Here is a 144,179-nt window from a genome sequence, read left to right on the forward strand (position 1 = left end):
TGTGAGCAGGGCAGCAGTTTCAACGTCGGCAATTAGAAGGGGGATAAAATCAGACACCTCTGCATTTTTGAGCAGGGAGTGGAGAATGATGGCATTTTAAAAATATATATTTTATTGATTTTTTTTACAGAGAGGAAGGGAGAGGGAGAGAGAGTTAGAAGCATCAATGAGAGAGAAGCGTCGATCAGCTGCCTCCTGCACACCCCTACTGGGGATGTGCCTGCAACCAAGGTACAAGCCCTTGACTGGAATAGAGCCCAGGACCCTTCAGTCCACAGGCAGAGGCTCTATCCACTGAGCCAAACCGGTCAGGGTGATGGCATTTTCTTCTATCAGCTTAATCAAATTTCCTTCTGACCAGCTGGTCTTAACTTGGCTTCCTGCCCACCCGGTATTTTCTGTTGCGGAGCCCACATCTCTATGCTGTCTTGACTCCAGGGATCCAGAGAAAAGAGAAGGGGGACCTGGATAGCGGATAAACCAACACGAGGGAGCAAAGTTGAGGCTGCTACTCCAGACAGTGGAGCTTGATACCATAGGACTTTCTGAGGAGCATGTGGAATCTCTCCCCTTTAGGATGACCCTGGCTAGTATTTGTTGGGCACTGAGAGGCTATGCATTTGCTAACACTCATTTCATCACCACCACAGCACTGTGAGGCAGGTTTAAATACCAACTCCCCCCCCCCATCCATTTTACAGGTGGCAAAACTGAGGCTTTAAAAACAAACTGCCCGAGGCTACCAAATCAAGGAGAATAGAACCCCACCCTCTACCTTCAAAATCTTTTTGCCACTTTACAAAGCATCTATGGTGTAAAGAGGGCAGTGTCATTGGTTGCTCTCAGGAGCGCTTGGAAAATACGAAAATTTGCATTTGCAAAAAAAAAAAAGCAAAAATCCTTTTGGCCTCAAATCAAAAGCATCTGAGGAAAAAGTCCCCAACTGTACAATAATGATCTGGCAAACTTAGACCCAGGGCTTCCAGCTGGAAGGCCGGCTGAGAAGGAACATTCTCGGGGACCTTTGATAAGCTTCTCCAGCCCATATAATGTGTGTGATTATGCAGCTGACAAGATTTCAAAAAAACACACGGGACAGCAAAACCACTGACCAATGGCAAACCTAGGCACAAGGAACAAAACTAAGTTTCAGGTCTTTAAAGAAGAATTGGCAGAGAACAGGCCCCACTGCTGTTGCCTTCCTTCATCACTCAGGGTCCTATTCTTAGTTTGAGGTATCTCAGTTGTCACTGAGAAGAACTCTCAACTGGCTGAATAACTGCAGGGGCCCAGAATAGATCATGTGAAGCGGGCGGGCAGGAGCAAGCCAGCAGGCACTGCTAAATTGTTAAGGGAAACTGGGTGGGTAGGAGGGAGGGTCTGGGTATTCCCTGAGGATCCCAGAAATGCCTGTAACAGGGCCTTCTTTTTTACTTAGGGAAAAGACCAGAATAGCTGGTATGGTTGCAAGAACAATGCTTTATGAAGGAGAAGCAAATTCAAAGTACAGAGTTGTTATAAGTTAAAAAAAAAGTCTTCATTTTGCCAGATTAGAAAATTAGAAATAGCTTTGTTGTTGTCTTATACTTTCACAATTAATGTATTCATATATATATATATATATATATATATATATATATATATATATAAAAGCCTAAGCGACTACATGACCAAATGACCAATAGACTGGTCGCTATGATGCGCACTGACCACAAGGAGGCCGATGCTTAATGCAGGAGCTGCCCCCTGGTGGTCAGTGTGCTCCTACAGCCAACCTCCCACGGTGCCTCCCCACAGCTGATCAGGACTGGGTGAGATGGCCCTGATTGGCTCCAGTCACCGGCCAGGCTGAGGGAACCCACCTGTGCATGAATTCATGCACTGGGCCTTTAGTTTTATACAGGTATCACAGATATCTAGAATTAAAATGCTGTTGTAGTTGAATGAGTGCTGTGCTGGGTATTGGGCTACCGGGTTTTAATTCCATCTTTTCCATTGATTGGCTACATGACCTTGGAATTCTGTGAAGTGGAAGATGGAAAGCTCCTTATTTCCTCATTGCCTACATTGTTTTAAGGTTCCTTCAAGTTCTAAAATTTTTTTTATTCTAAAGCTTAATATAAAAAGTAAAAGGATGTATACTGGCTCAGTAGATGAGAAGTTGAGAATGTGGGCTTTATTTATTCATACAATGGAATTCTACACAGAAAAAAAAATACACACACACACACACACACACACATGCGTTGGCCTGTGAACTACAGGGCATGTACTTAATATGTAAATTAGGCCAGGATGCCATAATGGTCACAACCAGCTCAGGAGGAGGGGCCAGGCACAGGCCTGGAGCCGGAGAGAACAACATGGAGGGGGGCCGGAGCGGAGACACAAACCACAGGAGGTCCTGGCCCCCAAAAACCATGCAGTGCAGCATGCCAGCAGTCCTGCCTCTGTGTGGGAGCTGCAGAGGAAACACCTTTTCTGACCACTCATTGGCTAAGCTTGTGGTACCCCACTTCCTCGGGAATAAGAATCCAAGAAGGTGATCTAGGGTTTTTCCACCTCACTCCTGGAGGAAAAAACAAAGGTCTGCTGCTGGAGGGGCTTAGAAATGTCATATCCTGCCCTTCCGGTTTGGCTCAGTGGATAGAGCCTCGGCCTATGAACCGCAGGGCCTGTACCCAGGTTGCAGGCTCCTCCCTGACCGGGGCCCAGGTCAGGTCTCATGCAGGAGGCAACCAATCGAAGTGTGTCTCTCACATTGAGGTTTCTCTCTGTCTTTCCCTCTCTCTTTCATGCTCTCTAAAAATCAATGGAAACATATCCTCAGGTGAGGATAAAACATAAAGAAAGATCATATCCTATGAAAGAGACATCTTGAAAATGCCTGAAGAAAGCTGTCATTTTTTCGTAGTGAACGGACTGGAGTCCATGTTGATCAAAACAACTTGGCGGCTATGGCGGCCAGCAGTGACAGCAGCAGCAGCGTGATGGGGGTGCACCTTCCCCTGATCAGCCCAGTTTCCTCTTCAGAGGATATCCCCTAAGGGTTCCTGGACTGTGAAAGGGGGCAAGCTGGCTGAGGGCCAGCCTCCTCCCCACTCCCCACCCCAAGAGCATAAATTTCATGCACCAGGCCTCTACTTGTTTATATTTGAGTATAAAAAAGAAAAGTAAAAACCACCAGTCATTCCATTATTTACTGTTTGGTGTTTTTCTGTATGTAACAACTGGGATTTAGTACCCAGACCTTTCCCCTCTTTCTCGTCTACAACAAGTTCCCCCAAACTGTCTTGGAGATCCATTCTCTCCCCCTTGTTCTCAGCTTGTTGGTTTAGAGATTGCCTCGCTCTCAGTTACATTGTCAGGCGCTCAGTAGCTTGCAATTACCATTATAGTCCATCACCCTGAGGACTATAAGGAATTTGGTTGGGGAATGGCCATGTGACCCAAGATAGTCCAATGAGACTAAAGTTTGTGTATTTTTCTGGGACACCAAAAGAAAGATGCTCTCTACTTGCTACCAGACATGGGTAAGGAAACATAGTCCTAGGAACTGTTGGCTGCCTTCTTGGAGCTATGAGAGAGAAAACAACTTGATAAAATGCAAAAGAAAGGGACACCAGTCCCTGCCCAGCTGGCATGACTCAATGGTTGAGCATTGACCTATGAACCAGGAGGTCACGGTTCGATCAGTAGCAATGACATGCACTGACCACCAGGGGCAGACGTTCAACACACAGGCATAGAAACATGAAACAGACTGACGAATCTCAAAGGGGAGGGGAGGGGAGAAGGGAGGGGACGGGAAGAGATTAACCAAAGATCTTATATGTATACTAGAGGCCTGATGCACGGATTTGTACACCAGTGGGGTCCCTCAGCCTAGCCTGCAGGGGTTGGGCCAAAACCGGGTCTCCGACATCCCCCAAGGGGTCCCAAATTGCGAGAGGGCACAGGCCAGGCCAAAGGACCCCATCAGTGCACAAATCTATGCACCGGGCCTCTAGTTTTATATAAGGGACCATAGCATCCTCAAATTTTTGTATCTGCTGGGGGTCCTGGAACCATTCCTGTGAGGACGGAGGGACTATTGTAGTTACATTTTGGGGGAGTCAAAAGCTATATGTGAACTTTTTACTGTGCATGGGGTTGTTGCCCCTAACTCCCAAGTTGTTCAAGGGAAATTGTATAAGCCAAGCCCCATGATGAGTGTTCACCTACATTATAGCATGTGGTCCTCACAATCAACCCTTTGAGATCTGTGCAGTTTTTAATCTTAGTTTATAGATAAGGAAGCTGAGGCAATAACAAAGAAGCTACGTAGTTAGCCCCAGGTCACATAATCAGGAGTTTTTAGAAAGAGATTCAAACACAGGAAGTCTGCTCAGGGACCACCATTCGAAACCCCTGTGCTTTGTTAACTTATTGCCTTCAGTGGCATTCTACTCCCTATGCTCTGTCAAAGAAGAAAGAAGCTCGCATGTGCTGGTGGTGGGGTGGAACTAATATTTTTGTAGTTCCTACTCTGGGCCAGTCACTTACATGGATTCCCCATTTAATTCTTACAGCCACACTTTGCAGAAAGAACCACTGCTGTGCTCATTTTACAGATGAGGAACCTGAGGCTTAGGTGGACCAGGCAACTTACCCAGGTCACAGGCCCAATGAGTAGACTGCAGGCAGATCAGCTGAGACTCCCGACCTTGCTCTAAGCTGAGGATGGAGGTCACTAGCTCTACGGGAGCCTCTCAGGCTGTTTTTCACGGGACCCCTTCCCTTGTTTAGCTCAACCATCTGTGCAGCAAACAAGAAGGGATGTCTAGAGAGAAGTCACCCACCTCCCCTTCCAGGCCCACAGAATGAACATTGCCATCCTTCCATGCAACCCCTTTCTGCCCAGTGAGTCCAAATACAGAAGACTGCAGAGTTGGTTTCCTTTCCTCTCTGTCATGTGCATATCTACTGTTGGCTAAGTATTGACTAATTTATGAGATGTTAATTAATTTAGGCCTGAAGGGGAATGCAGGCACAGGGACAAGTCCTGCAGCTGGGCCTGAAACTATCAGCAAATCTCCTGTTGATGTGCTACATCAGTGGACGGCAAACTGCAGCTCTCGAGCCGCATGGGGTTCTTTGGCCCCTTGAGTGTGGCTCTTCCACAGAATACCACAGCCTGGGCGAGTCTATTTTTGAAGAAATTTAAGTTTAAAAAATTTGGCTCTCAAAAGAAATTTCCATCGTTGGTACTGTTGATATTTGGCTCTCTTGACTAATGAGTTTGCCGACCACTGTCTTAGACAATATTACCTCTTGAGAGAATTTTTCAGAAATCATTTCCCCAGGCGGGGTCCACAATTCTGACCTCCCAAATAAAGATGGACTGCTGTTCCTGGCATTGAGGTTCTTGGGTTCCCCAAGAGGGACCTGGAGAGAAAACCCCAGAGAAATGTTCCGATGGACTTTTAAGCTTATGTTCAAGCACAGGGGAGGCAGCCCAGAGGAGAGGAAGGTCCTCTGAACCGGCTTGGGGGCTGGCCCTGCTTGGCCGCTTTTATAAGCCGGGGACAAAGTGGGATTGCGTGAAAAGGGAGGGCTTTCAGAATTTTCCATTTCAGGGTGGGGCGGCTTCCTGTCCCTCCCAGCTGCACTGCCTGTTGCTGCCTGTGCTGTGTGGATAAGATGGCAGATTGCTCATTACTGCCACCCCACAAAGGTCGAATATCCACCAAACCTGGGTCAGCTGTGCGGGCAGGTCAGCAGTGTCAACATCAGCAACGAGAAGGGAGATAAACTACCTCTGCATTTTTGAATAGGGAGTGGAGGGCTGGCGACATGTTTTGGTCAGTTTATCTCCACTTGGTTCTGACCACCTGGTCTTAACTTGGCTTTCTGGCCACACCGCCAGGTGTTCTCCATTCCTGGCCCACGTCCCCATGCTGTCCTACAGTCGGCCCTCGGAAATCCCTTCGGTTCCTTATTCAGCTGAGCCTCGGGAGGTAATTTTCTTTTTCTTTTCTTTTTTTAAATTTTTATTTATTTATTTTTTACAGAGAGGAAGGGAGAGGGAGAGAGAGTTAGAAACATCGATAAGAGAGAAACATTCATCAGCTGCCTCCTGCACACCCCTATTGGGGATGTGCCTGCAATGAAGGTACATGCCCTTCACTGGAATCGAACCTGGGACCTTTCAGTCCGCAGGCCGACGCTTCCAAACCAGTTAGGGCAGGAGGTAATTTTCTAAGCAACAAAAATATATCTGCCCACCCTTCCCCAAATATCTACTTCTAGTAGTCACAGAGCACAGGACCTGACAGGGTGTTTCCCTCCAGGGCCAGGTGAAATTTCTGGCCCATCTGGCAGAGTAAGGTGCAAACCTGCAGGGAGTTGAGTTCCTTCAGCAGGTTCAGAACCCTAGTGCCCCTTGCGGCTGCGCACATACTTGCACAGCACTAGGGCCTGGAAGAGAAACGGGGAAGCAGAGAGGTGAGCAAGGGTCTCAAACTCACTGCCTTCAGCCAGCATGCAGGCCACCTTAGTGAATGAGGCTGATAAGTGCTGTCTGTTTGGGGCAGCTGCCACCCAGCTCCAGCCTACGGCTGTAGTGAGTCCAAAACCACCAACTATACCATTTTTTAAAAGGAAAGCACCAAATGTGAATGTGTATATAAAACCTGCCCATTTTTAAATATATATATATTTGGTTTTTTACAGAGAGGAAGAGAGAGAGGGGGGACAGAGAGTTAGAAACATCAATGGGAGAGAAACATCAATCAGCTGCCTCCTGCACACCCCCTACTGGGGATGTGCCCGCAAATCGAACCTGGGACCTTTCAGTCCGCAGGCCGATGTTCTAGCCACTGAGCCAAACCGGTTTCAGCAACCTGCCCGTTTTTAAATAAATAAGTAAAAATGTTATGGCCTGGTGCAAGTCAAACAAAACATATTTGTGAAATAGATTAATTCCAGGGTTCTGGCAATTTTCAGATTCAGTTCTAGAGTGCTATTTTTATTTATTTATTTTTTAATAGAAAAGTATACAGCCCTAACAGGTTTGGCTCAGTGGATAGAACGTTGGCCTGCAGACTAGGTTCGATTCCAGTCAAAGGGCAAGTACCTTGGTTGCGGCTACATCCTTAGTAAGGGGTGTGTGGGAGGCAGCTGATTGATGTTTCTCTCTCATCAATGTTTCTGGCTCACTATCCCTCTCCCTTCCTCTCTGTAAAAAAGTCAATAAAATATACCTAAAAACTTTTCTAAAAGTATACAAAATGATCAAACAACCATTTCGAGAGACCCCAAAAAAGGAACTTTTAGATGAAAAGGAGGAAGACTGGACTGAAAGCAGAAAACTTTGTTTTCAGTCCAAACCACCCTTGTGCTTCATTAGCTGACGGGTTTGAGCAAGCGGCATAGCTAAGTTCTGGGTTACTAAGAAAAGCAGTGTTGGCACTCCTGCTGTGCTTACCGTGCAGAACTGCTACAAAGAACAAAGCAGACTCTCAGTTCAGAAAATTCTCATGCAAATAAAGGAACTTACAATCTACAAACTTTTGGAAGGCAGACAATAGGTCACATTTAGCACCCAGTGACTATGTTTATCTGCACACAGACACAGTCAATACATAATTTTAATTGCCTTCGCTGGCCAGAATTCCTGCTGTAATCCAAATTTAGACAATTAATCTTTTTAATACACTACAAAACAGTTTGTGTGACTATTAGTTCTAATAATTCACATGATGACTTATTAGTGCTGAAAACTATTGATTAAAGTTTTCTGACTCAGAGTAATTTACATGGTAATGTGCCCATTTTGATCTGGTAGAGGTGCATATATGCAAATAATTTTTGTCTCCTAGAAAAGATACCTACAAAGGTTATCTATCCTTTACTCTGGTGTGGATATTAACTAGTTTTGTACTTAACTTAGAATTTTTATTCTAATATCCTTTAATTAATTGCTTATATATGCCTGGTTCCTCAAATGTTCTTTAAACAAGTCTTGACATCTTACTGGTTCTTTCATTAAGTAATGGGCTCCATAAAAGCTTTGACATGTGTTCCTTTTATGTTTGCATCAGAATCATAATTTTATCCTTTTGCAAATTATACATAATATCAGCCTGTCATTTCCTAGCCAAACTAAGTTCTTAGCAGCTTTCCTCAACTGGTTTTACTAATATTCTTAAGTTTTTATCAGCGGTATGTTGAAGTTTAAATTGGGCATGTCTTTTATCACTGCCCTGCTTTTGTGATAAAAGACAGACATTGCAATCCACTTTTACAACAACATTTTCTAAATATATAAGTAAGGCAGGGGTGGGTGGGTGGGTAGGGAGAGGTTAACCAGGGAATTTATATGCACATACTTTATCGATTTTTAGAGAGAGAGAGGAAGGGAGAAGGAGAAGGAGAGAAAGAAGAAGGGAAAGGGAGAGAGAGGAAGGGGTGGGGGAGGGAAAGAGAGAGAGAAATTAATTTTTTGTTCCGCTTATTAATCATTCAATGGTTGCTTCTTGTATGTGCCCTGACTGAAAATCAAACCCACAATCTTGGCATATCAGGATGATGCTCTAAAACCCACCAAGCTACCAGGCCAAAGCCATAGTCTTTATTTTAATTTCACTTATTTCACTGAATATTATTTTTAAATATCAAATAATTTATTTTATTGGGATTTCTCAACTATAATTCTTGAATCTCTTATTTTTGTTTTCTTTTAATTTTTAAGATTTTCTACCCGTTAAAATTAAATTTACTCTTTCTTCAAAATAAAATATAAATATGTAAATATGTAAAGTTTATAAATGTATCATAAAATCTGTACCTGTGAACATATGTAATTCTCCCGTAGGTTGGTTTCTTCCTTCCTTCCTTTATTCATTCATTCATTCACACTTCAACACTGGAAAGAAGTAGGGCTGCGGTGCTGGCCTGGGAGGTAACGGAGATGGGGTATTATGATGGTTAATTTTACTGTCAAGTTGTCTGGGGGTAGCCACAGGGAGCACATTATTTGGTCAAATTTTATTCTGGATGTTTCTACAGGGTGTGTTGGGGAGTGAGGGTAACATCTGAATTGGTGGCTTTGGAGTAAAGCAGACTGTTCTCCATAGGTGGATGGGCCCTATCACATCAGTGGAAAGCCTGAGTCAGAACCTTCCCAGAGCAGAGCAGGAAGGAGCCTGTGGGCAGGCTTCCCTGGGCCTCCGCCTGCAGGGCCTCCGCCTGCAGGCCCACCTTGCAGATTTTGTACTTACGAAGCTCCAACATCAGATGGGCCAATCAATTCCCTAACACCCCTTCCATCCCCGGGGGAAGCCACTTGGGTTTCAGATTAAGTCACTGAGTAGGGGAGACATTTCTCTAGAGAACCCCACTCACATAGGCGTGGAGGCTCCCCTCCCCTTCTCCCCGGGGATAATCCTCCAGCTCCTCCAGACTCTTCCAGTCCACGCCAGCCCCGATTCAGAAAAACCTCTCACCTTGGAGGCCTGGGTGGATGCACAGCCCAATCACCATCAGTGTTGGAGCAACTCCACCCTCGGCCTCGGCCTCGCACCGCTGGGGGCTCCATCCAGCCTTCCACCTGCCCCTTGGCCTCTGCTTGAGGGAGGGCGGCGAGGACACCCTCCTGCACCATCACAGGCACGCATGCGCACACAGAGCTGCCGGGAGAGCCTGACACCCATTGGTGAGTAATAGCCCCGCCCCCAGGCCTGGGCGGGGAAACCCGATGCACGTGATTTACCAGGTTCACCTGCGTGTCTGGGCGAGATTAGATGTTGTTTTCACCAGGTGGAACTTCCTTGGATTTCCCAAACCCAGCGTAGGCAAACTGCGGCTCGCGAGCCACATGCAGGCGACTCTTTGGCCCCTTGAGGGTGGCTCTTCCACAAAATAACCACGGCCTGGGCGAGTCTATTTTTGAAGAAGTGGTGTTAGAAGAAGTTTAAGTTTAAACAATTTGGCTCTCCCAAGAAATTTCCATCGTTGTACTGTTGTTATTTGGTTCTGTTGACTAATGAGTTTGCCGTCCACTGTCCCAAACAAATGCCTTCCGCTCAAAGCCTGGTCTTGAGGTCCGCCGCCAAAATGAAGACCTGCCCCAACACGCCCACATCACAGCCGTTCATTCACCAAACAAAATCGGGGTTGAGGGGAACAGTCCACTGAGGGATGGACACCAAGTTGTGCGCCGCTTTTCCCACCCCACTGCCAATCTGATTTTTCCAGGATGATGGATACAACTTTCCCTTGGGGTTTCATGCATGTCATATTGTTTATTTGGAAGGCGTTTGGTTCTGGCTACTATAGAATTGATCTCTGGGTTAGGTTAGGCTGGACTGCAGAGTGGTGTTTCTACACTTGCAGCTTTGGGTGCTTACTATAGAAATATACACACACACACACACACACACACACACACATATATATATATATATATATAATTGATTTCAGAGAGGAAGGGAGAGGGTGAGTTAGAAACATGATGAGAGAGAATCGTGGATGGGCTGCCTCTGGGGATCAAGCCCACAGCCTGCACCTGTGTCCTGGCTGGCAATCTAACCATGACCTCCTGGTTTGTAGGTCGTGGCTTAACCACACCAGCCTCTCCGGAACTTTTACTGAGTGGCCCTTGGATTGTGCTACTGCCCTACAGGAAAGATCACAGTAAAAAAACGGACCACCCAAATCATCCTTGAAGTGTCCGTAACTGCATGATGCAACCTCAGACCCCACGGAATAAAACTAATGAGGGATGGGAGGAAATGCTGGAACAACTTTCCCCTCAGGGACATCCTGAATCAAGTTGCATACCAGCCTTGTGCCCACAGTGGCCTCAAGAAAGCAGAGGAACCCTGACAGCATGCATAGTGAACACTACCCTCACCCGTGGCTTTGACTTTCCTATTTTGATATTTTCCTTTCCCTCATGCACCTAGCACCCTTTTAACATATTGATTTCAGAGAGGAAGGGAAATGGATAGAAAAATGGATGATGAGAATCATCGATCAGGTGCCTCCTGCATGCTCCCACCAGGGATCCAGCCTGAAATCCGGGTATGTACCCTGACCAGGAACGTACTCGACCTCTTGGTTCATGGGGGTCGAGGCTCAACCACTGGGCACACCAGCCGGGCGCATCTATTTTTTTTCTTTTTCTTAATTCTACTCCACATAAATTTTAGGCAGCCTTCAATCCTTCTCAGAATAAAGCAGACTATGAATTAGAAAGGAGTGGGGCAGGCATAGGCTGTCCATCGGGCACACTAGAGGATATTCTGGAACACGGGTCCTGCCTGTCTGCTCCACTGCAGGCATCGAAAAAAGTGCTGGAGCCAGATGACAGCCGGGATCCTTCCTACTGAAGCCTCCCCCTCTCTTCCTGTCCCTGGGTTTGCAAAAGGGCTCTTTCCTGTAATTAAAGGGCATAAACGAATTAAATCACCATGTATCTACTGTATATATATATATATATTTTTCTATCAAGAGATGGCTTTTATTTACTAAGTAAGCAGAGTTGAGTCAGGGCCCGCAGGACTGCTCAGAAATGTGAGGTACTGCACTAAGTGGTTTATGAATCATAGCACCCGTATGGATAGAGACACCACTAAGACTGTATCTCTCACTCAGTTATGAGTAAGCCAAATTTCTAACTCAACTAAATCGCCAGCTGAACACCTTGGTGCCCGCTAATATGACTAAGGACCCTTAATGGAACTGAGACTCTTTTCCTTTCCCAAATTCGTGTACTTTGGATCCATGCAAGCCTAAATTCCTAGGCCATCTTGCTTAAATTCTAAACACACAAGATTTTAGCCTTTAAAGAGTGACTGTAGGAGTATAAACCAAGGCAACTTTTCTAGGAAGCAATTGGCAATAAAAAGAAGAACCTGAAACATGTTGCTACGTTTTTCTTTAGTATTCCACTTCTGAGAACCTACCTGCAGAAAGGGACTGAAATGCTCATCTCTGATGTACAAAAATGGATTATATACAAAGGGATATAGTTCACATAAAAGAGGCAAAAACTGGAAACAATCCAAACAGCCAACCATAGCAAAACTGTGTACTTGGGAAGCAGTCACACAATGTATTACTTTAGTTATTAGCAATGATGTTTGCATGAATTTTAACTACCTGAGAGAAATGTTCGTGACAGAATGTTTAATAGAAAAGAACTGCAAACACAATTACAACACAAATACACACACAGACATCCACAAATATACAATTGGAAGAAATGAACCAAAATTATCTGATGGATGGGATTATGGGTAATTTTTATTTTGTTTTTATATGTCTCCATTTTCCAGTGTTCAGCAATGGGCAGGTGCTCACTTTTATGGTCATTAAAGTTGCATTTAACAAAACAGGAATTAGTGCAGAAATCCACCATAAAGCCAGTTATTGATTGCAATGTCCTCCTTTTTATTAAATTATAAAACTGTTGTCAATACACTTTTGGGGGGAAAATGTATTTGTCTCAAGTATGTGCTTTTGTGGAGCACAAATAAAACATTCCTATACCATTTTCTTGGTCTTCAAGCCACTTAGCACTGGTAGCCAAACAACCAAAAATAAGCTATTATATACAGTCCGAATTTATGGAAAATACTAAAAAAGACAGATGACTCAAAAAGAGGGCTCAGTGCAGGGAAAACCACAGCTCTTAAACTGGCATAAAAATTTAGTCACCACGTTTTAGTCCTTTATGGCTTTGCATAAAGCTTCAAAGGAAGAACATTTAAGACACGTCTCATCAAAGGCACTTAGCGTTGTAATAAAATACTTCTTTGAATTTAGTTGGAGTCCGACAGTATTTTTATTCCTTTTTTTTTTTTTCACATTCTGTCTCAGACTGAAATAGTCCTTGAATATAGCTATTAATGAAAAATAGTTATCGCTTCTTAATATACATGTTAAAAATACACAAACACAATTAATACAGATTTTGGTCCACTGAAGCAGGGAACGGCATCAAACGTAAGTTTCTCCCTTAATTCTGAGCAAAAGCCACAAACTCCCCCAGACCCAGTCCCACAGATAGAGCCTTCACAGTTCTGAACCTGTGTGGGTTGTCCCCTGGGCTCCCCACGAGGAAGTGGGAGCTCGGGTCCTCCCCGCATCTCCACGGAGCATTTTAGCAGGACAGAACCATCCACGGCTCTGCAGGAGTGCTGCTCTGAGGTGGTGACGTCAGGGTAGAGCAGAGCCAATTCGCAGACATCTATAATTCGGTGTCCCGGTATCGGGAGGGCTGGCCGTAGTAACCCCGCTTTGAGTGTTCTGACAGCTGCTGGCGGTATTCCTCCTCCTCCACATCGCTGCCGTAGCTTCCTCTGGCATCCTGGTAGAGTGCGGAGGGACTCTTCTGGGGTACCAGGGGTCTGTAAAAACGGTGGGAGGGTCAGAGGCACAGCAGGCAGTCACCCAAGGTAGATTGCTTACCTCGGAGCCACACTCTGTAGGGAGGGACAAACCAGGAGCCCTCCTGGCCCCGCTGCAGGTTCCCGGAGTGGGGATGGGAGTAACAGGTCAAGGCGATGCCCACCTGGGTAGGGAGGGAGGAAGCCATCCAGGTGTTCCTTGGCCTAATAATTCTCAGCTGGACCAGGGGGCGCCTTCCCCATCCCTAAGTTTATAGGCCTCAAGCGCCACTGTTGGATTGGTAAAGAAATTTGCCCCTACTTTTCTGCTGCTGTAAATCTAGACTCTAGCTTCTTGTCAGAATTGCCACAAGAAGTTATATATATGTATGTGTGTGTGAGAGAGAGACACACACACACACACACATATTTGGCCAATTTTCGGAAGCAGGAAATGATCCAGTGTAAAACCTCCATGGGAAGACACTGTGGCAGGGGTCTTCAAACTACGGCCCGCGGGCCACATGCGGCCCGCAGAGGAGTCTGATCCGGCCCGCCAGGTTTTTTGGGCAGTGAGCGCAGCCAAGGTGTTACAGTAGGAATTAGTAGTTCATATAGTCCGGCCCTCCAGCTCTCTGAGAGACCGTGATCTGGCCCCCACTTTAAAAAGTTTGAGGATGCCTGCACTGTGGTAATTCCTAGTGTTTATGCAGCAACTTTTAAATGCAGCATCTTACCCACAGCCAATTGATTGTCACCTTCTCTTCAGACCACAGTTCAGCTAGGGCAGTGGTCGATAAACTCATTAGTCAACAGAGTCTATACGATAGAAATTTCTTTTGAGAACCAAAGTTTTTAAACTTAAACTTCTTCTAACACCACTTCTTTAAAACAGACTCACTCAGGCCATGGTATTTTGTGGAAGAGCCACACTCAAGAGGCTAAAGAGCTGAATGTGGCTCTCGAGCCACAGTTTGCCGACCACGGAGCTAGGTGATGCAAAGGAATTAAGGGGAACTTGGCTAACAGCCAGAAAACAGTAGCAACAAAACAAAGTGGGCCCCAGGAATTTTGCTCATGGGCTATCCTGACACAATTTAACGTATCTGTGCTCCAACATGTGAAGGGAAACTGACTTAAAAGTTTTAGCACACACGAAACATTGCCATGAATAACTGACGCTGTAATCTGTACAATTAAATTTATCTAAATAAATCGGGCAAATTGCTGACCAGGAGGGAAAACGTCTTCCAGGTACTCTGAAATGCAGGTGAAGAAAATTCTTCCCCAGGAGGCCAAATCCCAGGGAAGCCCCTTGGCAGACCTACACCTGCTGAGCAGCCCTTACCTCGTGAACTGGGGCGAGCCAGGCTCCGGCTTGTGGGTTTTGATCGGAACTGCATAAATATCAGGATGCTTCTGCGCAATTTCAATCTGTGGTAATTAAGAAAATAAAAATAAAAAAGAGGGAAAGGATGAATCACTACACAATCAGCTTGCTAATTTCTTGCTGGTCCCATTTTCCAATCCCACTTTAAGGAGAAGAGAAAAAACAGAAGGAGCTTTAGTTTCCATGCTTTTGTACGATGCCTAGTGGTACAAATAGGCAAAACGTTCTAGGCCATGAAATTCTACCACGTGCTACCTCATGAATGAACCTTGAGGACATTGTACTAAGTGAAAGAAGCCAGTTACAAAAGATTGATTATATGATTCCACATACATGAAGTTGCCAGTGTAGTCACAATGACAGGGGGAGAAATAGAACGAACAATGGGGGGGGGTGTATGAAATGGGAAGTAACTGTTTAATAATTTAATATGTACAGAGTTTCAGTTATGAAGGATGAAAATGTTCTGGAGATGAAGAGTGGAGATAGTTACACACACAAGACCGTGAATGTACTTAACTGGCAATGAACACTTAAAAGTGATTCAAATGGTAAATATTATGTTATACAATTTATTTATTTTTAAAGAATAGTTTATTAATTTTTTAAAAAGAGAGAGGAAGCTGAAACTGGTTTGGCTCAGTCAGTGGATAGAGCGTCGGCCTGCGGACTGAAGAATCCTGGGTTCGATTCTGGTCAAGGGCATGTACCTTGGTTGCGGGCACATCCCCAGTAGGGGGTGTGCAAGAGGCAGCTTATCAATGTTTCTAGCTATCTCTCCCTCTCTCCTCCTCTCTGTAAAAATGCAATAAAATATATTGAGAGAGAGAGAGAGAGAGAGAGAGAGAGAGAGAGAGAGAGAGAGAGAGAGAGAGAGAGAGAGAGAGAGGAAAGGAGGAGAGAAACTTCAATGTGAAAAACATCAACTCGCAGCTTCCCCATTCCCCCCCACACACACACCAGGGATGGGGCCCAAAACAGGGGCATGCGCCCCAACCTCAAATCGAACCAGGACGCCGCCCAACCAACAGAGCCTCCCTGGCCAGGGCTTTGTTATGTGTGCCTTTTATCACAATAAAAGAAAAATGCTAAGAAACCCCGCTTTTGTGGCAGACTTAAATGACGAACACGCTCCTATCCACTGGGCTGAACATGCCCCTCACACTTTTCCCTAAACTCTTCTTTAACTTTTGAAAGGTTATGTTTGCACATGGCACAAAAATACAAACAGTATCACAAAGCACCATCTGTGGGCCTATCAAACAGTTACTTCCCATTTCATACACATCTCCCTCCCCCCGTGGGGGTATTCCACCCCCCCCCAACCCCCCTATGATTTTGTCTACATTGGCAACTTCATGTAAGTGGAATCATATAATCCACCTTTTGTGACTGGCTTCTTTCATTTAGTATAATGTCCTCAAGGTTCATTCATGTTGTAGCACATGGTAAAATTCCATTGCCTAAGTTTCATTGTCACCGGCATTCACTAGGTTTCTAAGGCAAATCTAGGAGCAAATGGAAGCTCAGGTACCAAACAAACGTAACAAATGTTTTAACAAAAAAAAAAATAACTTCTGGGAGGCACTGCTTTTCTTGTCTCACTTTCACTCTTCAGAGCTCAGCATAAAGCTCTGAAATACAAAAAGTAGAATCTTATTCCCCTACACCAGTGGTCGGCAAACTGCGGCTCTCGAGCCACACGCGGCTCTTTGGCCCCTTGAGTATGGCTCTTCCACAAAATACCACTTCCTGGGCGAGTCTATTTTGAAGAAGTGGCGTTAGAAGAAGTTTAAGCTTAAAAAATTTGGCTCTCCAAAGAAATTTCCATCGTTGTACTGCTGATATTTGGCTCTGGTGACTAATGAGTTTGCCGACCACTGACCTACCCCATTAGGTTTTCTTGATTAGAAGGAAAAGGCATGCACCAAGAGCTGACAATTTGGAGACGACACACACTGAGGACGTGCCTTTAGTACCAGGCATGCAAATATCCCCTTTATGTGTGTGCCGTGGAAAAAGGACTGAAGCGTTTTACTGAAATGAAATTTACTTGAAATTCCTATTGTTGGCATGCTGAAGTAACCCAGTGGTTCGAAACAATTACCCTTGCGTTCTGTGCTTCCTGGAGCTCTTGCATTCTCTGGAGTCTCGCCTTGTGATCCATCTTCTCAAATATTTTTACTTTGCCCAGGACAGACTTGGGAGCGTTATCTTGCTCCTCGCTGCCCTCCCCTGCCTCCTCGCTCTCGGGGGGAAGGACTGGAATGGAGGGCTTCAAGATAGGCTTGCAGACGGCAGGCTTTGCTGCAATAGGAGGAGGAGGACCCTTGGCAGATGCCCCGGGAATTTCGTTACCGGCCACAGCTGGAGGGGAGCTTGGCCTGTATTCATAGGCCCTGGAGTAGTCAAAGGAGTCTTCTCTCTTCTGGGCCCTGGCCTGCGGAGAGCAATGGCATATTTTCACCTCAGGCTTTCGTTTTAGTGTCACATCGATATTAGTGATTTAATACACTCCATTTCCTGATCAGTTTCCATAGGTGGTCAACAAAGAATCAAATAGGGGAGGGCCAACAGCCACTGGCCGGGCATCCTGATCCCTTCCTCGCTTCCTACAGAAGAGCACTCAGAGTTCTGCAAACCAGGAGGATGCTGGGAAGTGCCAGGAGCCCTGCATGTGCGAGGGGTAGATCAGACTGAATGTCACTTAAGGGAAGATTAGCATTTTGGAAGAGACCTCAGAACCAGTCAGACTTCAGGACCCAAGAGTGGATTCTTGAGTCCAGGCCCTGGCTCGGAGGTGAGGCCAGAAATGAGATTGGTGCTGTAGGGAGTGGGGAAGACATATTATGTTTGCGGCCACTTTCCCTGGATGCTTGGATCCTAGGCCTGCTTGTAAGTGTTCGTTGATATATTTTATGAGGCCATTAATTACCTCTGATAGCTCACAGGACCATTTATTACTTTCTTCTCATCTAAACTATTGAGTGAGATCGACACACGTCATTGGGTTAAAAGGAAAAACCTATAGTCATAGCTTTGATTCAGAAAGGGATAAAGAATCATATGACATACACCCAAGGGGTTCTTATGTTGATTTTTTTTTCCCCTGGATGATGTCTTACTTAAAAAATAAATTAAGCTGCCCTCATAATTAGAGGCATTGTTTACAATGGTGGTGGTGGTTTTCTTTAGCCAATCACCAGTAAGGATTTTAACGGTGAATCTGAGTCAGATTGTGGGCAGAAAACTCTAATTGGACAGAAAAACAGTCTGAGTTTGGTGATTCTGGGCAGGCAGGATTTGTCAAACCTTTCTCTTTCTCCATCAATTAAATAATTTTAAAATGCTATTTTAAAATTGTCCATGCTCCTAAGACTTTCTTTCCCTCCTTCCTATCTTTCCTCCCCTCCCTAATTTTGGGGCCCAAAGGCAGGTTCTAAGAGAGACACAGTGAGTTACAAACACAATTCAACACCATCTTATTGTGTGTGCTCTTCCCTGGCTGGGAGCTCCAGGGCTGTCTGCCTCCGCTTCCTTCCCATCCTGGGCTTCCCAGACACATACCTTGGGCGGCTCTGGTTTGAATGCCGGGGGTGGACTATTGTCCCTAAGTTGATCTCTGCTAGCAGCCCTCCTCGTCTGAGCTCGTGGCTCTGGGCTGGGCTTCCTTATGCTCTACGAGACACAAAGGTTCATTCACAACAAGAACATCGCAGCAGAGAGAAAAGAGTTCTCGTCTGCTCTGCTGGAGTCCCAAGCACTTGTGTGAGTTCAGAATTTTGAGATTCACACCTTCCACAAAAATCTCTCACTGGCATACGTTGAGGCACTGACTCGGTGCTTCTGTACTGAAAAAGGCAGAAACCATGCCAAAACCGGTTTGGCTCAATGGATACAGCGTCAGCCTGTGGACTGAAGGGTCCTGGGTTCGATTCCGGTCAAGGTCATGTACCTTGGTTGCGGGCACATCTCCCAGTGTGGGGTGTACAAGAGGCAGCTGATCGATGATTCTCTCTCATCAATGTTTCTAACTCTCTATCCCTCTCTCTTCCTCTCTGTAAAAAATCAATAAAATATATTTAAAAATAAAAATAAAAAATGAAAAGGAGAAACCAGGCATGTTCCCATGAGCAAATGGTTAAGATAAGTTTTTCTAATGAGATGCATCCAGAGTAGGAGTCTCCCCTTTATAGTACAAAAGAGTCTAAAATCTCTTTTGTCCCTTAAAGCTTTTAGCATTTTTAAGCATTCGCTATCTGTATCTATAGAGGGAGTTAGTTTATTCTTTACAACTGGTCCAGTGTTATATAATAATTTTTTTTTTTGTCATGGTGGGTTTTATCCCTCTATCCTTCACCTTAATTTTTGGTACTTCTATTTCACGAAGAATAAAATCATTCCCTGAAATGAGTAAAGTTGCTAATTGGCAGTCCATAGCCTTCTTTATCCAAAAATATGGATAATCTCCATCTCCAAAGTCATTATCCCAATGTTCTCCGAGGTACAGCTAATAACTGCTCTGGTCCTAACTCAGTGCCTGAGGATGTGACTTCTAGGATCACTGAAGCCGTCTCTTCACTGGCCGGTGGATGCACAGTACACGTGACCGTGTGTTTTGACCGTGAATTCAATTCAAAAATTGAAATACAGGAGAAGGAAACTGATGGGGAAACACTCAGGAGCTTTGGCAAGATCAGAGAGGTTAAAGGGAGGACGGAGAAGAAAAAGCAGGGATACGTACCTAAGAGTACAGAGAGGCCTAATCAAAGGTTACAAGCAAATACAACAATATTGTCTTTTAAAAATAATGTTCCACCTGCAATTTGGACAGCCGGCCCACAAAGCATCTCAGTGTGTCCATCACGTCCAAGGCCCCTTAGTTCCTCCTGTCCTGCTTCCCCATGGACCCTATTCACAAGCACGCAGGCATGGCCTGGGAAGGAGAGCCTCCCTACGCATCATCTGTTTCAACCCTTTGGAACGCCTTCCACGGCACCCTGAACCAACGATTGTCCAGAAGCGTTCCAGTGAGACACCAGAACCTCCAGGTCCTGCCCGTGGCCTCGCGGCCCGGGGCCTGCCTCGCTGCCTCACCTCCTCGTGCTGCACCGGCTCCGAGGAGCGGGTGATGGAAGACACCGGCGGCTCCTCGGCCGGCTCATCCAGCTCATTGTCAGTGTAGGCGCCTCCTTCGCCGTCGGTGTCTTCAAAGTCACTGATGAGGCGGCTGTCGCAACTCAGATAGTCCGCGCCCATGGCGGTTAAGTAGGACATGCGGTCTTCAGCGTCATCGTCCAGCCCTTCCATCTAGAGGAATTCGTTTTGGAGGGTCAGTGGGTGTGACATGGCTCCTGGGAGCGGGGTCTCAAGAAAACGCCCGAGGGCACGGCCAAGTGAAGTCAACTCTACTTTCCTGAGATCACTTGGCTGGAAATGACTGGGTTCGAGTTTGGGCAGGGACTCAACTTAAGAACCCTCCACCCTATCTGTCTTTGCCACCAGCCATCTTATACAGCGCTACTGAGTCATGCCTCCTCAAACCGCGGGGCTTGGTCTTCCAGAACCGGGCTTCTCTTCAGCTTCTTCGGCTGGCACTGGTCTCCTAGCGATACATGCCTGATGCTGCACACCTCTTCGCGCAGCCACAAGGTTATCAAGTCCTTGAGGGCAGAACCTCTGACCTGCTCAACTTGTTGTCTTAGAGCCTTAGTGGGCTGTGCGCACTCAGGAGATGCTAGACACCCTGACTGAACGTGCAGCTCCCGAAACGCAAGACTAGGGCTCAACCATCTCATGGGTAATGGACTCATTTCCACAAGGAAACTGTCCCTCTCGGCTACCTCAATCCAGCTGGATAACATAAGACTATCCCCAGAGGCTCCTGAAACCACAGACAATTCTATACTCTCTCTCTCTCTCTGCATCCTCCCTGCACAGAGCTGTGATCAACATCGTCCGCAGGGGAGAAGCTAGCCACTTTCAGAAGCCTGCCCAAGTTTCCTAATGCTCTCTTCTCACCCACTCAAATGCTGAGGGCCCGTTCTCTGCCAATCTTGAAGCAAATGGTCCCACCTCCATTTGCTTTTCCTCTTTCCATTAATTTTTAAGCACCTCTCAACTTTGTCTCTCACCTCCACGCTGAGCTTCCCCCATTCTTAGTAAGCTGTGAAGCTCAGCTCGAGATCTTGTAAGCTCTGATTAGTGTGCTTGGAATACAATACTAGTTACTACGTTAAAAGGAAAAGGGGAGTGAATGTAGGGTTGCACGTATCGCGTTCTGCTTTTCTTCTAAAAGCCCCTTCGCTTTATTGCTTTTTAGGAGAATTTATAAAATTGCAAGCTTGATTCGCACATAGGTTGGCATCCTTTCAAATGGGCATGGCTTTACTACATTCACTACCCTCTGGAGAAAAGGTTCAAAACACGGACTCTCACCTCGCAGCAGAGTATCTATGCCACATACCTTTCCTTCAGAGACCCAAACTGCTTCTCCTTGCTGATGCTGAATTGTGTCCTTCAAGCTGCCAAACCAGCTATCATTGGCTGCATTTAGGTCGATGGTTGCTATAGAGATGTACGCAAAAAAGGTTTGCATCAATTTCCAAAGCAATGTTTACTCAAAAATTTATCTGGCATCATTCATACTCATTTCTGTCATATCTGAACTAAAACGTTGGCAAACGCAAGAGAACGTTTGCACATATTTGAATGTTAAATCCCTTTAGTTGGATGCCATAAACCTAAAAATGAATGAATGAATGAATTTCAGATTGTCTATCTTTCAGAAAAGCTACCTTTAAAAATATGTTTTTAAAGAGTGTATTTTCAGGAGCAAAGAAAACACACCTAAGACAGATTTAAAAGTACCATACTTTAAAGACCATTGCATAGACATGTATACTATAAAGAAGAAAACTGTACACGAGTGTGCTGTTGGATATCTCCAATAAAATACTGAAGGTAATACTTAAATGTATATCACTTTGATAGGCTTACACATTTTAGGATAGGCATACAGATTCATCAAGCTCTACAGGTATACATTCAAGTAACATACATTTTCTACTCAGGAGAGAATGTGTCTTACACGGCAGCACTTGCCATGGATTGACCACACACGTTACAAATACCTGGCATGGATTAGCTCATTTCATGCGCACACAAACCTTGTGAGGTAGGTAGGCTGTCACCCCCATGTTACAGGACAGAAACTGAGACACAAGAGTGAAACCAGCTCAAGGCCTCACACCGAATAAGTGAAGATGTCTAGATACGAACTCGGAAGTTTGCTTTTAGATCCTATGGCCTTAGCCAATGCAGGACACGGCCCACCTAACAACATGAATTCAGAGCACCAAGAGGAAATACCAACCACAGGAAGCACATGCAAATCCTTCTTCAGCCATAGGTATTTGTGGGCCTAATGGGCATACACCGGAGAAGCAAATTGGTCCCAAATAATAAACTTAATTGGGCCTAAACTGATCATACTACAGGGAAATTGGAATTTTTTTTCAAGCTACAAGGTCATAGCCTTTTCTTGTTGGTGAAAGTCGTTTTGCACGCTGCTCCCTCTGTCCTGAGGTCTGCATAATTCCTGACAGACAGCAAGAAAAGCAGCACTAAGCAAATTCTGTAAGCAACTAGCTGCAAGCCTTCTTCCGGGTAACATATACCATTCTCTCATTTAAGAAGTTCTAGCACTGACCTTGGAAATTCCTGAGCGAGCTGGCAATTTACCTGGTCATTCATTATTTATAGCATTAGAATAAACTGATACATTGGACGACTCAAAAAAATTAACCTTGATCCCTTGGACTTTTGCATCCTTATCATGGTACTTTGCCAACATTACTGTGTTCTTGGCTAAGGCATGATATTTTAAGTACTACTTGATATAAAAGTAGAATTGCACACCCCAGAGACAAAATATGAGATCTGCACTAAATGTATACATGCCTTTCTGAGTTTTAAGTTGGAGTTGTATGAAATGAGTACAGTCTGTACGAAACCTAGTTAAAAAGGACATTTGTGCCTGGCCAGCTTGGTTCAGTGGTTGAGCACTGACCTATAAACCAGGAGGTCACCTGCCCGGGCTGCAAGCTTCATCCCAATGTGGGGGCGTGCAGGAGACAGATTCTCTCTCATCATTGATGTTTCTTTTCTTTTTCTTTTTATTTATTTATTTATTTTTAATTGATTTTTTACAGAGAGGAAGAGAGAGGGATAGAGAGTTAGAAACATTGATGAGAGAGAATCATCGATCAGCTGCCTCTGCACATCCCCTCCTGGGGATGTGCCCGCAACCAACGTATATGCCCTTGACCGGAATCGAACCTGGGACCTTTCAGTCCACAGACCGACGCTCTATCCACTGAGCCAAACCAGTTTTGGCTCATCATTGATGTTTCTCTCTCTCTCTCTCTCTCTCTCTCTATCTCTATCTCTATCTCTATCTCTCCCTTTCCCTTCCCTTCATATATTTAAAAGGCCATTTATGAAACACAGAATATATGTTCATGACCCTTGATAAAATGAAAAAGGTCACAAAACCTTTTACTCAATTCACATTGAATCAAGTATGTGGAAAAAAAAAAAAAGGAAAAGAAAAAAGACTTCACTGTAGCTGATTTCCTAAGCTCCAGATAAAGGTAACATCCATCTCATGCACTGGACCGCTTTTTAATGGGTGTGTGCACAACTACGATGCTACCTTTCCTTTCTTTGGAATTAATACCTTTGGTTGACTGTTGGCTTTTGCTCATTATGTTTTTCAGATCCTCTGATTTCTAACAGCATTAGTTAATTCTTGTTGCTCCCAACCTCTGGACCAGTATGTTCTTGTGAACAGGCTTAGTGCATTTCTCAAACCCAAGAAAGTTAAACAGTGAAAGGCTCATCACTCAGCCTCTGTCGTGGCTGCGAGTCCTGGGATTCTGGGAGCATCCGTTCCCAGCCCCAGCATGAGAGGGTTCACGACTCCCGCCCCAGCCAAGGAGGTTAGGAAGTGCCAAGAGCAACAGCAAAAAGTGACATGTAAGGTTGGGGGTGGGAGTTGGGGGAAGAAACAAGGGAACGACTGCTAATGGGTATGGGGTTTCCTTTGGGGATAATGAAAATGTCCTAAAATTGACTGTGATGATGGCTGTATGTATAACTCTGACCCACTGAAATTTTCATTCTAAATAAATGAATTGTAGGGTATGTAAATTAAATCTCAATTAAGCTACTCATGTGGCAGAGATTCCCTCTAAATGGACAAGCATCACCTGAGGTGCCCAGCCAGACAGCACAGCATCTTCCATCTGCGTCCTGTGCTCACCAATCTCTACAATCCCCTGGGAAACCAAAATCTGCCTGCTGCGATCCGGGCTTTCAGCTGGGACAAGACCCACTTCCCCCCACGCCTTTTCAGTGACTACATAATGACACAGAATTATCTTTTTATAATATGTAACATTGAAAAACAATCAAGTAAGCATACAGCAATATTACTAATAATGATCAGTCGCATGTATTTAGTACTTCCAAAGTCCTAGGGCTGAACTGTACAAATGTGACATTAATGAAACCTGTGAAAGCTTATAAAAGCACCTAAATTGTAGAACGTTAAAAATCCCGCAATTTGGCAGGAAGGGTGGCCCTGCTAGGGTCTTTAGGTCCATAATTCCACTTCAGTGGTCCACAAACCATGAACTGGGTGTTTTAGAAATTCCAGGAAAACATAATTTTCAAACTTTGTTTTTGAAAAAGAACCTTGTTGACATATACAGGCAAATGTATCCCCCAATCATTCTTTCAGTGGGGAGGGGGAAGGGACAGCCTAACATTTTAACTCATGTTGACACATTAACTTGCTTTTGGGAAAATCTCAGAATAAGGCTTCCCTTGTCATCTCCGCCTAACCGAGGAGTACCTTGAGTTTGCAAGGGCAGCCACTTTAACACTGTCAAAGCACTACTCATCTGTGGGACGGGCTTTTCTTGTTACTTTCAACGAGGAAAAAGAAGGACATTGAGTCTAGTGACACCACAGGCAACATGACCCTTGATTTTGAAGGATATGTTAATCAAAGCAGCTCTACTATTCCTACTTGTTAATTCACAAAAATGCCACAAATTTAAAATCATAAAAAGCCTCTGTTTCTGGCCACAACATACACAATCTAGTCACAACCTGGTCAGGCCGAGTGAGACACAGGGAATAGGAAGTGCTTAGTGGGACCATCCACGCAGCTGTGAAGAGTCAAATGGGAAGTTTGGGACAATATTGTACAGGGCCCTGTGGTAGATAGCGGGGCTTGCTAATTACAGTCAGTCGGCACTCTGCTCCGTCTACCCTTAAAGAGCTTGGAAACATATGGTGAGAATGGGTAACTTCCAAGTTCTAAAAGAAACTAGATGTTCACAGTGTCTACATTTCCATGCCAGCCTCTGACTTTAGTTACCCTAAGTCCTTCAAATTCTTGATTAGCTAAGGGGAGAAATGGTTTGTTGTACCAGAGGCAGTTCTAATTAAGTCACAGTTATGTCTTGCCTACTGGCTAAGCCCAGTGCTGGCCTTTAGCACACAGAGCTGGATACTGTGTAGACTCTACCTTCAAGAATCTCACAATTTATCTGGGGCTGAATCAGGAGTTGTTAAACCCTCTATGTGTGGACTCCTCCAGATCCTCGATCAGACCTGTCCAGCTGTCATGGTCTATGCTTCAAAGAGCAAATGATGCTGACTCCAAGGGAGAGAAAGGGAGTGCTCCAGAGCCACTGGCTCCTTCTTCTGCCCTGGCCTCCCCTTCATTCAGCTTCCTTCATCCTGGTTCTTCCTCTACAACCCATTATGTTCCTTCCTGGTATCTCATATCCTCACATGAAGCCCACATTCAACTGAGGGCCTGAGCCATTCAATGGACTTGAGTTTGAGTGACGGAGGAGGAGTAGAGGGTGAGATGAAGTAGACAGAGCTGAGCATGTCACAATCACATGGGCCTCAATTAAATAGATGAATGACCTGTTCAATGGAGGAACTGCAGTAGGTGACCTCTTTCAACATTAGAAAAATAAACCTGTGCCTCAACATGTATAGAATATTGGACACATATTCAGAGATGCTATCATGGGCTCAACCATATACTAAATATGTGACCTTGCAGAGTTGCCTGGCCTTCCTTATGGCCCAAAAAGGCAGGGCACAGGAAAGACTGAACCACTGTGAGCTGTCCCTATAATAAAAATAGTAATAATAATAATTATGATTATTATTATATTATTACTAGTAGTAGCAGCAGTAGTAAAAATGACAGAGGAAAGATTATGTATGAACTAGAGGCCCAATGCATGAAATGCGTACACTTTTTTGCGGGGGAGGGTCCCTCAGGCCAGCCTGCACCCTCTCACAGTCCAGGAGCCCTCAGGGGATGTCCGAATGATGGCTTAGGCCCGCTCCCTCCAGGGAGGCTCCCGCCACTGCCGTTATGCTCTCTAGCCATGAGCCCAGCTTCTGGCTGAGCGATTCTCCCATTGTGGGAGCACACCGATCACCGGGGGCAGCTCCTTACATTGAGCATCTGCCCCCTGGTGGTCAGTGCACATCATAGTGACCAGTCGTTCTGCCAATTGGTCGATTTGCATATTAGCCTTTTATTACATAGGATATATCAAAAGCACAAGCTCTTACAACTCTACACTCCAGTTTATGATGGACCACACCATCCTTTGCATTTGGCTAAAATTACCTCTCAGGTACAGCATTTAACCACAGTGGTAAGTAGTGCAGCTCACTCTTTAACAAGAAAAGCCAGGGACAGTAAAACACGGGTCTAATGTGGGCATAGATACAACCGCCCTCCCCTCACCTAGTATCAGATATGCTGAATATGACTTAGGTTGCCAATGACTGGTACTGAACTTAAAAAAAGCTACCATTATCCTAAGGATATTACATCCAGACAGTCTCCTCATGCAGCTCCAAAACCTTATGTAACCCTTTTAAACCTTTAATTATATCACGTTCACAGAACTAATCATTTATAAAGGTAGTGCATATAATCAGTTACTAAAATATGTCACGGTCTTACATCATTTTACTTTCATGAGTAACAGAAGCAGTGGCCTTCATAAAAAGAACTTTAAAAAATATTCTATTATGGAAAATATAAACATATTTTATGGAAATATTATGGAAAATATAAAGATATACAAAGGTAGAAAGTTTAATGAACTCTTGCGTTTATGACCATTTTTCAAAATTACATATACAAATGCTATGAGTCTAATACACCCATTTTATAGGATTAGCTACTTTTAAAGGAGTCATGAGTAGTATATTTCAGATTACTATTCTCTATTACTATTCAGATTATTTTCTAATTGCTTTCATTCTCCAATGCTCATAATTCTCACTTTGGAGCAAAGAGGGTACATTTTACATTTCACTTACCTGTAAAAAGGTGTGCACACGTTTTCTTAAGCTTGTTGGCTTGATCATATAGCTTCCGAGAACTTTTGTTGGATGTTGGATCCAACCGCTGTCTCATGGTTTTGACACCTTGTCTAGAGTCTGGGTTGAAAAAAATCACAATCGGGAACCACTGAGTGTAATTCAACAGGTCCACAGCCTTCGGAGTCACATCCAAGAGGGCATGCTTATCCTGTCAGAAATGGAGAAACGTGTGTAAATAGCATGTTAATTCACACAGCATTGAAGAGTTTGCCTTAATCAGTACAGGTGGCACCAATCAGGAAAACTTGTCAATTTAAATAATAAAGCAGAAGACGGTTCTCTTCACGAATGTCCACTTAATACCACCAATCTTTTAGGATTTCTGAGGAACAGAGTTCTTTGGTACAATGCTGAGAACTTTGGGGGAAAACACATCACAACCACAGGCTATCATGTTTCCACACAAAGAAACGTCTTGTCTGTATACTCATGTTTTATCATTAACATTTAACGATTATTAAAATACAGACTCCATTCTCAGAAAGACTACAGCAAACTACTGGTATGGCTCAGCTCTTCCTGACAATATGGCCTTCGGATTCGTTTTCTCACCTGTTCGATAATCTGCCTCACGGTGTTTAACCGCACCACCCCGCTGGACTTCTCAGATCCTGCATCCTTCGGCTCTGATTCTGGAGAAGCAAAAACAAGGAGCTAAATAATTGTTTAGAAACCACTGGCGATTTCTAAACACTCCAACCCAGCATCGGCAGTGATGTGACATCGGACATATGGTGCCACTTAATGAGAGGCAATGGAGGGACCCACCCAGGCTGTCAGGCCGAAATCTAATGAGAAAGCAGCCACAAGGGAGACAAGTGGCTTGGACTGTTCATGGAATCAATGTCACCAAATAATTTAGGAAAAAAGGAGACTAGAGAGGCACAAAAATCAAACGTGTTTCAGGGTCCTGGGTGGCATTCTGACTTTTAAAAAATAAACCATGAAATAGAAAATTGGAAAGTTGAGAAAACCTGAAAAATAGACTATGTACTAAATAATATCTTTGAACCCATGTTAAACTTCTGGCTGTGATCATGGTAATGTGTAGGAGGAGATAACGTCTTTATTCTTAAGAGATTCACAGGGATAAAAAGTGTTACAATGTCTACAACTTCAACTTTCAAATTGTTCAGCAGAAATTTTAAAAAGTGTGGAAGTGGTGCCGATAGTATGTGGGGGACTATATATACATATGGCAAAATGTTAATACGTGCCAGTGATTCCAAGTGATGTGTATGTGAGTGTTTATTATGTTTTCATTTTTTTTCTATACATTATATATTTTCAAATTAAAATTTGGTGAGAGAAAAAACGTCATGGAGAGACTTACTAGCAATTTGGAACAGGTCAGGTAACACACTTGCCAACTTTTCCATCGCGATATCAGCTATGGGGCCAAACAACACCACGGGTCTCTTGAAACCAGCTGAAATGAGACAAGAAAGGCAATGAAAACACATACACCTCCTCTGCCATTAAAATAAGAAGCAAGAGTACTTTATAGGCTACTGATAACGTCTCCACGAAAGAAGCTGTATGTTCTCCCACCCCAATTCAGCCAAGGACTCCTCTAAAGAACATGCCTTCATTCCCCTACTATCAAAGAGAAACTTCTCTAGAGGCAATATGCAAAAGTCGCTGAACGGCAGTATGAAACACTGACCAAGGTCATGGATACGCTGCCACTAGTGAGTTTGTGCAGCTCGCCTCTTTGTCTTTTTTAGTGTTTGGATACAAGTCCAACTCTATAGCCTGGCTTTGGTCTCAGGGATATAGAAGCCTGATCTTGACAGTCATTACAATCTGAAAACGAAAATGGACCGGCCCCGAGCCCAGTCGGATCCCTTCCTAGCCCCGCGCGGCTCCCTCACCTTCTCGCAGCAAAACCCTCTCATAGGCGGGGAACTTGGTGCTAACGGACACGGCAGCTGTGAGGTCTTCCCGGCTCTTCCTCAGGTTCTTCTTCACGCCCGACCTCTGGCCACGCATCCTCCAGAAGTCCGCCCTGTCCCCAGCGTTGTCTCTCTGGGCGTTCTGGACGCTGGCCATTTGCTCCGCTCTGAGGGAAGAAACCACAGGAAGGAACGCTCTAGAGCCAGGAATGTGCGAGTGTGCGTGCGATTCACCGGGTCTCCTCAGCATTTCTGATGAACCCGGGAAGATGCAGCCTGACAAGGACGAGGTCTCACAGGTGGGAAATGTGGGACTCTCTCTTCCCGGTGGGGCTGGATAAAGGCTTGGTTCCCATGAAATCCACCAGAAGTAGCTGAGTAAGGAGCACACTACACGTGGCTCATTCTGACAGGCTGGTGTCCAGGCAATAGACCTGAAACCCTGGCTAAAATACAGGTGCCCTGCCTATTCTCCCTGGTGGCAGCAAACCAGTATGAGTCCTCTGGGGCCGAGGATGAGGATGAGGGACAAGCACTGGCCTGGGACAACACGACCCTAGGGATGTGCTGGTTTCCTACAGCACTCGGCATCTGCTTGCATCCCACTTAACGCAGTGGACAAGCCTTAGGTCTTGGAACATCATTCAAAGCCACGAACCAGCTGCCGGCTATTTCACCATTCTAGGCCAATCCTCACAAACAGGAAGTAGAGGATGATGGGGGAGGACATGAGGACAAATCGTGAAGCCAAATGCGGCTTCTTTTTGAGGAGGGCGGGACTGTGGCTTATTTGTGGGGGACTGTGAAAGAGGGGCAGAGGGGCGTGTGGGATCGTGTGATCTCAGACAGATACCTGCTTTTGTTGGGGATTAAGCCTTTCTCCAACTCGTTTCCGATCCTCACGGCCAGCCAGTGGCCCAGCTTGCCATCGTACAGGGTGTCCACCACTCGGAAGATCTCCCCCCGCGTGAAGGCCAGGCTCTGCGGCGTTTCCTTCTCACATTCAAAATGGCTCCTTATGAAAAATGAGTCCCCTCTGCCACAAGCCAGGATCTCTCTGTACACTGGAAGGCAAGAGCATTGCTGTACATGCTGCCCTCTGCTTAGCGAGTGGTCTTTTCTTAAAGAGTTATCAGCTTCTATTTCTGATCACCCCCTTTACCTTCTGTCCACTTAGCAAACTCAGTATATAGGCCCTACAGTTACCAATAGGAAGAATAAAAAACTATGTGCTACCTTGATGATTAATTTTATGTGTCAACTTGGCTGGCCCACAGGATGCCCATGTATTTGGTCAAATATTATTCTGGGTGTTTAAACTGATAGACTAAGTAAAGCAGACTGCATTCCCTGATGTAGATGGGCCTCAGCCAATCAGTTGAAGGCTTGAATAGAACAAAAAGATGAACCACTACTTAGAGGGAAAAAACTCTTCCCACCTTTGAGTGAGACACCAACTTTTCCCTGCCTTCACCCTCAGATAGAAACACCAGTTCCTTCTAGGTCTCAAATCTGCCAGCTTTTGGACTTGGACCAAAACTAAATTATCAATTCTCTGGAGTCTCCAGCTTGCCATTCACTCTATAGATTTTGGGATTTTCCAGGCTATGCAATTATAGGCCAATTCCTTATAATCAATCAACCTCTCTCTCTCTCTCTCTCTCATCTCTCTCTCTCACACACACACACACACACACACACACACACACACACACACACCCTACTGGTTCTGTTTCTCTGGAGAGCACTGACCCTGCTGTCAATCAACCCTCTGAAGCAGACAGGAAAGACACTACCAACTCCGATTCTTTAGGTGAAAACAATGAGACCTGGTAAGGTGAAACAACAGGTCAGATGGTTAAGAGTTAATGTGGGAGCTGACCAGTAGGTAGGGCTCTCAACATCCATCACATGAAAGACTCAACAATAACTCCAGGCAGTACTTAAGGATGGGTCACTGTTCAGAAAAGCAGTAATGTACTCCAAACTGACAAAACCAGTGAAATTACTTCAGTGTGTGCATAGCAAACATTTCTATAGAAAGTTAAATGGTGCCCAACTTGCCTCCAAAGATTAGGTATTAGAATCCATTTCCATTTTTAATACCCGCGTTTTCCTCTTCTGGTCCCAAGACACTCCTCTCATCCTCCCCGCAACCTCCCCCACCACTGAACCCAGGAACAGACTTGCTCACCATCAGCTCGGCTCTGAGCTAAAATGGTCACCATTTCGCCTTTGGGGATTTCTAACAGGTAGAGGACAGCATCTTCCCGAACCATCCCTCTGAAATCCTGGGTGTTCACCTGATGGGAAGGGCAATCGGGAAAAACAAAAACAAGAAGTTATGTATAAAAGGTGCTGCCTTAGCTCTCATTGGATTATAACTTCTAACACTCTCTCTGGGCCTTTTCACCAGGGTCTTCCTAGAGCAAAACTCAGAGGGAAAAAAAAGTCCTTAGTGCCCCTACTCAGGCCCTCCCAGCTATGGGCCTGGCCTGTGGGGGCATCACCACACCTGCCTGCTTCCCACACTGCCAGCGCCCTTAGGGAGATGCATTCTGTCCAAGACCTGCCAGGCGATCAGACTGGAACTTTCTGTGGTTGTGTTTGTTTTTCTTTGAGTCTCCCATTGAGATAGCCAGGGAGGTAATGACCATGAAAGAGGTAACTATAAGCAACAGGGAGTGGTGGGGTCTACTACCACTCCAAGCATGCTGGCCTAGCTGAAGGCATTAACACTATTTTTAAATTGGTTCAAATAAAAGCCTGAAAATAAAAGTTCTGATCAATTCGGTCTTTCTCCTAGAGCTTCTACTACCTAAAAGTCGTTTAATAGGAGTTTAGGAAATTAAAGAGCATTCGCCTTATATGGGATGCAAATAGTACAGGCTTATGTGTTTAAGCTTCCTACACACACTCATTTCTGGCAAGGAGATTACAACTGTAAGTAGCACTCGGAAGTTCTAAAGCAAGTAAAATTGAAATGTGGGAGGGAAAGACGTTTTGACATCTTTGTTTTGTACCTTTCAAACCACGTGACAAGAGAAAAATTACAAATAAGTAAAATACAAGAATAACTTTCAAGTCCCTAACATTTTAATAATGCATGACAGAAGTAAAAAGTACAGAATTCCTATGAAATATGTTCTTCAGTCATTGAGGATTGTAGAATCCTTTAATCAAAGAGTACTGCTTTATTACTAAAAGCAGTTCATTCATTAATGTTAAAATGGTATGATTTAATGAATGTTAGAATTTATAATCCAATGAAAACAGGTAGTAACTAAAACTTATTTGGTACTTTTATTTTTATTATTTTAATATATTTTATTGATTTTTTTAGAGAGGAAGGGGAAGGGAGAGAGAGTTAGAAACATTGATGGGAGAGAAACATCAATATCAACTGCCTCCTGCACACCCCCTACTGGGTATGTGACCACAACCAAGATACATGCCCTTGGCAGGAATCAAACCTGAGATCCTTGAGTCCACAGGCCGACGCTCTATTCACTGAGTCAAACTGGTTAGGGCTTACTCGGTACTTTTAAAATAAAATGATCTGCTAAAGCAACCACATTAACTTTCCCTTTGAAACAATATTTAGCACTTAAGACAACTGTCATTCTCATCTCTCTATCCCCCAATTAGGGGTCATTGATTGCACTTTGTCACTGATGCTTTCTTATGCCATTTGTAGATCTACATCTGTGTCTATAAATGGCCACATGTATGTTTTTATATGAATGCATATGCTTCTATTTGTTTATTTACATAAGAGGGACATAGGCCTGGAGAAAGCCCTAAAGGTCCCTCTGTCCATCTCTACCGCCATGTGAAACTGACCTTCCATTAAGCCAAAACACTTTTAATAGTCAAAATTTAAGCACCCAGGGTAGCTACACTGTAAAATCCACATGGTTAATGAGCAAACTTAGAGGCGTTTTTTGTTTTTCTTTTTTTCTTTTCCATCCCCTAAAAGTTTCTGAAAGGGAAATGACAACCCTGCCAGGCCAATAATAAGCAGAGAGACAGCCCGGCCTCGCCCCAGGGCATGTCTGTTTCTGTTATTTACAGACCACACACTCCCTGGGCACAGCCCACTCCTGTCTTCTCTCCACAGGTCAGGCTGTCACCTGGCAAAAGGAAGAGCCGCACTTCAAACCCCTGGGATACAAAACAGTGGCTGGCGCCTGTACATGGTGCACCACACAGACTCAATGTCACCATGTAAAGGAGTTCTGAAACAAATTCAAGTAGAAACAACAACAACGGGGCAGCACGTTGACTCTTTGAAAATTAGACTGTACAGTCCTCTCCAAGGAAAAACCTCTTATTGTCTATTTAGGAGCTGACAGGGTCCGGTGCCCGCTGGGAGCCCAAAGAGGCGTCTGTGTCAGCCTCGGCTCATGCGTGTGGATTGGCCTCCCTGCCCATCTTTTTCACCCCTCTTGTGGTCCTCAGAAAACTGACTCGCAATCAGGAGCCAGGAAGCCAGTTCCCACGGTTTCTTCCTTGTCGCCAAGTGAAAACAGGAAACAAGACACTTTCTTAAGAATAAACGCTGCATACCACAGCTTTTACCCATGGAAGTGACTCTCCCAGCTCTAGCGACTTACAGAGAGGTCAACCTGTCAAGTCCCTCTGTGAATTCCCTATTTCGTTTTTCCCATGGAAATTCAGAAAACCTTTTTCCCCCTAAATAAAAAAATATTTTACTCTTGATCCTTCCTGAGCAAAAGCTCCATAACTCCAACCTGGCTTCCGACGGCCCCAATACTAGTTAGGAAACACGTTTTCTCTCCCTTGGCATCGGCCCAGGAGTAAATTGGTATGAGCTGGCACTGGATGGGACTCTTATCAGTAGCACTTGGTAAGTGATGTTTCCTAGGATCAGGTGGCACCACAAGGTTCACTCAGGTACACTGCGTCTTCTAGGAACCTGACCAGCGCCAAAGAGGGTCTAGAATGTCACTGGACAGCTTCCGCCAAGCTCACGATCTAGGTTTGCCCTTCGTGTGCTCCAGAAATGAAAGCTCACCTACTGCAGCGGGGCCAAGAGCCAAGAGCCTAGAGGGCTGCCCGCTTGGTGCTCTGCGTCCTGCTCCCTCGGGAATTCCACGTTCACACCCCTCTCCTCTGAGCCCAGATGCTCTTCCCAGACCCCCTAGGAACTCCCACAGAGGAGATGCACGCTTACAGAAGCAGGAATCCCAGCATTTTGTATTTGGAACAGCCGAGAGGTACCTGACCTTCCTGAAGTTTATTCCGAAGTCCCTGGGAAATACATCACACCTATCGCATAAAACGTCCAAGCTGCGTTGGCTATCACTTTTTAAAACCAAGAGATTACACAAACTCCTATAGAGTAACTTTAAAAGTTCTAATATTTGATTAACCAAGAAAGCCCCCTCCTGGGAGGCTTCGGATGTCAATAACACATCCAGCGGCAGCCACTTATTCTTTTCCAGCAGGCGCAGAAGGGACATGGTCCTTCGTGCTCTGTGCCAGGAACTCCGCCAGGTGCCTGTGTTATCTGCGCTCATCTCCCAGGGTCCCTGCACGGCTGGTGTTCCTATCCCCACTGAACAGAGACAGAAACCCGAGTCTCAGGGGTTGAGCCAGGGTCACAGGACTAATGAGGGCCTGGGATGGGATTCAAATCAGACAATCTGGTGCCAACACCCACCTCTGTTCAATTACAGCACACTGCCCTGAGAGTGACAACCAGACAGGGGAATCGATGAAAGACAAAATTACAGGTCGGCTAGCAGACCTGTGGTTGACCGTCGACCTATGAACCAGGCGGTCACGGTTCAAATCCCGGTCAGGTGAGGGCATATGTCTGGGCTGTGAGCTTGATCCCCAGTAGGGGGCATGCAGAAAGTGGCTGACAGATGATTCTCTTTCATCATTGATATTTCTATCTCTCTCTCCCTGACCCTTGCTCTCGGAAATCAATAAATATATACTTAAATAAAATAAACCCAAATTAGCAAGATTGTCTTGTTGTTAAACCTCACCCAAATATATTTTTCCATTGACTTTTTAGAGAGTGGAAGGAAGGGTAGAGACAAAGAGAGGAAAACATCAATATGACAGATATACATCAATTGGTTGCCTGCCACACTGGCCCCAAACAGGGCAGGAGGTATGTGTCCTCGACCAGAATTGAACCCAGGACCCTTCAGTCTACAGTCCGACGCTTTATCCACTGAGCCAAACCAGCTAGGGCAGCAAGATATTTTGAAAGATCTTCTTCCTAGGCTTTAGCTACAGTCTTGATTTTTTGTTTGTTTGTTTGTTAATAAAAAGGGTCTTGAACATTATAAATTCCCACCCTGGAATTTGGGTCCAGAACTGAGAAGACAAGACCCATTTCAGGGAAACTGAGACCTTGATAGCGGGCATTGACAAACCTGCAGCCGGCCTATTTCACAAGTGGGACCCCTTCCCCCTCCCTTAGAGAAGACAGCCAGAAACCCCACTCTTTCCCAATAACTTCCAGACACAGGACGGGGCTTTCCTTACCTTCAGAATCTGGTCACCTTCTAGAAGGCCTTCCTGGTCTGCCGAGGTCCCCTCTTGAATGCCGCCCACAAAGATCCCGACGTCATTGCCACCGGCCAGCCGCAGGCCCACGCTGTCCCCCTTCCTGAACCTCACCATCTTGGTGTTGGGGCTTCGATGGTTCCAGTTTCCGAGAGGGAAAACGGAAGATTATTTATGTAAAAGGGGACCAACATGAGCAGATTAAGAGATTTAATTTCTTCTTTCTATAGAGTGATGTATAGTCTCATTTTTCTCCTGGCATGTGTTAATATTATCTTCCTTGGGACTGTACGATGAATATAACAGGCCCACTTTACCAGTGTTGAAGTGAAAACATAGAATGTCCATGGGAGCTCACTCCAGATTAGAAAGCAAAGGAAGGACAAGGTTAGGGTTAAAATCAAGGCCGTATAAACTAATCAAGCCTCTCGCTGAGCCAGGGCTCCTGCCAAACGGACACACAGCCCGGGTTCAAGAAGCCACCTCCTCATCCAGGAGCTGCTGCTCTTGAACACTGACCATGGTCAAGTGCCCAGCATGGCGTCCCCGTCCCTCCCCCACCCTGGGATCCTCCTGTCTCTGCAGCCCAACAGCGGCACCTGGTAAGCAGCAAGCCCCCTGTCTGTTGTTACCCAGCTGCCAAACTCAAACATCCAGAATCACACTCTGTGGCCAGGGAAGGACACACCAGCTAACGTCACCCACTTCTCCCACTTCCACACTTCACTCCCCCACAAATGATTTCTCTTTCTCATGAACACTGGCAACAGGGGTTAGTACAAGGTGGCTGATTACATGCAAAATCACCACCCATCACTAAAAAAAAACCACCAAAAACACCATTCTTCTGGCTTTCAGTTCAGGAGAAAGAGCTATGGGGAAGAAGACAGGGAAAGAGAGACGGGAGCACATACCCATAAATCGCTTCGTCTTCAGGACTGGGACGAAGAAAAGTCCTCGGTAATGCTTTCGGTTGAGGAGCTGTGGGTTAGAAAGCACCTGTCATTATCGACTTGGACTAAAAGGAGTGTGTGTGTGTCTCAAGATATAAAGATCACAAAACCCACCAAAAATTCAATTCTGTACCTCTATGCTACATACGTGTCATCACATTATACCACAAATGTTAAGTCTTTAGAGTGAAGTTTAATTTTAAGATGGCAGGTGCCAATCGTTCCTAAGTAAGTGAGAAATGAACCTCTAAAATGCAAGGTGTCTCTTCCTTTTGAGGATGACTTTTCAAGTAATTTTTCTCTCTCCTTCCAGCCATCCTCTGGACTGACTGAGCAGAAACTTCTAAAAGGGACTATTTATTTATTTAAAATGAGCCTCACCCATGGTGTGATTCCTGGTCAGGGCACATGCCCGGGTTGCAGGCTCAAGAGCTGTGTAGGTGGCAGCCAAGCAGTGATTCTCTCTCATCATTGATGTTTCTCTCTCGCTCCCTCTCCCTTCCTCTCTGAAATAAATAAAAATGTATTTAAAATAAGTAAATAAAGTGAGCCTTACCGGGGGCTTCCTCTTGGTGTTTGGGCTCCTGGCTAGTCTCTGCAGCGGCTGCGATGTCCCCTGCGCACTTGAAGGGAGTGGGTGTGGAGCCGATCCGGGACCATCTGTTCTGGATGTCCTCCCTGGAACTTAAGCACACGGCACGTAAACATCTCATCATGTGACCGGTGCACACGCACCTCTGTGTGCACATGCACAGCGGCGTGTGCGAGGGGAAACACACATCGCCTCACCTGGGCTTTTCCTTCAGCTTCTCATTGGAGGAATGATAGTCGTAGTCGGAATACGGCTGCCGTCTCTCCTCTGGGGAAAACGATCGGTTTGACTCTATTTCCGAGAGATCTGGTTTCAACAATAAGAAAAGACTTTGCCATGAAATGTTTAAAAGACTTGTACCAGACATTATCCCCGCTCGGGTTAGGAAACAGGGGAAATAGAAGAGAGGCAGGCGGTAAATGTGCTATTAGTCTAATACTTTTCCCAAAGTGAAAAACAAAAACAAAAACAAAAAAAACCTGATAGTGGGATTATGAACTGTTCGTATATACATTTTTTTCTAGCATGTTCTGTCGGAAGGGGAGGGCATCTATAATAATAAAAGCCCAATATGCTAATTAGACCAGATGGCCAAATATCTGGCATTCCGGGGCTTCGAGGACTAAGGCAAGCCACCGTGGCTGTGAGGGCCAAGCCCTTTGCACAAATTTAGGGCATTTGGCCTCTAGTTAATTAATAAAGAGAGAGCCCAATAAAGAATTCTAGGTCCCTCTTTCATCACACTTTCAATCAAAGCTGCTACTGAAGACTCAAAGTTCAATTACTGGGTCACCCGTATATGCTTCTCCAACATTAATGCACACACAAAACCATCCACGCTCTTGTTCTGGGGTGAGAATGCAGCTGTCCCTGGGGTGAGGCCGGAGACACTGCAAGTGTATCAAGCTCCCAGATGCTGCTGAGGCTGCCAGTGGGGTGAGGACCACACTTTGAAAAGCAAGGCAACACACGCCAGGCTCCCAGCATGCTGGGATGACTTCTCTGCGCTGTTCATAGCAGTAACAACGGCTTAGACGATGGATATAACGGAAATTAAACTAAGCTCTAGACAGCCATTCTTTTTAAAATCAACATCTGTTTTAACACTTGAGAACCTAATACTATTTTTTCTAAACTTCGCCACACAAAGGCAATTTGAGATGGTTCAGTAGGATATATCGTGATTATTTATGTTTATTGGTAATTGTTAGATGATTCAAGTATTATCCTGGGTATAATTCATATTTGAGAAATGAATATAATGCCTTAGAAGAAAAGAAGTGACATGGATTGCTAACCACTGAATACACAATATAAGCCATTCTGATTCTTCATTACAGTGTCTACCAGTTTAGGCTATCCTCCAGATTGTCTTCTCTTTGTTGGAAATATTAAGTCACTTTAAAAAAAACGTAAGAGCCCAGCTGGTGTGGCTCAGTGGTTGAGTGTCAACCCATAAACCAGTCAGGGGCTCAATCCCCAGAGGGAGGCATGCAGGAGCCAGCTGATCAATGACTCTATCTCATCATTGATGTTTCTATCTCTCCCTCTCTGAAATCAATAAAGATATATTAAAAAACACGTGCAAGAATGAGCGATTTACAAATGTATGTGGTTCTTTGAACTTCTCGTGAATACGAGTTTTACTACCATATTTTGTTTTCAGCAGCCTAATCCGTGTCCACTGGGAGCTCACAAGTGCACCAGAATCTCGCATGGGAAACCGAATTTCAACAGACACTTTAACAAGACAGTAAGAACCGAACACTTCTCTTTCGGAATCAGAGCTTCACAGAGAGGCTTTCACTAGCAACTGAACTTCCCGTGGGATGGCTGGGCTAGACAGAGGTGAGCATGCGGACGCAACGGGGCTTCCAGCCTTGCTCACAGCCTCCTCTTTACCTTCGGAGTCGCTGTCATCTAGCGCCGGGATGTGGATGAGCGTCTGCTTGCTGTCTCTCAGCACCACCAGCTGCAGTTTTCCTCTTGACTTTTCTATCAGTTTCCGAGCATCCGTTAAAGACATGTTCTCGGTTACAGTGCCGTTTATCTGTGTTCAAAAAGCACAGGAATGGTACATGCAATACAGCTATTCACGGCAAAGGAGAAAACCAACATTTCCCACTAAAAAAATGTCAAAGACTTTGCTCGTCTATTCAAACAGACCTGGAATTTAGGGGGATGGAGTAAAGGGGGGGGAGGGGGGACGCTGAGTAAAAATGCATTATCCTTTCAATTAACTATAACCCTGCATGCCTGGATCCCAAATACAGGCATGAGAGTGCTGTTGTGTACTTAAGTTACTCTGCTAATTTATTTACCTTCCAAGCTCAAGACGATGGTTTGGCTTACTCCGGAAGGTGTCTCCTGACCAGAGAGGTTTACAAAAACTATTAAATATTCAGCATTCATATACCACCAACTCTCCCTCTCATCTTTCCTTCATTTAGGGACTAGGAGCTTAAACTTTAAACAAACAGGGAAGGGGGTTAAAAAAAAAAAAGTATTCAGTGATATATTTTTAAAAACTGCTATTAAACTAGGACAGCGTTCTCCAAGTCTGGTTTTTCTGATAAAAATGGTCTCCCCGTGCTGCTCTTCCCAGCCTCTGTCCTAATACCGCGTCCCCGTGCGGCCACGTTCCACTGTGTTCCACCTGAATGTGGTCACGCAGGCGAGGAGCCCAGCTGGAAGCTGACCGTCCTCTCGCCCGGTCACCCACCTTGAGGATGATGTCCCCTTCATGCAGGTTGCCGTCCTTGGTGGCTAGACCAGTGCTGGTCATCTCCTTGATGAAGATCTGACTCCCCAGCCGGAGACCGTACTCTGGAGGACGAACAGAAACAGATACCCACCTCATCAGCTTGCTCAGAACACTTAGTCTGATTTTCAGGACTATTTAAAAAGACGGATGAAAATCAACTCTGAATGTGGGATATTCTGTGAGAGAACTGGCCTAGAGGCATCAAAAGAAGTCAAGGTCACCCTGGCCAGTGTGGCTTACTTAGCTGAGTGTTGTCCTTTGTTCCAAAAGGTCACGGGCTCACTTCCCAGTCAGGACACATGCCCAGGTTATGGGTTTGATCTCTGGTTGAGGTCCTAACGGGAGGCAACCAATCAATGTTTCCCTCTCTCTCTCTCTCTCTCTCTCTCTCTCTCTCTCTCTCTCTCTCTCTCTCTCTCTCTTCTTTTCCCTTCTTCTCTCTCTAAAAATCAATAAAATATATACTTTTAAAAGTCAATGTCATACAAAATAAAAGAGACAGAGGGACTGTTCCATATTAATAAGAGGCATAAAAACTAAATGCAAGAATCTTCACGAGGATCCCTGACCCAATGTGGAGAAGAGGTGGTAGGGGGTGGGTCACATTATTCTAGAGCAACTGCAAAATAAACTACACTGTAATATATTAAAACGGATATTAATGCTATTGTGATAAAGGCATTACGGGTATGTAGGAAGATGTTCTTAGCCTCAGGGGATACCTGCTGAAATACTTAAGGGTGAATTATTTGTCCGTTGCCTGAAACTTCCTTTTAAGTGGTTCCAGAACCCTACTGGGAGACAGGGAGTAAGGGAGCAGGAGGGATGAGGGAGAGGGAAAAGGAGCAGGAAAGAGTGGAAAAAGGCAAGGAGAATGAGAACAAATGTGGCAAAATGTTAACAACTGTTCAATGTGTTAATGATGTTAAAACTAGGTGAAGGCTATGTATGAGTATTCGCTATAAAATTAACACTTTTCTAAATAAAATGTTGGGGAGATAAAACACACACACACACATACACACAATTCTGCTGGCACTGCCCACAGAAAGGCCTTCATGTGTAACAGCTTATCTTGTGTGGGGTTTAGCAATGAAAATATTTCAGTGTGTGAAGAAAAGGGGTAAACAAACCAGGCAAAGCAATAAAGTATTTAATTAAAACCAGCATAGCTCTGAGGTTTTATGAACACTGAATTACTCTCAAAAGAAAAAACACTGTACTTAGTACAGTTTTGCATTTCTTGTGGGTTGATGAATTAATGTCATTATAAAAGGTTAGAAAAAGTCTATAGAGCCGAAACCGGTTTGGCTCAGTGGATAGAACATCGGCCTGCGGACTGAAAGGTCCTGGGTTCGATTCCGGTCAAGGGCATGTACCTTGGTTGCGGGCATATCCCCAGTAGGAGGTGTGCAAGAGGCAGCTGAACGATGATTCTCTGTCATTGATATTTCTAACTCTCTATCCCTCTCTCTTCCTCTCTGTAAAAAGTCAATAAAAAAATATTTTTTTTAAAAAGAAAGAAAAAGTCTATAGAATCTTTAAGCCTCCTGAGATGCATATTTCTCAGAGATAGTCTATTTAAGACAACTTTCCAACCTGGACAGCACTAAGTTTTTCACTTTGCTTCTCCCCCCCCCCCCCCCCCCCTTTGAAAGGAGAACAATTAGAGAACAAGAAAAAAGATTTGTTACAAGAACTGTAAAAAGTCAGAAGCCAGCCCTCGTCAGTTTGGCTCAATGGATAGAGCATTGGCCTGCAGACTGAAGGGTCCCAGGTTTGATACTGGCCAAGGGTTGCAGGCTCGATCCCCAGTAGGGAGCATGCAGGAGGCAGCCAACCAATGGTTCTCTCTCATCGTTGATATTTCTCTCTCTCTCTCCCTTTTTCTCTAAAATCAATAAAAAAAATGAAAAAATAAAAAGTCAGAAGCCAAAAACCAATGCAAGGAATATCACACCAACGGGTTCTACAGCCCACCCATTCACCTGCTTGTCCCCTCTCCCCAATGGAAATTTGAATTCTAGCTCCACCACCCACCCCCTGGCTTCAAGATGTGGGCAAGCTGCTTCCCCTCTGAGTTCCAGAATCCTCACCTAAACGGCAGGGGCTGGGAGCTCCCCTCGCTGCCACAGGGTTTTAGTGACTCCTGGACTGGACGTGGGACCCGCAGCCTGGCCACGGCCCGCCTCGCGCCTGGGCGCGCTACCAGCGTTGGGGCTCTTGGGTTCCCAAGACAGAATGTAAGAGGAAACCTTGCAGAAATCGCCAGGCAGATTTATTAAGCTTACGCTCCAGCACCAGCAAAAGCTGAGGGAGACAGCGCAGAGGCAAGGAAGGCCCTCGGACCTGACTGAGGGCCAGCTCTGCGGAGGTGCTTCTCTAAGCTGGGGACGGAGCGGGCTTGCACAGAACGATGGCTTTTAGGAAAAGGTGGGCTTGTGGAATTTTCCACGTCAGGGTAGGAAAAGCAAGCGGTTAGAAGAAAGATAAAATTCTGCACTTTTTTTTGGGGGGGAGGGGGGGCTGGGAATGGAGGGGTGGTACATTCTTGTGGTCAGCTTATCTGGCCTTCCTTCTGGCCACCTGGCCATAACTTGGCTTCCCAGCCACTGGGTACTTTTCCATTCCCGAGGCCCACGTCCCTGTGCTATCCTAGGCATACCAAAAACTTCTCCGAACTCTCAAACTCCAACCTACCGCACAGCATTAAGTCCTGGCATAGAGGAAAAATGCAACCAAAATGTTATTCTCTCCTGTGGTCTCATCAGTGTAAGCTACACCAGGCTAATTGGGGGGGGTGGAGGAATGGGGTGGGGACTGGTTAACAGATTCCAGGTTTTCACCCCAGTGTTTCTGCGTCAGCGGCAAGGGCCTGAGCATCTGCATTTCTAGCCCGTGCCCAGGTGCTGCTTGTGCTGCCTTGAGAACCACTGGCCCCGAAATTAAAAGCCGGATCTCTGCAGCCTGGGCTAGTTCGATGTGCAAGTCCATGAACCGCTCTGTGCCTCAGTTTCCTCGTCTATAAAAGGAAGATGTCCTAACTCCTACGCGAGGGAGTGATGAGGACGGTGTGAGCTACTCGGGGCGAAGCGTGTAGGTCAGTGGCACGACCTAGGACGTGCCACGGCAGAGCTAGCTGTTATTACACGAGGGCTTTTCTTCACCGGCCGTCCTACCTTCATGTGCTTTGTTTTTCGTCAGAAGGACTCCGATGGGCTTGTCAGCCTCTCGGTCCCGCCGTGCTCTCGGCTCAGGGGTGGGGCTGCCCAGGCGGAGCTGCTCGCAGCTCCGGGACATCTTGTAGCGGGCATCGGGCTGCCCCCGGGGCCGGTGCTCCGCCTCCGGGCTGTAGGCCCGCTCATAGGCCTGGTCGATGCTCCGGCCTCGCCCGTGGCTGCTGTCTCGGCCTCGCCCATAGTCGTGGTCCAGGCCCCGCTCCAGGCTCCGGCCGCGCGCGCTCCGGTCTCGGGCTCCGTCGTAGTCATCACGATCCAGGCCCCGCTCCAGGCTGCGGCCGCGGCTCCGTTCTCGGGCTCGGCCATAGTCGCCGTGGTCCAGGCCCCGCTCCAGGCTCCGGCCGCGGTCCCGCTCCTGGCTGCGTGGACGGTCGTGCGGATGGCCCCGCTCCAGGCTGTTCTCCCAGCTGTGCAGCCGGCTCCTCTCGCTGTACCGTTCGCTGTACCCGCTGCGGGCACTTCTCCGGTCAAACTCATCCATCACCTCGAAAGCCCGGTCTTCCTCGTTGAGCGGAAGGCCACCCTGCAGCGGGGCCAGCTGGACCTTCCGGGGCCTCTTGACCACCTGTTAACCACAGCACAGAGGGGAGGTAGGACAATCACAATTCAACGTAAGAGAATGTCATGGCTAAAAGCTCTGGTTCTCCTTCTAGTAAAACTGTGTCCCTAAGCCTCAGGTTCCTCATCTGGAGTACAGGGACAATAAAGACCTCGTAGGATCGAGAATCAAGTCAGACAATGAATATAACGGTCTCAACACAATGCCTGCAAAACCCGCTTCTACTCAGAGAGTGAAAAGTACCAAGGGACTCTAACACTATCTTACAAAAATGGAAATCCAGAAAGTGAGACAGTCTATGCACAACTGTCTAGATTCTTCTAAAAGTCAGTGTCATTAAAAGAGAGGGTGAGGGAGGAGGTTAGGAGAAGATGTGGGAGAAAGAAGAATCCTTCTAGATTAGAAAAGACGAAAAAGACAAAGGCCAGGTGCAATGAATGAACTATGATAGAATTCCAGGGGGAAGAGAAAAAAAAAAGTCCATCAAAGAAACCTTAGGATGTGGACTGGATATTAGATGATGTTACAGAGTTTGTTCGTTTTCTTAGCGAGGACCATAGTGCAGTTATGTAGAGGAATGTGTCCTTATTTAGAAAAGATATATGGTGAAATAGAACTGAACTGCCATGTATGCAACTTCCCTTCAAATGGTTCACTAAAAATATGTATGTGTTTTTATACACAAATGGAGAAAGAAAAAAAAGTCAATATGGCAGAATGTTAACATGTAGAAGACATATGTGTTTATTACATTCATCTTTGGACTTTTTGCTTGAAAAAATTTCGCAATATAAAGTTTAAAAAAAAATAAAATACCACATACCCAGTGCATCCCCCAACCCTGCCCTTACACTCACTATCTTCCAAATTCCTGCTGTGTGTGTCTCCAGCCCCGCTAGAGAGGGCAGACCTGCTGCAGGGCCAAGAGGCATCTGGCTCACTGCTGATTCTCAACCATGAGAGAGAGAGCAACTGAACGAATGCTACAGACGGCCACCTTCTCCTAAGAAACTTCTGTTTATGAAGACATAACAGATCTTGTTTGGGCCGTTACCAATGAGTTTCTGAGCTAAAACGTATTTTCTCCATGAATGCTCTTTTTATCCCTGTTCTCAATCTAGGCAATTCTCATGGAGAATTATCGTCTACCCTGGCCCTGAAGGTAAAAAACTCACTCAGATGAAAGAGTCCTTGGTCACACGAAGTCCAAAGAAAGACGAGAAAGAGGCAGGGAGGCATTATTTGCATACACCTCTCCCTCATCCACTACAGCGCCCTCCTAAAGCACAGAGGGTACAAGAGGGAACGGCCTCTCGGTGATATAGGCCTGTCAAGTGCCTAAAGGTAAGCGGTCATTTTCTTCTGGGCATAAAAACAAAACTCTACTGAGGGAGAGGCAACAAGCCCGGGACTCACGATGGCAGCGATCTTCCCGCTTTTCCTCAGCTGCTGCACGGCGAATGAGTGCAGCACCCCCTCCATGGGGGTGCCATTGACCATGACCACCCTGTCATTTTCTCTGCAAACAAAAAATAAAAGCGGGATGTGAAAAACTCCCGTTTAGTCACTGTCAGTTTTTTACGTAGGAACAAACTGAGGCAGCGAAGGGTGTGAAATACGGATTGAAGGGCTCCATGTCCGAGGACTCCCCAGGCAGGAACCCAGGAGTCATCAGCACACTTTCCACGGTGTCTCCTGAGAACAGCGGGGAGGGAAGAGCCCAAACCGCAGGGGCCCCCCAGGAACCCCGACAATGGTGAGGGCTGAGCACCACGGGCCTCCTGCACCGGCCTTCCTACCCCGGTGCACACGGTCTACACAGACCCTCAAGGAAGGTTCGTATCCACTTAAGCTCTGGACAGGAAGAAGTCAAGAACGTGCCTCAGAGTCACAAAGAAATTTTGTGGTCGCAGAACCCTCTTACCTTTATCTCACCCCAAAAATTATGGCAAAATTCTCCTCTCCTCTCCGAAGCACTACAAAATTCGATAGGACCCCGTGGAGACTTGGGATGCCAATAGATCCTACACTCTGGAGCTGTCTGTCTGGCCATGGCAGCCACGTGACTAACGTTCGCTTCTGCCCTGAGAATCGATGCTGAGGGGCTCGGAGATGCATTCTTTCTAACAGCATTCTCTCTTCAGACCAGGAAAAGGGTGGCAGTTGGAAAGGTTGTGTTTCCATGGAGTAAATTTTCCCAATTTCCACATCCCTCTTTCAAAGCAGACAAGCATTAAGCCAGAGTATCTTCATTAAATTAATGAACATAATTTAAAATAAGTAGAGTTGGGTACGCTTTGGCGGGGAAGGGGGGGGAGCAATGCCAATCTTCTATTCCATGTCCAGAAATGGTCCCTGAGCCCAGGAACACCAGCGGTGATAGTTAGAACGGCCTTCCTAAGGAACCACTGCTCTCCTTCCTCTGTTTGGATGCCCCCAAAGGACTGGTGTGCCATGGCCTTAATTCTCCTATAAATTCACACGTATGCATATAAAAGCACACGCATACATATATACATATACGTAAACATATGCTTTTTTAATATTCCTTTATAATGAACACCCCCCCACCCACACACACACAGTGTCTTGTTCGGGGGCCATGGGGGCCGGGGCGGGAAGGGAGGCCACTCACTGAAGCAGCCCGTCGGCGGGCCCGCCGGGAAGCACGTCCGAAATGACGATGGACGTCTCTCCATTTTCAAAGTGGGGGTTGTCTCTGCCTCCGGACACTGCAATGCCAAATCCTCTTTTGGAGTCCTGTTCATTGAAATGAAGAGAAAAAATTTAAAAACGAACACCCTTTCCACACGTGGCTTTCAAGATGTGCTACACGCACTGCATACAGGAAAGGGCGACCCCATCACCAGACCCGGCTCAGGAAGAGGGGGCTCAGGGGAACGAAATAAAGCGGCATCCTGGTCCGCTGGCAGGTGGATAAAGGGAAATCCCTTTTCTGAAAGAAACAGCCTCCCGAAGGCTGGGGAAGGTGGAGAGCACTGGCTGGCGTTGTTCCTCGAAGCTGGCAGGGGGTGGGAAGTGACACTCTCTGTCCAAGCAGGGGTGTGCTAGTTGAATAACCAATCCCACCTGTTCTCCATCCCAGCCTGAGTTGGGACAGCTTCAGGCACCACTGAATCCGTGCTGAAACTGTATTTTGTAAAGAATAAATTTCACTCCCAAGTTAGAGGAGCTGGTTGGGCCCATTTTAAATAGAGGGTGAAAAATAAGTGAACGGATCTTAAAGATAAAGTCTGAAGGTAAACTTAGATTTGAGGTCTTATGAGACAGCACAGCATTAAATTATTTTCCACATGCACATAACATGGGAATACAGACTCATTTCCTCCATGGACAAGAACGCTATCAGTGAGCCCAGATAATTCAGTTCCGTGTCCAGGAAAGCTAGACCTCCAGGTATTATCCGGATGATATGGGTGGATAGAACTATACCCCTAGAGCAGAGTTTGATTATGTAAAAATCTACTCAGAGAATAAAAAACTTCCCCTCAAGAAAAGTTCCCACCTGGGGCCACTATGGGGACAAACCATCCCCAACACAAAACAGGCCGGGCTGCCTACAGCTCTGGGTTTGCAGCCCCATCACGCGTGCCTGGTGTTACACAGAGGCAGCTCCTTCCTCTAGACCAGGCCTAAGATGTCTCTCACCTTTGCCAGGTTGAAGGGGAAAGTGAAATGCTGGTGGAAGGGCATGGAGAAGAGACAGAACTAAAAAATGAGGCCTAATGAGGGGAACCCCTCAACTGATGAAACCACGATACTGCCCCGGAAGTTTTGGCACCTGAACACTGATCGGTGTGTGTGTGTTTTCCCTGCCCGGATTAATTGAATACCTATTTACTCAGAAACCAAATTTCCGTTGAAGACAGAAGTTGCAGAAGGAAGGTTCCATTTAAGGAACTGACCATTCCCCTAAGAAGTGCCAGAGACTGGAGGGATTGAGAGCAGAATTCCTCAGGGCCCAGGAAAACCACAGCGATGCTGACTAAGGCGGCTTGATGGAATGAGACTTGGGGACCACGGCTGTAGCTCTAGTCCAGCTCAGCGGCACAGAAACCCCTCACCCACGGTCGGTGGCTACTCTCGCGTAGAGTGGGGCTAACGCTCGCAGGCCTCCCTGGAAGGCTGCTGTCAGAATAAAGAGGAACGGAGCTCACATTTCTCAAGCCCTGCATTGGAAGCTGTTTGCATTACCTCAATTAATCAAGAGGAGCAAAACCTCTGAAAGGACTTTTAAAACGAAGTCGTTTTAAAAACTTGTTCGCAGGGGTTGCTCCATTGGGTGAGCATGTCCCATGCACCAAAAGGTTGCTGGTTTGACTCTGGGTCAGAGCACATGCCTGGGTGGAGAGCTCAATTCCCAGCAGGGGGCTTGCAAGAGGCAGCCGGCCAGTGTTCCTTTCTCCCTCCCTCCCTCCCTTCCTGTATCTAAAAGCAATAAAAAATATTTAAATTTTTAAAAAATTAAATATAGTGACATATATTACTTCTATCTTCAATACCACTGGATAAGGGGATTTTTTTTTTTTTTACATCTAATTAACTCAACACCACTTAATACAATAAGGAGAAAGGCGAACTGCCCATGTCTCCTGATGGCTGCACCAACGTTTTAAATTCAGTTTAGACTTCACATGCACAGAACGAGTTAAAAGTTTTCTATATATTGCCATCAAAGTTATGAGAGTTTCAGAGGCTACCTCAATGTCCTTAAACAGTGCAGGTTATTTCCATTCCTCCCCTCTTCTGCTCTATTTTTTCCCATAACCTGTTCTTATCTGGAAGTAGATAAATGCACTCAATAGCCTCTAGAATCTTCTATGTTATGCAGACTTTAACCAAAACAATATACTAGCGTGCAAATCTTTGTTGATGCGGTCATTATTGCCAGCTATTCCCTCCAACGCACTACCCACCTGAAAACACTGTGTTTAGGGCAAAACAAGCAAGGCCCACGGTCTGTAAACACGAGAACATGACCTGTGTGTGGCGCGTGTGGCACTCACCTTCTGCAGGGTCACCGTGTACTGCTCCCAGACCACTTCCTCCATCCCGGGGGCCTGCGGAAAACAAGCAAAACCGATTTGGTTAAAACCGCAAACATTTCCACGCTGGAAATGAAAGCATAATCCAAAATAGCTCCATATAAAGAAGTTCAACTTAGACTCTGAATACACCAAAAGTTGGTGTGCGTGTAGGAACTTTACGCTGTCTATTTGCAAACACTCTCCTGCAATGAAATGGCATTCTTTCACAATCCTGGAAAATTACCGAAATACACAGTGAGATATATGCTCTAAAAAAGAATAAAATAATTCTATGCGGAGCCTTCTTATGATCACCACTCCAAACACTGTCACCAAAGAATACCTTAAAAAGAGAATTAGCCTGGCCAGTGTGGCTCGGCAGCGGAGTGATAACCCAGGAACCAAGAGGTCCTCGGTTCAATTCCTGGTCAGGGCACATGCTTTGGTTGCAGGCTTGATCCCCAGTAGAGGACATGCAAGAGGCAGACAATCAATGTTTCTTTATCCCTCTCCCTCTAAAAAAATCAATGAAAACGTGTTTTAAAAAGAGAGAGAGAGAGAGATATTTAGATAGTTCCAAGCGGCTATCTTTCATTCTTTTGCTTTAAAAAAAAAAAAAAAAAAAGTTGTTATTGATTTCACATAGGGAGAAATAGAAACATCAATGATGAGAGGGAATCATTAATTGGCTGCCTCCTGCACGCCCCCTACTGGGGATTGAGCCCGCAATCCAAACATGTGCCCTTGACGGAATCGAACCTGGGACCCTTCAGTCTGCAGGCTGACACTCTATCCACTGAGCCAAACCAGCCAAGGCTTGCTATTCTTTTTAACCAGTCTCTGCTCTTCCTATCAAAGGCAATCTCCCCAGCAAGTGTTTTGCATTTTTATATCTAAAGGAATCCACAGTCTTATCACAAAAAGGGTTCAGTTGTGTAGTCTGTGAAATCCCTTTTTTCCATCAATATTGCTGGATGTGAAAAATGAAAATGCCTGGCTAGACAGACAACTGGGGCTTCAGGTTGTAACAACAGTCCAAAATAGATGTCTAGAAAAACCAGAGAATAATGGGCATCATTTAAAAAAAAATAATAATAATGCATCAGTACAGACTGCCTTAAAGGGAAATCCTTAAAGGCTAGAAATGCCAAGACTGCTCAAACCTGGAGAGAGAAGCCAGACCTGAAACAGGAATTTACAGGAGCTACTGGGAAGAGAGATAAATGGGAGGATCCAAACTGGATGGAGATCAGATCAAAGTAGATGCATGAGGGGGACAAACCCAGGCAGAAGGAGATGGCATGGACACATCTCATCCTTAGTGCTGAGTAGAATGGAAATAACTAAAAACATCTTGCTGGAGAATTCCTATCAACAGACCTGTACTCACCAGGTTTGGGACTGAAATTCATATTATGAATATGAGCACACACGACCCAAACACTCCGGCCCAGAGTGGTTCTGCTCTGCTAGGACCCAGGTACCCAGAGGCAGATGCCAATTCTCTCCAAGGAACTCACTCAAGCACAGGCTTCCGAGAATGCCCGAGCTACCATCTGAGGAACGAGAGTTCACAATCTAAACACACACATCAAATAAGTTGCATGACTGAGAGTTAAAAGAAACCAAAACCTGCAGAATCAAATGTGGTCAATATTGAAAATATCAGTCACAGACCACAAAAAGTATGTTAAAAATGCACCATGTCTACCATAGGAAATTAAAAGGAGATACTGAAAGTATAATGAAAAAAAAGAAAAAAGAAAGAAAGACCATCAAGAATGACTAAAAGCAAACCTGAAAGAAAAAAAAAAGCAAAATTTGTAGAAATGAAAAAATGTGATGATTGAAATTAGATAAAGAATGGATTAAACCACATACTACAGCCCTAACCAGTTTGGCTGAGTGGATAGAGTGTCGGTCTGCGGACTGAAGGGTCCCAGAGGTTTGATTCCGGTCAAGGCAGCTGATCAATGTTTCTCTTTCATCAATGTTTCTAACTCTCTATTCCTCTCCTTTCCTCTCTGGAAAAAAAAAAAAGTCAATAAAATACATATTTTTAAAAAAACACACACATAGTACACACAGGTGAAGACACTTATCAATGAATTGAAAGACAGATGTGAAGAAATTAAACAGATGCAGCACAAAGCATTTCAAAAGTGAAACATAGACAAGAGTGACAAAGGATCACAGTACATCTAATTACATATTCTGAAAGACGTGATAAGAGTGGAGGAGAGATGCAATATCGGAAGAGATAATGGCTCTTCCAGACTTGAGGATGTTTCAGGTTCAGGAAGCCCAGTGCATGGCAAGGAGGGCAGGCTTTTAAAAAGAAAAGAGCCCTTACTGGTGTGGCTCAATTGGTTAAAGCATCGTCCCAGGCACTGAAAGGTTGCCAGTTCCATTCCTGGTCCACTAGGGGGAGTGCAGGAGGCAGCCACTTACTTGTTAAGCTCTCACATGTTTCTCCCTCTCTCTCCCTCTAAAAAAAAAAATCAATTAAAAAAAAAAAAGAAAAACACTTTCAAACACATGGAACTATCAGGTCAGAAAAAGATACAGTGGCTTGAGAGCAGCTAGACAGTAGATTACTACTAAAACAATCAGAATGACAGCCAACTTCTAAAGAGCAGGAATAAAAGCCTGAAGTCAAGTACAATTAAGATCTAAGATCTTTAAAACAGAATCTGTGATGAAATATTTTGTGATTTTTTTAAAACCAAAAAAACTACTCATAGCTGGTTTGGCTCAGAAAAAAACTAAAACTAACCAATACCACAGCAACCATCCCCCTAGGATTAAGCAATGCTATGGGGTTGAGTGTCCAAAAAGAGAGTGATATTTCGGTTAAATGAACCGACCCAGTGAAATGCCCAGGCACTGAAAAGAATTCATGATGACTACGTTTTCAATTAAAGAGAACTTTTCATTTTCTGGTCTGTCCACTGTGGGTGGAAGCAGTGGGAATATAAATTAGCACAGACCTTCCAGGGGGCAAACTACCAATGCCCGTACCACAATGTAACATCTGCATGTCTCTTGGCCAACCAATGCCACTTCCAGGAGTTTACTCTACAGAAATATTTGCACAAGCGCACAAATACATATAAACTTGTTTATATCTCCTTATATTTTTTAAACAGATGATCATAAAATATCCAACAATAGGAAGCAGGTACCTATGTGTTTACATAGAGCTCTATATTTAAATGTTTACTGTGGGGATCAAGACACAAAACATTTGTGTTTCCATTCCTGTTTTCATATAGATGCTCCTAGGGAAAAGACTAGAAGAATAAATACCAAAAAAATGTTAAACTTCCCCCTAAGAGCTATGGGATAATAGAAAATATTTTTATATGAGCACATTGCTTTTCGAATACATTTTTATTTTAAAATAAAAACAGCACACTCCCTTTTCACAGTTTTAGATTTACATATTTTTTTTATTGTTTAGGCAAATCAATGAATTGCTATAGATTTTTTTTAATGTTGCCCAAGTAGAATAAGCCTGGATTTTGAAATTTACTGTTCTTCTATAATGAGATTATACTGTCTTGATTTCTGTGCTGCCTGCAGGGGTGACTTAAATTAGATCTGCCCCAGATCTACTGGATGGAGGGAGTGGTTAATCATGTAAAGAGGAGGTGGTAGAGTGAGGGGAAAAAAAAAATTAGATTTGCCAGAGAGCGGGTTAATCCCCTACCACTACCAGCAGGACTAAGTCAAATTCTTAACCAGACCTTACCAGGTGCCCAAAGGTCTCACCAGCTTTGATATGACTCTCAGCAAACTGCAAGGGTCTTCTTATTCAGGGCTAAGAAACTGTGGCATATCACATTCACTACTTAAACACATAATTAAAAGAATATATGTTCTGTTAAACTAAATGGTAAACTTAAAATCTTAAAAGGTAAGAGAATTGAAGAAAAACAAATTTTGATACCTCCTTTGAGCATTAAAAATATACAGTAACTATGCGTATGTATTTATTTAGTCCACAGAGCTGTGACCTTTTTTGCAAAGGTCTCAGAGGAAACCCTTCATGCCTTGAGAGCCTTCCTTCCTTCATTCCCTCATTCACTCGTTCATTGGAAAATATTTATTAGCAACCCCTAACGCACCAAACAGGTGGTTCCGGAACCTGAAATACATTGATGAATAAAACAGCCAAAGCCCATGTGGAGTTTACCAACCAAGGTGTGCCCCAAAAGCAATTCACTGTCTCCCCTGCCTCTTCTCTACACAAGATTACCTTTTCAGAAGCACACAGCGCCCCCCATAATCACACCTATCCCTCGGAATGCCAGCTCTGCATGCATCCCTGAGGGCAGGCTGCCAGCGTGCAGCAGTGTAGCTGAGAGCTGATGCCTTTCACATGGAACCCCGGGCCTTGGGTGCTCCCCACCCTGTGCTGAGCTGTGCACAGATCAGAGGACCTCCATCAACATTCAGAATGTCTGTGTGAATGCCGGGGGGGGGGGGGGGGGGGGGGGGGGGGCGGGGGGCGGGGGGGAGCAGCTGTTTAGCATTAGGGCACTTTGCATGCAGGGCTATAGGGAGAGCGCGCATGTGTCAAAGATAAAGATAATCCATGACGCAGTAATTGTATGAATGTGTGCACAAGGGTACACAAGAGGGTATTCTTAGCAGCAATGCCTTCACTAGCCAGCTCCTAGAAACAAGCCCAATATCAACCAAAAGCAGACAAGACATAAAAATCATGATCTACTATTAAAATGCAATGTTATACAGCGACGAAGACACACTAGAGCCACACATACTACAATACATGCATCTCACACATACCGCTGAGTGAGAAACATCCTAGAAGAATTCATAGAGTGTGAGATCGTTGTTCCCAATAATGTGAACAGACTTTACTGAACTGAACTTGTAAGAATTTGGCTAAGACTGTAAATGTTAGGTGATGCAGATTGTATCACAACAAGGGGGGAAGGGGGAAGCCAACGAACTAATCTCTTGTGTAGGGATATCTGTGAGTACGGATGTGTGTAGGGAACGAGAACCACGAAATTCAGGATGCAATGGCTGAGGAGTGAGGCGCAGTGAGCAGGGAAGGCTACCAAGGTCTGTGCCCTTCTCAGGGAAGGTTCACGGACACGGGTGACGAGCTCATGGGGACTTGTGTTAAGATCATGCTTTTGATTTAGATATAGGATTCTTGTATGTGTCCCAATATTTCATGAATTAAAAAATGGGGGAGCACGTGAGTCCACATCACAGGCTACCTGGTTCCTGGCCAAGCCCCTATACAAACATTCTTTTTTTTTTTTAATCTTTATTGTTCAAAGTATTACATATATCCCCTTGTTTCCCCCACTGACCTCTTCTAGCTCACCCTGCCCCCCACCACCCAGGCCTTCACCACCCTATTGTCCGTGTCCATGGATAATACATATATGTGCACAAATATTCTCTAATGCAGTACAGACTTTGCAAGGGGAAAGAGCAGAAGAAAGGGGGATCATTTCTATTGAAGGAAGGGCAAGGCAGGAGGCAGAAGCAGTCACATGAGAGGGTGTGTGAAGGCATGGAAGGGAATGAAAGGTGGAGAGTGAGGCTAGCTCTGGGGGCTACACGGTGCAGGAGACTCCAAGACTCCTTTTCACCCCACGTCAACATTCCAGCTGCCTGGGACCCATGTGATGCCCCACTTTTTTCTTGTCACTTTCGTTTTTCATGAAAGGAGTATTAAATAACAAGCTCCTCGATATTAGAAGGAATTGACAGGACTGCTCCAGCCATGAAGACAGAAGAGAAGCAGTCCAGAGATAGAAGATGCTGACGTCGCCTTGCCATACCAGCAGTCAGCAGCTGTCTGTCACTGCAGGCTACCCAGGACCAAACCAGAGAGGGTAGAGCCTGCATCACCACCGTTTGTCCACCATCCAGAACTGAAATATCATTCCTGACATGTACACATAAGGAACTGTTTGACATTGAAATCGGGACTCAAAAGAACTGGTGGCCCAGAAAGAAACTCACTACAGACTGATTCATTTGCCTCTCAGCATAACCATTCTTGCTTGTCTCATTTTTGGTTCTTATGAGTGTATTTCTAGTAGCACATGAGCTCACTCATCTAGGGGAAATAATGAATATAAACTGATGAACACAAACAGACCCGGAGACAGGAAAGCATTGATCAGACTGTCAGACCTCAGAGGGAAGGTAGGGGAGGGTGTGGATTAGGCAGAGAGATCAACCAAAGGATTTGTATGTGTGCATATAAGCCTAACCAGTGGTCACAGACAACAGAGGGGTAGAGGCATGCATGGGGAAGGGTTTGGGATGAGAATGGGAGAATGTGGACAAATATGTGATACCATAATCAATAAAGAAATTTTTTTAATTTTTTTTATATAAATAACCAGGAGGGGAAAAAAGGAATCATTTCTACAGGACATTGAAAGTGAAGAGAGCTCATTTTTCTACCATAAATAGAAAAGCTTTGTGTTAAGAGTAAGGTAGTTTTGTGGGGGGGGGGACCACAAAAAACAAACAAAAAAACAAAAAAACAGTTATTTGCCCTATTCTTTAAAAAGTACCCTCCAGTTGTTACAAGGTTTCTTTCCTTTGGAAGAATCTTGGCCAAACGGGAAACATCCTGTATTTTCTATCAAGAATATGGAAGTATGTTAAAACCCAACCAAAAGACAGAGACCCAAAGTCTCCAAAGCTCAAGGTAAAGAGGAATGAAAACCGGCGCAGAAGGGACATGCTTGACAAAGACCCCAAGCCACGAAAGCAAACACTCCTACATGTTCCAGCACCACCTTTGTCCAAACCACACAAAGAAGGACAGGGGGAAACCTCTTTCTTCTCATGGAGAAGCCTAAGCATAGGATAAGAACACAGATTACTGCAGAATAAGGAAGCCCAAAGCTCTTCCCAAAAAGACAAGGCGTGCCTACACACCAGCATCTTCCATGCGGGTGGCCGTCTGTGAGGTTTTCCCAGGAAGCACCAGCGGCTCCCTGAGTCCCTGGGAAACAGCAGCCTTGGACTCACACCTCCCCGGGGGCGGCCATCCGCGTCACAGAAGTCCACTACACATGAGGCAAGTCATTAAAAAAACCCACGACGGACCGCCATCTGCATCTCCCCATGTGTTACGGAAAGCTGCCAGCACGAATAAACCCGCCGAGAAAGGTGGGAGGGATTTTGCTGCCCCCACCCCCACCCCCACCCCCACCCAACCGCTTCCTGAAAGGAAAGGCTGGGAAAGAGGAAGGGGTGACAGCTGGCGGAGAGAGACTCACATGGCCTTTCAACAGCCCCAGCTTTCTGCCGGCCTGGAGCCACATCCTCTGCAGGACCTGAGCCGTCTTCATGGCCACGCTGGGGAGTGACCCAGCCAGGCTGCTGCCCACACACACGCCAGGCTGCGCGCCCACTGCCGCCCCTGCGCGTGGTTACGTAAGGCCGACACGATAGTGGCCCACATTCCCGGCAAAGCCTGTGGTCATCTCGCACAGGGACACCGAACGCTCTGAAAAGCATCCCTGGTGGGGAAGGAGGCGGGCAGCCTGGAAGCACATCGCTCTCACGGCTTTCCGATCCTCCCTCTCGCCCGGGCGAGGGACCTAGAGCATCAATGACTCAAAATATTCCTTCCAGACATACCAACGGGTGCCGATCTAACAGAAACTAAGTAGGATCCTAGAGAGCAATACTACAGGAAGGAATAGGTGCAGAAGTATTCATTTATATTGACCCTCCTATAACTATAATTACCACACACACACACACACACACACACACAAACACACACACACACAAACACACACACTGTAAGGTGGCTAGAAGCTGTGAACATTTCAGTGGAACCGAAATGCTAACGTTACACAGAAATTAAAAGGCATGAAGATCAATGTTTCACATCCTTGGAGACCATGAGGTGTACTGGCTGGAGGAAGACAGGGCTTGGGGAGTTGGTACAACGCGGAGCCACGTCAAGGGCAGAGTGCTCCCTTGGCACTTTTCCCTCCAACCTTTCTGAAAATGCAACAGATAAAAGAACAACAAAGGGCCTCCTGTCTGTTTCTTTCTCTGTCTTGCATTTTAGGTCTCTGAACACTGAGAAAAGATGTTCAGGGGCGCCTGGGGCTTCAGATCGAGGTGTGGGTTTTGGAAGCACGGTCTCCGGGGAACCGGCGGTCATCCTCACAACTGCATGGATGTCACTCCCGTGCGCCATCCGGTTTTTGAGGCGGAGATATGAATAAATTTGGACTCCAGAGGAAATAACCTGAACAGAGGCAATAACGCGAGTTTTAGTGACATAGAGTCTAGGATGCCATGGAGTCTGTTCTGTCACTTAGCCCGTGAGCCTTGGATGGCTCTCTGTTGCCTTCTTTAAAAAATGGGGATCGTCCCACCTACACCTCAGAGGGCCAAGTATCTATTTGGCAGCGTGAAACAAGGCAACCTCTACCAAGCATGCATGCTTTACTGCTCATTGACATGTGCACTCAAAATGTTCGCATCCTTTCCTTGGCCTCAACAAGAGTAAGTGTTTGTTTTTTTTAACTACTTATTCTTGTATTGATTTTTAGGAAGAAAGGAAGGGAGAGGAAGAGAAACACTGACGAAAGAGTGAAACATGGATAGGCTGCCTTCTGCATGCCCCCTACCGGGGATCAAGCCTGCAAACCGGGCATGTGTCCTGGCCAGGAATGGAACCAGTGACCTTTTGGTGCACAGGACAATGCCAAACTAACTGAGCCACATCGGCCAGGGCAAGAATATGCTCTTCAGCCGGGACCGGTTTGGCTCAGTGGATAGAGCGTCGGCCTGCGGACTGAAAGGTCCCGGATTCAATTCTGGGCAAGGGCATGTACCGTGGTTGCGGGCACATCCCCAGTAGGGGGTGTGCAAGAGGCAGCTGATCGATGATTCTCTCTCATCGATGTTTCTAACTCTCTATCCCTCTCTCTTCCTCTCTGTGAAAAATCAATAAAATATATATTATTAAAAAAAAGAAAAGAAAAGAAAAGAATCTGCTCTTCAAAAGTGCTGCAACAGAAGAACAGGATGGGAAATTAATGAAAGTTTGTTTCAAATCTTACACTGAAGAGCACAGAGAGTACAAAGGAACCCTACTGCCCTAGCCAGTTTGGCTCAGTGGATTGAGTGTCGGCCTGCGGACCAAAGGGTCCTAGGTTCGATTTGGGTCAGGGGCACATACCTTGGTGGGAAGGTCCTCCCCAGCCTGGGCCCTTGTGCAGGAGGCAACCAATTGATGTGTTTCTCTCACATTGATGTTTCTCTCTGTCTTTCTCTCTCTTCCACTCCCCCTGAAAATCAATGGGGGAAAAATATCCTCAGGTGAGGATTAACAATAAAAAAACACACAAACACACACACCCACACACAAAGGAACCCTACTGGAGGAAGATCTTGGAAACTGAGGGTGCCTAGGACTCAATGCCAGCGGTGCAGGCACAGGCAGGCTCCTGGGGGCCAGGTGCAGAGAATCCAGCTGGAGGAAAAGAGGTTGCTTAAGGCAGCTCACTCCTACACGCTGACAGCCCTCAGGAAATCACATGAGCTTTCCTGGTGAGGAAATAAATACCTTTTCCCTTAAATTCATGCATCCCGCCCAGAAGTCAAAGGCATCCTACAATTTAAGAATTCCAGGTTTCCAGAAGTCACAGTTTCTTCCTGCACAATTTTTAAAAAAATATATATTTTATTGATTTATTTTTTATTTTTTATTTTTACAGAGAGGAAGGGAGAGAGATAGAGAGCTAGAAACATTGATGACAGAGAAACATCAACCAGCTGCCTCCTGCATACCCCCAACCGGGGATGTGCCCAAAACCAATGTACATGCCCTTGACTGGAATCGAACCTGGGACCTTTCAGTCCGCAGGCTGACGCTCTATCCACTGAGCCAAACCGGTTTCAGTCCTGCATGATTTTTTTAAATTGTGCTGAAAAAAAAAACAAAAACAAAAACACACACACACACACACACACAAAACATAAGCTCACAACCATTCCTCAGCGTGCCGCTCAGTGGCAGTAGATCCTTTCTCACTGTTGCCCAATCTCCAGGGCTCTCATCTTGCAGAACTGGAATTCTGTTCCCATTAAACAGCTCCCTGCTTCCCCCGCCTGGGGGCCCCAGACAACCATTTCTATGAATTGGACGAGTCTGGGCACCTCACGTAAGTGGGATCATAAAGTGTTTGTCTTTTTGTGTCTGGCTTATTTCACTCAGCACAATGTCAAGGGTCACCCTTGTAACATCTGTCAGAATTCCCTTCCTTTCTGGGGGGGAATAACATTCCATGGTACGTACAGACCACATTTTGTTTATCTATCATTGTCTGCCGATGGAGACACTTGGGTTACTTTCACCTCTTGACTGTTGTGAAGTACGCTGCTGCTACGAACATGAATGTGCAAACGGGCTACCACTCACTCTGTAGTCATTCAGCAAATGTTTACCAAGTGCAATGGGCAAGGCCTGAGGATCAAATGAAGGTCAATCCATGTACAGCACAGCCCTCGGGATGCTTGGCAAGAGCCGGCATCTGATCTAGTCAGAGTGGGTGGGGAGTGCAGGGTGCTCACCATGAGCAAAGGACATTGGGATGAGTTCTGAACAATGAATAAGAGGGAGGGAGGGAGGGAGAGAGGCAGGGAGGCAGGGAGGGAGGGAGGGAGGACACTCAGGACCTAAAGAACAACACAGGGCCAAGACCCGGAAGAAGGCCAGAGAGCATGGCCATCCAAACCCTGCAGCCTGTTCTGACCAGCAGTTTGTTGTTCAAATGGCCATTTTGTGGTGGACAGCTGCCTCCTTGAGAAGGTCTCAGGAATGTAAGGATTTCTTTCTCAAGGATTCCTAACTTCCAAATTCACATATTCAAGCTCATTTACTGAGCAGCAATCCACTGGTCCTGTGGATGGAAAGACAGACAACCCTGATCCCACCCGAAGGCAGTCACAGCCCCTGGGGAAGGGGGACCTTGAGCACAGCGCTGCGAAGACAACCGCGGAGAAATAAATACACCAGGCTCGTTCATGCCACCAGCATTCCGGGAACCTCTGGGATACAGTGTCAGACCCTGTTCTAGGTCCTGGGGGGATCACAAGCCCACACCCTCCCCTCAAAGGAGGAGACAGGCACCAAAACTGGTTTGGCTCAGTGGATAGAGCGTCGGCCTGCAGACTGAAAGGTCCCGGGTTCAATTCCGGTCAAGGGCATGTACCTTGGTTGCAGGCATATCCCCAGCAGGGAGTGTGCAAGAGGAAGCTGATCGATGATTCTCTCTCATTATTGATGTTTCTAACTCTCTATCCCTCTCACTTTCTCTCTGTAAAAAAATTAAGTGTGTGTGTGTGTGTGTGTGTGTGTGTTGTTTGTGTGTGTGTGTATATATATATATATATTTTTTTTTTTTTTTCAAGGAGGAGACAGATAATAAACAAGTAAACATTTTATAATCTCAGGTAGCAGTCAGTAAGGGCCATGAGATGTGACATTGGGAAGAACCAATGATAAGAAACTCTGGACAGCCCTCCAGAGAGAGAGAACAGCAGATGCAAAGGCCCTTGGGAGAAACAAGGTTATTATGTTCAGGGAAGAAAAAGGGCCACGAGGGGCTGGAGAAAGGTGGGTGATGGGTAAGTCGATGGCCTAGGTGGGAGTTACTCACTGGGGGGAGGGGGGTGAAGGGGGTGCACCAGCCCTGGGGAAGGCCCACCTCCCCCTCAGGGCTCTGAGGGAGCTCAGTGCTGGAGGGTGACTGATGTGTTGGTGGGTGGAACTTCTAGGAAGAGGGAACTGCACGGTCACAGCCAGGAGGGATGACCTTCAGGGTGAATTCAAGACGCTACACACGTACTCCATGTGCCTGAGCAGTCACCTGCTCGGCACACACATCCTCAGCACGGACAGAGATGTCAAAATAACTCAATCTACAGCGTGGGAGCCTTCAAACACACCGGCCCTGGGGACCAGGGATGAGAAGGTTACGAGAGCTGCAAAGACAGGAAGTCATTAACACGCAGCGCAGCACCAGACCGAAGACCCCAGACATGCTCACCGGACGCCCACGATCCTGTGAGCTGGCTCCCGCTGGCCGCAGCCTGGAACCCTGACCTCCAAGGCTGGGGCGGGCGCGAAGCAAAAGGAACCTAATTCGTCGCCGGCGGGCACAGAACACCGCGCGGCCACTCTGGAAAGTGGTCCGATGGGTTCTTACAAAATTACTCGTAAACCCACTCTCACCAACCACGGGACCCAGCAATCGTGCTCCGTGGTGCTCACCCGAGGCAACAGAAGCTCACGGCCACGCAGAAACCTGCGCACGGATGGTTAGAGAGGCTTTATTCGGAATTGCCAGGACCTGGAAGCAACCAAGACGCCCTTCGGGAGGTGGACAGATAACAACGGCGGTCCATCCAGACAACGGAACACGACTCAGAGCGGGAAAGATGAGCTGCAGGGCCATGAAAAGACGTGGAGAACACCGAAATGCACGTGACCAGGTGAAAGGCGCCCACCGGAAAAAGCTGTATAACTGCAGGATTCCCAATCTATAACCTCTGAAAAAGGCAAAACTACAAGACAATAAATAAAAAGATCAAGGGTTAGAAGATTGGAGAGAGAGGAAGGGAGGGAGGGAGGGAGGGACAGCGAAGTAGCAGGGCATGGAAGATGTTTAGGGCAGTGAAAATACTCCGTACGGAACCATAATGATGGGATGCATGTCATTATACATTTGTCCAAACCCACATGTAAGAGTGAACTGTAAGGTAAACGATGGGCTTTCGGTGATAAGGACGTGTCAGTGTAGGCTCATCAGCTGTAATGAATGGACCACTCTGGTGTGGGATGTTAATAATGGGGGAGGCTGTGCCTGGGTGGGGCGGGGGGTATCTGGGAAATCTCTATACTCTTCCCTCAATTTTGCTGCAAACCTTCAACTGCTCTAGAAAGAAATAGTCTTAATTTAAAATACACACACACACACACATATACACACACACATATACACACACACACACACACACATATGGGATACATATCATTATACATTATCCTATCCTACACAATAAGAGCCTAGCGACCGGACAGCGCAACAGCCAGAATGGCCAGTCGACCAGCCGCTATGATGCACAGTGACCACCAGGGGGCAGACGCTCTATGCAGGAGCCACAGGCCCTTCCTCCTCAGTCCCTGCTGCCTCCTCTGCACACTCACAGGCCATGCAGCAGCACCACCACTGGGCTCGCAGAGCAGACCCCGGAGGCTGGGAGGTGGGTTTATGGCTGCTGCCAGACTCAGGCCTATTCCCACCCCCTCTCAGTGCTATTGTCCCTGGGCCTGGCTCCGACCTGGCCCCCTGGAGAGGCGAGTGCTCCGTGGAAGATGACAGACCAGGGGGCAGCGCTCCCACAGCGGACCTATCCCCACAGGCCACACCCCCACCAGTGCGCAAATCCCGTGCACCAGGCCTCTAGTACATATTATATGAATGTGTGTGTGTGTGTGTGTTTGTCCTGAGATATTAAGAACTTGCCCTTGGCCCCAAAGCCACAATCTGAACCCAGACCTGTCCTGTACGAGTCCAATTTTAACAAACTATGAGGCAAAGAAGAATCAGCAGATAAGTTCATTATATTTAAGGCCTGTGTTCACTGTGTTCACAGTTTTGGTACACTGACCATTATCATTTAAATGATAATGGTACAATTATCATTTAAACAGATCTTTCTTATTTGTAATTGCAAAGCCATTAATAAGCCAAAAAGGAAGGTGCTAATTTACCAACAGACACACAGCCCTGTCCACTTTGTGATTTTCATCCTGACTAAGCCTGCAAAACATTACAACATAGCTTCCGTGTATAAAAAACAAACATACACACAAACCACCACCCCATGACAGGCACCAAGATAGAGAGAAAATTATTAGCTGGCAAAGGGCAGGTTAGAAAAACAATGATTAGAGTCCTCGGGTGCATCCTGCCAGTTGGCCCTGTAGGAGCCGCCCATGGTGAGCTGTCCCTCCCTGACCCAAGGCACAATGCCCCCTGCATGTATCCGTGTGCCTGCTCCCTCCCCTGAGAGCCCTTGAGGCACAGCATCCTGCGCCTCAAAGGCATGCCTGTCCTCTCAGGATTGGGGAATGAAGGCCGGGCCATAAAGACCCTCCCCTTTAGAAACTGTTGCCACACCTGGGAGCTTGTGAGAAAAGCACCATCTCAGGTCCTGCCTAGGATCTGTGGGTAAGAAGATGCACCTCCCCTGTGCACACACCTCCCATCCCCAGTAGGGGGCGTGCAGGAGGCAGCCGGTCAATGTTTCTCAACAACGTTTCTACCTCTCTATCCCTTTCCCTTCCTCTCTGTAAAAAATCAATAAAAAAATATTTTTAAAAAGAGTTTACAATTTGTAGCTTCAACTGAATAAGTATTTGTTACATATGTAAAGCATCATAAACTTGATAAGGGGAAGTGTTTCTGCATTGTGCGTTTAGCACATTGCATGTCCACTGAATCTCCTGGAAATTGAGGGAGAAAAACAAAATAATTCTTGGTGGTACTAGAACACAACACCATTAAGAGGAGCGGCAACTGAGACCAGAGGCAGGAAGGGGAAAGAAAGGTGGAATTTCCTGCATTCACCTCCCATCCAGATGGCAAGCTACTAAAAATAATGAAAATGAAAATCTACACACTTTGCTTATGACTTTGACTTAATAATAAAACAGAGTAGATGAAACTGAAAAGCAAGTTACACGAAAATAGTCTCCTACATTTTTTTTTTCTCATGACAAAATTTAAAGCAAAAAGAAGTTCAGATGTTTGAGACAGCACGTTTCCAAACTTAGAAAAAACACTACTCATTCTTGATCTAACATCTTGTTTACCATTAATACATAAACTGAGTTAAACTGGCAGTCCATGAAAAAAAAAAAATGTGTGGGACACACCCTTCTCTCAACTCATTGTTTTCTTTTGTTGGTAACATGGGACAACATTTCAGATATGGGCAACTTCTTTATTAAATTCTAAATTAAACAATGTTGAGCTCGTCTCAAGAGAATCCATTTCTGCCTAGTGACATACACTGTGGGCAGAAATTGTATGCAGTCTTAAAGCGTAAAAAAAGTTCCTAGCATTTCCCCTTTGTTTTGAATACTATTATATATAATTAATCATCAGGAAATCAGCAAAGGCCACTGCACAGTATACAGACATAATCCACTAGGTGGCGCAATAATAAAAGAGGAGAGACTTTCCCTTCACACTTCAGTAATCAAAATAAAATCCTGCCATTCTAGCTTTTATAAGAGGCAGGGTAAATGTGCAAATAGTGAAGGGGGTGACGATCACTGAAAGGGGACAATTATACTTTTAGTTGTCGTGCCTTAACATTAAGTGGAAACACAGAAGCATATTACAGTCAATCAACACCCGACAGTGTTTCTGACCCTGCTCTTGGGCACCGTGGAATCGTCAGAGGAATAACACTTTCCAATAACTAAGGTGCTGCGGAAGAACATCATTGTCCAGGAAAAAGATACAGGAGTTAAAGTTTCACGTGGGAGGTGGAATCCATCCATCAGTTCATTCAATAAATATTTATTAAGCACCTCTTTCATACCAGGGCTTTGTACGGAGCCCTGGAGACTCAAACAGTGAGGATAATACACACGGTCCTGCCTCCCCATGCATAAATCAGGGGGCCAGCAAGCAAGTGTAGAAAGCGGGGAAGGGCGGGGGGGGGGGTGATGCCAGGGTCTCGGGAAGGATCTTGGCCTCATTAATGAGCAAAATAAGCAAAGAGTCTGAGGTACGATCAGTGGATTTGAGTCCAAACTGCTCATCTCACTAGGAAGCAGGGAAGACATGTAAGCTAGGTGGGCAGCCCCGGGCGGACACTGGAGCTGGGGAGGAGGAGAGGGAGACCTGGCCCGGGGTTCCCTGTGCAGCTGAGGCATGCTGCTCAGCCAAGCTCTCCTGTGAGGAAAGAACTATCATTTCTAAGGCAGGTTCCAAAGGCACCTTTGCAGCACGCTACTTAAGTGTGGTCAGGAAACCCGTATCAGGGCACATAACAGGAATTTTCCAGGCATTCTGATAAATGGGTGCGCACAGCAGATTAAGTCAATGGACTGAGGGAACAAATAGCACCATCCAGAGTGTCCATCTGCCTGGGTCGGTATGGCTAAATGGATTGGGTGGCATCCTGTGCACTGAAAAGTCGCCAGTTCAATTCCCAGTCATGCCTGGGTTGTGGGCTCAAGCCCAGTAGGGGGTGTGCAGGAGGCAGCCAATCAATGCTTCCCTCTCACATAGATGTTTCTCTCTCTCTCTCTCCCTCTCTCCCTTTCTCTCTCTCTAAAAAACCCTAAAAACAAAATGCACTTTGAAGCATACTTCCTTCACATTTTCACCGATGTTACTGCTTAGCCTGGAAGAAGCCTATACTCAGCACTTCCCAGCTGGCCCCTGTGGTCAGTCTGTGACCTGCCTCAACGGAAACCAGAAGCAAACCAGCCCTTTGGCACGCCCATCCACCCCCTTCTCTCTCTTTTGCTTTACCACAGCCAAGCGGGACCTCGGACAAGAGCATCCTTGTGAACCCAGAATCTTTCACAGGTCAGCATCCGGACATGACTATTACATGATGGCAATAGAACACGCAAGAAATTCTAGAGTTTTGAACCAGGGCCCTTTGAACATTTTCTTAAAGGGCCACATAGTCAATTTTTTTTAGCAGTATATAGATACTGACATAACCCTTTAAAATGTAACCATTAGCCCTAACTGATTTGGCTCAGTGGATAAAGCGTCAGCCTGTGGACTGAAAGGTCCCAGGTTCGATTCCAGTCAAGGCATGTACCTTAGTTGCGGGCACATCCCCAGTGGGGGCAGTACAGGAGGCACCTGATTGATGTTTCTCTCTCATTGATGTTTCTAACTTTCCCTCTCCTTTCCTCTCTGCAAAAAATAATATATATTAAATGAATGAATGAATGAATGAATGAATGAAATATAACCATTATAAAATGTAAGAACAATTCTTAGTGGGTAGAAACACAAACAAAAAGAACCAAACCGGCAGCTGGCTGTAGTTTGCCAATCCCTAGTTTCAACTTATGCAAAATTCAGTGGCAGATGACTAATGGCAGGTGTCTGCTCACCCCGGCCTGGTCCTTTCCTGCAAGGTGCTCACACCGGTGCCGACGGAGGTGAACACACTGTCTGAGTTTTGCTTTCCTTCCTCACCTCCACCTTCAGCAAGCCTTAGGTCTGTCCTGAGCAGCCAGTCCCTATTTATAGGGATAATAACCCTGTTTTGTTTGCCTGTGTATTTCTTTTTCTTTTTAAATTAATAACGAGTGAGTTCTTAGAGGGTACATAATCCAGAAGTCAGGTCAATTCAAAAGGTTTCTGTAACAATGGAACTTTCCTGAGGATAATTTTACCTAATCTAAAATCTGAACTTGTCTACCATTTCCAATCACGTTCTGAGGGGGAAGCTGGCCTGAGATCAAAATCATGCCTCAGATTTTCCTCAAAGTAGATAATTATCTACATGTGTGAGTATTATCAACACACGCACTGGGCAAGACTCTGCAAGGAAATGGGATGGACACAGAGGAGGGAAAACCTTGGCTCCCGACCTCCTGCTGTCGGGGCAGCTCACAGGAAGATCATGAGGATGCAGCACCCCCTGCCCCAGGCAAACCCTGTGTCAGAAGAAACTTGTTTGTAAAGACTGTAAGTTTCCAATACCCACCATCAAGTCCGACTCAATCTCATCAGAATTATATCTCCTGCATCTGTGCTGGCTGAGCATGCAACCTGGCTGAGCATACAGCCAAGAATGGGCATTCATACAGTGTCAGCCTTACCAGGGAGCACATCGAACTCATCTACGCCGGGTCCTGGGGCAGGGGGCCATGCAGGAGCAGGTGAGGAAGAGACAAAAGCACCCTGAGTAGCATTCTGGGAAGGAACAGGAAAGAAATAGCTTCTAGAGATTTCCTTTCTCTTTCTACCCCTTGGGCTGGTTGCTCTGCCTTTCAATGTTCTCCTACCCCACCCATCCAAAGGCAAACACCTGGCATCCCATAATGGCTTGCTCCATCACCAAAATGTTCTGGCTCCAAAATTCTCCCCCCACTTGTATTCCCATTCAAAACTCTCACTTGTCTGGCCCGTGTGGCTCAGTGGTTGAGCATCGTTTCAATTCCCGGTCAGGGCATGTGCCCACATTGCAGAGCTCGGTCCCCAGTAGGGGACATGCAGGAGGCAGCCAATTGATCCATGATGTTTCTCTCTCATCTTCGTTTCTATCCCTCTCCCTTCCCTTCTCTGAAGAATCAATAAAAACATTTCTAAAAATTCCTACTTCTATCAATGCACATGGTGTCAGATACAGAATAACCTGGCAGTCCTATGTCACACTAAAGTGTGAGTATCTGGTAGCCTAAACTTCTTAGAGGTATTTCTTATTTTAAAAGATGCACTTTGACCCTCAGAGAACTTGTGATGGAATTCTGACCTTTAACAGGCAAAGTCCCAAACTATATCTGCTAGTAAGATGCTCTTTCTAATTCCACAGCCCATGTGCTTGGTAGCCATTCACCTAACAACTGCTACTGTGGAGAGAGGATGGAATGACACAGTCATTTCTAACTGGAGACTGTGAACTTGAAAAATGTAGACTTTCACTTGACAAGGCATATTCTTAATATTTCTGTAATAAAACTGTGATTTTAGCTAGTTGTCTATGTCAGTGGTTGGCAAACACATTAGTCAACAGAGCCAAGTATCAACAGTACAATGACTGAAATTTCTTTTGAAAGCCAAATTTTTTAAACTTAAACTACTTCTAACACCACTTCTTCAAAATAGACTCACCCAGGCCGTGGTATTTTTGGGAAGAGCCACACACAAGGGGCCAAAGAGCCGCATGTAGCTTGCGAGCCGCAGTTTGCCCACCATGGGTCTATGTAATCTACTTCCTCATAAGATTGTGTCTTACTCATCTGATAGCGTCTTTGGGGCCTCACACAGTGGTGGACACACAGAGGTCACTGAAGAATGAATCAATCTGTTACCATTAATATATTACTGTGTCACTCATAATTCCTGGGCAGGCAGGGAGCAGGGGGCCCTTTACATGTCCAATGATAATATTTAAACTCCTAACAATTAACAGAGGGATGCTGTCTGTTGCGTCTCCCCCTATTTCTTTGCGCATCTGATTCTGAAAAGCAGAGGCTGGCACAACTGCAAAAACCTGGAGGCTTCAAACGAGTCACATGGCTCAGTGGATAGAGCATCAGCCTGCGGACTGAAAGGTCCCAGGTTCGATTCCGGTCAAGGGCATATACCTTGGTTGCGGGCACATCCCCAGTAGGGGGTGTGCAAGAGGCAGATTCCCTACCCGGTCACACGAGCTGTGTGATCTCGGGCAAGTTACTTGACATTTCTTTTCTTTTTTTCTTTTTTTTTAATATATTTTATTGATTTTTTTTTACAGAGAGGAAGAGAGAGGGATAGAGAGTTAGAAACATTGATGAGAGAGAATCATCGATCAGCTGCCTCTTGCACACCCCCTACTGGGTATGTGCCCCAACCAAGGTACATGCCCTTGACCGGAATCGAACCTGGGACCTTTCAGTCCGCAGGCTGATGCTTTATCCACTGAGCCAAACCGGTTTCGGCAAGTTACTTGACATTTCTGAGCCTCAGTCTTTCCCCTATAGAAGCGAGTTTTAGCACCTGTCCCCAGCGGATTGGGACTGTCCAGCCAGACCTGTACCAAGGGTCTAAGGGAAATCAAGCGCATGGCTTCCTTTCCTCACTGCACGAGAGAAAAGTGAAGTCTCAGGGCACAGGGCAAAACCAGCTGCATCTCCCTGTGCCCTGGGCTCCCTCGTGAACGGGGTGAATGGGCGTTTCACACACACCTCAGGGTCAGCTGCAGGGAGCCTGCCCTGACACACCCACAGTGTTTATAGAAAACAAGTGCACAGCCCAGAGCCGTTGGACAAGCCCCGGCAATGCTCATTTTCGGTTTGTCAGTCCAATAATGTAAGGTTTTTCAGGTTCCAATCGTCCCCAAGCCGCCTGCAAAGCGCTTTCTTGGGAGGCAGAGAAGATGGGAGGAAAGGGGAGACTGACACCCATGCTGCCCACATTCAGTCCTCTGGGGCCCACCTTCTCCTTTCCTGTCCTGCACTTACTGAGCAACTACTCTCTGCCTAAGAGCGCCTTAAAGGGCCAGAGCTGCCCTCCGGGTGAATCTGAGCCCCTCCCCACTCTAGGGCGGACCCAGGCCTCACTGAAAACCCTCTGCTCTTCCGAAAGGACGGACACATGCAGGGAAGTCCAATTGGGGGCATTTGGGGGAGTTCTCTGCTCCAAGCATTCATTTTGACGCAATTCATCCCAACCAAAAAGCTTATGTTGGTCCTCGCTGGTCTGGCTCAGTGGATAGAGCGTCAGCCTGCGGACTGAAGGGTCCCAGGTTCAATTCTGGTCAAGGTCACATGCCTGGGTTGTAGGCTCAATCCCCCGTAGGGGATGTGCAGAAAGCAGCCAATCAATGATTCTGTTTCATCATTGATGTTTCTCTTTCTCTCTCCCTCTCTCTTCTGCTCTAAAATATATACATATATGCCCTGTTTCCCAGAAAATAAGACAGTGTCTTATATTAATTTTTTCTCCCAAAGTTGCGCTACGTCTTATTTTTGGAGGATGTCTTATTTTCAGGGAAACACGGTGCGTGTGTGTGTGTGTGTGTGTGTGTGTGTGTGTGTAGATAGATAGATAGATAGATAGATAGTTTTGTTTTGTTTTTTAAGCTTATGCTACCAAAACCAGTTTGACTCAATGGATAGAGCGTCGGCCTGTGGACTGAGGGGTCCCAGGTTTGATTCCGGTGAGGGGCACATGCCTTGGTTGCGGGCACATACCCAGTGGTGGGTGTGCAGGAGGCAGCTGATTGATGTTTCTCTCTCATCGATGTTTTCTAACTCTCTATCCCTCTCCTTTCCTCTCTGTAAAAAAATCAATAAAATATAGTTTTAGAAAATAATAATAAAAAATAAAAATAAAAAGCTTATGCTGCCTCCCATGAAGATAATGGACTGTCCGTGTAGCAGGGGACACATCGAGTCAATATGCCCAAGTGGACACAAACAAGAGACGGAGAGACGCCACAGCACCCCAGTTTTTATGACTCTTCACTGCATAAACCATTATCCCAAATATAAAGCCCAGAGAACAAGTCTGGTGGAATGATATGCTACCGCGGTTTTTTCAGAACAGTTCATTGCTGGGATACCTTCCAATCAGGTCGACATTTATATTTAATCATCGAATCGCACTCAACAACTCGAACAACAATGCAACTGTTGGCTGGCGCTTACTACTGAGCCCACTGCCCTCTTCCCTCACCATGACACAGGCATTCCTCTTTGCGCCTCTTCTATGAATAGGCCCCAGATAGTCTGCGAGGCCGTGCATGTGGCTGCAAATATCCGTGGTCATAAGTAGCAAAGGCAACGCGATGTGTATTCTGGACAAAGTAAATCACAAACACAGAACTTCAATGTGGAGCAGTGCCTCAACTAGTTTTTATTTTTAATCCAGCTCTGGTTCCCCACATTTCATAGAGGAAAAGGCCCACAAAGAATTTTGTCTTTGAAAAGTGAGTGACGAACCAATTCCCACCAGCGAGGACGTTTTCTGGGACCCAGATGGGTGGTGATGCAGTATCTGCTGCCTTTCTCAGTCCCCCTAACTTTGGTGAACTATCGGTTCATTGGCAGAACTTTACTTAAGCTTTTTTAAAAATTTGTTTAAGGCCCTAGCCAGTTTGGCTCAGTGGATAGAGCGTCTGCCTGCGGACTCAAGGGTCCCAGGTTCGATTCCAGTCAAGGGCATGTACCTTGGTTACGGGCACATCCCCATTAGGGAGTGTGTAGGGGGCAGCTGATTGATGTTTCTCTCAATTCCTCTCCCTTCCTCTCTGTAAAAAAAATAAATAAAGTGTATTTTTTAAAATTTAAAAAAAAAAAATTTTTTTGCTTAAGGGTATTATCAAATAGAAATAAAGGCTGTACTTCACAAAAATACATGGTTTCTTTTCCCAGCTGTGACATCACCAGCTGTGGCACTGGCAGACAGGGCGGACATCTATATGTAAAACCAATCATTTCTGTCGAGGGAGCGAATTAGGTCAATGCCCTTAAGAAGCTCCCCTTCAGCTCCACTTTCCACTCTCCACACAGGGAAGCCCTTTGTGCATTGTATTAGCCGCTGTGAACCGTTTGGACATCCATTGTCAGCCCTGGCCGACCGGGTAAGGCTGGTGGAGGAGAGCTAAAACGGGGGATTCTGTCAGTATATTCTAGCACAAGCAAATTCAAGGAAGCTTTTCGCAAAGGAGCCGGCCTGCTACACCAGTGGCTAAAACGGAAGTTACTGATCATGCTTATCTGGGAACTTCAAACCCTTGCTTTCCTTATTTGTTTTACATTTCTCTGCAAGGAGCCTTCAGAAATAACACTATAAGTATAAGCCTCAAATAAAACATGAATCGATACAACACTTGGTCAGTCTGTTTCTAGCTAACCAACTTTTCAAAACCGTAACAGTAAGGACTTTAAAAAGGTAACATCGGTCAGAGTTATAAGGAAAATTATGTGGATGAGAGAAGAGTCAGACATTAGAAAAACTCAGTTCTTCCCACATGTGCTATTGTTATAGGGAGGATCCTGCCAAAATTGATTCAAGATTTTTAAATGTCTCAAGGGCACTATGTTAAGTAACCAATGCCACCCCAATAAATGTAATAAAAATAAAAGAGCCATACATGATAGCTCATATTTCATATTATAAGCTAGAAAGAGGACAGCCACGGTTGCCAATGTTTTGGAGCATGCTGTCAGCACAAAATAATCTCCACTTCACTTGTCAAAAGATAAACTTAAAAGACAGAGGGGGAAAGGAATATCCTCTTTAGCCAATCTATAAACCAGATTTATAGATCACCTTTACTCACTCTATTGAAAGCTAACAAGTCAGAATGACTTCAGAAAGAAAATACTCATTAAGTTTCATAAAGTTATACATCAAAGCAGCAGGTCTGAGAATTAAGTCACCTTTCAGTTTCTGCATTAATTTGTAGTCTTGCAAACTATAATTTCAAGCATACTCATTAAAAAAAAAAAAAAAATCAAGAATCACAGAGTAGCCAGCTGGTGTGACTCAGTGGTTGAACACTGACCTATAAACCAGGAAATCACAGTTCAATTCCCGGTCAGGGCACATGCCTGGAGCGCAGGCTAGATCCCCAGGAGATGTGCAGGAGGCAGCTGATCAATGATTCTCTCTTATTTCTATCTCCCTCACCCTCCCCGTCTCCCTGCACCCCAAAAAAAACAAACAATAAAAAACACATTTGAAAAAGAAATTACAGGATGAAAGTTAAACATATTCCCAAGCCATGACCCAGCAATTCTATTCCTAGGAATTCACACAAAAGAACTATGTGCTTACTAGTAAGTCCACAAAACAAGGCGTAGGTGATGTTCATAGCAGCTTTATTCATAAAAGAAAAAAAGCTGGCAATAAACCCCAATACCTACCAACAAAAGAATGGCTAAGCAGGCTATAATAAATTCACATCAGTGGAATGCTACTCAGCAATAAAATAGAACTGTGGAACCGCCTTACAATACAGATGAGTCTCACAAAGGTCATGTAAGCAGAAGAAGCCACACACAAAATCTTGACTTCATGTACATGGATCAAGGTCAAGCAAAACTATTCCCTGCAGGTGGGGTGCTAACCCTCGGAAAAGTGGCCAGAGAACCTTCTAGGGTGAAGGAAAGTTCATATAACCACACAGATGAATGCACTCATGCATAAACTCATCCAGCTCTGGAACTAGTGGCTGCACAACATCATAAATGAATTAAATGCCACTGAATTGTAGACTTTAAAATGGCTGATTTCATGTTATGTGTATTTTACCACAATAAAAAAAAAAAATTACCAAGCTCTCCACTTGAGATTTGTGCATTTTACTGTATGAAAATTACACTTCAGCCCTGACCGGTTTGGCTCAGTGGATAGAGCATCAGCCTGCGGACTCAAGGGTCCCAGGTTCGATTCCGGTCAAAGGCATGTACCTTAGTTGCGGGCACATCCCCAGTAGAGGGGTGTGCAGGAAGCAGCTGATTAATGTTTCTCTCTCATCGATGTTTCTAACTCTCTATCCTTCTCCCTTCCTCTCTGTAAAAAAATCAATAAGATATATTATTTTAAAAAAAGAAAAAGAAAATTATACTTCAAGGAAAACCATAAAAATAACAGAAAAAGCTTCAGGGTTAGTGAGCAGGCTCGGGAGAACAGACTCTGGACACCATTGTTTCCATGAGGGATTTTTCCCCAGTTTCAGACCAATTTTGTTCACCTCAGTTCTTCGGTCAAATGGAGTCAACCTTTCCTGCCTCCCCCTGCCTCCTGAGTAAAGACATCTGCAAACTGTGCGCCTCAGCAGTTATCAGCAGACTAAAAGTTTCTCCCGGACCTCTGATTAAAATCCGCATTTAGGTACTGCGAGAAAGAAGGACACTGATAATCAAAATGAACTCGGAGCCTCTTCATTTCCATGTGTCGCCACTTGCCTGTTTTTAGATTCTAACAATAACACCACCAGACGGAAAAGCACAAATGCTTCCAGTTCCATTTCTGGAACATGTCAATGGGGCGTCTAAGAGGCCACAAATCTCTCTCCCCTCTTAAAACTCACCCAGACACTAACCAGGCCAGCTCAAGGTAGCCGAAGTACTCTGCATGGAATCAGGCAGAAAAACTCGGGGGAGCCTGAAGGGAAGCTGGGGCTCGGAGTGAGTTTGTTTACACCAGTGAGCAGGGAGGTCTCGCCAGAGTACCCAGTAGGCTCATCTTCAGCGCCTCCGTGAACACATCAGAGGCCTTCCAGCTGCAGGCCTGCCTCACCGTCCCCCCTCATGCCACAGCAAGGGAGGTCCCTGGGGTGCTGGGGTCTCCCAGCATGCCGATTTTACTGGGAAGGGTGGAGGGGAAGGGGAAGGGGAAGGAGAAAAAACGAGGGTTTTGTTTGCTTGCCTGGGCTGCAGAGTAAGGAAAAGAATCCAGCACGCACTGGGCTGATACATTATTTAAGCTGCAACTGAATAATAGATCCTTCCATCACTTCATGGGCTAAACAACTATAGCCACTCAGGTTCCCAGTTTGTCTTTGAGACCAATGCCTTCAGAGAGAACACACTGGATCTATTTTATTTTATTTTATTTTATTTTATTTTATTTTATTTTATTTTATTTTATTTTATTTTTTAACAGTTTATTGACTTTTTTTTTAGAGAAAGAGGTGGGAGAGAGAGAGAGAGAGAAAGAGAGAAAGAGAAAGGCGGGGGGGGGGAGGGGGGGGAGATATCCGCTACGAGGGATCAAGCCTGCAACCTGGGCATGTGCCCTGATCCCGGAGTGGAACCAGCAACGTTTCAGTACACGGAACAACACCCAACCAACTGAGCCACACGGGCCTCTTTTTAAAAGACAAAATAAAGAAACACAAAAGTTGTTACAGAGCCTGGAAACATTTTATGATGACAGGAGTTATTAGAAATTATTTAGAACTAAATGCCCGGTGCCTAAAATTCATGCACGGGTAGGGTCCCAAGGCCTGGCCAGTGATAAGGGCCGATCTGCAGGGCGACCAGCAGGGCAATCAGGAAGCCCCCACTCACACCCACCTTGGCTGGCCTGGGGCCTGCAGGCTGGGGCAGCTCCTGCATTGAGCATCTGTCCCGATGGTCAGTGTGTGTTATAGCAACTGGTCGGTCTGCCGTTTGGTCAATTTGCATATTAGGCTTTTATTATATAGGATGTTCTTTCTTCAGGCTTTACACCCAAACACTTAGAACCTTCAGACACTTAAACACCGAAAAGACTTCAGAGACCATCAACTGTAACAGCTCATTTCCCCTCAAAGAGACCGAGAACTAGAATTGCTTACCTTGCTGAAATGACCCAGCTAGTTAGTGGCAGAGCTGATATGCCCTCACAAAAAATGGTCTGTATGTAATTCTACCCTTCTTTCCTTTACGAACGATCATCTCCTCACTGCAGAAATGCCAGGAATCCACTCTTCTAACTTCTCAACGCATCTTCAATTCTCACTAGTGTCTGCAGCAAGTCCTCCCCAAATCAAGGCAGTGCGAGGTGGTACTTAGCAATGGGCCTGCCTGCCTTCTGGGGTTTCCAAGATGACTCAGACCAGGGAGGGGCTCCCGGCTGGCTGACGGAAGTGACTGGCCCTGGCAGACGTGATAAGAGCTCTAATAAATACTAGCACGTGCACACGAACCAATCGCAGGCGAGAAGGCGGCTGAGTCAGCCTGAGTGAAGAAGGGCTCCTAAGAATGAGCTCACCAGGAAGTTTCTTCTAAAGGGCTGCTCTTTTCAAAAACCAGAAATGGTTAGGTTTGCTAAATTAATTCCCTCCGAGAAGTTCATTCCGTTTTGCCAGATGTACTTGGCAACCCTCTTCCCGGTTTTGGGAATGGGCTGCGAGTTTCTCACCGCACACCCTCGTCAAGTTCATTCCACCCAGGGTGCACTGCTATGTGAGCAAAAAAGACATCCCACAACTTCGAACGGGAAACACTTCCTTTCAGACGGCGATTACAAATGGTTCTCAATGAATGAAAACAGGCAGCTGAATTAAGAACTTCATTTCCTCCCGCGAAGAGCAAAAGTCCTAGAAGCTGCACGTAGTATAAGAGTTCATTCATTCCTACCGATGCCGAGAGCACATCCTTTCCCCTGCTCACCTGCCACTCAGGTACCTGCTGTATTCTCTCATCTCTACCAAAGCTTTCTTTATTACAATGGCGAAGGCATAACTGGCTTTTAATCACTATCTGTTCATTGCAGCTTAGCAACTGTTACTTAGCAACTATCCCAACAATTCTCTCACACAATGTGTTACATACAATCCCTCCGAACACCTCTGACGTGGGACTAACAATACTGTCACCCACTGTTAATAAATAGCTACAGTATATACTTAGTCCCATGTTTACATAGGGTATCTGTCAGGTGAGGCACTCTATAATTAAAGTTTCAAAAGCCCCTTTTTTTTTTTTTGCAAACATAATGTTTATATTTCACGTGGATGATTCAAGTCCACAATAGAAACAGTAATCACCATATGAATGATGTCTAAATCCATGATTACATAGGCACACAGGTAAAGTTTAGTGAACATTTGTATTCTTTGCCATGATTGATGGTATAATTTGAAGTGTTTTGATGTATCCAGCCTCCTAAAATACAAACATGCATTTCAGTCATGAAGATATCTACCAAGAATATGCTTTCTCCACCAGTACCATTCCTGCAACTCCAAATCTCACTGCTTCCCCTCATACACATCTCCCACACACACACAATGTTGGGAGAAAAGAAACATAAATTAAAACTACAATCCATGAATATTATAATTAGGCTAAGTATTTAGTCTGAAAGTTACAATAAACATTACAAAAATGTATCTTGCTATGTCTGCAACTTACAATGGTATGCAAGTTGATGCAGGCAAGTCTGGTTATCTTTTTAAGGTTAAAGACCTGATTTAACTTTAACTACCTGGCAGAGGCACTAAACAAACACCTGTACTGATTTAAAATGACTAAAGTACAAGTTACTAATTGAAGGCTTAGGGTTTTTCAAAAATGGTGTGTGCGTAAACAAACACAAGCAGGGATTTGGGTGACCAAAACAAAGCATTTTCTATCCTGGTTTTACATACTTACGTGAGCTTCCCATCACTCATTTCTCTAGGTCAAGGCAGGGTTACTTCCGTCCTATCTCAAGATCTAAAGCTTACTTCACTGACCAATGGAAACTATGCTTTTCAAGTAAAACACATTGACACCTGGAAGAGACTGGCTCTCCATTCTTAGGTACTGATGGATGGATGGCAAAGGAGATGCACTTGATAACAGGGTGACGTCCCTCAGGAGTGGCCTTTGCATTCTACCCTGTAAACGCCATACCAACAAACCTTAAACCCGGCTCACGCGATGGCTTATGGGAAGCGGAGAGAGGAATGAGAACTGGGCAAGACAGTCAGGAGCTTCCTAAAGTCTTCACAGGAAGAGAGCTTCGTGGACAAGAGCAAGATGCACACGTTAAGATGTAAAATCCGTCAAATTCAACCTTCCTGGCTTTCCTGGGCCATTCTGGGCCCAACTTTCCTGAAGGTGACGTCAAAGCTTACCTAGCTCTCCATAATCGTCACAGTATTTCCCGTCTTAGATTTAAAGGACTGTCTTCATGACTTCTGACAGTCTCATACCACCCCTCCTGATCATTTACTGTTTCTCTTAAACGGAACTACGTTACTTAACACTCATTTTTGCCTCCTTCTAAGTAACCTAATCCATTCAATAAATTAGTTAGGTAGCTGGCTTTGTGTTTTTTATTCTTAAAGGACAATATTCATGCAATGGAAAGAATGGGGTATGTCCCTCTCAGCAAGTCTGTCTGTCTGTCTGTAATGCACGCTTTGGAGAACACAGTTCCGGGGACAGCAAAGGAGGCAGAGAAAACGCTCCAGCAAACGCTCAGGTTTTTTTTTCCCCCCCAATATGCCAGCTCCTAGTCTCTCTGCTGAGCTCACAGGTTATGGAGGCTGACGAAGGTTTGGGTGTAGTGCCTGGCTGGGTGATGGAGGCGCCTTCATCTAAAACCCAAAATGAAACCGGCCCCTTCGTTGGGAGGTCTCTGCGGGCCTGTGGAGCTCTAGGAGTCAATCGCCGAGTATAGTGGTCAGGCCCCACCACGTGCTATTCAGAGAAGCACATTTCCCAATCCAGTTAAGAAAGTGGGAGCAGGCACTTTCCAACTCAGAGCCCCGCCCGCCCCCCCCAACAATGTAGGCGGTGTACGAGCTTCATCACTGCGTTCCTAGGGAGCCTTTCAGACTGGACCCAGCTGTCATCAACACTGGATGCTAGAATAAGGTGACCAGACGTCCCGCTTTTGGCGGGACAGTCCCGGTTTTCAACAATTTGTCCCTCGTCCCGTGGCGTTTTAAAAAAGTCCCATTGCTGTTTCAGTCTTTTAAAAAATGTTTAATAGAAATACCACCCCAGACCCTCAGAAATTTGCTAGCTATTTAGGCATCTACTAACAAGGGTCATGACAAAAATTCTTGTGGGGTTGAAGTAGGCCGAAGTCACTTAAGAGAGGATTTCTTTTTTAACCTTAAAAAAAAAAAAAAAAAGCTCAAGTAAACATTGAAGTTTTTAACCCATAAATATGTGCTAATTCTGGCCTGAGTCTTTTTGTTTCTGAGCCTTACATACCCCTTGGATTGAGGATCAAGAAACTTAGTAAAACACCCGAGAGAATCACTTTGCCCCACCCACCCAATTTTCCAGGAAAAATGCCTCTCAACACCAAGGCTGGCTGGCCCAAGGCCATCCTGGCCAGCAACTTCTGACCCCCTGATAACTGTGTAGGGTCTAATTCATCAATGAGGCATGTTATAGGAAGTAAACTCCCAACCTAGACAATTTAATCTGAAGCCACAACTCCTTACTGGGATTTGTTTCAGGGATTAGGCAGGAAAAAAAAAATTAAAAAAAAATTCCCAGATGGCTCACATTCTTGTTAGAAGTATGTTGAAAGTTTCAACAGTGATTACTAACCCTTCCTACCTCTTCGCCCCACCCCAGGCACGCCTACACTTCACACCACTCCCAACCAAATCTGCATGACTTTTTTAAAACTACAATTTCAAGAACGTATCTGCCTCCTAAGAAAACAAACAAACAAAAACGAAAAACAAAAAACCATCAGGACAGAAAACCTTGCAAATTCAAAAGCCGCTGTAGGAATGTTATCACCTCCCTTGCATTCCCAGGCACTTCTGCAGAAGATAAATGGTTGGCCTGGGACCTCTTGTCAACGCACAAAAAAACTAGATCAAAAGTCAAACAAATGGAGGGAGAAGTCCTAGCAAGTGGTATTCCCAGGGGGTGATATAAAAATTCATTGGCTTTAAGCATATGAGTGCCTCAAAAATAGTAATATTTCCCTGTGTGGGGATTGGAGTGGAGAATTTACTGGGAAACTGATTCACTTCAGGGATTTCTACGGCTTCTCCTCCATCCCCTCACCCCCAACCCCCACTTAAAGTTCTCTCACTGGCATTCAAGGCCTTTCAAGAGAGTGAAAGCAGCTCTTCCTCTTTCCCCTGGACACTCACCAGGCACCTCCTGTCCATGCTTCTAGACCTGACATCCCTTATCAGCCCTGGAACCAACACGTACATAGTGGGAGCTCCTTATGGTTCGGATTACGAGCTGCTATTCACTTGGCACCCACCACGAGCCAGGCCCCCTACAGTATTTCATCCTGTTCTCACTTGACCCCATGAGGTGGGGGCCCCATGTTTTTATGCCGGCTTACGCTTCAAGGTATCTGTTCAAACGCCACCCTTTCTTCCCAGCCAGGATCCCTGAAGGGAACACACACAGGACACCTCTCTGTCCTGCACACGCCCTGCCCCAGCCTCGGGGATGCCAGCAGCGTGGGTGTGGGCTGCAGAAACACAAGTGCTCAGTTTTCAGATCTAACAGAGATACTTCGAGGCAGAATGTGAGTGTGGCTCATCCAGAAACCACACGCAGTGATGAGCACAGGAGGTGCTCATGACGTTATCAATTAGCTGCCCCGTCAGGGGGGGGGGGGGGGGTTACATGTGGTATTTCGGAGAAGAAAATTCCCCTTCATCCATGTCTGGCAGCCGCTCCGGCCAAGCTCAAGAAACATATCCGAAGCCACTGCCGCCTTAGGAAACACCCACCCCTCACCTTCCCCACAAGGCAAGCTGCAGCACCGGGTCCCTGTTTCTTTCTGGAACCCATCCGTCTTCGTCATGTGCCTGCTTCCCCAGCCAGAAGGATGTGGCAGGCGGAGGTGCCCTCTTACCGTTTGCATTCCCCACACTGGAAGTGAAGTTGTTTGTGAACATGGATGGAATAAACAAGTGTCATTCTCGTGGCACTTTGCTACCAATGCAATTACTCCTACTAACTTCTCGCTTAAAACGTGTCCTTCCCGGGTGTGTATAGATGCTTCCCACCACGGTCCCCTCGGAGAGGGCCCGTTTCTCCCAAAGTGACCATCTGTGTACCCTGCACAGACCACCTACAGACCTGGAGAAGAGGGCCTCTCCCTCTCTGCCGGGGTGAGGGAAGGCAGTGTGTGACCGGAGGGCAGTTTCCAGGATGGTAAGAATCAGCCGGGCACTGCAGGGAAGCCACAGCCATTACTCAGGGCACACACACGGCTGCCAGGGAAGCAGAGCTGCGGCCGGAGAAGGAGAACCGAAGCTAAAATAAGAGGTGGGAGGCGTAGCCCATTACTAAGCTCTGGAGCATTCCCTGTCAAAACCCTGCAGCCCAAACCCTGATTATTTATAGCTTCCACTACTGTGTAGAAGCGGAAACCTGACAAATGAAGACACAGAAGAGGAGGAACTAATGACAGGTGAGATAATGCCCGAGCAGAAAGCACTCAGCGCTCCCTTGTTGTGGTTTTGTTCTGAAGCTCCATCTCCACTCCCCGCTGAGGACAATTTTTTTTTTTTTTTCCTACGTATAGTGAGCACAGAGGCTGCTGATTCAAAGGGAGACATGAAGATCCTGGTTTCTAAAGAGTTGTCAGTCTGCCTCAAGCACACACATACACTAGAAACTTTCATCAAACACAGAGTGTGGTTTGAAACAGAGAGGGAACACACAAAGCCACACAGCAGATGACAGAACAGACCGGCTCCAGAGATGCCTCCAAGGCAGCAGGGATCCCAGACAAGAGTTCAAGACAGACTCCTCTATTCAGTGACTAAATCCGTAACCCAAGTGAGGAGAAGAGAAGAGAGGAGAAGAGAGGAGAGAGGAGGAGAGGAGGAGAGGAGGAGAGGAGGAGAGGAGAGGAGGAGAAGAGGGGGGGAGGGAGGAGAGAGAAGGGAGAAGGGAGAAGGGAGAAGGGAGAAGGGAGAAGGGAGAAGGGAGAAGAGAGGAGAAGAGACAAGAGAAAAGAGGAATCCAGGAGTCCCCTACTCAGTGACTTAATCTGAAACCCAAGTGACGAGAAGAGAGGAGAGGAGAGGAGGGGAGAAGGGAGAAGGGAGAAAAGAGAAGAGAGAAGAGAGAAGAGGAATCCAGGAGTCCCGGAGGCCCCCAGCCTCGGGGGAGAGAAGCCCAGCTCCCACAGCACATCTGGGAAGCCCACCGCGCGCCCCTAGGTTCACTCTCCACTCTCAGCGACCCTTCTCCCCACCCATGAGCGCAAGAGGGCACTTACATGGTGCCAACATGACAGCTCCCTCCGCGGTGGAAACCCGCGATCTCCTCGCACCAGCATCTCGGGCGCGGGTCCCGCGTGGGCCCCGCTCCTCCTCCTGCTCCTGCTCCGCGCGGCGGGTCAGTCCTCCGAACTAGTTGCCTGGGCGCCTGCCAGCGGGGGACCCACCCCTTTGTCCCTCCTCCCGCGGCGCCCGCGTAGGTCCGCCCCGGCCCAAGCGCAGAGCCTCTGTGCTGGCCCAGAGGCCCGGGAAACTCTCAAATGGGCCGCTACCACCCCCCGCGCCACCGGAGGGGAGGACGCAGGGCGCCCCGCCCCCGGGGCCCCCGAGGCCCCCGCAGCAGGACGAGGCACGCGCGACGCTCGGCGAGGAGCCGGAGCCGGAGTTGGTGGCGGCAGCGGCGGCAGCGAGGGGATCGATCCCGTGGCCATCGCGCCCCGCGGTCCCCACGGCCGCACCACCCCCCTCCCCCGGCCGGCCCGCCCGATGGTTCGCTCCGCGGCGCCCGCGGCGGCCAGCAAGTCCGGCTCCAGGAGAGCGCGCCCAGGACGCGCGGTGAGTGGCGAGCGGCGCTGCGCTGGGAGCCGGGGGCTAGCCTGCTAACCTTGGGGTCGCGAGCGCATCCTGAACCCAGAACAGTTTTTTTTGTTTAATATATATTTTATTGATTTTTCACAGAGAGGAAGAGAGAGGGACAGAGAGCCAGAAACATCGATGAGAGATAATCATCAATCAGCTGCCTCCTGCACACCCTTTACTGGGGATGTGCCCGCAACCCATGTACATGCCCTTGACCGGAATCGAACCCGGGACCCCTCAGTCCGCAAGCCGGCGCTTTGTCCTCCACTGAGCCAAATCAGTCTCAGGCAGAACACTTTTTTGGAGAGGTTTGTGGAGCCTCTTCAATTCTCTTCCGGTAGGAAGAGCCGGGGAAAGGAACTCCACCGTTTTCTGTCCAGCCGAGAGGCCTGCCTGGCCAGCTAACCCATGTCTCTGCTCCACAACTGACTTACCAGAAACCCAGGGGTAGAAGATGTTGGTGTTAAATAATAAAACATGACTTTTGGGGACGTGTCTTTTGAGGTTACCTCTTCCACCCGGTACCAACAACTCCAAAGAAAGAGACAAACTCCCTCCCGTCATCAGCTTGTAGAAGGCTACCTACCAGGAGGTCACATAGGCTAGTACTTAATGGCAGGCTTCTTCTAATTCAACTCAGTACATTTACTCGTATTAGAGAACTCTATGGACAAAAAAAAGTGCAAGATAAAAAGCTTCCTTCCGTTAAGGGCATACAGATTACTTGGAGAATCAAAACAGGTACACTGATTACAAATACGACTTTGGATTTGAAATCCAAGGAAACCACCTGGGGTAAGAGGGGGAAAACTTCAGCCCACCCTGTTCTCCTCTTAAACTGAAAAGCAAAACTCCACCTAGACTCACAAGCAGAAGGTAAAAGGTAAAAGGTCTGATAGGATACACGCCTTGGGCTCGTTCCCTGAGAAGTTGCTTCACTTCCTGCCTGATGAAAACAAGTTTGGCAGTTTCCCTGGAAAAACAAGTCCAGCGGCAGATGCCTCTCTGAAAGTGTCAGGCTCCTGGCCTCTTTCACCGTCGGTCGCTTAAGTGCATGCGTCTGAATAGAAAGAGTAGCACTGCCCAGTTTCCTTCGGGTCTTCAGGCTTAGAGGTTTCGGTTGTATTCCTGATGTAAGGTGTTACTCTCCCGATCTGAGCACCACTTAAAAAAATGTTTCCCGAATTAGGTAGCACTGACTCATAATAACAATGCCAGCCTTTGTGAACTGGTCACACCTTAGGGATGAGCTTACGCCACCAGCATTTAAAAAGGAAGAAAGGAATCCAGAAGGCGGCAATTACACCTGCCCGATGTATTCCTTTTCTCTCTCTAGAGTTGTGCTGTCCAAAAGTGATAACCAATTGGGACATGTGGGTGTTTAATATATTTTAGTTAACTAAAATTAAAGGAAGTGAAAGAGTTCTGTTTCTGAATCACACTCGTCACATTTCCAGTGCTCACTCAGTGGCTGATGGCTACAACATACGAGACAATGTAGATACAGAAGATTCCTCTGATCATAGCGAGTCCTGATGGACAACACCGCTCCACGTGATGAAATACTCTTAGAGCCAAAAGAAAAGTATTCTGGCACATTAATGGTTGTGGTTCAGAGAATGGTTGAAAACACATGATTCAATCGATAGAGTAGCATTGCTAGCAGCAGTAAAAAAAAAAAAAAAAAAAAAATCAATGTAACTTTTGGAGAAGCAATTTATAGTCCATATTTTCCATATGTGGAGTTGCACATTGATTTGAACCCCACTCCTGGAATTTGTTTCTCCGAAGAACGTTTCTATCCAACAAGAAATTATTTGACGCCTTCTGTAAAGCCAGAACCTCCTGATAAAAGACTTATTAGGCTCTTACCTATGGGCGCTCCATCTATGGTAGCAATCAGTAAATAATAGGAAAAGGGAGGGAGGGAAGCAGGGAGGAACTGTTTTTAAGTTCTGAGATTCCTGGCTGACTCAGGGTGGTGTGAGGGATCTCAGAAGAGCTTCCTCACCCACATTAAGGCATGGGGATTAGAGAAGGCTTTCCAGAGATGGGGTTACTTACATAATGGGCAGGAATGAGTTTGTGAGACCAAAAAAGGGGGAGAGGCTTTCCAAATAAAGGCAATAAATAAGTAGAGAATCAAGGAATAAAGAGTCCACCCAGGCCGTGGTATTTTGTTGCAGCAGCCTCTGCTAAGACTGCCCCTAAATCCGACCTTCTAGGATGAGTTGACCCTGGTACCTTCTCCAGCCTCAACTCATCCTCCACTCTCCCAAGCGCACTTCCTGGAGCCACACTGGCCTTTCCTTGTGGCTGTTGCTTTTGAGAGTTTGCTAAGCTCACTCCGGCCCCAGAGCGCTTGTTCAAGCTTCTCTGCCTGAACCGCAGAGCCAGCTCCCCCTTAGAATTCTCTTTCCATCTAAAGTAGGAAGCACCCCCTTGAAGTGGCTACCAGGAAGCAATGCCCTCCGGAGAGAGCCAAGCTTCACTTAAAGCAAAGAGGTCGAGTCCAGCTCAGTATTTTGCTGACTGTGAAACAAATGTTTGAGAGCACAGTGCTCTGGACAAAAAGGGGTCCCATGCTAACCTGACTAGCTCAGGGAAGGCCTGAACGGCAGCCTTGCAAACTCAAGAGACCTAAAGCAACCACAAAGGATGGTCTGAAATTAATTGTTTTAAAGCTAAAATGTGGTTTATGGTGGGTAATCATACCCTAGGCCAGTATCTTCCCTGACCAGTCCATCTTTACCTTAAACCTAGCCTACGTATTGTCTTGTTGCATCTACAATAACATGTCACTGGAATGTCAAAGTACTGTCCTTTTTTCCAGACCTTGCAAAGTACAGGCACCGCTCTGTGGAGACCTCAAATCCCCTCGTTGTTACTGAGTTCACTGTTGACTGTTAACCATCCTGCATCCACCTAAGTAAAAGAGGTGTGTGACTATCATTTTACTGTTTGCCCAATCGCAGAGGCTTCTCTTCCCCGCCGCCCTCTGCTTTCTCCCGCCTCCCCAATCATCTATCACCAGTGATTTCATGTAACCCACTTACATGTCCTCTTCTGATTCTCATGTATAAAGGAAGGTGAAAAACGGCCATTCTCTGGGCACCATCTCAAATCCATGGAGATTCTGCTTCCCGGCATTTGTCAACGGTTTGGCTCAAATAAACGCACAAAAATTCTTCACAGGTTTGAATGTTTCTTACGTTAACAGTGCAAAGGTATGAAATGATGGGCAGTGGATGGTCTGCTTAGGGCAGTGGTCAGCAAACTCATTAGTCAACAGAGCCAAATATTAACAGTACAATGATGGAAATTTCTTTGGAGAGCCAAATTTTTTAAACTTAAACTTCTTCTAATGCCACTTCTTCAAAAGAGATTTGCCCAGGCTGTGGTATTTTGTGAAAGAGCCACACTCAAGAGGCCAAAGAGCCTCATGTGGCTCGCGAGCCTCAGTTTGCCGACCACGGGCCTAGGGTAAGAGAAGCCTGCAGAGGACTAGAGCAGAAAGGGAGAGGATCCCAAACAATCAAATGAGCCTATTATCCACAGCTCTCCCTTTTTAACTTTATTATTATTATTATTATTATTATTATTATTATTATTGGTAGTAACACATTGCATGGCTTAACACATTGCATGGCTGCTATTATCACTATAATGAAAAGATGGTAGAGTAAATGCAAAAGGGATGAAAACAAAGCAGTCAGACTTACAGGGAGAGAAAGCTCTCAGTTCTCAATGGATGGTGCCCTCCATTCACCCTCTCCCTACTCATGGCACAAAGACCAGCATCCTCCCCATGGTGTTTCTAGGCATAGGGTGGGTTTAGCTGGCCACAAAGGTTGGGGGGGGGGGGGGGGATTTCGCTGTGCAATTCAGAGTGAGCAGTGAGGTTGATGGTATGAGCCCTGGACTGATGCTGGTTGGAAGATGGCTGCTGTCTGGGCTGGCCTCGTGGTACCAGGCTGCCCACGTGCAGACTCTGGGGGGACTTATGAGGCTGGTCTGGGAGTGCTCAGGATGGCAGGCAGAGGTCAAGGTCAGCTTAGTCAGCCAGGGCTAAGGCAGAGCATGACTCATCTCTAAGCCTGGAGATCCTAGAAGCACCTTCTGGAGCAGTCTGGCTAGACAGGACCTGCTAGGGCGAGAGTTCCCACAGAGCAGGGCCCCTCCCCTCTTGCAGGCTGTCCTGGGTCCTCAGAGCACTGGGCTTTTACTATTTTACTCCTGTTTACATTGCAGGCTATATGATACCCATACTCTGCCAGGGACAGGTGCCACTTCTTAACCTCCATCCATAATAATAAAAGAGTAATATGCTACTTAGGCCGGACGACCTTCCGGACAAAGCCAGGGCTGCAAGGGAAGCCCAGGTCCCAGGTGTCAGAGGGAAGCCAGTGCCAGCCAGGGGAAGGAAGGTCTACTCTTGCACCAATTTCATACATCAGGCCTCTAGTGAAGAAATAAAATGCTTATAGACAATGATTAAATTAATATTATGTACCAAAAGCTTTCAAACACTTTAAAAACAAACAAACATATTGTTACTAATTTCAGAGATGAAGTGGGAGAGAGATGTAGAAACATCAATGATGAGAGAGAGTCATTGATCAGCTACCTCCTATTTGCCCCCCATCGGGGACTGAGCCCGAAACCTAGGCATGTTCCCTGACCCGGAATCGAGCCATGACCTCCCAGTTCATAGGTCAGTGCTCAACTACTGAACCATGACAGCCAGCTGGGACAAACACTCGTTTAGCTCATTCGATGTGCTAGTAAATGCTCACAGCGTCCCTGCACACTTGCCATTATGGCCCCCATTAGAGAAGAGGCCCGGTGCAGAGAGGAAAAGCAGAGAGATCATCTGTGAGCAGGTGGTGGGTGAGAATCCAAGCTGGGGTCTGTCAGATCCAAAGCCCCTTCCCATCCCGGCTCGCCGGTCCCAGGTGCACTGCCTCCGTCTACAGCAGGCAGGCTTTGCTGTCATCGTTGTTCCCCCTGGCTCCTTTTAACAGACGCAAGGGATTTTTGCTGACTCAGCAATTGAACAGTGTTGCAGCCCCACGTCTTCAAAACTAAAAAGGTAAGTGCCACCAGTGCCATCTCGCTCCAGCTCACAAGCTAGTAAATTAGAACCTTTGATTCAGACCTTTGATTCAAAGGTATTTCTGGTGTCTAGCTTGATTTCAGATCTCTCTCCCTAAATAAGTACCTGTTAAAAAATACATCAGGCCGAAACTGGTTTGGCTCAGTGGATAGAGCATCGGCCTGTGGAGTGAAGGGTCCCAGGTTCGATTCTGGTCCAGGGCATGTACCTTGGTTGCGGGCATATCCCCAGTGGGGGGTATGAAGGAGGCAGCTAATTGATGTCTCTCTTTCATCGATGTTTCTAACTCTCTCTCCCTTCCTCTCTGTAAAAAAAATCAATAAAACATTTTTTTTTTTAAAAAAAACAACAACACGTCAGTAAGTTAGCCTTTTCACTAAGTAAAATGGCCCTCATATCACAGGCCAGGGAGGGAATCTGAGGTGAGAGTGGCTCAGGGGACTGTCTGCATGAGGCACACGGCCTTCCAGGGAAAGCAGAGGGGCCTCTGGCAACACGTGAATTGCTTTAGAAAATTATCACCAGCATCGTCTAACCCTAAGAATGCAGTATCCCTGATGGACACAGATTAACGTTGTTGCAGAGCCTCCTACATTTTCAAATAAATCTCAGACCTGAAAGGGGCCTTTGAAAAAGGCTGCAAACAGATAGTTTTCGATAGTTTTCCAGGGCAGCCATGCAAATTAGCACAGCCTCTTAAAACAAAGGACGCTGGCCTGGCCCGGGCACGTCCAGGAGGCCTTCGATAAAAAATGGAAAATGTGGCTGCTAGCATTTCTGTACCTATAGCAGAGAGTCCTAAATGCCTCTGATGATAAGAATCTCCTGACGCACCCCAGACGTGTCCCCAGAGATTCTGATTCACTCTGTCTGAAAGGGGCTTGGGGAATTGATATTTTTAGCATTCAGCCTCAGGTCAGTCTCATCGTGAGGGAGGTTTGGGAAATTCTGCTAAAGGGACAGTGTTGTTCTCTCACACAGGATGGAGGATTACCATATGGAAGGAAGGTAAAACATGCTGAAGGTCAGAAAAAAATTTTCTTTTTGCAAAATGTTGTCTTTGGTCTACAAAAGAAAAGGTCTAGTCCTCCGGTTCTTTTTCTTATGTTTATTTACATACTAGAGGCCTGGTGCATGAAATTTGTGTATGGGGGTAGGGGGTGGTACCCTCAGCCCAGCCTGCACCTTCTCCAATCCAGGATCCCTCTCACAATTTGGGACCACTGGCTCTTAACTGCTTACCTGCCTGCCTCCTTGATCGCCTCTAACTGCTCCCCCACCCTTTACTCCCCCCCACCCCCTCCGCTGGCCTGGTTGCCTCCAACTGCTCACCATGCTGTCCTGGTCACCCAAACTTCCCCCCCACTGGCCTGGCTGCCCTTCACTAACCTCCCTGCCAGCCTGGTCGCCCCACACAGCCTGTTTGGTCATCCGTTTGATTGCTTCGGATGCAGTGGTCGCTTAGCCTTTTATATATATAGATGTATTTGTATGCAGACATAATCTGGATTTCAATCATTTTTATATAACTGATACTTGTTTATTTACCCAAACCATACAGTAGGTCATAAAAATGTAGCACCATGCAATTAAAATGTCACTATACAGCCCTAGCTGGTGTGGCTAAGTGGATAGAGCACCAGCCTATGGACCAAAGGATTCCAGGTTCAGTTTTGGTCAACGGCACATACCTTAGGTGCAGGCTTCTCCCCAGCCCCCGAGGGCCCTTATAAGGGCTCATGCAGGAGGCAACCAATCAATGTGTTTCTCTCACATTGATGTTTGTCTCTGTCTTTTCCTCTCTCTTCCACTCTCCCTAAAAATTAATGGAAAAAATATCCTCAGGTGAGGATTAACCAAAAACAAATAAACAAAAAAGTCATTATCTAGAGCAAAGGACTGTTAGTGACAGGAGCATCCTTCCAGGTACCTCTGACCAGGTAAGCATGTAAATATAGTATGAAACCTCTTACAACTCAGCTATTCCAGACATGTTCTTCTGCTACCTGTTATTCCACATAAGAATATTGCTTAACTGTTTTTTTCATGGCAATATAGAGCAATATCATCATTTTTTATCTGCATAATATTCCACTTAAATGAATATAGTGCTATAATCTGATAAATAAATTCTTCTACTTAAAGTTATTTTTATTTTTTTTATTTTATTTTTTTTAAATATATTTTATTGATTTTTTACAGAGAGGAGGAGAGAGGAATAGAGAGCTAGAAACGTCGATGAGAGAGAAACATCGACCAGCTGCCTCTTGCACACCCCCTACTGGGGATGTGCCCGCAACCAATGTACATGCCCTTGACCGAGGATAGGAGAAAAATCAGATGGATGAAACTCCTGAGGTTTATTTTACAGTGTTCATGAGGAAGCAAAGAGTTTGTGAGACTCAGGCAGAATTCATAAGATGTGTCTAGTATCAATAGTAAGTTAGTAACCAAAAGATGTGTTAAAAGATACAAATAAACAGAATAACTATTGTGTTAAATGTAGGTGAAAAGAATGAAACAAATAAGAATTACTTATTAATAGAAGGACAAAGTAAATCTTAAATAATCATTTCATAAAATGTATTAATAAACTTAATAACTTACTTATAATTATAGATATAATATCATAATATTAAGTATTATGTAACTTCAAAATTTTGTTAATAAGTATTTCCTATTTAATAAAATATTAACAATATGTAAAGGTCATCTCATATTACCTCTTGATTGACAGCTATGTCATCCCTAAATTGATCACCCATTGGTGACATCCAATATGTCCAGTTCTAGCCTCAAGTATATTCTGTGCTGAAACACAGATAAAACACAGTTTGCTGGTGAGCTACAGCTACTGGCCAGGCATTCTTGCCCTGCATTCCACCGATAGAGCACACATGAGTTGGCTTCAGATACTTCTATGTGCTGAGACCCTTGTTCAACATCAACTCTGTTCTTTGTGGCCACACCATCATCTAGGAGAGCAGACACCGCAGGGAGAACAGGACGTATGGACAGTGGGAGCACAGGGTTCCACAAGTGTGGATCCTTTACCCTATTTGTGTCCCAACCTAATTATGTTCATGTGTTCTAATCTCTTTCCCCTGGCTTCTTGCAGTGTGTTTTCAAGTTGAATAAATTGAATAAATGGTGTGAGCAGGACAGCTGACTCTGGTCTGAGCCTTTGTGTCCCATGATCTCCGGTAAAGCTTGCCTGGCCGTAGTCTCAGCAAGGCTGCATCAAGCTACTTTCCACCACTCCCAAAGCACGGAAGAGAAGCAAGCAGGCTGGTGAGCCGCCATGACCCAAGTCAGGTTCACCAAAGGTGCATCAAATTCCCTGCTAACCTGGGACGTGAGACTGACATGAACACAAGAGTGAGATCTTCCATTCAGTTTCAGGAATGTGTGGGGCATCCAGCTTTCCCTGTCTCTAAAGTTATTATCTAAGTTTTTAAACAAACCAATCAAGATTTATTTCCAAGAGATTTAGCACTCTCTGAGATTTACATTCTGTATTATTTTTCAGAAGCAATTCCCAATGACACTTTAATTTTTACCTATCTTCTCTCTTCTTGATCCAGTTTCTGCCTCTATAACCATCCTCCAGTGGCTAAAATGTTTTGATTCTTGGGAAAGCGTCCCTGTTTCTTACTATATGTATTCTACCAAGCTGAAGCCATCAGAAGAGACAAATGTAACTTTAGCATACTATGAAACCTCTTTCAAAGTGGGTTGGTAGAGTTATTTTAGTAACCAGACAACATGTGAATTAAAAGTAATCTTATATATAATTATTAGATTTAAAATATCAATAATTATAATATACAATAATATCAGTATCAAATATTAATAATAGCCCAGCTAGTGTGGCTCAGTGGTTGAGCATCAACCTGTGAACCAGGATGTCACGGTTTGATTCCTGGTCAGGGCACATGCCCAGGTTTCCGGCTAGATACCCAGTGGGGGTGTGCAGGAAGCAGCCAATCAGTGTTTCCCTCTCATCACTGATGTTTCTTTGCCTCTCTGAAATCAGTAAAAATATATTTTTAAAAAATATATTAATAATAATAATTATGCCGTATTTTTCGAACCATAAGACGCACTTTTTTTCCCCCAGAAGTGGGGGGGAAAAGTCCCTGCGTCTTATGGTCCAAATATAGCCTACACATATACTTTAAAAAAAAAGTGTTTTTACTTGCCCGGCTCTGTGTGGTCTCTGTGTGCTTGCCCGGCTCTAAAATGGTTCTAAATGCTGCTGTTTACTTTACAGGGTTGATTACATGTGTTTATGACTGTGATGTTGGGTTTTAATGCACATAAAATATTTTAGGACACTATTTGTTTCAGAATCTTTTTTTCTTCATTTCCCTTCTCTAAAAACTGGTGCGTCTTATGGTCCAGTGCGTCTTATGGTCCGAAAAATACGGTATATTTAAAAACCCATAATTATTTCAAATATCAACATAAGTATGATGAAATGAGGAAATCCTGCCCAGGATGTTTTATCTAATCTCACTAGACAGCTGGATTATCTCTACACAAGTCAAAAATTTGGCTGAATTGAAAACTAGTGTCACCAACCAATCAACTGATGGAAATGTGATACAGAACCCAAATCAGGGCTCCAGTAATGACACCCCCAACCAGAAGCTAGTTGCAAATTCATTACCTCAATTTCATCAGGCTACATAAAATATGGGGCCCCCAGGCTTTCCCACACAGCCACAGCACCAGGGCCCACACAGGCTCAGCACTGTGACTGCTGATGGCAAATCAGAGGGCAGCTCCCAGCCAGGGAAGAGCTGGACACCTTGAACATGTCCCCAGGTGGTGTAGGGCCACCCCACAAGGTACCTGACAACAAGGACTAGACCCAGAAGTGACTAGAATAGGCGGAGGAGAAGGTGTTGGAAAGAAGGGTAGGTGGTGGTAAGGAAAATAAGCAGGAGGAATTCAATGTGACTGTGAGGCCCTGGCTGGTGTGACTCAGTTGGCTGAGAGTCAGGGCACATACCTAGGTTGTGGTTGCAAATCCCTGGTTGAAGTGTGTGCAGAGGGCAACTGATTCAAGTTTCTCTCTCTCACCCTCACTCTCTCTCTCTCTCTCTCTCTCTCTCTCTCTCCCTTTCTCTCTCTAAAAAACAAATAACATATTTTTAAAAAGAATAACAAAAATGTGGTTGGGAAAGGTAAGAGAGAGAGCTCTGGGGTGCGATCCCCTGGTCATCATTTAATCCTTAGGTTCTGGATTGTATTCAACTAGCAGGAGTATAGTTAACACTTTATGTTTCAGAAGCTAGCTTCTGAGTATTACTCATCTGGGTGCTACAATGAAAATGTCCAGACAGCTCCGGTTCCCAGAGAGAGGCCAGGTGGCCAGCACCCGTCTTACTGATTTCAGAGTAAGCCGTGCATGATAACTTTTGTTTGGAAAACATGTTAGACAATATAACAAGAGCACTCAAAAGTAGGAATAAACCCATCTTATTTTTATTTATACCAATTTCTCCTGATGACTGTCTGCTGAAATTGCTAAAATGACAAAGTCTTTACAGACAAGTATTGGAAGCAATGCTTTTTTTTTTTTTTCTTTAATACTCAGAGAGGAAAACATGGAATTATTGTGTGACAAAACCACTTGTCTAAAATCCCTAAGGCTACAAATTAAGTGGTTTGAAATCCCTGAATGCTGAAATAATTCCCAGTAAATGCACCTGTAATACAAGTGTAAGGCTAACTCATTGTTTATGAACCTTTAGGCTGATTTGAGGAGGAAATTAAGAATAGGACATCTACTGGTACACACAGCCTGTGCATTTACAGGAATTTCAGCATTTTAATAGCAAAACAGCACACCTTCTCCAAAAATACAGCCCATATCTTTCATGAATTTTAAGCGCTTCATAATTTCCCATGGCCTTCTTAAACAGGTAAGATAGGAAACTGTAATATGAGAGTATTTTATTCAGAAACTCAAGAACCTCAAACTAACAAGCCTTAGTACCCTATCTCCCTCCATCCACATCACTGCTTTTCCCAGCAACCAGGAGGAAACACAGAAGACACAAAGAAAGTGCTAGAAGCCAGAAAAGCACTGGGTGAAAGAGCACAACTATGAAGTCAGACACATCTGTGTTTCAACAAGTCCCAGCTCGGCTCCTTCTTGGGTTTAACCCATGACATTGCCACTATTCGACTGTTTGGGATCCATAGAGATGGCCTGATTACACGGTTCAGCCTAAAGGCTGTGTGACTCGGGCAGCTTATCTCAACTCCCTAAACTCCCATTCCCTCATCTGTAAAATGGTGGTATGCGCAGTATGGTGACCCCTCAAACTTTTACACGCTGAAGTCCTAACCCCTGGGACCTCAGAATGTGACCTCATTTGGAGGGAGGTCTTTACAGAGGTCACTAAGTTGAAGTGGTGTCTTTAGGGCAGTTACTTCTCCAATGTGACTGGTGTCTCTATACAAAGGAGAAAGTCAGGCAAAGGGAGACACGCAGAGGGAAGACGGCCGTCTCCACGCCAAGGACAGAGGGCAGGAAGAGGCCCTCCCCTCCTAAGTCTCAGAAGGAACTAGCCCTGCCAAAACCTGATCTCCGACTTCTAGCCTCCAGAACAGAGACTATAAATGCCTGTTGTTTAAGACACCCAGTTTTTTACTGCAGCCCTAGGAAATGAACACAAATGGGGGTTATAGTTGGACTGACACCTACAGGCGTCTTCAAACTACGGCCCGCGGGCCACATGCGGCCCGCAGAGGAGTCTGATCCGGCCTACCAGGTTTTTTGGGCAGTGAGCGCAGCCGAGGTGTTACAGTAGGAATTAGTAGTTCATATAGTCCGGCCCTCCAGCTCTCTGAGGGACCATGATCTGGCCCCCACTTTAAAAAGTTTGAGGACCCCTGCGAGAAGGTGGGTATGGAAGTTAAATGAAGACAATGCAGGTAAAAACACCTGGCACGGCACCCATAGCACCCAAGTCATGTAAAGCTCTCACTTTTCTTACTGCAGGTGGACACTTCACGTCATTCTGGAGTTACAATGGGAGTCTCACCACAAACACACACACACCGCTCTTTTTCCAGCCTCCTGCAGCACCTCCAGGCCCTTTGATGTAGCCTGGGCTCTGGAGCTTCTTCTCCCCACTTGGCACACCTGGCCAACAGCGTTTCATCCTCAAGTTTCCTCTCAGACATCACCTTCCACGGAGAGCCCCCCCCCCCCCCCCTCATTTAGCCATTGCCTCAGCCTTCTGCTCATATGCCTTCACCGGGGTGAGTGCAGCCCTTTCCACACAGCAATGCCATTACGGATTCCAAACTAGATCCCCTGTTCCTCCCAGGCCTCTGGATTCCCCTCAGGCTGTGCTGTGTGAGGTCCTCTGAACGCTGAGGAAGAATCTCTTCACCACAGGCAGGGCACCTGGCCACACCCACCGAGCCCAAGCAAGCCCACCTTCTCAGTCAGCGGCCAGAAGTCCTTTCCAGGTGGATGGTTCCGATAGTGTGGTCCGGACACCGGAAGTGTCAGCCTGTGGGAGACTTGTTAGAAAGGCAGATTCCTGGACCTCGCCCCAGGCTGACTGAAGCAGAACCTCTGGAGCTGGGACCCGAGAATCTGTTTTGTTAATAAGCCCTTCAGGTGATTCTGATGCAGATCAAGCTTCAGAACCACTGTTCTGGGTTTATCCAGTTCAGGAGGCGGGGCTTTGGCTGCTGGTGTAAGCTCTTCCCCCTTCCCCCCGCCCCCCCAGCACAGTATTACTATAGACTCAGGAGCCCCTAAGGGAGGGAGAACTGCAGAAAGGCCTTCATTTATAACTTACTTTTCCTAAGCCCATACTATGGGGTGAGTTGGTAATAGCTCTAAGATACCCAAACTGCCTAACAATGAGAATCCGTGTCCAGGAAAGTGAGTCTCCTCCCAAATTCTTAACATCCTTTCTGGAAGCAAAGAGGAGAAGATGACTTGGCCATGTCAGAAAAGTGATCACCAAGCCCCCTGGAAGTTATCAGGCAACGAACACCAGGCAAACAGTGCTCTCCAGACTCCAAGACTGAAAAAGAGGGCAGAACAGGTAGCGGCTGATGATCAGACACCTCAGGTCAAAGGCAGGTTCTACAGGCACCTTCCTCGCCCCAGGCCAGACACGGCTAGTGGATCCCAACATTCTTGCTCAACACACTTGGCCTATGAACCCTTACTCTAGGCAGCCACTACCAGTTGATCAGAACTGGCCCTTGAGAAAAAGCTGTTCACTATCTGAGTGTAGGTGTTCCGTCGTCAAGCTTTGTAGAGTTCGTATAAAAGCCAGCTGGTGTTCCAGGAATCTCACTGCATTGGGAAGTCAGGGGCTGTGCATCTCGAGGAAATCTTTTAAAAATCACTGAATCTCGGTTTCCTTATTTGCAAAGGAGAGCTAGGGATACCTTGCTCTCAGGGTTGTCCTGGGGATAAACAATACGGGTGAAAGCCCCTTGCCCGGTGCCTGGCAAATAAAAGGCTCTTAATAAACACCTGCTGGATCTGAAATGAGAGCGATGTGGATGCTGTGGGAAAAATCCTCCCTCCAAGCTTGCCAAGCAGCTGGAGGGGCACCCTTCAGTGCTCAGACATAGAAGAGATTTGGAGCAAGGCACTGCCTTGGGAAACCAACTGATGCGGAAAGGTGTGCGGTTACAGGAAATCAGAACCAGGGAGGTATTTTGTTTAAGTCAGAAAAAGCCTTCCCTCCAACCATGTCTGCTTCAACCACCCTTGGCCATCTTCCATGCTGAACCTCCTGCTCATCTGATCGATCGATAGGTCCTACCTAGAAATCTTTCAGGAAAACCATTGCTGGAGTCTAGGCAAGTATGTCTTCTTTATGTTGGAAGCTTTAAGAGCTCTATATAGATCATCTCATAAACAACCACAACCCACCCCAGCCCCATTAGGGCAATGGAAACTGAGGACTTCCCCATTCTAGTGTCCCCATTTGGACAACTGGACTCCAAGCAAGGCCGTGGTATGTGCCCAGTGCTCGCTATGTGTGAACACATTTAGCTTCATGTCAGCATTCCCCTTTTTATAGACGAAGATGTGGGGCGCCAAGAAATGGAGACATGTGCCCGGGGTCACACCATTAGAAGGCGGGAGTGCGGGGATTTGAACAGCTGTGTGCTATTCACACGCCTCTAACTCCAGCATTGACGCGTACCCAGAATCCACCCCAGCACAGGCCGGGAGCTTAAACAGACAGGAATGACAAAACAAGCGCAAAAAAAAAAAAAAGATTCTAGCCCCATCCCAGTCAGCCATCACAGACTGGTCTATAATCAGGGGTTAAAGTATAACTAAGAATACATCCCAACATCTGTCAAAATACAGTTTAATACCTTGTAAATCCCATTTAATTCATACTTAACATTGAACCAGTAAATAGATAATACCCACTCTTCATCTCCCACTAAAAGCATGTACATAATTAATCTTTAGAGGCCAGTCTTTTATATAATTATTCTACCTCAAAGATAACGGGAGAAAGGTGACCTGCCACAATGACCTACAACCAAAGGCACCAAAACACCCCGCTAGGCATTTCTCCTGAACCCTGGAAGTTGAACTTACATGCTTGAGCCAGGAAGAACCTCAATTAACATGTAGCCAAAGTTATACCTATCAATTCAGACCGTAAGTGCAGACAAGATGTTTCTGTTTCTTAGTAAATAGGATGTTAATGTTGAAAACGGTGGCCTTGACTATCTCAAGGACATGAAATAATTTATTTATTTATTTATTTATTTTAAATATATTTCATTGATTTTTCACAGAGAGGAAGAGAGAGGGATAGAGAGTTAGAAACATCGATGAGAGAGAATCATCGATCAGCTGCCTCTTGCACACCCCCCACCAAGGATGTGCCCGCAACCAAGGTACATGCCCTTGCCCGGAATCGAACCGGAACCTTTCAGTCCACAGGCCGATGCTCTATCCATTGAGCCAAACCGGTCCCAGCTGAAATGAAATAATTTATATCAAACTTTGGTGGAGGAAAGCCAGTAATTAGGTTGATGAGAGACAAAGAAAGCAAGTACCTCCCTGGCTGGTTTGGCTCAGTGGATAGAGTGTCAGCCTGCGAGACTGAAGGGGCTTGGGTTCGATTCCAGTCAAGGACACATGCCCAGATTTTGGGCTCAATTCCCAAAAAGGGGCATGTAGGAGGCAGCCAATCAATGATGCTTTCTCATCATTTGTTTCTCTCTCTCTCCCTTCCTCTCAAAGATCAATAAAAATGTGTGTGGGGCTTTTTTTGTGTTTTTTTTTTTTTTTAATTTTTAATTAATTAATTTTTTTTTTTTAAGAAGAAAACAAGTACCTGGTGAAGCAGGCTGTGCAGAGGCAGGAGTCTGTGTTTCGTGGAGCACCTGTGCCCGGAGGTACAGCTGGGGTGCCAGTCCCACTCACAGGGAGATGATAACAATGCGGTACTCCGTGCCCTAAAAAAGAGAAGGTTGATAGAAACCCAGCATGGTCATTCCCAGCACGGAGAGATCTTGTGAAATGCAGCTAGCTTCACCTACTGTAGGACTCAGTATTTGGTTTTTAGTATATTACATTTGGTTTTTAGTATATTCACAGAGTGGTACAACCATCACCACAATCCATTTTAGAACAGTTGACTTTATTTAAAAAAAAAAAAAAAAAAAAAAGAAAGTCCTTGGACATTACCCATCATCCTCTAATTCCCTCTTCTCCTCACAACCTGGTCCTAGGCACCACCAGTCCAATTTTTATCCCTATAGATTCACCTCCTCTGGAGATTTTACACAAATCAACTCATACACTATGTGACCTTTTGTGACTGGCTTCTTGGACTTGGCATAATATTTTCAAGTTTCATCCACGTTGTAGTATGTATCAGAACTCCATTCCATTTTATGGCCAAATACAATTCTCTTGTTTAGCTAGATCATATCTCACTCATCTCTTCATCAGCCGGTGGATATTTGGGTTGTTTCCACTGTTTTGGCTGTTGTGAACACAAGTACATATGTGGACGTTTTAATGTTTCTTAGATCTATATCTAAAAACAGAATTGCTGCCCCTAATGTTTTCAGTCTTCAAAAATTGGAGAAAATCATCCTGGCTGGGTAGCTCAGTTGGTTAGAGCATCATCCCAATATACCAAGATTGCGGGTTCAATCCCCAGTCAGAAATCAACTAATGAATGATGCATAAATAATTGGACCAACAAAACAGTTTCTCTCTCTCTCTTTCTCTCTCTCTCTCTCTCTCTCTCTCTCTCTCTCCCTCCCCCTCTCCCCTCCTCTCCCTCTTTCCCTCTCTCTCTCTAATAAAAAAAAATTTTTTAATTGGAGAAAATGACTACCCATGTAAAATTTGGCATCATCAATCTACCTGAGGTCATCCTGAAGGACAAGATCTTAGAAGAATTTGAGATTAAAAACATGCTCAGCAGGTGGGAAAATATTAAGAAAACTTTTTTTCTCAATGGTAATACAACACACTGAACATAAAATTTACCATTTTAAAGTATACAATAGAGAAAAGCATTGAAAACTAAACGGGAATTCATTTTCTACTGCATTTATAATACCGGCTCATCTTTATGTGCGTGGTTTGCTCACAAGTAGAAAAGATGGCAAGTGCTTTTCCTTTTTTACCCTTTATCCTTAGAACATCCAAGAAATAGCCCTTCCGAACATTTTTATTAATCCCGCATGTGCCTTTCCAACAGCACAAGGGAACGTGCTCGCTCTGGGGCTGGGCCTGGGCCTGGGCCTGGGCCGTCACAGAGCACTGCTCCAGTGGGAGGAAGAATGTGGCTTCTCACCAGTTCTGGACACACTCTTCTGTTTACCAGACAGAGTGAGACTGTGGCGTGTGTGCAAAACATTCCCCACACAAAGAAAGAGAAATAAAAAATAGTGTTGGTTTTATTTGTACAGGCAGGGGACACATTTCCCTTCTCCAAGGATCAGCAGGAAATGTAGGCACTGGCTAACGCAAGGCCATCTGGACATCCTACAAAGCAAGCAGCAGGATTAGAGCCTGCCCCATACACGGTTTCTTTTATTACTTCCAAAGACAAACAAACGGTCCGCCAACCAAGATGGGCTTGGCTATGCTTTTGGCCTCAATATGAAATGTTTCTACAGGTATCAGCTGTCAAGAGAACTTGCTTCTTTTAATGCACTGATTTACCTTTCAATGACATCCGGTTTCTGCACTTCTATGACACCCTCATTTTAACTTTCTTTCATAACATTCCTGAAGTTTTTGACCTGTGTAGGAACCACCAATAACAAGCCGCCATGTCTGATGTACACCATTATTGACTAGAGCCACCTTTCAATTAAGAGAAAACTTGGCAGGAGGAATGCAATTATATTCTTGGTTTGCAACAGTATTAACAAATATTTAAAATTATTCTCAGGTCACTTGAGTGAGAGCTAGAAAACTACAAAATGTTACAAGGAAAATCCATAGGCGATTCTATTTGTTTGTTTGATTGTTTGTTTTGGTGTCAATTTCTCTTCTATATTCTTTTTTTTTTCTTTTTTTTTAAATATATTTTATTGATATTTCACAGAGAGGAGGAAGGGAGAGAGATAGAGAGCTAGAAACGTCGATGAGAGAGAAACATCGACCAGCTGCCTCTTGCACACCCCCTACCAGGGATGTGCCCGCAACCAATGTACATGCCCTTGACCGGAATCGAACCTGGGACCTTTCAGTCCTCAGGCTGACGCTCTACCACTGAGCCAAACCGGCTTCGGCTATTCTTCTTTCTTCATTTGTGACTATACTAAAACTGAGTAAGCATGGGTAAATCTTTGCAGAGCACCTACTAGGTGCCAGGCCGTGGGATACATATGTGCATGTTTACAAATCCTGCAATCTGCATTTCAGCGATCCTGCAAAGTTCTGCCAATTGGTTGGTAGCTGGTGCTTTGGGCTTATCATGTGACTGCACTGTTTGCAAAGTAGAATGCCAAAGAGCACAGGCCTGTTAACAGCCAAGAAAAAGCACAAAAAGGAGTTGGTGCTGAAAGAATTCCAGGACATTTTGAACACTGAATCATGACCTGACTTCCAATTATGTTTTAAAATGCAAAAGCAACTGGAGTTTGTTTTGTTTTGTTTTTTGTTTTTGTTTGTTTGTTTATTTGGTTTTGTCTTTTTAAAGAAAACACATATTGGGCCTGGCCAGCGTGGCTCTGTGGTTGAGCATTGACCTATAAATCAAAAGGTCACGGTTGGATACCCGGTCAGAGCACATGCCCAGGTTGTAGGCTCGATCCCAAGTATGGGGCGTGCAGGCCACAGCCAATCAATCATTCTCACTCATCACTGATGTTTCTTTCTCTCTTCTTCTCCTCTTTGAAATCAATAAAAATATATTAAAAAAGAAAACACATATTGGAGTTTTATTCTCTTATAAGAGGAATTTATCCAAATAATTCATCAGAGGATGCCAACATCACAGCTTCTCTTAGCGTATTTAAAATGTACAAACATTGATTCATGAACAAGTTTTATTAATCCCGCATGTGCCTTTCATTTTAGAACAGTCGTCACTACTTTTGTATTGGCACCCCAGCTGTACCTCCAGGCACAGGTGCTCCACAAAACACAGACTCCTGCCTCTGCACAGCCTGCTTCACCAGGTACTTGCTTTTTTAAAAAACAAACAAACAAACAAACAAAACCCCACACACATTTTTATTGATCTTAGAGAGGACAGGGGAGAGAGAAACATCAATGATGAGAAAGAATCATTTATTGGCTGTTTGGTTTTTAGTATAGTTTTTAGTATTTTTTGAAACACATATTTGTCTAGTCAATTGCATATTCTTATTGCCTTACATTTTTTTATTTTATTTTACTGAGAGTGTTACCAATGTCCCGTGTGTTCCCCCCTTGAACACTGTGCAGTATTACAAGGACAGCAGGTCTTTGAGCAATACCATTTCTTTCTACCTGGTTTCATTATAACGTTGATTAAAAAATAAAATCAATTCCGTAGGGGCCACTGTTTGCTGGAGTTGCATGTTCTCTCCGTGTCCACATGGGCTTTCTCAGGGACTCAGGTTTCCTTCCATTTCCTCCCACATCCCACAGGTACGCACCCAAGGGGAATGGCATCCAACTGGGCCAGTCTGAGTGAGTGTGAGTGTGGGCGTGTGTATGGTTGTGGGTGGCCCTGCTATGAGGTGTCCTGTTCGAGATGGTTCCCACCTTGCACCCCGAGCGGCAGAGATGGGTTCTGGTCACCAGGGACCCGGAACTAGAACCAGCGGTTTGGAAAGGAATTATCTTGTTTTCAGTCATCTCTCTCAAATGTCTGTATTGCTCACATTTATTTCTAACATGTTTAAGATGAGATGTGTTTGGGGCCTTTATTTCTAAGTTTGGTGATGTTTTTGGGACCAGAAATATACCACAAGAACGTAACTCTTGTTTATACCAATTAGCCTAAGGTAATACTGATTTCATTATACATCGTTTCACTTAAAACTTGTAATTCCAAAAACCTATCCATGACAATAAGCAGTAATCAGAATACTTCTTGAAAAGAAGGAGACATGATTCTTGGGAGAAATATTGGCTTCACTATTTAGTCTACCAGCCCAATAGAAATCGCCAGTCAGAATGCTCATGGGCAGATTTCCCTCCCCAGAAGCACAGTCAACCACCTGATTTCTCACCACTGTAGGGAGGGGACGTACTAGTTTTGGGACTCAAAGTCCTTGGGAAGATCAATAAGTTTGAAGTCAAGAAAAAGCAAGTAAGCTAGGATGAAAAGCACTTCCCTAGCTGCTTGCTCCTCCAAGTGTGGTTCATGGACTGAACCATTAGCATCACTTGGACCATCCATTGGGCTCACCTGAGCTGGCAGCATCACCTGGAAGCTTATTAAAATGCAGACTCTCTGGCCCTGCCGTGACTGCAAAATTAAAATCTGCACTTTAACAGGGTGATTCTTATGCACATTCAAGTTTGAGAAATAAGACATTGAGGTGCCGCTGAAAAATTGAGAATTCATTAATAAAATGAAAGTAGAAGAGAACCCATCCTAAGTGAAGGATAGTAGTCTGTCCAAAGAAAGGCTGTCAGGTGACAAGGGAGTCTAACAAAAAATGGGGATCAGCAAAACAGTGCTTTGTTGTCCATGTGTATCCAAAGTATTACAGATACAAAACCGTGCTGTCTTGTGCCCAGTGCTACTTTCATCAGGCTTAAGGGAATGTCTGTTTAAGAAAAAAATAAAAGAACATTCACCTTCCTTTAATAGGATTAGGATGGAATGCATAATTTGACTTCTGTTTCACTTGTTTGGGGGAATGAGGAGAAGCAGAGTTGGTTCTACCTGAAGGTACTTATTCCAACTGCTGGAAAAGAAATGAATAGCCCTGGCCAGTATGGCTAGATTAGTTGGAGTGCATCCTATGCACTGAAAGGTCAAGAGTTCGATTCCCGGTCAAGGTACATGCCCAGGTTGTGGGCTCCATCTTTCATGGGGGATGCATTCGGGAAGCAGCTACTTGGTGTTTCTCTCTCTTTCTCTATCTCTCTCTCCCTTCCCTTCCACTCTCTCTAAAAGCAATAAAAACATTAAAAAAAAAAGAAAAAAAAGAAATTAGTAATAATTTGGCAATCAATTCACACATCTGAGTCATGTGTTTGTGTAGGATGAATCCCTTCATGAATGATCTTGAGTCAGAAATTGAGAGCATCCAGTTGCTGTCTGAGGGCCAAGCCCTTGGTCATGACTCAAATGAGGTGGAGTTTCATACTTGTAAAATGTGAAGGCTAAATGAAAACTGAGGAATGGTAAATATCCAGGCCACGTGTTGCAGCTCTCCAACCCTCCAATTATACATCCAGAACAAACATCCCTCAACAACTGCAATATTCCTTTCCTGCTAAGCCCGGACTTGACTTTGGGGTCCTCCCTAACTTAACTCTCTGAGCAGCCTACACATCAGTGGGCTCTGACATGCCGTGTGAAACCCATTTACCTCCATGACAAACATTCTTCAAGCTCTAACCGTCCATCATTCTCTGGCAAAGGTCCAGGGTTACAGAATGTCCAATCTGTAGGGGCCACTTGAAGAATCCCGGTTTGATCATTACAACATGTTTTCCGTCCCCCCCAGGAAAGAACATTAACCCACATGGACTCCCCTCGAGTCACCTCCATACATGTAAACACTCCTTTTACTTTTTAAGAGAACAGTAACATGATAATAACAACATACAAGAATAAGTAATAAGGATAATGCTGTCTCAGGATTCCATTCGAAAGCATCCCTAAAACATCAGAAAGAAGTACCTCATTTATTTCTAATAAAAACGACCTTTGACAGATGGGAAGAAAATCTACCTCAATCACACATCTCAATAGCAGAACTACTGACATCTGGGCTGGATAATTCTTTGTTGTGCAGGACTGGCTGGTCCATTTTAAGATCTCTGGCCTCTACTTACTACATACTAGTAGCACCGCCCCCTGAGCTGTAACAAAAATGTGCCCAGACATTGCCAAATGTTCCTGGGGGGCAAATCCCTCCACCACCACCATGCCCTACTTCCACCCCAATTAAGAACCTAAATAATGACAGTAATTTTCTTCGGGAAATGGGACTGTGTGCGATTTTTCTCTCGTGTTTTTATGCATTTTTCCAAGTCTTCCATAATAAATGTAATTTGTTTATATGATTTTTTTTTTAAGGATACTTTTTAAAAAGAAATATTATCAGGCCTTGGCCGGTGTGGTTCAGTTGGTTGAGCGTCATACCTTGCAACGAAAGGCCTCAAGTTGGATTCCTAGTCAGGGTACCTGCTGAGGTTGCTGGCTCAATCCTCAGCTGGGCTCATGTGGAAGGCAGCCAGCCGGTCTCTCTCTCTCCCCTCCTCCCTGCCCCTCCTCATCCCCTGCTTTTCCTCTCTGTCTAAAAAGCAATAAAAACATACTTAAAGAAAAAGAAAGAAAGAAATGTTACACAGATTCCTTGAATTGATCCTTGGGTGAGTTCTAATGTGTGGCTCATTCAGTTTTGAAAATTAGATCCATTCCCTCAAAATACCACCACACAGGCACCTTAAACTAAGTTTCTCATCGGCACGTCAGGGGGGAAAAGTAAGAGTTGAGGCCTCTCACCATTCAGAAAAGAATGTCTAAACCCTTCTTCAACAGGGAAAATCACTGGGGCTTCGGGAAAAGATGTGAAATAAAAACTGCTCTTTCAAGAAAAGTATTTGCCTGAGACATAGTCTGTACATACACCTCAGTCAGAGAAGCACTTGCATTGTAGGGAAGAAAAAAAAAAAAAAAAAAAGACACATTTACTGCGTCTTTAAGAATTGTGATATCGCTAGACTATGGAAAACATTTTCAAAATCAGGAAATTAAAATATCCAGATGTAAAATTCTGCTCTAGACTTCATCTTCTTGGCTGTTGCACCCGGAATTTCCTAGAGCAGTATTACCATTCATTTCACTCCTGACTGTTTTTAAATCCGTCTGCGAGGCCACATCCGCCAAGTTCTCAAGGAAGAATTCAACACGTATTGCCCTTCCGACAGATAACCCCTTTCTCCATCCGGGCCCCCCAGCACCCACCCGGCACCCTCTGGCCTCCCCTGCTTACCCGGGGTGCTGCCAAAGGTTCACGTGCCTTCTGCTCTCGGGGAGAAGTTCTCTTTTGTTAAGAGGGGTGATACCGACTGCTGCTTCCAGAATAGCCATGTATTTTTTGTACCTCATCTTCTCTCTCTCTCTCTCTCTCTCTCTCCCTCTCACTACCAGGTCTTGCAAATGTCACTCCCTGTTCAATGGAAGCAGCTGAAGCGATCTGCAATACTGGGCGCGGGAAGGGAAGCCGCTGTGCTTTTAGATGCTGGGTGATCCCGGCCAGAACTATTATACTCTGGATGGGGGGTAAGGGTAGGGGCCAGGCGGAGGCCAAACCCCAGATAAATAATGAGGAGGCTCCCTCAGATTTCCCTACCACGTCAGTATTACATAAGCCTGCGGGAATTCTGAATAAAGCACTCATGAAAATGATTTGCAGGCCGACCGTGGTTCTAAACACAGCCATCGACTACGGGACGCTCCCCAATTAATCCCCGCATAAATCTTTGAGGCAGATAATCCTTCAAGGGCTAATGGCGTAGGAGGTGATTTATCTCCAGGTCTGGGAATAATAATTGGTCCAAAAAGCCCGCGTGCCCCCGAGTGGACTAAAACCAGAAGCAGATTTGGCTCGTTCCGCAGGAGCCTCCAACAGGCTGCACTCTGACAAATGAAGGAGGTCCCGTCGTCATGTGAGAGCGATGCGTTTCTCAATGCGCGAGTCAATAGCAAAGATTAACTCACTGAGAATCAATTCTCCTTTGGGTTGTTTTTTGTATAAATACCTCTGGAACCCAACATGGGTGAGCTCTGCTAGCATGAAAATACATTGTGGGAGACGTTCAGAAACCACCACCCCCCTCATCCTTTTTTTTGGTAAGTGTCTCCCCTCAGCTTTGAGGACCTTTCTGGGCAGTTTTCCGTGTGGTAAAGTTGGATCCTCCAGCATAGAGCCCACCTCGTGGATCATAGTACACATGACCTAGACTGGGTATAGACCAGTCTTCTTGGGAACGAAGATAGGACATTCAGAGAAAAATGCCCTCTCATTGGAGTTGCTAATCGGGGCTGGTAGGAAGTTAGGGCTGTTGGTGGTCATGTTTCCCATCATGTAGAGAAGGCTTATCATTAGTACTTGGAAGAAAAAAAACAACAACAACAACAATAAAAAAAACAGCACCAATGGCAACGTGACATCATTGAGCTTCTGGGTCTAGCTATAACTAAAGGCCACTGTCATCCCAGGAGACCCCAGGTACCCTTTAATTAAGCTAATAAATGGGCATTTGTGAAATTTAGTTTTAGTTGCATTTCTGTCACTCTGAAGGAGTTCTCACTTATACACCTCCCTCATCAACTTCTTCAAACTTTTTCCCCCTATTTAATATGCTATAGGAGTCGTGCTGCTCCTTGTCTAAACACTCATATATACAAAGGAATTAAAATAGAAGAGGGAGTCATTACGTAGTAATTTTGATTAACTTAGATACCCACAATGAATAACTTTCTCAGACCTGCCCCCAGGCTCCCAAACTTTTTTTTTTTTAATGTTTTTATGAATTTCAGAGAGAGGAAAGGAGAGAGAGAAAGGGATAAAACATCAGTGATGACAAAGAGTCATTGATCAGCTGCCTCCTGCACGCTGTGGGCATGTGCCCTAATTGGGAATCCAACCATGATCTCTTAGTTCATGGGTCGACACTTGACTGAGTCACACTGGCCAGGCCCAGCCCCCAAATTCTTGAGCCTTCTTCTACAGATTCTCTCTTTCCTCAATCTCAACTTTCTTTTCCCCTCATTTTTTCCTCTTAACCTGAATGACCTAAATCAGCAGTTTCCAAAGTGGGGAGCACATACCAACAATCTTTGGGAGGGGGGTGTTAAAAGAAAATATTAAACCATCTATTTCCTTTTTGTCTCTCCACCATTAAATTTTAGTTTGACCCAGCCAGCTTGGCTCAGTGCTTGAGCAACGACCTATAAACCAGAAGGTCAGAGTTCGATTCCCAGGTTACGGGTTCAGTCCTCAGGAGAGAGCATGCAGGAGGCAGCCGATCAATGACTCTCTCTCATCAAGGATGTTTCTATAGTTTGAGGATTTATGCTTTTAAATATTCATATGTGCTTTGAAAACTAATATATATTAAATTATAGTAAGATGTACCATTTATAAATTAATATGCTCATATTACATGGTAGAGTTCAGATTGGAGTGTATGAGCAAAAAAGTTTACTAGTAAAGAGCCCTGTCCCGGAAGCTCAGTTGGTTACAGCGTTATCCCGAAACACCAAGGTTTTGGGTTTGATCCCGGGTTAGGGTACACACAAGAATCAACAAATTGATCTCTCTCTCTCTTTCTCTGAGTCAATTTTTTTTTTTTTTAAAGTTTAAAGGTCAGTAACTTAAATAGCCCTTCCATTGCTCCCTAAGCCTCAATTTATCTTCTAACAACAAAAGACCAAGAGCTCCCACTTCCCTTGGCCTAGTTGTACAAATAATCTGACCACAATAAAGTGGTAGAAACAAGGGACAAACCATTTGGATTTGGAATATTCCATTTCCATAGTATTCATGAATATTACTCCCACTGGTTGTTCTACAAACAATTAGTACCAGTTAGTCACAGGAATTCTTGGTTGGCTACAGCTGCCATGGCTGAAAAAAAAACAAAACAAAAAAAACCCTCCAACAGCCCTCATTTAATCATACAGGAAGATGTAATTAGAATTACACAACAGGCTTTGTTCTAACAATTGTATTTCTAATGACGCATGATAAAAATTATACAACTCTCAAATAAGAAATGAAGCCTGAGCTAAAAAAAAAAAAAAAAAAAAAAAAAAAATCCAGTTTAACTTGTTATCTCTAGGAAGCTGTTTTACTACAGTGGAAGTGACACAATAGTTTATAAATGGCATGTTTTACAGTTCCATTTTCTATAGGAATGTTTTATGCATTTAACACACAACTCTTACAAAGTGAGTCTTATCTATGATGATCTCATACAAAATTAAAATTGGGTCTTTCATTAGGAAAAGAATTCTGCCTTAGCAAATAACTAGAAAGAATTTGCTTTGCTTCCATAAATGAGATTGTTCAATTTTCTAACTGATTTATGTATTCATTTTTTTTAAATTGTCATCTTTATAAGAACTCCTTCATAATAGTATATAAGGACAAGAACACAGGGGGAAAAGTCTTGTCAAAATACCCCATCCAGATATGTTACTATATATGGCATTCTCTTTGTAATTCTAGATATTTCTTAAAAATGTGCATTGATTTGATTAATCCTAGAAATTCTTTACCACAGCAACTCTCTGATTAAAAATCACTTATCTTTTTTGTTTTCCCAATCAATATACATGGCTCAAAATATCTTTCTTGTCAAGATGCTCAAGATCTGTTTCTGAATGATTCAACTTGAACATAAAAATTCACAAGGCAGCCGAGACAGGTTTGGCTCAATGGGTAGAGTGTCGGCTTGGGGACTGAGGGGACCCGAGTTCGATTCCGGTCAAGGGCATGTACCTTGGTTGCGGGCATATCCCCAGTGGGGGGTGTGCAAGAGGCAACTCTCTCTCATCGATGTTTCTGGCTCTCTATCTCTCTCCCTGCCTCTCTGTACAAAATCAATAAAATATATTATTTTTTAAAAATTCACAAGACAGACTGACTCTCCCTTTGAATGGATTATTTCCACTTTATTTCTGCTGGAGAAACACAATGGGCAACCTTCTCCACTGGGGATTTTAACTGCTCCGGTGCTCTTAGAAGTATAAAAATGGAAATGAACTAATGCCACAAACAGGCTGTTTTACGGGTGTGGTCTGCTTTTCAGGGAGCTGGAAAAAGCCTTACTAAAAGTAAGAGAGTCTGGGAAGCAGCTCTTCCTCTTTTTCTTTTTTTTAAGTTCTATTACAAATACCAGATGACTTTATGCAAGACATTTCGTTCCTCTGTTTGATATCATCATGCATAATCTATGTTTACATATTTGCTACTCTGGTGACCAATCAGAGCACTTAAAAAACAAACAGGCTACATTATATAAAAAATCATTAAAGCAGTGGTTCTCAACCTTTCTAATGCCGTGACCCTTTAATACAGTTCCTCATGTTGTGGTGACCCCCAACCATAAAATTACTTTCGTTGCATTTCATAACTGTAATTTTGCTACTGTTATGAATCATAATGTAAATATCTGTGTTTTCCGGTAGCCTGAGGCGACCCTGCAGCTGTAGGGTCACTAATATTATTATAATAGTCAATAATATTATAATAACTGTATGATGTCAGGTGGGAATTAAAAATTATCGGGAGATCACTTTGTAAGTTATATAACTGTCTAATCACTATGCTGTACACCTAAAACTATTAAAAATACTAATATCAACTATAATTAAAAACTTAAATTTTAAAAAAAGAGCTGTGATCGTGAGGATCTGGAAACCCACAGAAAGAGACGCAAAGACCTTGAAGAACAGCAGGAAGAGCCACTCTTCTTCTCAAAGCCAGATTCTGTCCCTCAAAAATAGAGCGCATGATCATTGATTTAGAGTGTGGGAGGCTGGACAAAACCTTCCCCTTCAGGAACAGAGGCTGCAGACCCGAGACAACCAATAACCGAACGAGCAATGACACTCAACCAAACCAATTCGGGGAGAAGACAACATGAATGACCCCATTTTACCAGGAGGAAACGAAGGCTCAGTGTTGAGAAACCTGCCCCAGATCATACAGCCTCCTGAGCAGCAGTCAATAGTCAAGCTACGATTCTGTTCTAGCGCCTTCCAGAGTGAGTGCTCCTGCACCTGATGACCCACACAGAGCATTGCTCCCTGATCCCTGGACACCCTCGAGACAGGAGGTGTCATACCCCTACCCTCAGACCCCCTCCCTCCGGCTGCAGGCTTTCTCTTCCTTCTCGTCCTAGTCCCCAAACCTGCTGTTTTCAGTGGGTCCAAATGTGGAGTTTGTGGCAAAACACTCTTTCTCCAGGAGGCCCTACCACTACCAACACCGAGCTGGCTTCCCACCCGTGGGTCACTGTCCTTCCATCTTCCCCCTCACAGGCTGGGGTTTTCCCTCAAATGAAAGTGAATTACCTCCGGGAGTCCCTGGACTTCCTCATGGCCCTAATGGTCATGGTCCTAAATGCCACAGGTTTTTAAGTCATTTTGTTTCACATTCTCCTATAAAATATTTCTAAATTATATTTATTTTCAGTTTAAATTTTTTTTATATATAAATGGTTCTATTTTTTTCTCAAAGTACATCTTGAGAGAATTATATATTTTAGGACACCTGTTACCATCATTTAGTTATTCTCATTCTATTATAAACTTTATTAAAAAAATATAGAGAGTAAATTTTAGCATAATGCGTCAGCCTGCTATTCCCTAAACAATATATTTTTTGTGAGCACTTCAGCTACCGGACACATTTGAAATAGCAAAACACTTCTCTCTGCCAATGGTTCCATACACTGTAGTTAAAAGAAAGTTAAAGAGAGTTTCTTGTTGGTCTCAATCAATTTTAACTGACTTCAAAAAAATCATGTTTTTACAGATCTGTCTCCCTCGTTATTCTTTGATGACCTGAATGGTAGTATGAGGTCATATTTATCTTTGTATATCTAGCATCTTTTCTGGCTCAGGAGCCAACATATTATAGACACCCAATAACATGAGGGTTTGCTTCGTAATGAAGTCAGCGAGGTGTAATGGCTAAGCTCCTGCACTCCAGAATCAGACGCCTGCATCTTAATCCCAGCTTCACACTTACTTAGCTGTGTGATGTGAGCAAGGCTTTTAATTTCACCAGGGCCTGGTTTCCTCATCAGTAACAGGGAATTAACGACTATATGCAAAACCCCAGAGTTCCATGCTCCCAAGTGGACTGCTTTGACCTTCCCAGTGTCCCCTTGGATCACCTCGTGGTCCTTGCCTTTGGCAACGGAAGTATGGTAACCTTTGACCTGCCTTTCTAGCCCCACCGGGGGGATTCCTGGTGTGGCTTCCCGCCTGACCAGTCCTTCCAGCCTCCGGAAGATAACTGCACACTGCCCAGGGCATCGACGTTTGGGCCTCCCATGTCTCCCTGCTCCGGCTCCCCTTGTACCTGCTACTGGACCAGACTGTCTTCCTTGAGTCACTCCTCAGTGACTAATTATATGTTTGTGTTTGCCTGCTTAGAACCTGTCTTCTTCTCTAGACTGTCAGCAGGGTTCTGAAGGCAGAGGCCTGTTCTGCTGACATTGCATCCATTTCCTGTGGGCTTTTCTTTCTAGTCCAACCTAACACTCATCCATTCCTCCCCTCCCTGGACAACCACAGAGCTCCTCCCTATCCATCACCCTGATTGCTGTTGGATATGCAAATATAATAGTACAAACCATTTCTGCCCAAGAGAATCACCCAGTCTAATGGAGTGACAACAGCAACCCAGCACAGAGATGTGAGTGACTGTGGAACAGGAACGTGACAAAGGAGAGAGAGAGGACAATTCTGTGTGAGGATCTTAGCATGGAAAAGCCTTCACAGAGGAGGCACTTGAGTTGTGCCTCAATAATATGAGTAAGCATTTGCTAGGCTGACAAAAGGATCTGAGGCCTCTCAGGAAGAGGGAGAAGTATTGTCAAGACCCAAAAGAGCAAAAACAGCGAACAGTGTCCTCAGACCAGTAAGCAGAGTGAGCCGGCGGAAAGGCAGTGCAGGGCTAGAGGGAGGCAGGGGTGCCCTATGACAGTGGTCGGCAAACTGCGGCCACATGAGGCTTTGGCCCCTTCAGTGTGGCTCTTCCACAAAATACCACGTGCGGGTGTGCACATACAGTGCGATTGAAACTTCATGGCCCATACGCAGAAGTCGGTTTTCGGCTCTCAAAAGAAATTTCAATCGTTGTACTGTTGGCATTTGGCTCTTGACTAATGAGTTTGCCGACCACTGCACCATGACATTAGGCTCTGCACAGATGTTGTTCCCTCTGGCTAACACACCCTTCCTAGATGTCACCAAGCCATCATTTAGTGAACATGCCCCCTGTGCCAGCCACTAAGGTAAGCGTTCTACATGCATTACCTTCTTTAGTTCTCACATTAACCTTGAGATATGGATGTAAATTCTCCCTGTTTTCAGATGAGGAAACTCAGGCACCAAGTGACTAAGTTATTCTGCCTGGGGTCACACAGGTTACAAAACTCATGCCTGCTCACATCTACTGAGCCTGGTGCCCTGTGGCCCTTCGCATGCCCTCATCACTGTGAAATGTAATTCCCTCTTTGCGTATTTCTCTCCCTGGAGAACGTGGATCTCGTGAGGGCAGAGGCTTTGCTCCGCTCACCACTGCACCCCGAGCCCCTAGCACGGTGCCTGGCAGAGTACAGGCATCCAAGTGCATGAACGCATGAATGAGCAGGCTGTGAACTCTGTCGACTGTACTCTCGCCTTTCTTCTCTGCGCCTGTAGTAAAGGAATGCCACCCATCCTGAAACCAAGACATATCTGAGTGCCAAACCCAAGGCATATCTGCCCTCTCCAGCTTTGGTCGGTGGGAGGAAAACAGAAGCAACAGCCTCACTTCCTATCCCCTCCCCATCCCCATCTGTGCACACAATAAATTAACATCCTTTGAAAGGCCTGCTTACAAGGTTGGCTGGCATCTGGGAATTTGGATTTGGAGAAGGTCCCCACCATTCCCAGGACTGGTAAGTGTGCCTCACTGACCCTAAACTATTTGCACAAATAATGTAGTTTATGATAAACCTGTTTTCTTTCTGGGAGTCTGAACTTTTGTAACATACTATGCAGAGGATGCCAAAGTAGTACAACCCCAGAATACACGCTAGGCACTGAGTCTTCATGAGCTCCCCTGGTTGACAGCATTTCACACATACTGTCATAATTCGCTGCTGTTGGAATTAAGCATGCTCTATAGGGCTCCACAGGGGGAGGATGCTGGGAGCTTGCGCGTGGTCTCCTGGGATTTCATTCAGTGTGCTTTTTCCTTTGCTGACTGCACCATGACTATCACAGTGGTGAGTACAAACTTCATGTGTGACTTTCGTGTGATTCCTGCGGGTCCCCCTAGAAAGTCATCCAAAACTGGGGGTGATGTTAGGGCTCCCAGACACTATGTCTCCACAGAAGCAGGATGCCGAAATACTTCCTGTCCAATAACCAGAGACTCACTCCCAGGGCCTGCAGGGGCCAGGCAGGGATGGAAAAGTGTGCAGCCAGCTGAGAGGGATTGGGGACAACAGGAGAGTCTAAAGTAGCCAGCTCAGCCTGGCCAGTGTGGCTCAGCAGTTGAACCAAGAGGTCACTAGTTTGGTTTCCCATCGATCAGGGCACATGCCTGGGTTATGGGCTCCAAACCCAGTAGGGGACCCCCATGCATGATGTTTCTCGCTCATCAATGTTTCTATCTCTTTATCCCTCCCCCTTCCTCTCTGAAATAAATAAAAACATATATAAAGTAGGCAACGGCTCCTCAGCTCCTGACACCAGCAAGTCCCAGGCAGAGCTAGGCAATTAGTTTGCAACTGCAGGTATTAAACCCTTTCCCTCTGCTAATAACAGGTGCCCCCAAATGATAACAGAGAAAACGTGGGGGCAGGCTTTGGCCTTTCCCCAAAACCCAGAGAAATGCCTCACATCCTCAGAGACACCGGGGATTCCTTTGCAATAGAATATACAATAAAAGGTGGCGGTGTTTGCCCCAACTTTGTGAAACCACAGCAAGAGTGAAATAAATTTCGGAGCTTCCACCGCCCTTCTTAGATTTCTTTTCTGTAGCAAACCTGACCTTCATAACTGTCAGCACCCACTCTCAGAATCGGCTTATACAAGTTACGCTAAGGAGACTAGACCCGGGGCAGCACAGATATTAAAGCTACTAAGCCAGGCAGGCATCTGAGGGAGAGGAGGGAAACCAAAACTCGGCGGCCGCTGCTTGCACCAAGGGCTCTGGCTTCTGGTTTACAAAGCTCGGCGTGGCTCCAGGTTGGTGATGATCAGCAGTGACAGGCAAGAGGAGCGCAGTGGTCCAATCAGGACTCCAGGACTGTGGCTTCTGGACTGTCCTATGAAGGAAAGTCCACATGCAACTCCGTGGCCCCAAACCACACATCCCAGAAACTGGTAATGTGACCTCCCTGAGAGATGGGAAGGTGAGGCCTGCACAGCTAACAAACCAAAATAAATCTCAGAAGTGCGATGGACTCAATTTACAAATTAGTATTCTTCTAAAGCACTAAAACTAGGGAATCTATTCAAAACTGATTTCCTCTTTATCTATCTAGTCTTTTCCTTAGAAAAGAATTTTTAAAAATCAACAAAGAATAACCTAATAAATAAGTACATGAAAATATGTTCAACATCAGTAGCTATCAGAGAAGTATGACTCAAAACCACTTCACACCAACTGGGATGGCTAAAACAAAAAAAGGCAGCAAGTAATGATGAAAATGTGGAGAAATTGGAAACTTTATACTAGCTGGTGGGGCTGTAAACTGGTGCAGCCACTTTGGAAAACAGTCTGCAGTTCCTAAAAATGTTAAATATAGTTATCATATGGTTTTCACTTGTAGGCATGCACCCAAAAGAAATGAAAACATATGTCCACATAGTTTGTACATGAATGTTCATACAAGGGTCAATCATAATAACTGAAAAATAGAAACAACCCAAATGTCCATCAAGAGATGAATTTTAAAAAAGTTATATATATATATATGCAATGGAATATTATTTGATTGAGAAAAAAGAATAAAGCACAGATACATGCAACAACATAGATAAACCTTGAAAACATTGTGTTAAGTTAAAGAAGCCACATATACAGAACTAAAGGTTGTATAATTCCATTTATAGAAAACTAGAGGCTCAGTGCATGAAATTTGTGCATTCCAGGGGCATGGGGTCCCTCACAGTCCAGATTGCCAGAGGGCACAAGCCAGGCCAAGGGACCCCACTGGTACACCATTGGGGTCAGGGAGGGGCCACAGGAGGACTCCAGGGCATGTCCAGTCCATCTCACTCAGTCCTGATCTGTCTGACCCCAGCAACAAGCTAATCTACTGGTGGGAGCATCTGCCCCCTGATGGTCAGTGCATGTCATAGTGAGCTGTTGAGTGGCCTTAACAAATCATTAGCATATTATGCTTTGATTGGTTGAACGGCCAACCAGATGACTGGACATTTAACATATTAGGCTTTTATTATGTAGGATGTCCAGGATAGGCAAATCCATAGACAGAAAGTAGATTAGTGGTTGCTTAGGGTAGGGGATGCAGGAAAATAAAAATTTGCCAGCCAAATTGTGGAAGGGGTTCATGGAGGAGTTCTGTTCTTTTTAGGGCAATAAAGATGTCCTAAAATTGATTGTGGTAATGACTGAAAAAAACTGTAAATATAGTCAAATACGTTGTACACTTTAAATAGGTAAATTGCATGATATATAAATTACCTCTCAATACAACTGTGTGTTTCTAGTTTTGTTTTTCCATTGATTTTTAGAGAGTGAAAGGCAGAGAGAGAGACAGAGAGAAACACGGATGTGAGAGAGACACATCACCTGGTTGCCTCCCATACCAACCTAGGTATATGCCCTTGACCAGAATCGAAACCCGGATCCTTCAGTCTACGGACCGACATTCTAAACACTGAGCCAAACCAGCAAGGCCAATTGTGTGTTTCTTTAAATGGCCTAAATCTAGATGAGAATTGGAAACAAAGTCAGTTAACGAAAAAGTGTTAGGAACCTCAAATTGGGAGTTTTTCTGTCTCTTTTGCACTGTAAATTTCCCCCAAATGATGATAAAGATAGCTTTTGATTATCACTTGAAATTTACAAGCACTTTTACAAATAAGGTCCTTTTGAGTCCTTGATGCAATCTTAGAGGAAGATAATTATCTTCCCTTAATTTTATACTCCGGGATGTGGTAGCTCCACGTTTCTGAGGTTCACTCCCTCTCTCAGTTGGCTGGTCACGGTAGATGTCAGTTCTTCCTGTGCCCTTGCTCCTACACTGCGTAGCATCTCAAGGCGCCAGGTAGATACTTATCAAGCCAATATGCAGAAATGGCACAGCCGACCAATCACAATGCAGAGAATGCCTTATTTTTCTAGGAGACGGACCTTTATGCTACATTCAAGCCAAGTACGCTCGGATCACTCGTCAGAAGTCTTGTGGTAACAGGGAAAGAACCCTTTGTTCTTTAGGAATTTCAGTTTGGGCTCACTTTCTTATGTGCCCCAGGGCCTAGAGCACGCAGTATCTGATGTTCCAAAAGATATTAATGAATACATAGATTCTCAGGCATCAATCAGTAGGCAGAGACTTAACGTTCTACACGGAACAACCATGGAAAAAACCACGGTCTAAAGTAGGAAGACGCAGGTTAGCTTCAGTTTTCTCATCTGTAAAGTGAGGGGGGAGAGGAATACTCCCACTGCCGTTGTAAAGATTTGATGAGAATATATCTGAAAATACTCGATTCACAATAGGCACTCAACAAATGTTCGTGGGTGCTAAAATGAAATAGTCTGATACCGTGACCTCTCTTATGGAGACCAGGGGTTCCTTCTGGGTATTTTAAACCTCAGATCTCACCTGAGAATGGTGTTGACTGGATTAACCAAACCTGAAACAGTAACTATCTAATTGTAAGGAAGACTTCATTCTTAATTTTATTTCAAGTTTAATATAAAAGTGTGTTCTCTTGTATCTCCAGGTTAATTTTCCAAAATCTTAATTGAGTGTGTGTGTGTGTGTGTGAATGAGTGTGTATTTGTTCACCAAACTAAACACTGAACAAGATTGCTATTTCAGAAGAAAACATAGAGGATGAGGGGAAATCTTTTTCTTTTTTGCCTTACTAGAATGAAAAGGAAATAACAATCCGAAATTCTGGGAATATAAGAATCTCCCAAAGTGGGAGAATTTTCTGCCCAAGTCTTGCCTAGTTGAATGATTTTTATTCATCCTTCAAAGGGACTTTTCAATCAAAGGAAACTGTAAATTCCTTCCTACAATCTGATAGGCTCAATGTGATCAAAGTCATACTACAAGAAAAGTCAAGGGTCTTAGAGAAAAAATAATCTGGGAACAATTTGAAGAATTTGTCATTATTTGGCTATTTATTAGATCTTTCCAATATCCCTGAATAGCTTGTGTATTCCAAACCGCATTCCTGATCTGTAACAATGACTCTTGGATCTTAAAACCAACCACCTTTATTAGTTCACCCAGTAACATTCATGGTCTCACCAAAAAGCATGTCCTCAAACCACAAGCTGGACAATTTTAAGCAGATGCAAGCAGATGACTTTCACTATTACAAGGTTTTTCTAATTTATATAAATAGTTTTTACAACTAGAAATAATGTGGTTGGACCATTAGACTAATTTACCATTAAAGCAGAAACAAAAGTCTGACGGATTTTAGACAATTATTTCAAATCTTTTCTGAAGCCTTGCTATCCCTCCTCTTATATATCAAGCAACAACTTTTTTTTTTCTCTTAAGGTTTATTCTGACTGCTTTCAAAAATTAGTTTTATCATAGAAAACAAAACAGAACTAGATCCAATATAAACAGACAATCGAAAATAAAGCCAGCTAAAAGCAGGGATAGATGTTACTATGCTCAGGGTCAGGGCTGTCACTGCTAAAAGCACACGCACTCTAAGAATCTGGAACCAGCTGCCTTGCCCAGGCCAGTGATGAAGGGATCACCAAATGTCTGTTTATATAATTCCCTGTGAACATGCTTTTACTTTTGCTTTACATTCCTAATCAACCTATCCTGTACCCTACGAAACATATTAGCAGTCTCCAGAAGCTCAGGGGCTGGGGAGAACCGGCTATGGGTGTGTTGTTTAACCTGGACATAGTTTCTCCTTGTCTTGATGGAAAAGTTCTGAAAATGGACAGTGGTGATAGTCACTCAACCTTGTGAATGTACAGAGTGCCACTGAACTGTTCACTTCAAAGTGGTTAAAAGGGTAAATTTTATGTTGTGTCTATCTTATCCTGATAATACCAGAAAAAGAATAAAGATATTGAGAAACAAAACGCTCACAAGCTAGTATCCTAACCACAAGTCCAAATGCTGCAAGGAGCCTGGTGGGCTGTGACCCATCAGTTCTAGTGTATTTGTCCTGGTCTGGCAACAAGGTTCAAATGCAGGACTGGATGAAATGTATTGTAAAATCACCTCCTTACCCGGGACAGAAAACCTAAGACTGGTGCTTTTCTGAAACGTTAGCAACCTAACGATCCCGTATGGGATCAGCATGCTGGTCAAGGTGGGACCTCAGAGCGTGTATTTTAGCAGGTCCCCAGCTGATGCCCCTGCTGGGCTGCGGACCTCCCTAGAAGCACCGTGTCCCCAGGAATGCCACCCTATCCGTCTAAATCTAGCACCAGGTCCTCTCACGGGGACGCCCCAGGGGCTGATCTCTCAAGCCCATTGGTTAGAGACTTCACTTACCAGCCAATCACCGTTCGTAAAAATGCGTTGAGGCGCTCGAACAGAAGGCCTGACTGCAGAGGGCTCCCAAGAGTCCCCACCCACCCACCCACCCACCTCGGGGACTGGAAAGCAGCTACTGGCGGTAAGGGACAAGGGACAGAGGAGGAGGAGGAGGAGGAGAGATGCAGCTCCTCAGAAGCCCTCCGGCCCGACTTCAAAAACAGTCTTGAAAATGCCCTTCCCCAGCTCGAAGAATGCCTGGAATCCAGTGGCCTGGCTCCAGCCTAAAGACTTCCAGCTCCGTTCCGTTCAGACCCAGCTCCCTATAGCAGAACCTTAACACGCAGTCCTGGAAAACGGACACCGCCCCGCGTTGTTGACAAACGCCGCCCCTCCCTTACACATGAGTCAGAAAGTGCACATAAAATAAGTAAATGAATGAAACGGGTTCTCCAAAGTTCTGCGGGGCAGGGGCTCAGACGGGGACTCCCAGGTGCGCAGTGTCCAAAGCCCCGCGGGCCGGCAGCGCAGGGGCCTTACCTCCCTCCAGCTGACCCTGCGCCCGCGTCCACCCCAGGCACCCGCTCCTGCCCCTTCCAGATACCATCATCGCCCAGGCTGGCCGTGCCCACAGAAACTCGGAGGCCCTTTAAACGGGGTGCCAGAGAAGCTCAACAGGAAGTGAGACCGCTCCCATCGCTGGGAGGGGGTGGCGCGGGGCCAGGTAGGAAAGAGAAAGTGGCCCCAGGTGCCTGCCTGCAGCGGCCTCGGGCGCGCGCTCCAACCCACTTCCAAACGGCTCCCCCAGACAAGCCCTATCCTACGCCGTTGTCCCCCGGGGGCATGGGGGAGCAAAAGTCAGCCAAGCATCCCCCAGAAAAGAAAGAAAGAAGAAAAAAAAAAATCAATCCTCAATTTTGAGCAAGAGCTCAAGGAAATGGGAATGGGGAGGGGACGGACTGGGCATGAACTCGCATTCACTCGCGCTGCCCCTTACCTCCGTCCACACGACGGATCGAGAGTGCCAGCGCCCCGCCACACCCCGCAAAAGCCCTCCTTTGCCAAAGTTGGGGCAGGAGGAAGGTCCCCCAGCGTCGCCGGAGCCCGGGCTGCGGCGCCTGGCGCAGCTCTTTTCCCGCCGGGACGCGCGGCGGGCGCTCGGAGCCGGGGCCGGAGAGGGAGGGAGGGAGGGAGGGAAGAGGGCGCGTTACTCGCCTGCAGGCTGGGGCGTCCGCGGTCGGCAGGGTTGGGCTCAGGCAGCCGGGGCTCCGGGCTGCGCTCCCACGCGGCGCCGGCTGCTGGGCCGCGGTCCCCGGCTCCCCGCGCGCGTCGCTGGCGGCGCCTCGCCCGAGCCCGGGAGCGGGAGACTGCCCCGGGAATGGGCGGGCGCAGTTGGCCTCCGCGGCCGCTCCTGTGTATTATTGTGACCCAAGCTATTTCCTGTTTGGAGGTTGGAGAGAAGTAAAAATATATACCCAAGTCTTGGGGCGCAGAGGGAGTTGGTCAGCGGCGGGCCGGAGAGCGGCGGCTCAGAGGGGACGAGGGTGGGCGGCGGCTGTCACCTGCTCCCTCGAGACACGGAGGAAGGAGACGCAGTTTGTTTTTTGTGTGTGGATTTTTTTTTTTTTTTTCAGCGTTACTTTGGGGTGTCTGGGAGGACGGGGATGCGGGGCTCTCACACGCCACCCAGCGGCGGGGCAGGGGCCGAAGCTGCAAAAATCGCCTAGGGCACTCCGCACAGCGCAACGCACTGCCCTACCTCTCCCCTTCTCTGCAAAACTGCCCCGAGCTTTCTCCCCGCCCAGGGCAGGCGGAATGCGCTGTGCCTCTTTCTTAATTCGTGCCCAGGCCGGCTTTCTCGCCCCCTGCAGGGGTGTGTGTGTGTGTGTGTGTGTGTGTTTGGTGGCACTGGGGTCTTTGTTTTTTGGGCGGGGGTGGGTGGGAAGCAGGTGAATGAGGTCGGTGGAAAGTTAACTTTTGAGATCAGCTTCCGTTCCCCTCCCCCTCCAGCCTCACCCTTCGCCAGGATCGCCGGGTCCGAGGCCCCAATCCGGAAATACCGGTTCCTCCCGCTGGGACAATAGGTGAGGGCGGGAGCGCTAACCCCAGAGTCCGCTTAGTCACTACCGAAATCCCTGCCCAGCCGAGAGAGCAGAGTCTTCCTAAGATCCAAGCCTGGCCCTGGCAAGCAGGTGCTCCTTTCACTTCGTCTTGTTTAAAAATCCTAGGGAGGTGCCCTGGCCGGTGCACCAAAAGATTGCTGGCTCGATTCCCGGTGGGGGCACAAGTCTGGGTTGTCTGCTGGTCCCGGGTGTGGGGCGGATGAGGTTCGTTCCCTCTTCCTACTCCTCTCCCTCTCCCTGCCTCCCCCTTCTGAATTGTATGCTTAAAAAGTGGTTAAAATGGTCGATTTTACGTGATGTATATCTACCACAATAACAAGAATTCCTGGAAAGGTCATGCCCTCTCATTCATTCCAGACTGCCAAAACCTCCTTCCCTTTCCCTACAGGAGCCTTTGCCAGAACTAAGGGAATGAATAACAGTGCTTCTGAGAAGTCTCAGGTTCATTTACTTGAAACTTCTGGAGGTAATCTATCAACATATTATTCCATGAAATGGTAGATTGAGCCTAGAAGACAGTACAGTTTTTTAAAAGATGAACAGTAGTTTGTCAGAAACAAAGTGCTAGGAAGGTGTATGCCACTGTTCACCTAAGAAAGCAGGAAATACATGTGCTTGTTTTTTTAGTTTTTTTAGTGAAAGGGTAAATAAATGGCTACCTATTTGAGAGAGTGGGGAAAGGTGAAAAGCACAGGCATGGAAGCTAGAGTTCTCCGACTATAACTTGTTTTGTAGATTTGACTTTGGAATGATTATATTTTACATAATTCTGAAAAAATTAAATCAAACACTTAAAAAAGCAGAACGCAACAAATGAATGTAGTTACCAATTTGGTGGCTTACCAATGTAAAGGGACATTATGTCAGGTGACTTTAAAACATAAGTATTTGACTCTACAACCCTTTGGTATGTACTCTAAAGAGGAAGAGAATGTTTTTTTAAAAAATAAAAAAAAAAAAATACAACACAAAAAAACCAGACTGCTTTTCAGCAATCATAATGTTAGTAGTAAGTAATTAGGTTAATGTCCTTAAGAATTAACATTTTTCAGTATAAAAGAGGTAAATTTAAAAATTAAAGAAGTTAAGCAATATTAAATTGGAATTGGAATTATCATTTAGAACTCATGATACGTTTTTCTTGAAAAAGATTCCAAGGTCTGTTTACTCAAAATGCCCATCAAACAATGAGCAACCTGGTAGGTGGTCACTGCTACAACTTCTAGGTGACCTCTGTCCAGCTTCAGGCAGGAATGACCCAAAAGGGCCTGATCTCCTGCCTCCCACCCAGAGCTTCTCTGTTAATGCCAGTGTGGGGATCCACAGAAACTTAGGTGCCCCTAACCACCACCCTGAAGTGTCTGTGAATTAATGCTTCGTGTGCTAACGCACTGGGGGGGGGGGGGGCGGGGGCGGAGGAATGGCAGGTAGAAGCTCATAAAGATTCCTTCCTTTTCCCCCCAAGATGAACTATCCTGAGACTCAGCCACTATCACTTCTCAGAAATCAAATCACAGGAATCAGCCAATCAGGTGCCTGAAGCAGCAGCTTGCTGGCCGAGGCGCCCTTGGATTGGCTCTCTCTGCTTCCCAGTTCCTCACCTCTTTCCCTAGGACCATGCTTCTCAATAAAGCCTCAAGGCTCTGCTTCCCTGGAAACCCCAAGCTAAGACCTGTACAAATTGTATCTCAGCATAACTACTGTATTTTTCGGACCATAAGACGCACTTTTCCCCCCCCCGAGAAGTGGGGGGGAAAAGTCCCTGCATCTTATGGTCCAAATATAGCCTACACATATACTTTTAAAAAAAAGTGTTTTTACTTGCCCGGCTCTGTGTGGTCTCTGTGTGCTTGCCCGGCTCTAAAATGGTTCTAAATGCTGCTGTTTACTCTACAGGGTTGATTACATGTGTTTATGACTGTGATGTTGGGTTTTAATGCACATAAAATATTTTAGGACACTATTTGTTTCAGAATCTTTTTTTCTTCATTTCCCTTCTCTAAAAACTGGTGCGTCTTATGGTCCGGAGCGTCTTATGGTCCGAAAAATACGGTAGTTGGTGAGAAACTTATTCTAGCCAATAAATAAGGGGGTGACAAAATTAGAATATCGGCACCTTTCAAAACCCTCATACAATTGAGCGAGGCGGAGATCACCAGACATTATAGGAACTATTAAAATAGAAAAGAAAAAAATGTGTTAAGCAACATTGCTACCCGGGGATCATCAACAAAATCCAGAACCAAAGAAGACAAATAATCCACTTCCTTCAACAAGCAGCAATGCATTAAAAATGATGGGGAGTGGGGAGAGGAGCTATAGATTCGAACATGTAAGTGATGTCAGTGAAACACAACGTGTAATCCTTGTTTTGGTCCTGATTCAAACCAACCAATCCCTAAAAAAAAAAAATGATAAGGTATTTGGGGAAACTTGATATTCCCTAACTTAGTAAAAAAAAAATTAGGAAAAGTTAAAAGATGTATTAATCCATGCCACTAATTTAATCTAATATGGAGTTGGTGTTCCTATAATACTTACATGTGTTTGGGTGGCATATTTATTTTATGTACAGGGTGGGGCAAAGTGGATTTACATTTATTCATCTGGAAATCAACACAATAATTAATTAATTAATAATAAAGAATAAACTGTGTTTCGCATACTCAACTATAAACCTACTTTTTGCCCCACCTTATATCTACATATGTTTGTATGCATACACCCACAAAATAAACCAACCATCCGTTTTAATCTCTTTCTGTGTGTGAAAGGAACGTTTCAAAGAAGGCTTGGCTCGGGGGTTTTCTTTGAATGGGTTCAGGTAGGAAGGAAGGGACTCTGGCTGGCCTCGCTGGCATCTGACCTTATCTCTGTTTTTCCCACCCACCCTCTTCGTTCTGGGTACATGCTGTATGTATTCCTTTGTCTGTGCTGCCCTGTGACCAGCAGGACAGCATTTTCAGTAACTAATAAACATTCCCATTCTGAAGACTAAACATTTCCAAATCCGCTCAGAGACCCAAAAGGACACGCCTCCACGGGCCCCAGGGGCACTGCTGTGGAAAATGGGGCAAGAACTCTGAGTCCTGACGGAGAGCCCAGCGGAGGCTCGTCCCTGCCCCTGGCACCGAGGCCGTCCCATAGAAACCACCTTCCCTTCCCCGGAGACAAAGCCCCATTCTGCTGCCTCCGGGACAGCAGCTCTTGTGTTCTGTGTCCTGAGGTTCTGAAACCGATACTGTGCTTTGCCTGCAGACGGGACAGACACGATGGGGAAAAGGGTCAAATCACAGGCTAAAGTGGGGCACTCGCCTTGGTAAGGCAGGTGTTTTCTTTACTGGTAATAGGTGCCCCGCCGAGTCCCAGAAAGAGCCTTATTTCTAGTCTGGACTTGGCTGCCTGCTGCCTATGTGGTCCTTGAACTTTACAGTTAACTTCTCTGAGGCTCAGCTTCAGTCTCCTCACTCTCTGACCCAGCTGTTGTTGGTGGACATGGGGTGTCCATTGGTGGAAATGGGGGAGCCCTTTCCCCACTGAATACTGGGGGTTGGGTCCTTAGGATATCTCCAGAAAAAGAATTTTCTGAGATTCGCGTGGGAGGATGAGTGGTCTTTATTTGGGTGGAGTTATATCCCTGGGCTTGCAAAGTCCCATTTCCATTAATCCAGTCCTGGGAAATGTGCAGCTGGGGATTCAGCAGAGCTAAAAGCAAAGCCAGAGTCCAAAGTGTCTGTTCCCTGGGGGAGCTGAGTCCACAGTACAGCATTAGGCCAATCACAGTCCATCAGCCCATTGTGTGGGGCCCTCATGGGCCATGTGGGCAGAATACAGGGAGGTGAGAGCAGGCCCTCTGAAACAAGTGTCCCAAGGGAGAGAACTCCTTCCTTTAGGAGCTTACCGTACATATCTTAACTTTTCCCACACCTCTTCTGGCCAATGACCTGTTTCCAGGTGTGACTGACAGGAAAGCACCTTCCCTATGCCATCCAGACCTTATTGGACAGTCATTTATTCTTCCTTTGGCAGTCCCCTCCCCCAGGATCTATGGGGAATAGGCCTGGAAAGTGATAAACTGCAGCTTCCTGGCACAAATGGCATGCCATTATATTATCTGGCCTTCCCTTGCTCCTTTCCTGTTATTAATAACTGGGTTTATTACAATGGTATCACAGCAACTATTTCTACATATCTACCTCCCCTCCCCCGATCCTCACACAAGTATGGAAAGAAATATGCTCAAGAATTCCTCTCTGTTTTAATAGAAAAAGAAAAGTTTTTTTTTTAATTAATTGACATAAAAAGAATGGGTGAATAAACAATGGTGCCAGCATACAATGTGCTAACTGTATCTTGGTCCGGCCACACAATAATCAATAAAACATTACCAGTGCTTCTAATGATGCCACATGTTTCCAAATCCTAATTCTCCCCCAAATTTGTGTTGAGATTATCACTACATTAAATTAGGCAGTCATTTTTTTTTTTTTAAGTTTTACCAAAATATACAATCTTTCTAAAACAATGTATTGTTTGGAGTTGCTTCTTTTGAGCTTTATAGGAATAGACTCACACTCTATGTAGTTTTCTGCAACCAGCTCTTTTCACTGCAAATTAGATTTCTCAGATTTATTCAGGAAATGTTGAGTATAGCTATCTTCACCCAATTTTACTCCTATGTAATATCCCCTTTCCATTCTTGATTTGAAGTTTTCCTTTGGATAAAAGATGCCCACCCTCTAGGCAGACATTTACTTTCTTGGTGAACATTAGAGAAAAGATGTCAGATCAGCCAGGACTGGTTTGGCTCAATGGATAAAGTGTCAGCTTGGAGACTGAAGGGTCCCGGGTTCGATTCCAGTCAAGGGCATGTACCTTGGTTACGGGCATATCCCCAGTAGAGGATGTGCAAGAGGCAGCTGATTGATGACTCTCTCTCATCGATGTTTCTAACTCTCTATCTCTCTCCCTTCCTCTCTGTACAAAAATCAATAAAATATATTAAAAAAAATATTTCAGATCATTGGAAGATCAGAATTTGTGGACAACAGGAATGATTCTCATTTCCATTCACCAAGAAATACATTTATCGTCCTATGTCCTTTGGGGGTTTTGACTTCAAAATATGTTTTAAATTGTTCGCTGTACTAGTCTTTCCACTATTTTGTATGTTTGAAATTTTTTCTATATAAAAAAAAAGAAGGGGCCTGGCTGGTGTCATCTCCGATGATTCTCTCTCATCATTGATATTTCTCTCTCTCTCTCTCTCTCCCTCTCCCTTCATCTCTCTCTCTAAAAATCAATAAAAACATATTTTTTAAAAAAATAGTATCGGGGGGATTGCATTGAAATGACATCTGGATGTCTTAGCTTTGTTTGATTTGGGGGGGAGGGTACGGCTTTTAAGGTATATCTGACTGACGGAGGGATGCTCTTCATCAGTTAAAAACAGAAAGCTTTTCTACATGAACCAACGTGTAAAATTCTCCAAGACCTGTTGCTAAGGAAAAAGACAAGTTGCAGGACAATACAGATTGTGTGAACCTGCTTATACATTAAGTACACACAGAGATTTGCAAATGAGTAGAAAAGGGGATGGAAGGATGCACAGCTAGATCTAGGCAGTGGTGCTTAGCAAAAGGTGAGTGGGAAAGGCTGTGATTTAGGGCATGGGGAACAGTGGAGAAGACAGACCTGCCCTTTTGGGGTACTGTTTTGAACTTCGTTGAAAGCAAAAGTAAAAGAAATGCATGGGGTGGACTAGAAGATCTGCCAGGTACTATCTGGTTGACACTTCCAGCGGTCCTAATGGGATGGAGGACATCTGTCTCCATGGGGACTGGGTTAAAGGTTTTGGTCCCAGTGGCCTGGTGCTCCCTGAAGATTGAATGGTGCCGAAACCGGTTTGGTTCAGTGGATAGAGCGTCAGCCTGTGGACTGGGGGGTCCCGGGTTCAATTCCGGTCAAGGGCATGTGCATTGGTTGCGGGCACATCCCCAGTGGGGAGTGTGTGGGAGGCAGCTGATCGATGTTTCTAGATCTCTGTCTCTCTTTCTTCCTCTCTGTAAAAAATCAGTGAAATATATTAAAAATAGACGAAGCTGGTTTGGCTCAGTGGTAGAGCGTCGGTCTGCGGATTGAAAGGTCCCAGGTTTGATTCCAGTCAAGGGCATGTACCTTGGTTGCGGGCACATCCCCGGTAGGGGGTGTGCAAGAGGCAGCTGGTCGATGTTTCTCTCTCATCGACATTTCTAGCTCTCTATCTCTCTCCTTTTCTCTCTGTTAAAAATCAATAAAATATATTTTAAAAAAGAAATATATTAAAAATAATAATAATAATAATAAAGATTGAATGGGGACAGCTGCAGCTCTCAGGAATGGGCTGGCTGTGAGTGCACAGGGCACGTGACTGCTGAGAGCTCCTAAAACACACTTTACCCCGGCCTCATCCCTCGTCACACCCATCCATTGGAGACCCCCCAAAAGCATGCTAATCGATAAGGAATTCTTCCACTTAAATCCCAGGTCCCTCCTCCCTCCAGGGTGCCAAAGCAGGCAGCAGCCCCACCTTCTTCCCAAGCAGAAATGGAGCAGGTGAGCACCTCACCTGTAGCTACCAGGCACAACGAGGGAAGAAGGACAAGAGAAGCAGCCAAAGATGATTCCTTCTCCTTGTTCAGCAATCACTGGGATGGTTAATTTGATCCCTTTTATAAGCTTTATAACCCCCCCTACTCTGGTGTGATACCTTAATTCGTGCCATTTGTAACTCCCTGTGGAGAGCCAAGGGGTCCCTCTACATTCATGGCTTCTGTGGCCAAAGCTCTGGAAGTCTTGCTAAGAGTCTATCTGTTCAAGTTGGGAGCACACTGCCTGCTTTATGGCACTCGGCAGCATTACTTATGCGGACTTTGACAAACAGCTCATAAAGAAAGAGTAGTTTGTGTTGATCACTTATTAACAGTCCAAAGATCATTGTAGTTTCAGTCAAGCCTCTGGTGGACATTAATTTTAAACACCATGAAAAGTATGCTTTCCCTGGACCTGGGATTGCCTGTGAAGCTCCAGGGAGAAAGATGGAGATAGAAATATGTGTATGGATAAAGATAAAGTCATTGTACAACTTTGAAGAAAACAGAGATATGACTACTTAGAGTGCTTAATGTGAAAATCATTTTTTCCATTATGATTCTTACAAAGTTCTACACAATAAGTTAATAGTTCTGTAATACTAGTAATTATAACTGATATTGTATAGACCAAGATGTAGAAATTAAAGTCTGAGATACAGTTGGATTACACCTACGCTCATTATTCACTGCGTAATTAATAGTGGGGGCTTTGGAGACATTACCAAAATAACGGGCTTACATTTAATGGGTAGGTATTTGGCATATACGTCTGTGACACTAAACTGAGGTTGTACAAACATACTCATCGATTAGAGATTTTTCCACTTAAATCAATCACAACAATTTAAAAACACAACCAAAACCAGAGTAGGTGAGGGTGTGCTGAAATTGCTGCATCGGTATTACCATTGTAAATTGCTCCTGCCTTTTTTTTTTTTTTTTTTTTTCCCACTATATTGATTTTTTACAGAGAGGAAGAGAGAGGGATAGAGAGTTAGAAACATCGATGAGAGAGAAACATCAATCAGCTGCCTCCTGCACACCCCCCACTGGAAATGTGCCCGCAACCACGTACATGCTCTTGACCATAGTCGAATCTGGGACCTTTCAGTCCGCAGGCCAATGCTCTATCCACGGAGCCAAACCGGTTTTGGCTGTTCCTGCCTTTTAAAACGCATTTTCATAAAATGCATTAAGACTTGCAGAAAATGACTAAATCATTTGACCCTGTCATTTTGCCCTGGGGCCCCATCTTAAGACAATCACACAAAAGCAGAGAAAAATAAATGCCCACAATTTTTCATCAACACATTATTCACAAGAGAGAAAAAAAGGAAAACAATGAAAATATCCCACAATTAAGGGAAAGTTAAGTAAATTAAATCATATTCATTAAAAGGAACATCATGTGGAACATATTCATGTTAACTGTGAAGTATGTCACAATATTTATTCAGCCAACAAATATTTATTGAGCCAGCTTTACTATATCATGCAAATGAAGATTTTTGCCTTCACAGAGCTTTTGGATAACACTCACAGTGTAATATTGTAGTATAAGTGACAATATAAAAAATTCACATGCTTGCTGAGACCGGTTTGGCTCAATGGATAGAGCGTCAGCTTGGGGACTGAAGGGTCCCGGGTTCAATTCTGGTCAAGGGCATGTACCTTGGTTGCAGGCATATCCCCAGTAGGGAGTGTGCAAGAGGCAGCTGATCGATGACTCTCTCATCGATGTTTCTAACTCTCTATCTCTCTCCCTTCCTCTCTGTACAAAATCAATAAAAAAATACACTTTTTAAAAAAATTCACATGCTTTATCACTGCAGAAATGAAATGCATAGACAAACTAAATTTTATCTGGGGTAGTAATAGCACAAATTGACCCCATCCCGGTTCTTCATCATTTTACAGACTGCATTAAGTACTTGTTTGATTGATTTTAGACAGAGAGGAAGGAGGGAGAGATTTTATTTATGCATTCATTGGTTGCTTCTTGTATGTGCCCTGACTAGGAATTGAACTCACAACCCTGGAGTATTGAGATGATGCCTTAACCAACAAACTGAGCTATCCAGCCAGGGCTGATTCACTATTTTTTAAATTGAAAATATTATTCAACATACATTGCTGGTGGGAATGTAAAATGATACATAAATTCTGGAAAACAGTTTATTTCTTTTTAAGAATAATACTAAAACATGCAAGTACCATATAACCCAGAAATTCACTCTTGGTAATTTATTCCAAACAACTGGAAATTTATGTTTGTAGATAAACCTGTACATAAGTGTTCATAAAAGCTTTATTCATAATAGCCAAAAAGTAGAAACAATCGAGATTTGATCCCTAGTCAAGGCTTGTACAGAAGGCAACCGATGGAAACTTCTCTCGCACATCAATCAATCTCTCTCTCTCTCTCTCTCTCTCTCTCTCTCTCTCTCTCTCTCTCTCTCTCTCAAATATAAAAACATCCAGAGAGGATTAAAAAAGGAGTACTATTGTTAGCTGAAAAGGCAGAATAACGAGTAGTCTATATAGAAGAGGTACAGCTCTGCAAGCAGACGAACAGGATCTGAAATAAGTTTGTGCAAAAAGGAAAGCACTATGAAAAGCAGTAAGATCTGAGCAAACGCATTTTTCTTTTCAACAAGTTCTTGCTAATTCTGTTGGTTCAAGGTCTTGTAGCAATGTGTACTTTTAAAAGAGACTTGGAGGATTCTTTTCTGCCAAGTCCAAGAACTCCGGAGAGAGGCACGCGGTACCAGAGAAAGCGCATGGGCGTTGGGAGTCCCACAGACCGGGGGACTAAGGTGAGCTTGCTGGATCGACTTGAACCTGTTTTCCCTTTTAAAAACGAGGATAATATTACCTGCCTCATAGATCGTTGTTAGTGCTGGAAATTGTATACCTATTTACACAGAGAAAAAAATCTAGAAGGATACTGTATCAGGATTATGATCAGCTACGAAGAATAGAATCTCAACCACAGTGGCCAAACAAGATAAGCCTTCATTTTATTTCATGTCACAAATATTTGGAGGCAGACAGTCCAGTTTTCATATAACAGCTCCAAGATTAAAGCAGAAGTCATGGCTTTTCCAGTTTTTCTCCCCTACCAGTTCTGCCTGTGTGTTTTTTGTTTCTTTTTAAATATATTTTGATTGATTTCAGAGACAAAGGGAGCGGGAGAGAGAAATAGAAACATCAGTGATGAGAGAGAATCATCAGACAGTTAGCTACCTCCTGCATGCCCCACGTAGGAGATTGAGCCCGCAACCTGGGCATATGCCCTGACCAGGAATCAAACTGTGACCTCCAGGTTCACAGTCAACGCTCCACCACTGAGCCATGCCTGGCCTGCCTGTGGTTTTTTGGTTTTTTTGTTTGTTTGTTTTTGTTTTTTGTTTTTTCTTAATATATTTTTTTATTGATTTTTTACAGAGAGGAAAGGAGAGAGATAGAGAGAAACATCGATTAGCTGCCTCCTGCACAACCCCCACTGGGGATGTGCCCACAACCAAGGTATATGCCCTTGACCAGAATTGAACCCGGGACCCTTCAGTCCATAGGCTGACGCTCTCTATCCACTGAGCCAAACTGGTTTCGGCTGCCTATGGTTTTGGTTCTCATAGATCCAACATGGTCCCTCCACCTTGAGGCATCTAGTGGACAGTGTAGGGAAAAGCCTGTGCCAGCTGAGTCGACCTGTAAGTTTCCTAGAAGCTTTTCTGCTTATATTGTCAACAATTACACACTCAACATATACCCTCACACATATTCTAGCTTCTAAACTCTTTACAGATAGAGCTTACACCTGGCACAGTGACACATACTATATGCTCAACAAATACATGTTGAATTGAAAAACTGAATTGTCTCCTCATCAAGGTATGACTTCCTATGTGAATAAGTCAAAAGTAAAATATTAATTTCTTGACTTGATATGACTAAATGCTCCTGTCAAGAAAGTTCTGAATGTTGCTTCACTATTAAACACCCACCGTGAAGAAAAAAAAAAAAGCAACTTCTTACCTGGCTCCCAAGCCATCCTATGAGCCACACTGTCTGGTTTGCTTTGCCTTGCAGTTGCTAATCTGAAACCCAGGAGACAGAAGCCAGGGGCAGTCCGGTGTGTGGCCTGTTTGGAGAGCATGGTCCATGCACTCACTCAGAGATGGAGCAGCCGCAGGTGCCCGGTTAAAACCTCCAGAACTGTGTCTCGAGGGTGGGCCTAACAACTGTGCGGCAGCCATGAGTGTGAGAAACTGTGTTGAGAACCGAAGCGTCACTAAAATGAGGAGCTCAGTTAATTAGCCTCACCTATGGTTCCCAAGGCAACAAGGCAACAACCCCCTTAGGATCCTGGGTAATAAGATCCTTTCAAACTCACTTGGGAGATATCGTTTGCCTGTGGTCTGCACCTGCCTTGCTGGATATGATGCGTAGGGTTTTCACTTTCTGGGGTGCCAGCTCAAAGCACCCAGCAAATGCACATTAGTTCTTACGTGTTCTCAGATCCCACTGACATACACTAAATATCCCCCAATCAAGTTCCTCCTAGCACAGACCCACCCACTGTGTGTGCAAGGAGGTGATGCTGAGCAATTCGTTCCTGCTCAGCTCCACACTCTTGATTCATAGCATCATAGTTGCTCATGAGATGGGTGGCTCAAGCAATCGCCTGCTTTTTGGAGGTTATTTAGGTCCACAATTCCTTAGCTGTAATTCTGGAATTTCAGAATTTTGTCTCTGAAACCCAAAGCTTGGTGCTTAAACTAATTTGGCAGCAAAATCTGACCTGAACTGATGATGTAAGTGTATTTATGGTCCTTCCTTATTCTACTTGGTACAAATAATCATACATTTCACTGGGGATATATCTATGGATTTAATTATGGGAGACCTCCCTAGACTCTGCTGGCAGCATTACATCATGCTATATAGTATATATGCCATATTTCTAAAACAAACAAACAAAAAACCAACTCAGAGTTCCAGCCAAGACCGGTTTGCCTCAGTGAATAGAGTGTTGGTCTGTGGACTGAGGAGTCCAGGGTTCAATTCCGGTCAAGGGCATGTACATTGGCTATAGGCACATCCCCAGTGGGGGAGTGGGGGTGCAGGAGGCGGCTGGTTGATGTTTCTCTCTCATTGATGTTTCTAGCTCTCTATCCTTCTCCCTTCCTCTCTGTGAAAAATCAATAAAATATGTATTTTTAAAAAACCTCAGAGTTCCAAAACATCTGGCCTAAGGATGCCGGATAAAGGCTTGTGGCCCTGTAAAATTAAACCTCAGGGAGATGAGCAGTGATTGATGGGCTGGTTATTCAGCATGTCACATTGTACTCGGAGCACCATGATAAACTGTAGAGTCTCTGCTTTCCCTGCCCAAACATACAATATATCTCACCCTAACTATTGCATGCTGGACCAGCCTCGCAGACATTTTTGTAGACTCATTATACGTTACCCCACCCCCACCCCCCACACTCCACCCCAGCCCACCCCCAATTCTTACGCTAGGAATTCTCACTGGCTCTGCCTATAGGGACAAGGCAGAACAACTCCACTTCCTCTTCCTGCTTTTCATATCGTAAGAAAACAAGCAGCCACCTAAGGCAAACAACGCCAGTTTCTCTGCAAGTTTCCAGGGAAGGCAAAGGAGGAGAACACCTACAAGGTGAACACCTACAAGGAGAACACCTTTTCCTGTGCATTGCCTACTTTCCTTTGCATAGGACTTGGTTTTGTGACTGCTCTACACGTTACCACAGCAAGCTCACTTTTCAAATATCCAAAATAAGTCGGGAGCATGATTGGGATCTTTCATTGTGCAGACTGCAGGCACATGAAGGTTTCATGGAGGATAGAGTTATTAGAGTGGATGAATGGATTCAGGTCTAAAGGTATTTCTGTTGCCCTCATAGAGGAGATAGTATGGATATTTCCTTGTTGTTCTTTGTCCCCGGAACAATGGAATGTACTTAATAAATACATGAGTAATTGCTCCTCTCAGGGGGAAACAGGCCAAAGGGCATTCCAAAGAAAACTCAGGAGTCCTTCCCCATATCTGATGGAAGAGAGTCCTGTAACTCAAAAAGGAAACTCAGTAGACTTCACAGCCTCATAAATTTGCATTCACTACCACCACATACTCTTTGGTGCAGGATCCTGGGACAGATACCAAAGCCTCACCAGAATTAAGATCTTGTGCTTAAGCCCTGAACTGTCAGGGCAGATGCCTGTGTTTCAGGCATGATTCCCAATAGGAGGTGTGCAGTAGGCAGCCAATCAATGATTCTCTTTCATCATTTACACTGAGTGGCCATATTATTATGGTCTCTAACCGCATAATAATCTGACCACTCAGTGTGTATTAGATTAGATGCCTGGTGCATGAATTTGTGCATGGGTGGGATCCAGCCAGCCTGGCTAGGAGGAAAGGACATGGGCAGTTGGCTGGCCTATCTGCTGGTCACACTCCTAGTCAAAGACATGGATCTGATATCATTCCAATACTCCACAGAATATCATATATATAGATTAACTATGAGAAATAACTCCCTGATTTCTCGGCATAGCTAAGTCTCCTATAAGACTTAATATAACAGCCCTGACTGGTTTGGCTCAGTGGATAGAGCATTAGCCTGTGGACTTCAAGAGTCTGAGTTCGATTCCCGTCAAGGAATCCAGTAGAGGATGTGCAGGAGGCAGCTGATGGATGTTTCTAACTCTCTATCCCTCTCCCTTCCTCTCTGTGAAAAATCAATAAAATACTTTTTTTTTTTAAAGATGTAATATAACAATCATAAAGGAACATCATGAGTAACAACAACAAATTTCTCAAAGTAGCCATGGCTTTTTTTTTTTCTTGTAATCCTCACCTGAGAATATGTTTTATTGATTTTAGAGAAAAAGAGAAAGAAACATTGACCAGTTGCCTCCCATACACACTGGGGATCAAACCCACAACCTACGTATGTGCCCTGACCGGGAATTGAACCCGCAGCCTTTTCTGGTGTGAGGGATGATACTCTTACCAACCGAGCCACTCGGCCAGGGCAGTAGCTGTGGCTTCTTACATTCTGAATGCAATCCTCGGTCTTACTCTGCTCAGATCCCCACCCCACCCCCCCTCACCCAGAAGGCCCCCACTCTCCCCACAGCTCACCTGCTCAGGAGTGCCTTTATCCTCCACCCTCTCCACCAGCTGCTAGCTATTGTACTCATCCCTCAGGCCTTCTCCTCAATCTTCCCCTGAATCAAAAGCTATTGCTGCCCCAGCCAGTTTGGCTCAGTAATTAGAGCCTCAGCCTGTGGACTGAAGGGTCTTAGGTTTGATTCTGGTCGAGGGAACATACCTCAGTTTCAGGCTTGATCCCCAGCCCAGGTGGGGGCTCATGTGGAAGGCAACCAATCCATGTGTCTCTCTCGCATCAATGTTTCTCTCTCTCTCTCTCTCTCTCTCTCTCTCTCTCTCTCTCTCTCTCTCTCTCTATCTCCCCTTCCTCTTTCTCTAAAAATCAATGGGAAAATATCCTCTGGTGAGGATTAACAAACAAAGAAAGAAACAAAAGCCATTGCTACTTTGCTTGAGCTCCTCCTGCCCTTTATTTTAAGCCTCCGTTCCAGCACTACTTGGAGTTTTCGATCATAATCATGTAAGCCTCTGCCTCTCTTCCCAGCTGTCAGCGTTGAGAGGAGTGTGGTGGTGTCAGAATTCCTTGTTAGGTGTGCCTCCAGGACATTACACTCCACACGTTTAGACTCTGTTGTTTCTCAGCTCCCAGTGTGGGTGCTGGTGGCGGTCAAGCCAGAACACAGGGTTGCCAACTGTGACTTCATGGCAGGTGCCCGTGGGCAGAGAGCAGAGGGGCCCTGTGTGGTCCTCCTGACTGAGTTGTAGGCCTGGGGCATTTCTGAGGGAGGTGACCAGGCAGGTGTTTCCTGTGTGTCCTCACCTGGAAAGAGGCCCTGATAGCTGGGCCCTGAAAGTGGGGAAAGTGGAGTCTTGCCAGTGTTTGCCTTTGAGTCGGTGTGGAGAGAGAAATCAGTTTTGACCCCAGGCAGCCCCCTGGTCTGGTCCACCTCACCACAGGCATCTGTCTGCCATGGAAGGATCCTAGCAGTGGCTGGTGGGGGATTAGATGGAGATAAAGCAGAGGCTCCATGTGCAAGCTGCACTTTCTCCCGCACAGACCTGGCTGATTTCTAGATTATGAAGGAGCAACCAAGAGTTCCGGTGGAGCTCTGTTTGATAGCGTAGTTAACAGCCTCCCTAATACAGTAGCTTCTGAAAGAAATATGTTCTTACATTAGTATAAGTTACTTGAGAATTATCACAGCAAAGTTAAAAACAAAACAAAAATAACAACAAAAACAATAGTCTAAAGCAATGTACTTCTACTAGAGGCCATTGCATTGAAGAAATTTGTGCAATAGGCCTTCATTCCCTTGGCTTCCAGCACTGGTTTTCCTCCAGCACCTGGGACCCAGGCCCTCACTCTGGACAGAGTCTGCCATCTTCCTCTTTGTTGCAGACCTTGGCTAGAGACTGCCATCTTTGCCTTTGCTGCAGTCTTTGTCTTCACTTCACCAGAGTGCTGCCCTGGTAGATCCCTTCACCCCCCAAACCTCTATAGCAGGCACCCTGCCCCAACCAGCCACTCCATACCTGGAGCAGCTGGAGGGCCGACATGTTTTGTCCTTCTAATTTGCATATTCCCTCCTGATTGGCTAGTGGGTGTAGCAGAGTGATGGTTAATTTGCATGTTTGTCTTTTATTAGTGTAGATTTCTCTAAGTTTAGCTTTCCTGAATCCAATGGGGATAGCCTACTCATCTTTCCCTTTCCAGTCCTCCCCCCTGAGCAGGAAGAAATGCAGGTAAGGTGACAGGTGTGATGAATCAATGACCAGGGGAACTGGGTTTTGTCCTAGCTTTGCCTGTGACTGGTTGTGTAACTTCAGCTCACCTTTCTAGGCCTCAACTTTTTTATTTAGAAAATAAGATCTGGACAAGAACAGACTAAAACACCTGTGTTAATAGACACAACAGGAGCTCCCCAAAAAGGGTTTTGAACCCAGATATCTGGGAAATTCTGAACTAAACAGGCTTCTCCACTGAAGGGTTTTTCAGGTGTTTGCACTGTAACTTTTCAAGAGGGGGAAAGGCAGAGCTGTGTGTCCCAGATTTCCCTGGCCACAGAATTCCTTTATTCCCGTAGAGCCCGTGGGGCTCACATGGGAAGCCCTGGAGTGGAGAACCTCTCAGCTCCCTTGCAGAGCCTCTCTTTTCCTCCCCCTTCCCAGCCTGGCCGCACGGGGCCTTCTCTGGCTGTGTTCTATTTGCTCCACACATGTCCCTCCCCGTCCCGGTGGGCTTAGCTCCTCATGACCACCTTCCCGGCACAAACAACAGAGCCTGGTCCTCCTCATTTCTCTGAAAATTGAGATCCATCATTAACTGTCAAACCGTAAAACGTATATGACTAATTGAAAAACACACAAGCAATACAGGAAAGTGCAAGTGAAGAAAATAAAAATGTGCCCCCTTTCTTACTGTTCAGAAGTAACTCTAACAGAGCACTAATTACCAGAGGACTCTACAATTGGCAATGTTTTGTTTGTTTATTTATTTGCTTCGATTACAAATGATTATGGCAAAAGTTATAGAAACAGAAACTTTAGTAACTCCTATATTTCTAAAACATTGAGTCAAGACCAAGTAATTAGAGTTATTGTGTGATATTTAGGTGGAGGGAGTTGTTATGGGTTGAATTGTGTCCTCCCTAAAAAATGTATGGAAGTCCTAATCTTAGTACCTTCAAAATATGAACTTGTTTGGAAATACAGTCATTGCAGAGATAATTAATAGAATTCAGATGAGTCCTACCGGAGAAGGAGGGTGAACACTTAATCCAATATGACTGATGTCCTTAACAGAAAAAGGCCACGTAAAGACAAAGGGAATGAGAGGGAAGAAAACCATGTTGTTAATGGAGAAATGCCTGGATGGTCTTCTCTGTTGCTAGTGGGAGTGGGGTTCTTACGATAGCATGAGAAAAATAATTTTCTGATACATGCATGGGATGAAGCGTGATTTTTATGTGAGTGGGATTACATCCCTGAGTTTCCAAAGCCGCATTTCCCTTAATCCAGTCCTGGGAGATGTACAGCCAGGAATTCAGTGGAACTAGACGCCAAGCCAGTGTCCAGAGTTTCCGTTCCAGGGGGAAGCTGGATCTGGTTTAGCACAGGCTAGTTGCAGTCCATCAGTCCATCTGTGGGGTCCACAGGGCCGTGAGCCACGAGGACGAATGCAGGAGCTCAAGACCCCCGACAAGCCATGAGCCAAGAGAGTAAGCACGCAAGAGGCGAGAGCACGCGAACCAAGAGGCAAGAGCGCCAAGAGCAAACTCCTTGGTTTAGAAGATTAAATGTCTCAGATCTTCTGATGCTATGCCTACTTTGGCCAATGACCTGTTCCCAGCTGTGACTGACAACGTGCCTTCCCTCACCCAGATGTTATTGGGCAAGTGTCTGTTCTTTCCCTGTCCAGTCCCTCCCCGCATCGACCTGCAGGGAATGGGCTGGTGGCAGCCTGGAGAGGGTTACAAGGCAGCTTCCTGGCAAAGCTGCACAAGTAACTATACGTGGCCTTTCCAGTTGACTAATAACTGGGTTAATTACAGCTGTACCAATGTGACAATGGAGGTCTAGGTTTGAGGGATTCAACTACAAGCCAAGGAATGACACCAAAGCCAAGAGCAAGGAATGGAGCAGATGTTCCCCTAGAATCATCTAAAGACCACCTTGCTCCAGACAATATAGTCATTTGGGCCTAGAAATGAGAAAAAACCTGGTGGCCAGAAGGAACATGGGTTAAACTGACCTAAACATGTCATCAGCTCTCCACTCTCTGCTAAAAAAATATATATATATATATCTCCTTTCTAAGGGCTTGCTTTTCATACCCTGACATGAAAAATTCCACAGGCCTGTCTTTTTCAAAAAGCCCGCCTTTTTAAGCAAGCTAGCTTTGTCCCCAGCTTAAAAAGCAGCCAGCAGAGCTAGCCCCCCAGCCAATTCAAAGGCACCTCCTTGCCTCCCTGGTGCTCAAGCATAAGTGTAATAAAATCTGAAAAATTCTCTGGGGTTTATCCTCAATTTCCATCTTGGGGAACCCAAGAATCCCAATGCCAGTAGCAAGGGGGGGAGTGAAATCACGAGATGGATGGGGCACCAGGCTGGATGCCTCCCACTCCCAACCAGGTGTCAAGCCATGAAAATGCTTCACCAGGAATCCCCCTTCCTGACTCTGCTACCGAGCTCATTCTCTACTGTCCCATTCCTCCTGCCCACCACTTGCTTAGGACCAGAGGATCCATATAAAATGCACAGCTACTAGGTACAATGATCCCCAGGGTACAGAGTACAGGAAAACAAACAACAAACACACAAACCCAAGATGCAGGACCATTTACACACTGTACTACCTGTTACAATTCAAAAAACCCTCTTACACTTGCTGGTATAAATACAAGATCGTCTCTGTAGGCCTATCGCTCACACTCTTTTCACAGTACATCTTATTCGTTTACTTTCCATTTTTTTTTGTATACTTTTCTATCCAGGAGACCATGACTTCCTTGAGGGGAAGGAATGTGTTTGTTCACCTTTGTATCCTAGCATGTGGCTTGGATCAAGTAGGAAATCATAAAAGTCAGTTGAATAAATGAGAAGTAAAGGTTCAAAAAAAAACACTGCCCTTAACAGTTTCCTTGTCTCAGTTAAATTTACTAAACCAATTTTTAAAGACATAAACACAGATCCATCAAGGGTGTATGCCACTTCCTACCTCTTTAAAGTTTTGTGTTTGTTTTTTTTTAATCAGGAAGAGCCAGAGGCAAAAAAAAAAAAAAAGTCATGAAATCACACACACACACACACACACACACACACACACACACACAAACATCTAATTAGAAGGGCCCATTTACAAGCCCTAGCTCATCACCTCACTAGCTATGTGTGCTGATCCTATAATTTCAGGCTACTAAACACTGTTATTTTCCTTCTCTGGGCATTAGGCAACTCAGAAAAGGGTTCCAGAAACATTTCAACACGACTGACACTCATGATTACGAATATTATTAATACTGTTTATTTTATTTTAATGGCCTGTCTTCTAAACTCGTGTATCCGATCTCAGAGAAGAATGTATTTGTAGGATTGCAGCCAAGCACAGCCCTGAAGGCTTTCTACAGGGAGTCTCCCGCCTTCCCAGCACGGACCTGCTCCCCTGGCGATCTCCCCTCCTTTTCAAGCTGCCCTGACAGATTCCTGTTCGGTCAGGTCTCTCAGTCACTGACACACCCCTGGAGCCCAAAGAGAAGTGGCCACCTGCCTTGCATCCCACCTCTGGGGGTTTTCTGGATCCCAGTGCCAGTCTCAGGGGAAGTGAAAAGGGGATGAGGGGCGAGGCAGGGATATGAGTAAAACCTCGTTCCAACTTCCCCGTCTCCTCCCCGCTGGACCACTTCCTTTCCCCAGAGGAGGCCAGTGGCTGCAGGAAATAGTGCCCTCATCACCCCCCACCCCCTCAGAGCAGGAAGAAAGGAACGATCAGATTCTCCTCCTTTTTGCACCCGCCCTCTTCCTCGGTTTCCAAATAACCTCTCCGCTTCTCTAAGGCCAATGATTTCCCTCCGGCTGCAGGGTTCAGATTTTAGTCAACACAGGAACCTACTGGGGACTTGGTCAAAGATGTAGATTTCTGTTCTACCCCTGGAGTTTTAGTTTTTCTTCTGGATATCTTGCACCATTTTTTTTTATTTTATTTTATTTATTTATTTTTTTTTTACCTTGGGCATTTAAAACTTCCTTAAACATAGGTGAAAAAATCCTGAGAGTGCCCTGGCCAGTTTTGCTCAGTGGTTGGAGCTTCGGCTTGCAGACCTAAGGGTCACGGGTTCGATTTCTGGTCAAGGACACATTCCTGGCCAAGGGCACATACCTCAGTTGCAGATTCCCTAGCAACCTACTGAGTGTCTCTCTCTACTTAGATGTTTCTCTCTCTCGCCCTTCCTCCTCCCTCCGCCCCTTACACACCCTCTAGAAGTCAATGAAGTAAATATCCTCGGGTGAGGATTAAAACAATAATAATTCCTGGGAGAAGGAAAGGCTGCCAGACCGGGGTGGGCGTGGCCTCCCGAGTCACACAGCGCTCACAGACCACAGCGGTGAGGAGGGTGAGCGGCGAAGGGACGAGGCTGTGTCTGGAAAGGTGTTCACTACAGTGATGTTTGTATGGTGTCCTGCAGCCTTCCAGGTTTCCCTTTGTTCTTTTCTAAAACCACTGAAAGTCCCCTCCTGCTGCTCTGGCTTTTCAAACCCCGAACCTACGGAGGAAGGCGGCCCTTATCAGAAGCAAGGTCAGGACACAAAGCAGGCTGGAGCCCCTCCCCACCCAGCTGCCCCAGCCCAGAGCCGGGGGCCAGATTCATGTTCCTGCTCCCTACTTCCTTGGCCCAGGGCTGGGCGCAAGTGGGTTAGGATTCGGGCGTGGCCTCCTTGGAGAAGCCCATTGTTTTGTAGCTGGCGCGTCCAGAGGACGTGTGGATGAGAACGCTCTGCTCTTCTCTCCGTCCCTCCAGCCCCTGTGCCCCAAAAGGGTGCCTTTTGGGTTTCAGAGGACTGGCTACTTGATCTGGAGAAAGCAGTGATGCACTTATTGGATGAAAGGACCACAAGGTCCATAAAAGGGGAGAGAGAAAAAATGAGGTCAGATGGGGAGAGCATTCTTGATGACAGCTGGGAGGTGCTTTGAGGGGCCCATGAGGGTCTGGAATTGGAGCCTTAGGCCAATTCTAGGAATTCCGGAAATCAGGGTGGGATTTGGGGGTTGCTAGTGGGATAGCATACAGAACAAGCCACCCCAAGGTGTGCCTCGGTGATAGGCAGATTGTTTGGGCTAAAAGGCAACTTTAGCTTCAGGCTTAAGAGAAACTTCTGCCTCTCCTTTAACTACCTAGAAGAACTAATGGGGCAATCAGCTATTCTCACAGATAATGCCTTTGACCAATCAATAGAGGAGGGCAAACTTCTGTTTACTAAACATCTGTCCTTAACTCCCGGCTGTGACCCTTTGAAGACTCCGGGTGCTTTGCCTCCTCCTTAGCTCAGGATCTTATATACCACCACCTCCTTTCTGCCTCTGAGCCTCCCTCCCTGTGGGCTCCCTGACTCTCTTAGGCATGTGGGGTTCCCATACACAGAGAGGTGGGCAAACGTAGGTTCAAAACACAGTTTATTGTTTTGTTATTTATTAATTGTTGTATTATGTGCTTGTATCACAACTGTAAACCTACTCTTGTGCACCCTGTATGCATTGAATGTTTATTTTCTTTTGCTAATCTGTCTCATGTTTATTTGATTATTAAACCAGTCAGAGAACCTTCAGGATAGAGGAAAGTTTGTTTCTCTTCCACATTCCCAAACTATATATATATATATATATATATATATATATATATATATATATTTATATATATGTATGTATAAAGCAGGAGCAGACCCCTAGTGATGATCGCAGGGGGCAGGATCGAACCCCCTGTGATTGATCGCAGGCCTGGGCAGGCCTGGGCAGGGGTGGATCCAGTGATCAAAGAGAGCTGGAGGGCCCCTGCCCAGGCCTAAAGCTATGGCCAGAGGCTTTAAGCCTGGGCAGAGCCCAGCCCGCGGTTGGTGTGAACTATAGAGGAAACACCTTTTCTGACTGCACATTGGCTAAGCTTCCTGTATGCCACTGGTAATATTCTTAGGAACTTGGGTAATAAGAATCCAAAAAGGTGATCTAGGGTTTTTCCACCTCACTTCTGGAGAAAAAGGTCTGCTGCTGGAGGGCTAAGAAATGTCACATCCTGCCCTAGCTGGTCTGACTCAGTGGATAATGCCTCGGCCTGCCGACAGCAGGGTCTGGATTCAATTCTGATCAAGGGCATGTACGTAGGTTGCAGGCTCCTCCCTGGCCGGGGCCCAGATCAGGGCTAAGATAGGAGCCCAGTTTCATTTTTTTTCCATGTGGCTGTCCAGATTTTTTAGGCCCATTTATTAAAAGACGATTTTTCCTATTGTATAATCACTGAGTGTTTGTCATCCATGGCCTTTGTTATGTTGAGTTACATTCCCTCTACACCCACTTTGGCTCTTTGTTATAAATTAATTGATCGTATAGGTGTGGTTTTATTTCTGGGCTCTCAATTCTGTTCCATTAATCTATATGTCTATTTTATGCCAACACCATCATGTTTTGGCATAGCTTTGTGGTATAGTTTAAAATCAGAAAGTGTGAGTCCTCCAGCTTTGTTTTTCTTTCTCGAGATTGCTTTGCTACTTGGGGTCTTTTGTGGTTCTATACACATTTTAGGATTGCTTCTCTTTCTGTGAAAAATGCCATTGCAATTTTGATAGGGATTATGATAAATCTGTAGATCACTTTGGGGTAGCATGAACATTTTAACAATATTAATTCTTCCAATTCATGGGCACAGAATAGCTTTCCACTTATCTGTATCTTCAATTTCTTTCATCAATGTCTCATAGTTCTCAGTGTACAGGTCTTTTGCTTCCTTGGTTAAAGTTATTCCTGAGTATTTTATTCTTTTGGATGCTATTGTAGATGGGATTGTTTTCTTAATTGGTCTTTTGGATAGTTCAGTGTATAGAAATACAACAGAGTTTTGAATATTGATTTTATGTCCTGCAGCTTTAATGAATTCATTTATAAGTTCTATCAGTTTTAAGTAGAGTATTTAGGGTTTTCTGTATATAATCTCATGTCATTTGTACAGTGAGTTTTATGTCTTCCTTTCCGATTTGGATACATTTTTTTTCTTTTTCTTGCCTAGTTCCTCTGGCCAGGACTCCTAATACTATGTTGAATAAAAGTGGCAAAAGTGAGCATCATTGTCTTGTTCCTGGTCTTAGAGAAAGGATCTCAGTGTTTCACTGTTGGATATGATGTTTGCTGTGCATTTGTCATTAAGTTGAAGTACATTCCCTCTCTAACCACTTTGTCAGGAGGTGAAGTACATTCTTTCTTAAATAATGCATCCAGAGAAGATGGACTAGGTGAGCTTAGTTAGACTCTATTTCTGCAGCAGACATAAGGATATAAGTGATCTCAGGTTTACATATTCCAAAGGGACCATTAATTGGGATCCTTAGAATGTCATGGCTAATGAAGTAAAAAAAAAAAAAAGCATTTTAAGGCAATGCTTACTCTAACATAGCTATACAAAGTAAGGCTATCATAAAGTCATAGTTTTAAAAATATATATATATTATTGTTTTTTTACAGAGGAAGGGAGAGGGACAGAGAGCTAGAAACACTGATGAGAGAGAAACATCGACCACCTGCCTCTTGCACACCCCCTACTGGGGTTGTGCCTGCAACCATTGTACATGCCCTTGACCGGAATCAAACCTTGGACCTTTCAGTCCGCAGGCTGACGCTCTATCCACTGAGCCAAACTGGTTTTGGCAAAGTCATAGTTTTGAACAGCAGGGTAAATTTACATGAAATGTCATACCTAGGCCTCTCCTTCCCGTCTGGTATGTAGGTGTTTTCATTTGCAAAAGATAAATCCATGCCAAGAATTCAACCTAAAACTTTAATCTTAGTGCATACCTTGAGGGTGGGGAACTAGCATTCCTTGGCAACCCTTGTGTAAACCATCTGCACAAATGTCACATTTATAAACATGGTCTTGCTTTAAAGGTGGTAATGGGGTTATTAGGATTTGGGAGCAGGTATAGCTTGAGAAAGTTATTGTAAGCCTGCTATTGAATACAAATGGTCAAACTTAAATTTGGCCAGATTGTTTCTAGAAGCTATGCAGAAGAGGGAGTGCCAATCAGCATTGTAGGGAGCATCAGAGATTGTTCTATGGAAACAGAACCCATCCCCAAGGTCTCAAAATGAGCATTTTGATTAAATTGAGGTGAGAAGAGGATGTCATAAATAATACTTCATGGGAAAAATCCACATTTGAATATGAAATTAAGATGCACATATAACAATATTTTTCATGTACCAAGTGTTTTGCATATGGGCCCAGGCACTGCAAATTAGACAGCTCCATTGTACAAGTAAGGAAACTGAGGCTAGTGTTAATAAGCAAGTGAGAGTTTGGATTAATTTTTTTAAATTCTGATTAAAAAAATTCAAAAATCTCAGGTTCTCTTTTCTACACCCCAGTTCTCTG

The 144,179-nt window shown here is 45.2% G+C and overlaps 1 protein-coding gene and 1 long non-coding RNA gene across 12 annotated transcripts; both read right to left on the reverse strand.

Moving 5' to 3' along the window:
* Window positions 1-12,417: 12,417 nt before the first annotated feature.
* Window positions 12,418-119,509, reverse strand: TJP2 (tight junction protein 2). Of its 11 annotated transcripts, none has more exons than XM_036433870.2 (23): window positions 119,366-119,509; window positions 97,383-97,503; window positions 48,846-48,899; window positions 46,454-46,578; window positions 45,235-45,337; window positions 43,200-43,824; window positions 39,979-40,082; window positions 39,159-39,306; window positions 37,454-37,562; window positions 37,221-37,348; window positions 36,626-36,692; window positions 35,691-35,841; window positions 31,357-31,465; window positions 30,016-30,226; window positions 29,142-29,329; window positions 28,601-28,696; window positions 27,820-27,899; window positions 27,205-27,415; window positions 21,233-21,333; window positions 19,864-20,076; window positions 18,334-18,444; window positions 16,874-17,206; window positions 12,418-13,397 (listed from the first exon to the last, which is right to left on the reverse strand). In XM_036433870.2, exons 3-23 carry the CDS (start codon window positions 48,888-48,890, stop codon window positions 12,930-12,932), a joined length of 3,726 nt encoding a protein of 1,241 aa, XP_036289763.1. In that variant the 5' UTR covers window positions 48,891-48,899; window positions 97,383-97,503; window positions 119,366-119,509; the 3' UTR covers window positions 12,418-12,929. The 11 variants fall into 11 exon arrangements, with proteins under 11 accessions (XP_036289763.1, XP_036289754.1, XP_036289758.1 ...); XM_036433863.2 differs by lacking the exon at window positions 119,366-119,509 and adding an exon at window positions 14,725-14,810 and having other exon boundaries at window positions 13,096-13,397; XM_036433868.2 differs by lacking the exons at window positions 97,383-97,503; window positions 119,366-119,509 and adding exons at window positions 14,725-14,810; window positions 56,159-56,245 and having other exon boundaries at window positions 13,096-13,397.
* Window positions 62,129-79,097, reverse strand: LOC123652142. The gene is made up of 3 exons (XR_006741293.1): window positions 78,799-79,097; window positions 74,851-74,857; window positions 62,129-62,140 (listed from the first exon to the last, which is right to left on the reverse strand). It is a non-coding gene; the product is annotated as an uncharacterized LOC123652142 (long non-coding RNA).
* Window positions 119,510-144,179: the final 24,670 nt, after the last annotated feature.

Source organism: Pipistrellus kuhlii, unplaced genomic scaffold, assembly GCF_014108245.1.
Source record: "Pipistrellus kuhlii isolate mPipKuh1 unplaced genomic scaffold, mPipKuh1.p scaffold_m20_p_12, whole genome shotgun sequence".
Lineage (NCBI taxonomy): Eukaryota > Metazoa > Chordata > Mammalia > Chiroptera > Vespertilionidae > Pipistrellus > Pipistrellus kuhlii.

Excerpts from the sequence above, each read along its gene's own strand:
- TJP2 (XM_036433861.1), bottom strand. The coding sequence starts at position 103,235 with ATGGAGGTGACTCGAGGGGAGTCCATGTGGGTTAATGTTCTTTCCTGG. Across the intron at positions 39,307-39,978 it reads AAGGGGACATCATCCTCAAG|ATAAACGGCACTGTAACCGA; the intron begins GTGGGTGACCGG and ends TTTTGAACACAG. Across the intron at positions 27,900-28,600 it reads TGACCTGTTCCAAATTGCTA|AATCAGAGCCGAAGGATGCA; the intron begins GTAAGTCTCTCC and ends TTGCTTCTCCAG.